Genomic DNA, 119,641 nt, shown 5'->3' with positions numbered 1-119,641 from the left:
GATGTTGTTTTAAATATTGTGTTAGAACTCTAGTTTACTCGTTTTTTCTAATCAGCATTAAAGTAGTGATGCGGTTTAAAGCAACTCAGAGAGTCCTGCAGAGTGGAAGTTTTGGGTCAGTCACTCCTCTGGTATTGAACTGAATTGTCATGAACTGGAGTTCAGTGACACCTGGGGGAGAAGGAGGTAAACCCAAATATACATAAGGAAGAGGGCCAACAATAACATGTAGCACTGTCCTGTTATTATGACTCTCACATAGAAAGGGGATATCTATTATTGCAGCTCTCTGCAGTAAACATCACATAATATTTGACAACATCCACAAAGCTCCTTTGCTTAAGTCATGTCACTGTAGTCGTCAGTCTTCTCTCAGCTTACCCCAGTTTCACTGCAGGACTCGCTGTCACTGAGTTTAGACCCTCTTAAAGCTCCCTCATCTGCTGTCGCCGCCACTGCAGGGGCTGCTGGAAGACAGAACGGTAACAAGCCACAGTGTGAGGAATTACTGAAAAGGTATAAGTTAAAGTGTTTTACACATAAATAACAGACTTATTGTGCAGTCATGATCATTGTGGTTTCTGTAAGTTTGAGATGTCTTCTTCCACCACTGAATGAAATTGAATGATTATCTGTTTGCTTTCTTTCTCGTCCTTAAGTTAACTGCAATACATTAACCAAAAGTCGGTTTTTCATCTGCAGTAAAATGTAAAATGTGTGCAAAAAAAATATTTGAAAACATGTTTGCAGCTCACAGAGAGAAATAGAAGGAATATTAACACTAAATAACGAAAATGTATTAGCACACATCAACATTAAATGTTATTATAGCTAATAAATAATTGTCTATTCTGAGTACAAACAAAGTTCATTGTGAAGAAAAGGCAGTTTAATAAAGATTTTTTTATGCTGCATCAAAGTGCCTCAGACTTTTAGTTGAGCATTTTCTTCATATTGAACTTTGTTTGTTATCAGGACAGTCATTTATTTATTAGCTATTTGACCTCTATCCCCTTTCCTTGAACCTGATTTCCTTGCACCTGATTCCTCTACATTTTTAGACTTGTTTGAACCTTTTTTCTGAGATATGTTATTATCTTTAAAAAGATAGTGAGACACAAATGACATCTTCACAAAAATAAAAAGACACACAGGCCCACACAAAAACCTTATTTTTACTGTTTTATGTTGGGTTTTTTCTGCTGAAGAAAAATTACTGACAGAAATGAAAAATATCGGACAATGACAGATGAGTGATCATCTTACACGCATTCCTTTGCAGCATAAATCTTCTTCAGATTTCATCATTCCATCTCCATTTAAAGCCATAACTCATCAAAATGAAACCCAGAATATTTTTGGTCGTCATTTGAGTCTTTATTTCCTTTGACTTTGGAGTCTGTATGATGTCATGTTATGTTGTATAGTCATCCTGGATTTTGCTAATGAACACGCCCTGGCCTGTTTGCTGTGTGGCTACATTTACATGGAAACAAAAGAAAGAATTTAATCCAAGGAAAATGTGAAAACATGATGTACAGTTCAAGATTTCATTGATAGAGCAGAGCTAGTGTGTTAGCTGTAAGCAGGTAAAGAGTTAAAGGCTCTAACTGGTACATACTTCACATTTCAGCAGCTTCAGTAATCAGAATGAATTCCTACCAAGGACAGAGGAACTGGATGGACAAGTCTGGGTTGTCTGCAGGACGGCTGAGGTTTAGGTGGGACAGATAAACGTTGAATCAGACAGAAACATTGTGACTGTAGCCAAGAGGGAAGGAAAAAGCCTGACTGGTTTTCTGAACAGGATGAGTAATTACTAGACAAAGACAAAGACAAAAAATCCTTATGTAATTACTCAAATAGATTACTCTGAAATGCACCTCACTAATAAAACTCTAGATTTAAATGCGTGATTGTTTCATACATTTCATGTTCTAATTGGATTATTATGTGCAAGGTATATTTAAACCAATTATTGAAGACGACTTCACGTCTTTTATTTTACTTAAAGTAGAAACAAAGTCAAAGTCATTAACATGTTTTTAAATTAGTGCGCCCCCCCCAAGGTTCAAATCGGGCCTGTGGCTCCTTTCCTGCATGTCATTCCCCACTCTCTCTCTGTCCCCAATATCTGACTCTATCCACTGTCCTATCTCTAAAATAAAGGCATAAAAAAGCCCAAAAATAAACCTTTAAAAAACACACGTTTCCTTTAGAAATGTCGTAGTGGGAGTATTAAGTAGAAGGAAAGTAAACTACTCAATACTCTACCATGATACTTTGTTACTGACCATCAGTGTAAAGCAGTGTGTCATCTGTAAATAAAAACACTGGTGTGCGAGGAGGTGAGGTTCACATATAGATATGGAGTAGATGTTATGGCTCAGTCCACTCTGAGCTTTAGAGGATTCTTGATCCTCTTTAGACACGGCTCACTACATCCACCTTTCCATTTATCCTCTTTACACAGGTCACATGCTCCTTCATCCTTAGGTAAATAATACCATTGAGGAAGGTAATACCTTAACCATGGCAGAGATTTGAAAAAAAGATTAAAAGGGCATGATAACGAAAACTTCATGTCTCAAACAAATTATAAATAACAGAACAAATACTCAGTGGGATAGAAAGCATGGCACTTAATGATCCAATTCTTCAATCTATACAAAAGTATGATCATTCACTCCTCCAATGTTTGTCTCCATAATGTGTTTCTCTGGCCAGATGTTGTTAAAGTTCCACAGTCCAAGATCAGGTCAAAGGTCAATCTTGCTTTTACTTTTTTACCTCCAGCACTGTGTAACCTGCCTATCACTGTCATGCCAGCTCAAACTGTGTCCCACTGTCAAATGCTTTTACAACCTCCCCTCAGGCAGAGGACTGTTATTACAAATACTCCTCCATATTTAGTCTGTTTTATATCTCTATGTCAGAATAGTTCCAGATGGAAGTCCTGTTCACCACATGAAACGAATGACAGTGTTTAAACACTCAGTAACATCTATACATCAAACTACCATGTAGCAAAACTTAGAAAAGCAAAAGTAAACAGGAAACAGTGTTGTACTGAATTATTATCATAAGTACATGACATGCTCGTAATATTGTAGCTCGTCACAGTTAATTAATTTTTTTCAAAATAACTTTAAAAATGATGCATAATATTTTATTATGGAAAGGTTTTTGTTTTGAAACAGTCAAATTAGGTTTGATAAATGGTGTGGGATAGGAAATACTATATTTGCCTCCGAATCTGTGTTACAGTAAGATAATAAAACATTTCTAGAAAGTAATACCCGGGTAAGTTGACCTTGACCACCTGAACATTCTTGTTTTGGAGGGACTATAGACCAAAGTACAGAAAAGATGTAGGCCTATTTAATTATATGATCAGAAAGACTGTTTTATTGGGCTTACATGTTTTATAACCATAATAGCTAATAAACCAAACTATTTCCTGTTTACACAGATCAGTTCAAAGATATCAAGATGCTGTAGGGAAAATGTGTTCCTGGAAGTGTTTATAGTGGATACATAAACTAAAGGTGGCTGACGCGTTCAATGTCAGCAGGTAAAAAGCCTTACTTTGTACTTTGTAGTATAGATGATGATGGCTCGGATATAAGCTGAACAGTCATGCAGGTAAACGCAGGTGAGATTTGCGCTGGAATGTGGCTGCTAAGGAGGGCCCAGCAGGCCTCACCTGCTGGGAGTGTTTTAAAAAAAACAAAAAAAAAAACAGGGAGGCTCAGTGAAAGGGGAGGAGGCGGGGTTTGTCCCATTTTGTCGCTCTGTTGAAAAAACTTCGCACCAAATCAGTGAAGTCAGGCTTTCCTGGAGCGCTGCGCTGCACCTGCCGCTTTACCTTGGATTTACCTGTCGATTAAACAATGCGTTAATGATCCATCATAGTCGTATCCACACTTGAACTGATCAACCAGTCATGAAGAAGGGACCGTTACATTTTTTGGGTCGAAAGAGCCAATCTCTTTTCGACACCAATGTCAAAATGAAAGACATGGGTGAGTACACTGCTTAGGAGGCAAACACACGTTACATCCGAGAATACGTTTTACTGAAGAATAACACGACCTTTGTTTGGCTGCTTGGTATTTTTGAGCCTGAACTTGATTTCTGTTGTTAAATTGCTCCAAATTAGCTCCTCAACAAGATTGGTTTAGCAGGTGCCATCAGAGGAATATGATTCTTCCATGAAAAAGCTGCTCTCTTACAGTAATGTCAGATTAGAGTTCATGTGACTGACTCCATTTAGCTCCATGATCACCTGACAGATAGAGATCTGACACTATAGCGCTGTGAGGAAAGAAGGCAGGCATCAGTACAAACACAAGGAAAGTTTAGATAAGAGAATATCGAAGTTCCTGTTGAACACACACGTTATAAAGTTTACGTTATGTGACTATGACACATCTATAATCTCATATATACAAATGATTACGACTGAGCAAACTCCATCTGATACAGACGTCTCCCACATGTTGTTGAAAGCTGAACATAAAGATAGTTATTGACTAAATATCACGATGAATTTAATTCAGTCTAAAAAGTTAAAAATAATAGAATATTGCTTCAATGTAAAGCAGACTGTAAGACCAGGTAAATCAATCTTTACAGCTAGTATTATGATGAAAACACATCTTAGACTCTATCTACTGTCACATGTTGATGTCAGTTTACAGATAAACTGTGCAGCTCCATATAGGACATTACTTCCATTTGATCGGAGGAGAAGGAAACAAGAGTAATTGTTATGCAAAGCCGCAAACTTGCAAGAGGACATCTGTCTATTTAAATCAAGCAGGTGCACAATAGGGAAACAAACGATTTGGTTAGACTGGTTTAACACCACAGATGATTCCCTCTCTTTCTTATCCAGTCAATCACTTGTATGTGGTTGTATTTCAGCTCCATCATATTTTTGGTCTAATGTGTTTGAACATCACAGGAGGCTCATGAGATAGATTAAGGCAAAAACACTTAGCTTTTCTTGTTTGTAATGTCAGTCATTAGGGGTTTTTCTTCGTTTAGCCCAAATGAAAGGTGTTGTTTTAGACGTCTGAAAGAAATTGCGGACTAAGAGCCTCTCAGTGACATGTGTCTTTCAGCTGTCACTTATTGGACAAACAAGATGACAAGAAAGGAATGGACGACCTCTAAATAACTTACCAACCAGTGACCTCTGATAAGATCTGTTGGTTTAGAAGAATGTTTTTCTAGTCTGTGACGTTTTTTAGAGTTTTCTAAGTCCTCTTTCAACTCAGAGATCTCCCTTGGCCAATGTCAAAGATTGCATTAGATTTGAACTTTACATGAATGTGAAATTAAGACCAGCAGGCCATTTTCTTCCCATCTCCACTGACATGATTGGGTTTAATGAATTTACTACTTTTAGTACATTTGACTTGCTTAAACTTTGAAATGCTTAAAGAAGAAAACATCAACCATTCATGCTAAGGGGACTTGTGATTCTTTGGGAGTGATTGATGAATATACAGTACACTGCATAAGTATATGTAAGATATGTAATATGATGATCCTAAGCTTTCCCCTGAACACAATGGTAAAGTATAAATAAAGATAAGTCGCCCACCTCTTCAGTTGTCAACAACAGAACTACCTGTAATAGCACAAAGGAGATTATTAGAGTGAGTGACAAATACAAAGAAGCCTCTTTGGTGCATACAGTATCTCATTACCTGTACAATGACCTGTGTGTGTAATGTACTAATCTGCACCTGTGAGAATTACAATACCCTGTGGGACACAATGCAGGTTCAAGAGGGGGACATTTGTCCATAAAGTTTAAATTGTGCAGAAACTTGTTCTGACCAGTGTATAAAATATTTTTATTTTTATTTCCTCAGAAAATGTGGATTGGGTCCTGGAGTCCTCAGCAATCCCCGAGTCGGGTACTGCCAGTGTGCGGGCCAGACCCACGGTCAAACACCATTCTGTGAGTAATCCAAGTGAAGCTTAATGATTCATTCTCTGTCACTGGGTAAAAAAAAAAAACAGTCCCCACCTTGTCATTAGGCATTACTTCATCTTGAACTCTGTATCTGCAAAGCTGTGTAGGTGCTAATTAACTGATAAAGAACAGTGTTGGACTGGAAGAGTGTGTTAGAATCTGGGTGAGCTTTAAACAGGCACAGGACATGTACAGTATGAATCTGAATAAAAGGCCCACGTTCCCAATGTGTGTTAATAAGCATTCATTTGCATCAGTTGAGTTGACATACTGTATTTTAGTGTGTTAGTTAGTGTGGTAAAATTCACTTTCCATTATTCTAAAAAAATTAGTATACTCTCCTGAGAATGTGATAACAATGTAAAGCTGCTTTAGCTGATAGTATCACCATCATACTGTTTTTAAAACTGTAAGCATTACAGTGTAGTATGCAGTGATTGCATCCAGAGGTCTTTTCTGTTCTTAAGCATTTTAAAACTTGACATTTTAAAATCCAGAATAGCTCCCAAAAGTTGCAAATGACAATGTACAGTCAGTGATGAATGCATAAAATAGAAACAGCCACACTTGTTAGCAGAGCTATCTATGCTAGTTTCACAACTGTGGTGGAAGTGATAAAACACATTAACTCAAGTATTGTGCTATATGTAACTGGTGTACTTGAGAGGATATTCTCAATATTTACAAGTTCTAATATTGTAAAGTTTACACACAAAAAGACAGTAAGTAATTAGTTTTACAATAAACAAATCAAGATACACTTCAAATGATTACATAGGGATTTTCCAACTTTTTGGCATGTGGCTAGAAAATGTTGAAGAAGCACTTTTTTGATAATAAACTAACATACCCTGATCATTGAAATGATACGTTTGTACTTTTACTCATGTGGGATGCATGTTTACATGTGCAGGTTTGTGAAAACATTGCAGAATTGTTAAACTGCTAATGTTCTGCTTTTCATTGTTCACTGATTTTGCTTGGAAGACTTGCTTTACTCATAGCCTGACGTCCGCAGTCAGTGTGTCTGTCAGGCCTCCTGCTTAATTGTCATGGTGCAGGTATAAATAAAGAGCTCATCTGTGCTCCGGTTCACACACCTCAGTGTTTGGGAGTGTTCTGTGAATGCGTCTGTGGCATGTGTTGGCTGTGGCACACCCAGCAGCACATGGGCAGGACCGCTCAGACTGCTGCGACAGATGAAAGTGAGTCATGACGCAGGACTCAAACACATGAATCAAACTGGATCTGTCGCCATTTTTGCTGACACACCCTCGTTCTGCGGTGCAGTGAACGTACCTTTCCAAACAGCTACATAAGTGTCTTGTGTTTAGAAGCAAAATCAGTAGTGTCACTCAAGGCGTGATTTCAGGCAGATGTTCAAAGTATGTTAATCTCTAAAGCTTTTCCTTCTAGCCTGAAATTGAGATATGTGTGAGTGCGTAGGGCTGTTGGTTGAATGTTCATTAACAGTCTAATTACTCAAACCAAGCGAACCTGGTGTGTGCTTTATTGTATTTTTACGTAACTCAAAGGACCCTACAGTATGATGTTAAGAGCAGTCATAATGTGTGAATTATTTTTTTGAGCCCTTTGGAGAGTACAAACCCTGTAGCCTCTCTATGTATTGTGTCAACACAGTCAAAGTTTATTTTTGGTGGACCATGGCGAGAACAGAAAATCTCCGTTGTCCATCTTTTTCTTTCTTACTCTCACACACATGTAAAAAGACTGTATCTTTCTGTTCTCAGCCAGGCCCACTTTAACACTAGAAACAATGTGATGAATAATAGGTGTATCGTCTGATTCACAACGAGTGGTCATGGGCCAAGAATGTCATGTACAAAAATTGTGAACAAACCTCCAGACTTCCTATAAATACCTCACTCTTGCTATCCAGCCTGTTTTCTTTCTGTTCTGTCAGAACACATTTTTTTAACTGAAGTGTATTTTAAAAGCTCTTCACTGAAATGCATTATGCAAATAAGCTTTTTTGAACGCCTTTAAAGTAGGTTAACCATAGTACCAATACTATTGTGTTACTGATGCACATAACATAAAAAGTATTTACATGTTTGCCCCTTTCAAGTAATGCAGAGAGCTGCAAAGTCCTGAACTGGTTTGTTAAGTGAACATTTGTTGGTAAAAAAACAAACTTTTTGGCACCTAAAATGATCTCATGTTTTCCATTGTTTTGTCTCAGATGTTGATATTAAAACAGTCCAATGTCCCCCCCCCCCCCCCCACACACACACACACAGTCCTCATATGACAGTTTACAAGGGTTTGCTGTTCCGACACCCAAAGTCCCGCTCCTTCCCCCTGTCAATGGTCCAAAGATCAACGGCTCAGGTAAGTGTCCACCTACCTCAAATATATTCTTAAGCATGGTAAATCCCATTATTTACAAAAGAGAAAGGTCATTTGTTGTGCCTATGGTCAGACTCAGTTAATGGACTAAAGCAATCTATCTCCACAAAGGGTTGACATTTCAGGGCAGGTAAATGTTTGTCCAGGCAATTACTCAATAACCCTCCAGAATCTTTCCTAACAGCACTACACATTTGTAGGACTATTTGCAGAATGGGAGCATTAGCAATTAAAAAAAAAATTGGACACATCTAACTTCTTAAAGGATGCATCCATTTTAGCATAATAATTTGTGATTTATGGCATATAAAGGTTTTCACTTTATTTTTTTTAAAGATATCTGGATTTATTACCAGTCGCTAAAACAAGGGAAAGTTTTTTAAGTACAGAGAAGCCTTATAATATCCAGAAACTAAACTGTTGAATTCTATGTAGACTGTCTTAACAGCTAACACTGTAGTGTCTCACAGTTCAATATTTTGTCCTCATTTAAGAGTGTACACCTGCACTGAACTTTTCTGTTGTAATTTCTAATTTTTCACAATTTTCTAATTGTCTGTTATTTGTTTCCACAGTCGGTGGAGGTCAGTTGTCCAATGGATCTGTTTGGTCTGTGCCTGACCTTTCGGAGGATGATATATTTGTTCCTCCTCGTCCATCTATGGCACCTCCACCTCCTCCAGGGACTTTAATTCCTCCATCAGGGACTTTTATCCCTCCACCAGACTTCATGGGTGACCTAAGCACTCTGCACCTTGCAACCCCTGAGCCTCCTTCCATGCCAGCTCCAGATCCCCCTTCACTGGTGCCATCCATGCAGGGGCAAGATTTAACTTTTTTAAAACCACCACCTATGGCTCCGCCAAAGCCCCCATCTACTTGCTCTAGTGGCTCTGCATCATCCGTACCCATTTCTAATCCACCATCTTCCCAAGTACCTGTCCATCCAAGTTTTTCCCCACCACAGCCCCCCGCTGAAAGGCAACGCAAGGCTCATAAGACACCTCCTCCAAAACCCATCAGACTGTCTTCCATCTCCAACAATGATTCTCCACCACAAACTCCTGCCCCACCTCCCCCCGTACAGACACCAACACTGTCCACGTTTAATCCCCAACACACAGCCAAACTTTACAATGTTCCGACTACTTCAATTGTCAAAGGCTATGAGGAACCTGACACAAGACCCAAGCAAAAGTTACTCCTGCAAGATTCTTCACCTGTCAAAACTGATTCAGTGCTTGCTGAGGTGAATGGGAAAACCCCTAAAGTGGCAACACCCTCTAAACCAGTTGCTAAAGATGCACAGGAACTGGATCACCTACAACTTTCTCAGTCCTCTAGGTCACCCCTGCCTGAGCCAAACAAGGAAGCTAAACCAGCTAAGGTTTCTCCACCGCCAATAGACAAACCTGCCCGGAATTTTAATCAGACTTCGCCATCACTTCAAAAAGTGAGCAGCACGTCAATGAATCCAGAGTCCAGCAAGGACAAACTTGACGCATCTCCAAGTCAAAGTCGCAAATATAGTCCAATAATAGACCGTAAACTACGCAACCTTAAAGGTAGTGAAACAAATGGGGCAAAAGTGGGACCTGCAGCTTCCCCACTGGCTCTTTTAATGGCAGCTAAAAAAAGAGAGAAACACAAAACAACTCTTTCTCTCTCCAGAGAAAATAGTGCCAAGAAGGATGAGCAGCCTAGTGCAGACATTCAAACACGTGCCACAAGCCCAAATTCTCTCATCATCACTCCAAGGAGCAGCTCATCCTCTTCTCTAGCATCTCAAGAAAGATTTCAGGAAAGTCCAAATCCAAACAGTCATTTGGATCATACGCAAACAACTCGGACATCAGAAGAATCAAGCAGCTCAGTGCTGGCCAAGAATAAGATGTCATCTAGCAGTCTAGGTATCAGTCAAAAGCCAAGTTTGGCCAACCATGTGGTGCAGAAACAAAACACAGAGCAAAGCCATTCAAAGTCTAATTCTCCCAAGCATGAGGATTATAAAGAGGAGTTGAGTTTTCTCCCTCCGCCACCAGAGTTTGATGATTTAGATGATAATGTGGGTCCACCTCCTTCCGTTCCTCCACCTGACCCTCCCAGGAAAATGGCACCAACTTTAAAATCTCTTCCTGTAGCTCAAGCTCCAGCTCCTCCTCCTCCCCCTAAACCCCCACAAGCTCCAAAACTCCCACCTCCTGACAATGATTTCAAACCAAGGCTTCCAGTCCAGACTAAACCAAAGGTGGCCCCTAACCATATCCCCTCCAATCTTTCCCCCAGTCAGGTAACACTCCTGAGTATCTTACAAAAGAAGATGGCAGAAATGGACCACAAAATGGCCCCCCTGAACGAGACAGAGTCCAGTTCTGATGACTGGGGCAGCCCCTTGTCTGATGAGGATAATAAGGTCCCTGTTGTACTCAAATCCCCACCACAGAGCAAGAATAACTCTGTGGTGAAGACAACAGCAGCCCTGGACATGCGCGAGCTGGAGGGTAAAGTGGCCAAAAAATATCAGGATGCCGCCTCAGTGAAAAGTCCAACCAGGTAAGACCACCAGTACTAAAATATGAATCCTTCATTCCTTCAATGGTAAGACTAGAGTCCAATAAGCATGAATATGTTCTTCTTTTCAGCAATGGAGTGCAGTCAAATCATCAATATGGGAAGACCTTCACTGTCCGGCCTGGAACCAAAAATCCTATCTCTCTCTTTGGTCAAGGGCAATCTTAGTGGAAATCAAATAATATGCAAATAAGATGGACGATCATCAGTGTAGTAAACAGTGCATTTAATTGGATTATGTATTTTTGCAAAATAATTAATTTGAACAATTGGACAGAAGCACTTTGAACATACGAGTTACACCAATGTTGTTGGGTAAACGTTACAAATGATGTAGTCTAGACCAGATTTATTTCTCAACTTCAGGAGATCTAACTCACCACTGTCAGTCAACGGTAATTTGTTTCTTCATATTTTATTTTTTGAATGGACCATATTTAAATTACATTATTTGCTGCTACTGTTTATTCAGTGTATAGGTACAGTAGATGTTGCACGTTCCTTTTAAACCAAAACTATAAATCAGTCTGAATGTCACCTGGTTCATATTTAGATTAATAATGAATAATCTATTGGTTCAAAAACTTGTTTGCTTAAATCAATCTCAACTGTTTACTGCATGTTGTATCTATCCAAAGTGATTATTTTTAGAATGTCAAGTCAGTCAACAGATTAGTCTCCAATAATAATATATGAAAGTTCTGATGTACAATGTAATTATTGTGGTTTGTGGGGTAATGACATGTCCTGTATGTAAACTGTTACATGTGCATTATATGTGGATCCACTTGAAAAACAAGCAAACCTGTCATTCAAACCAGAGTGATGATATGTCTAGAACTCAGTGGGATTGTTTCTTGTATTTATTGGTCAAATGTTTTGCCCTTTGTATAAACGTTATTCAGACAGTAAAAATCTAAGTCATTGTAGCTACACTTGCTTTTCTGTACATATTAGTTTGTCAAAGAGTTTTAAAAGAAACTTAGATTTTGCTAAATTGTTTTATATACATGTAAGCTTTGTAAAATCAGGATATTTAAAATATTGGCAACAATGTCATTAAGCAAGCAATTTATGGAAGCCAAATGTTGCCAAACAACTCTCTAAATGGAAAATAAAACCAAGCATTCATTGCATGTTTTAGTAATTGTTCTTGAGTGTTTTTGTGCAGTCTTAAGTGTTTGTGGTGTTATTACTAAGTCTTAGATACAAAATTAAGTACATTTAAAATGATACTTTAATGTGAATATGATAGGGTTTTTTATTTTATTATATTCAAAGTGAATGGAAGCAACTTAATTCATTTTTAAGCAGCAATGTTTTAAATACTTTAACAACACTTCTTTGACATGGTCTTGGTATATTAATGGGGCATTTTAGAACTCAGTATTGAAAGCCTTTTTTGAAATGCCTCTGGTCTCCTCCTTCACTGCTGATGAAGGCCAAAGTCAGGTATCGATTGTACGGGGCTTTGTAGCTCCAATCAGTGCATTTGTTTAGTGTAAGTAGCTAGCATACAGTATGCTAAATGAACAGCATTGTTCTATACAACCATTTTTTTAAATTTAAAACCAAGAAGAAAATAACCCTTTCTAAGGCCAAAATTCAGTCATCTTGATGTAAACCCCCGTGACTTTATGGAGCCAAAACAATCATCCCAACTATATTAATAGATAAAACATCTTTCAGCAAACACAATGTCCAGTTTTGAGACTATTGGTTAAAATAAATTTTAATCATTTCTTTATTTTAAAAAGAGAAAAAGAAGATCGATCAAAAAAAACTTCAATCACTCGTTTAGCTGAAGGGCTAGTTTTACCAACCTTTGCCTAATGTTGCAAGGCATCCTTGAAATCCTGCATCAAGCATTGTTGTGGTAATGTCTATTATACTGTCATGGTGTTGGTGTCTTGTGAAAATGATTATAGCACTTTTAGTCCATTTACCACGTCAGGCGACAGATTAGCAATGACACCATAGTTTCCACGAACTGTGAGAATCACCATGTAACCTTGTTAACTTCGGAGCCGACCGCCGACACACAAGCACCATAAACACACTACCATGTTTTGCACCAGGAGTGGATTAATGGGGGTCTGCGACAGTCTCATTGTTGTATCAGTATATAAATATATATATATATATATATTAAACATACACAATATATGGCGGTGCTTTTTAGTATGTGGCCTTAAAGTTAGCCATCATGACAATATCTGTTATCCTTCATATCCCCAGTTCTATTAACAGCAGTTTCTTCCCACAATCTTGTTGTTGATTTGTATAAGATTCAAAAGAAAACATACCAATATCAAAAATGTTCTTGCTATCACAACATTAGGTTCCCTTTAATGTAAGATTATGAAATACAAATGGGTTGCGTCAAGTTTAATTACACACAAACGTGCTATACAGAGGAAGAATTAAAGAAGTGGATGGAGACGGTTTAGAGTAGTATGAACCAAAGCCAGCACATTTCAAATATTGTGTACATGTTTTGGGTATTAAATGGCAATAAAACATTTAAATCTATATTTCTTGAATAACGTACTCAACTTTTTAGATACACATGGAAACCCCCCTTAAAAATTAGGGGGAGAAAGTAGTTACTTGAAACCGCTGTCTTCCTACATGTATAAGCATCTGTGGAGTCTACGAGGAGTTGGGAGCCCCAGCAGCTGGATCCACAGTGTGGTGAAGCACAAGGTGATCCCAGCCTACAGTTGTGAGAGCGTTGGAGCCACCATGAAGCCAGCACACACTTTTGACAAAATCCTGGTGTCGCCGATCTCGAAGTCTAAAAAAGGAGAGAACATGGACAAATGATAAGTGGTATTTTTAACACTGACTAGGTTTTCTCTGAAGTGTGGGGTGCAAAGACTCACATTTCTCGCAGATCAGAGTTCAGTACAGCCAGGGAACAATCGTCACTTATGGAGGCGAGCAATGAGGCACTGAGATTGAAGAAGAAAAAAAAAAGAGTTAACATTTTCTAGAAAGAGAAATGTAAAAGCCAGTAATACTTTAGCAAGGATTTATGTTTACTTGTGTGTAGAGAAGGCAAGCCCATTGACTCTACGGTTGTGTACTTTCTGCACCCTGGCTGGCTCTGTTCCCAGGAAATCCTTCACTGTCACTCTGCCGAGCTCATCACCTGAAGCACAACAAGCATGATCAAACACGAAACCACTGCCAGTTAATGTCAATCAATGATCTGCTCACTGGGTCTTACCAAAAGCAATGGTGCTTCTGTGGTGGGGGTGCCAGGCTGCAGTAGTGGGGGAGCAGCTGGGGGTCTCTACATCTGAAACAAAAACATTTAAGAACACAGAATTAGAGGTGCACTGAGTGACAGGAATCAACTGATCGATGACCAGCTTCTAAAACATCTGATTCTGTTCCACATCAGATCAACACACACAAGCTGCATGTTAACTGCCATGTCCACCACAACTACACACTGGCCGTTTCCAAATATCCACAGTTCAGTATGCAGTACTTTTCAGTAGGCAGTTTCAGTATACTGAACCCTCGTGGTCATTCAGTGGTCATTTTTTGTGTCCACCTCAGTATACTGAACATTTCAGTATGGATATTAACTTCCTGGTTTCATGCAGTATGGATCGGATGCATCCTTTCAGGAAATGAATTGTATTTTACCACCCACAATGCTGTGCGAAATTAAACGGAAATCGTCACTTCACGTGCGCCTCCAAAGCAAAACAAACGAGCGTGGATTAATTGAATCTTAATTTAAAGTCCCGACTGAAACCACTACTTTTAATTAACAACAGAAAATATAACAAATGTCTGCATTATTATAAAACCTTTCTCCCCTCTATTTAAATAATGATTTCATTATTTAAATGTGTCTTTATTGGTTTATTTTATATTCTGTATATTACTGTCTTTCATTTCTACTTTCCTTTATGTACTGTATGTTATTTAGTTATTTAATCTGTCTTTTACTTGATTTACATTGTGAAATCATTACATTTACAATTTACATTTATAAAGCTAAACAACAAAAAACAAAAGAAAACGGGTGGGTGCGGGTTCGGGTAACGTAAATGACGCCACTTCCATACTGAATGAATCAGACGAAGTAGGAACAAATATCTGAGGAGGCAGTGTGTTAATTTAAGTGATATTTCTGTAATATTCTTTGGTTATGGTGGGACACTTCAATGATGAAAATCTCAGTGTGAGTGTGTGATTTAAAAAGTTTGACGTTTGAGACATATCACTTTATAGCCAATACTAGGATTGATGCATATTGATAATTACAATCGTGCTTCGGGCTAGTGCGAGTGTGCCGCTTAGAGATAGTCATGCAATTTTATAGAGCCTCATTAACATTCATTCAGTGTTTTATTATCAACCTAAATTTGAATTTTCATTAAAGAAAATTTAAATTCTCAGAGAACGGCATAATCAAAAAGGATTGTGTGGTACTATTAAATTACCCAGGCATCGACAGTCTCAAGATCAGACGCGTTGAATCAGCCAAACAAGCAACCACATCATAGCTGTTAGTACATATAACTGTCAGTGACATTACATTCCTAACTGAAAGTGATTGAGCGTGGGAACATCAGGTATAATCAATGATATCCTAACCTGCTCAGTGTGACAGTCAACAGGCTAAACAACCTGCTCACATTCGCTCCACTCCTGCCAAGTCTTATACATTTGCATTTAATTAGGAGTTATAGTTATATATATATATATATATATAAATCAAACTGGACTTAAATCCAGAATTAAATCCAGTTCGGTTAACAACCTGGCAAAACCTGTTGCTCACCTATTTTTGTGGCTGGTTTGTTTGGCTTCCTCCTGTCCCACATAAGCACACGGCCATCCTGAGAGGGAGAAAAATCAGGTTAAGTTTGAATGATGCCGATGTAGACTGACAGCTCTTGGCCTGCTGCTCTCTAATTAAACAGTCCGTCATCATTTAGATACCTTTGCTTCTATTGCTATCATAGATGTATTTGTGAGTGGTTGACGGCATGTGGGCATGAAAGAAAAGTAAACAAGTAAATCCTTAAAATGCAATGTTATGCTGCAAGGTGTTCCTCAATTTGATTCCATCTTCATCAGTGTTGTATGTGTTCCCAAAAATGCATGCAAACTGTTGATTAGTGTCTTACTTGACCACAGGAGATGAAGAGAGACTCCTCTGTAGGACTGCAGGTAACACAACTGACTGGCTGTGTGTGAGCTGAAGTGAGACAAAAGTACAGAGATGAATCCAGTTTTGTCTTTGCCATATTTATGAAGGATATTTTTTTTATTACCGACACTGACTTCAACCACATTCTCCCAGTGGGACCATTTATTGTCCAACACAGTTTTTAAATCACAAGAAAGCACTTTGTTTACTACACTTTGGTTATCTTTAAATCTGGTTGTATTTTAAAAATACTACAAAAGTCTGTACTTCTAATGCTTATTAAAGGTGTAAAATCTCCATTGAATAGCAAAAATATAACAAGCAGATATCGCACACTGCATTTCAATTTAATTTCGTTATAATTTTTATTCATCAATGCAATTTTAAAAATCATAAATGCGGATAAAAAAACATTTTTGTTTCTTGGCCCAAGCCTGAAGTAAATCAAGCCAACTTTAATTAAAACCTGTGAGAGGCTTCTTAAGAAGTTGTGCAAATAAACAGGGGACATATGAACAAAGAAATTGATGTTATGATTTGTTCTCTTACCATTGTAGGTAGTGACAACTGTCTCCTGGCTGAGATCCCACACTTTAATTCTTCAGCATCGAAAGGCAAAAAGATGCAAAGTGATGAAAATTGGTTCAAACACATAAATATGTTCTACATTAACACTTTAGCCAACTGTGTGTATTCATGTGAAATAGGCTCTAACCGGCAGTCCATGCTCCCAGTGATAGCACTGCTTGCTCCTGTAACTGGGCTGACTGTGGTGACGATGTGGTCATGCTCCTGTTTAGTGAAGCGATTCACCAGCAGGCGCTCATCCTCTGCCAGTTCCCAGAGCTCCAATGCACCTTTACAGTGACCAGTAAAACAAATTTCAGTTTCACATTTAACTTAAAAAAAAATAACAGGGCTCAAAATGCTGCTTATCTGCACATTACCTGAGTCTGACGCCACTACAACACCCTTTTCTGACACCCATTTGACATCTGTGACTCCAGCCTCAGTCTGCACACCAGCTTTACACTGCTCCTCATTGGGGGCCTGTGCAGGGTCGCTGTAGATCCACACAGACCCCTGCCAGCTTCTTCCAGCGAGGCTGGAGGCACCTAGCAGCAAGGTGCCATCTGGAAAACAGTCATTAAGAAATAACTCTTAAATACTTAGAATCATACTGCTACCTAAACAACGAAACTGATGAAGGGAACATTTTCAATTCGGCAAATATAAAATCCATGGAAAAGACCATATTCAATATCAAATACCAATTTGTGTGACATATCGCCCCTGCAGCTGAATCTAGAAGATGAATATGTGAAGAAATCTTATTAAACGTTGATTGGGATCTGCATTTTTTGTTGAGTGATGATTTCTATGTTGAATAAAATCCACGCACATCAGTACAAATGTAAACAATAAAATAGCACTGTAGCTGCACCACGTGTTTACCTTTCTAACCTTCAGCTAGCTTGTTACGTACCTGCTCTGTATTGAGCCGAGCACAGGTGTTTCTCCATGCACGCTGGAGCATTGGGGGGTACACTCCACCGGTTTTCCTTGATCATGTTGGTATCTACAGCACTTTTCATTCAGATAACGCACTCGACTTTTTCAGAGGTTGCAGCCACGACTCTGCAAACGACTTTAACGCGGTTTCTTAGTTAGCTAGCTAACGTTAAACTTCCTATACGCTTACAGAGACACCACCGTTATCACTTTTGGTTCATGGGCGCAACATAAAACCACAATGATTTCCGTGTTCCTTTAGAAACGATTGTATGAAATATAACAGGAGTTGTCGTATCCAAATGAATGAACGAGTGTAAAGCAACACATGGGCCCGAAAAAACACTCACTTCCGGGTTTCTTCTTCGTCGAGTCAAAAAGAGTGTAGGTACATGGTGGTACACTGCCATCTCCCAATGCTTGTTAGGTTTTTTGGGTGGCTTAATGTGATTTTATTTATTTTTGTTAGATTCTACCGTTCGGAAATCCTATGCTATATTCGTCAGACTCAAAATATTACGAGTTCGGTTTTATGAAGCTAAAAAAAGAAATTCAAACAAGGTAAAATAAACCTTATTATCATACAAATAAACCAGTACACTGTAAAAACAAAAAGTCATGATAACATAAAATTCTAAGTAAATTTTACTTCATTTCTATTTCCATGAAAAATTTGTGTTAATTCAATATTATACGTTTATGTCACCTCAACAAATTGAAAGTTTTCCAACTTTGAAAAGTGGTTCATATTAAAGGGGACATATAATGTCATATTATGTAGGGTCTTTCCCTCTTTCGCTCTGTCAAAAGCCGTAAAAAGAGCAGAAAAAAAAGCAAATATTGATGATTTTATTGATGATTTTGTGTGTACATTTTGGCCAAGAAGTTGTCCAGAGGGTATAAAAAAAGACTAATGCAATCAAATCAACTTTGTTGCTAGTCTTTCACATATCCAAGACTCTCATCACCATTCAACTAATAACCTAGCATTTAAAGCGTTACAATCCTGAAAATAATTGAATGTTTGTCATAAGCCGGGGATCCAGCTGAAGATTTCTGCCTTTTAATAAGGCAGTTTTTTCTTACCACTGTAACTTTTGCTGCTTTGCTAAAGTGCTCATGATGGATAGGCCGGATCTTTGTAATATAGCAATAAGTAAGGTCTTTTACCTGCTTTTTGTAACATAGCAATAAGTAAGGTCTTTTTTACCTGCTTTTTGTAACATAACAATAAGTAAGGTCTTTTACCTGCTTTTTGTAACATAACAATAAGTAAGGTCTTTTACCTGCTTTTTGTAAAGTGTCTCGAGATAACACTTGTTATGAGTTGACGCTATACAGATAAAAATTGATTGATTGATTGATTGATGTTTGGTAGTTTTGAGCAATTCAGAAGTTGTTTAACTTCACAGCATAAAAATATAAATACATTTGAGGAGGGCACAAGAGTTAATGTTCCAGCAGTGGTGTTGTCTTACCTTGATATACTGTAGAAGAAGCACGACACGAAGCAGGATACTGCTCTCCACTGTGGCGGCGATCAGCTCTGAAGCCAACTCTTTGTCCAGCATGAAGAACTCCACACTCCGTACACTTCCCTGTCAAAGTCAGTTCAATTAGAAAAATTAGAAAAACATCAGTAATAAACGTATAAGACGAACGAGGCAGCAAATATATATTCCGTCTTAAAATAAAACTTGTAAAGTAAAAGTGGTACTTGATATGTATAGAGGATGTATATAGATATATCTGAAGCTAAATGCCCAAAGCAGAAAACATGTGATGCAGAGAAATACCACAGGGAGTTTTAAAAAGTTAAATACTATAATAACTTACAACCCGCACATACAGTAGCAACTGTAAAACACATCGTAGCCTATGTTATGTTTGTATCAAGTCTTTTTAGCAGAACATTTGTGTTGTGTTGAAAAATACGTTAGCCTCTCTCAATTTCACTGACTGGAGCTACCAACATATTTCTCTAATCCAAAAATATGTATTTTACTCGTGGCTGCACAAAGTTTGGCTTGATTATAATTTAATCATTGGCCACAAATGTGTTCTGTACAATACCAAATGTGTTTTTTTAAATTTACATTAGTACTGTACATGGTTAAATGTTTTAACGGTCATGTTGATTGAAGCCACTCACCTATACTGCATTTACATTTTGATGAACAATAGGTATCAAGGTCATCATAGACTGTTAGATAATTTTACTACAAAAGCCGAGGTGATAATCATGTGTTTCTTGGATCAATATTTCATGCAATAAAACCACAAGCTGTGATGAAGGGCCCTGCACCCCTGTGCATGTCGGGTCTCCTCAGCATATGCCTCGACACACGAGTGGCACATGCCGCGGCATATGCAGGTCTCGCCCACTCGTGCCTCAGCTTATGTCGCATATGAGTGGCATTTGCCGTGACATATGCCGCAACACACAAGTGGCACATGCTGCGGCATATGAGTGGCGTTTAGGGGGCGCTATGGAGCCATTCGGCGACGCCTATGCACCGAACCACTTTCATACGTAAATTACACGCAAGGCTGAATTTTGGGTGATGTTTGGTTTGTTTTCGTGCACGTTAAAGCCCCCAAATAAGCGATTGATTGTGGCGAGGGAGAATAATAACTCCTTCAGTTTCAATAGGGTCCTTACTCTGAGGTCGGTGCTCGGGCCCTAAATATGGCTTTTTTCTCAAATAGAGTTTTCTGGATAAGTTTTGTCACTTGGCAGCAGTAAATGTCAACTACACCTGCACATCTCAACTCTGCATAACATCTCAGGAAATAAGGCCTGTTTCAATGAATCCTATTGGCAAAAGGTGAAGCCTTAATTGGAAACTGTATGTCCACAGTAGCACAAAGAAGTATGAGTTATCAATAAGCCACGTAGGAAAGATTCCCATGATATTTTTAAGAGATGGTAAAATTCACTACCCCTCTATCTTGTCGATGTTTTAGATTTAGGGGGGTAGGGAGCAGAAGTGACTTGTTAGCTAAAACAAGGAGGTTTAGAGGCAAGTTTGATGTGTAAAGTCCACTTCAATCAACAGGAAGTCTAGTAGACTCGGTGCACTCTCAGTAACGTTGTAAGTTTCACGTTTTTTTTTCTGTGCCATGTATAGGGATTCTCAACACAAATGTGATCACCGTTTTAAGACATACGTATCTACGAAATTACACATTAAATTAGAAGTGAGAGAATTGTCGTAAAGATGATGTAAAACGCATTTATAAAAATGGCAACAAAATGTAAGCTTTTATTCTGAAGGTACACAACCGGAAGTTGCATTTAAACTACCGCTAACTCGACACTTCTGCCCCTCTGTCTAAAATCGATAAGTGATTGGTTTTCTTGATGGTTAAGATTTCGTGGGTATGGTAACTTGCTCATAGAAGGTAAGCACACAGCTATGTCAAGTGGAATGAAATATAAACCCAAATATATTTTCAAAAAGTGTCGTCGTTTTAAAATGGTAGCTTTGTAGCGTCAGACGTTGTTACAGTGATGCCTTTGTCTCGGCTGTAAAACTAGGTGATGTTGAAGGCCAGCCTGTAGCTAACGTTATCTGTTCTGTGGTCTGTACCTGTCCACGCTGAGTGACACCTCCGTGGACAAGCTGCTGCCCTTTAAGCTAGCTAACGCATGCTGTGTGCGCAGCCAGTTGACATGAGAGGGACTGCTTCACAGTTGTGGTCAAACCTCCAGACATGCCTGCATCATTAATGTCGGCTGATTAATGGTCTGCTAGTGTGGTTTCATCTTTATGTTAAAGTAAACGGGAATCCTCATGAATACAGAGGGTGGGCGACAAAGCATTCTTTTATTGCATTATTCTGTTGACATATGAGGGGGAGACTTTTTATCGGCATTTAACCCAACTTCAAGTAAAACCTCACACAATAAAGTTAATCCAGCGTGACTTTGAGATAGAGAATGATTCATTTCTTCCCTTGGCCCTAGTACCAATTGACATAATATGACCACTTAGAAATAAATTAAACCATTTATATGAGTGTAAATTGAAAACTGATTTTGTCCACCATTTCTTCAGTTTTGTCTTCATATTATTCATTCTTTGGCCCTATGTAATTAATAAGTTAAACAACAATTAGCTATTTGTTGCTCTTTTTGCACTTGAATTGCACATTGGCACACCTCCACTTTGCACTTTAATGACTTTAATTTCCATTCTGGTACGGGCTCTTGACTGATTTTATTGCGCTGTTTTTATATTTTGCTGTGTTGTCTGATTTTTTTAATTCGTTTTGGTCCATGTTTTATGGTGATGTTGTCCTTGTGGTTCTTGTCTTCTGTGTGCTCCTGTTGCAACGCAAATTTCCCCTTGTGGGACAATAAAAAATCTGAATCTGAATCAATATCTAACGGGAAGGTTGTAGAACTCAGGCTAATAATAAGTAAAATACCAATAGATGTAATTGCTGGAGTGAACCCTTCTGATCCATACATCCTTTACATTTTTCAAAAACAATACAATTAGTTTTATTGTACAAGAAAGAATGTTTTGTGAAAAAACCTTTAAGGAATGAGGTTCAGATTGGAACTGCAAATAATTGTGGCATATAGAGGAACCAAGCGGCAACCTGTGGTGTTAAAAAATGAAGCCAATGTGGAAGTGCAAAATCCTGCAGTTCTTCCAGGGTCCACATGAGGCTGTCTCCAGGAGCCCCAGAAGTCACATAGCAGTTTTTACTGTACAAATTAACAAGTTTACAGCCTGGTACAAAAAACAAAATAGGTCTAATTAGTTATCGTCCTCAAAGGCAAACATTGTACTGGGGGTGCATTTTTTAAAAAGGGCTCCGTTTTGATTTTTATGAACGATACATATTATCCATAGTTATGGGTTGCTGACCGCGATGTAAAGGTTAGAGGCTTAAAACCTGTCTCAGCTCCGGCTCTCAGTCTGTTATTTGATTGACTGACAGTTAGGCTGAGACAGCATTTCCAGTATGGCGGCTGCTGCCTTTGAGCCTTTGAAGCCCGCTGCAGTAACAGATGGGTGATGTCACTCAGGCTTCATCCATTAATATTTACAGTGTATAAGAGAAACCCTATCAGCTGGTTCTTCAGACCCCAGCCTGCGCCCCTAACCTAACTTATTATTTTACTCTTTAGTTCATACAGTATGAATACTAAGTTTTTTATTCCTGTAATATCCAATTAAGAACTTTTTTTATTATAATAATTAAAATTTATACTTTTTTTATGTGGTGATACTTAACTCTGTCTTGTCATCAGGGTTATCATGGCATTGAAAAGAAGAAGAGCAACATCCCCCTCTAGCAGTGTGAGTGGAGGAGATTTTGACGATAGCCAGACTTCAACGTTAGTCTCTTCAATTGGGAGAAAGAGGAGAAGGACCTCAAACATTCCAACTGTGGATCCTGTAATTTTACAAATTTCAGTTATTGTTTTGCTTTTAAAATACTGTCAGAAATATGTAACCCCTGAAGATTAAACAGTGGGCATTATAAAGCAAGTGGATGCTTTTCAATGATTCATCTTTGTCTTGCAGATTGCTGTATGTCATGAACTATACAACACTATCAGAGATTACAAGGATGACCAGGGCAGGATGCTGTGTGAGCTCTTCATCAGAGCCCCAAAACGAAGGTGAGGAAAGGGAAGAGTGGTCATTGTCCTTTAACTTGACATTGCTCAGTGCTCTCATACTCATTGTTATCGTCACTTTTTACAAACAACAGGAATCAACCAGACTATTACCATGTGGTGTCTCAGCCTATTGACATGATGAAGATCCAGCAGAAATTAAAGATGGAGGAGTATGATGATGTTGACCAACTCACCAGTGACTTTCAACTGTTATTCAACAATGCAAAAACATATTACAAGGTAAAACAACCGATAAATGTTTATATACGGTATGTCTGTGGGCAGAAAATGAAATGAAATCTCGACACTGATCAGGCTTTATCTGTACATAGATATATGGATATAGATGGATAGATAGCTATATGGATATAGATGGATAGACTTTATTGTCTGTCTCAAAGTGTCAGAAATTCTCCTCTGACAAGACTCAAACAATAATAAACTTACACTGTATGCCTGTCTTTGTCTAGTCTGACAGTCCTGAGTACAGGGCAGCCTGTAAACTGTGGGACCTTTACCTGCGGACCAAAAATGAATTTGTTCAGCGAGGGGATTATGAAGAGGATGATGAAGATGGCTACGACACACAAGACAACCCCGGTGGTTCCACTGAAGATGAGGTGATTTTCCTTTCCTCTGTATCCTCTCACACATCTTTAGGATATAATGTGACTCAGATGCTGAATCAGAGGCTGTGTCTCAGTTCTTTTAAGTTGTACCCATGCATTTCACACATGCGTCTTAGTCCCTCCCACCAGAGATGCATGTGGAGACGCAAGGAAATTAAGGGAAGGAGAGAGGGGAAGAGGAAATCTTTTTCAAGAGTCACAAGAAATCCTGTCCCCTAAAGGGCCATGTGAAGTGACGTACGTTTCTGATGACAGCTGTCAGTCAGTTTTAACAGCTGTTTATGTCTGCACAAATGTGTCCTGTATTCATTCTATTAAGGATACCTGATAACACACAACCTTTTAATTCTCTTCATATACAATTGAATAAGGGAAATAACTGTCCATCAAAAGAAAACATTATTATTATTAGTGTAATGAAGGCGTTGTCTGTGATCCTTTCCATTTTTTAAAAGGAATTAGCAGATTTTTAAACTAATGTCAAACACTTTTTTTTAAATCCCAGCTCATCACATACCAACCCTTAATCAACTTTTATTTAAAATCTGTTTCAAGGTCTTCTGTTCTCCTTTATTGAACTCTGGTGAGGTTGTGAAGTTTCATTGAAGTGCGATCGGCTGCAGCGATTGAGTGATGTCCAATAAGGGGGCGTGTCTATCTGTAAAAGACCTCAATGAACCCTTCTTGTGTATCCTTGCTCATCACTCCTCAGATGTCCCTCCTCTCTCCTCTCTCCTCTTTCCTCTCTCCTCTCTTCTCTCTTCTCTCTCCTCTGAACAGCAGTAAGAACTTTGGAACAATCCTTAACATGAGCGGGTCTGTAACTTTTGGTGCGACCGATACTTAAGCAGATGCTTGGGTAATTTGTAGCAATTTCCAAGTATCCGAGACAAATTTCTCAGACGGGGGGGGGGGGCGAATAAAGAAACCTTGACCTTGACAAAATGAAGCTAAATAGAAAGCTATTCAATTGTACACATGGCACTGACAGATTTTAATTTGGAATATTAACTAGTATACCCTAAAACATCTTTGAATATGAACAACATTAATAGTCAACACAATTATTCCTATCAGTGTGTATACAGTATTTTAATACAGTATAACCTCAGCTAAACATTGTGATCACTTATGTGTGACAGAGTGCTCCCTCCTGCTTGAAAGAGTTCCTCGAGCAGCTCCTCGATGCTGTGGTGTCGTACATCGAGCCCACTGGCCGCCTGGTCAGCGAACTCTTCCAGAAGCTTCCCTCCAAAATGGTAAAAGCCCCAACATTTAGACTTTTAGGACAGTTCTGTACAATTAGTGACCTGACTTTGATAGGTAGTTTGCCTTTCTTCTTTTAGCAATACCCTGATTATTATGCCATCATTAAGGAACCAATAGATCTGAAAATCATCGCTCAAAAGATTCAGGTAAGCTATTGCACCTCATACATTAGATTTTATTTGTATATGTTGTATATAAGTTGTCTTAGGTGGCTATGTATTTTTGCCTGGTCATTTTCTTTTAGTTGGGCCACTACAGGAGTGTCAGTGCCATGGCCAAAGATGTCGATTTGCTGGTTAAGAACGCTAAAACTTACAATGAGCCTGGATCACAGGTGTTTAAGGTGAATTTGTAACAGATATTTTGATTAATGTTGAATTAGTTAAGCAGACAAACATGTGTAACACATGCTCATATGTTCCAGGATGCAAACACCATCAAAAAGATTTTCTCACAAAAGAAGTCGGAGATGGAACACGGAGAACCAATCAAGTCCAGCATGCGTATCAGGTAAAACAGGAGACACCAAAGGGATAAGATAAGCACTGTTATTTATTGATTATAACTTGTGTTGCTCTATCAGGAACAGAAGGTCTGCTCAGGGAGACCGCCTCTCAGCTATCACCATGGCTCTTCAGTATGAAAGTGATGAGGAGGGCATCCTCTCTGGTTTGTCTTTACCTCCAGATCTACACTTCATCAGGCGCTCTGTGCATTGATGACGATGCTGATGTTTCTGTCACCATCTTTTTTATCTCCTCTTGTTTTGCTCAGGTTCTGTGCACTACGACGAAGGGGAATCTGAGGCGGAGAGTTTGACCTCGAACATGGACATGACTAATCCCATCTTTCAGCTGTATGAGGCCGTGCGAGGAGCAAGGAACAGCCAGGGCCAGCTGATCTCTGAGCCTTTCCTGCAGCTGCCCTCCAGGAAGGACTACCCTGACTACTTTCACCAGATCAGTCACCCCATCTGCCTCCACCAGATCAAGTATAACAGATCTACTGATCTTACTCTGTGTGTGTCAGTGTCTACAAAATCACCACTCATACTTAACGACTTTGACATCATTTTTTATCCTCCTGGTGGTTTTAACGTCTTCAACGCAGATATAGTTTGTTTTTAATCTCGTAACCAATGTTTAACATTTGGGATTTTTCATAGTTCGCTTGCATCTTTAGTCCTCCATTTGATCAATAACAAAAACAACATGGATAGAAACCCATTCTGCTTCTTCTTCTTTTCCTTTCTTATCTATTTTTTTTATGTTTCATCAATGATTTCTTTTACTTTTTTTCACCAACATTCTTTCTGTTTTATTTTCTACCCCTGCTGCATCACCGCACTCACCTGTACAGTACAGTATTTCTGTGCCCTCCTTCCCCAAATGTGAGAGCCCATAATTCCCCACAGGAACAAGATGAAGAACAATGAGTATGAGAGCGTTGAGCACGTTGACTCTGATCTGACACGGATGTTTGAGAACGCCAAACGCTTCAATGTTCCTCATTCCTCCATCTACAAGCGGGCGCTCAAACTCCAACAGATCCAGCAGGTCAGTCCCACTTAAAGCCTGTCTCAGTTTAATGTGTTTTAAGAAGCATTCAAAGTCAATCTTATCTGTAATCTATCTAGATGAAGAGGAAGGAGCTTTTACAGAGAGATGATGATGATGATGGAGACAGCATGCTGTCCTCTGCCACTTCTGACACCAGTAGTACAAAGAGAAAAAGGTTTGCACATTTTACCCACTCAACAACACATATGTATTGTTTCCTTTCCTACATAGACGTAGAGTAACAGTTGACTTGATTTTGTTTTTACAGTCACAAGAAGAACACAAAGAAAAACCGGATGAAGGCTCTCTTACTTTCTGTGAGTGAGGCTCGAGAAGCCGGCACAGGTCGCAGACTGTGTGACCTTTTCATGGTGAAGCCCTCGAAGAAGGACTATCCCGACTACTACAAGGTCATCCTGGAACCCATGGACCTCAGGACCATAGAGCACAACATTCGCTCGGACAAATACATGACTGAAGATGCTATGGTGGAGGATATGAGGCTGATGTTTCGCAATGCTCGACACTACAATGAAGAAGGCTCACGGGTAGATCTGTTTGGTATTTGTATCTATCTTCCATTAATGTTTTTTCATTATACAAATGACTTATTAGGGTTTCTGAGATGTTTCAAAGTCTGAAAAGCAAATGTTGTTCCTATATAGACAAAGACATTTGAGTCTGGTTAACTTGACTGTAGAAGAAACTTTTGATCCAGGAATCACAAGCTGTTTGTGAAAACATCTTTCTTGTGTTGAAGGTCTACAACGATGCTGATGTCCTAGAGAAGATTATGAAAGACAGACGCAGGGATCTTGGGCCTGCAACAGACGATGATGATATAATGTCACCCAAGTTGAAAATAAGTGAGTCAGCCCTTTTTTCTTTTTCTTCACTCGGACAAATCCAATCCAAACAAATCCTGGTTCTTTGTCTGTCATTTTTAAAAGATTCTTCCTATTGACGTGGTTAATTTGGTTGCAGGAAAGAACAGCATCACTCTGAAGAAGTCCAAATACTTAACACCTCTACAGCAGAAGCTTAATGAACTTTATGAAGCTGTTAAGAACTACACAGATAAACGGGGACGTCGTCTCAGCACCATCTTCCTCCGACTGCCGTCTCGCGCCGAGCTCCCTGATTACTACATTGCCATTAAAAAACCTGTGGACATGGAGAAGATCAAGAGCCACATGATGGCTAACAAGTACCAGGATGTGGACGCCCTGGTGGAGGACTTGGTGCTCATGTTCAACAACGCCTGTACCTACAACGAGCCCGAGTCCTTGATTTACCGCGATGCTCTCATGTTGCACAGGGTGCTGCTGGAGACCAGGCGGGACCTGGAAGGAGGAGATGACACCCATGTGCCTGATGTGCCCCGCCTCATCCAGGAACTCATCCGAAGTCTATTTGTCTCCGTGCTAGGTCACCAAGACGATGAGGGCCGTTGCTACAGTGATTCACTGGCAGAGATTCCCGCCTTAGATCCGGCAAATCCTGAAAAGCCACGACTCAATTTTGAGATAATCAGGTCTAATGTAGATCGAGGGCGTTATAAGAGGCTGGATGTGTTTCAGGACCACATGTTTGAAGTCCTGGAAAAGGCCAGACGATTGAACAGGTGAGGTGCTGTCGACCACCCTGTACCCAAATCAGATCATCTGTCCATTGATCCATTTATGCCATGATGTTATAGAATTATTTTATTAAAAGAAAATCAAAGTTGCTCTACACCGTATCTTTACGACAGGACTGATTCAGAGATTTTTGAAGACGCCGTAGAGCTGCAGCAGTTCTTTATCCGGATCAGAGATGAGCTGTGTAAGAACGGAGAGATCCTGATGTCTCCAGCTCTCAGCTACACATCCAAACATCTGCACAACGACGTGGAAAAGGAGAAGAAGGAGAAGCTTCCCAAGGAGTTTGAAGAAGACAAAATCAAGAGGGAAGAGGAAAAAAGAGGTAATTGTTTTACAGATTATAGCAACATAAGATTGTTTGTTTTTTCACTGAGTAAATTGTGCAATCCCAGAAGCGGAGAAGAGAGAGGACACTGTTGGAGGATCGTGGCAGTCCAATCTGCAACGCACATACAGTCAGGACTGCAGCTTCAAAGACAGCATGTACCATGTGGGAGACTACGTGTATGTGGAACCTGCAGAGCCAAACCTCCAGCCTCACATCATCTATATTGAACGCCTCTGGCAGGATGACACAGGTCAGTTTCTTTATGGAAATGTTTTTTCTCAGAAAGGCATTTTGGAGTTTCTACTAGAAAGTGTTCCACATCAGTAAGATATAAGGTGCATCCCAAGTCCCTTAAATATCATTCAGTGTTTTTTCTTTGTAGCTTGTTACTGTTTTAACAATCGGTTATGCTCTTAGTCAAAGTTAACTGAGTTGAGCATCTGTTTAGCTCAGTCTGTATCTCAGGCTCCCCATATACAGTGGCTACAGTCGTCCACATAGGCAGGTTCGACTACTGGCACCAGAGTGTTGATGCATGTGTGCCCTACTCTCTCCTCCCCACATTTCCTGTCCCTCTTCAGCTGTCCTAACCATGAAGGCAAAAAAGGCCCCAAAAAGTCTGAATGGGAATCATCAAATAACAGACTTGATACATACCAATAGTTAACAGTGAGGACAAGTATAATGTATTCATTTTGAACCTCTTAAAACAACAGGTGAGAAGTGGCTGTACGGCTGCTGGTTCTACAGGCCAAATGAAACATTTCACCTCGCCACGAGAAAGTTCTTGCAGAAGGAGGTTTTTAAGAGCGACTATTACAACAAAGCTCCTGTCAGCAAGATTCTGGGGAAATGCGTGGTCATGTTTGTAAAGGTAAGTGCTTTCTTATTTCATTGATGTTTGATAAGTGCTGACTGTCTTCATTTTATATTGAGCACTGACTACATATGGATGGTGTGTTGGTTTTAAGGAGTACTTCAAACTTCACCCAGAAGGCTTCAGATCTGAGGATGTTTTTGTCTGCGAGTCTCGCTACTCTGCCAAGTCCAAGTCCTTCAAGAAGATCAAGATGTGGACCATGCCCTTGAGCTCAGTCCGTTTTGTTCCCAGAGAGGTCCCGCTACCTGTCGTCCGTGTGGCGTCGATGTTTGCCCCCAAACAAGAGGAGAAACCCTCAGAGATGGCAGATGAAAGCAAAATGACAGACGTTATTGTAGACAAGGTGAACACATATTGTTTTTTGTTTCCTTAAATATTTTCAAGAGTTCTGATAAAATAACAAAGACTATTTTCAGGAAAACAATCTGTGTCTGCAGGAGAGGGAGGACGTTCCAATGGATATGACCAATGGGGAGCCCGGGTGTCAATACTATGAACAGCTCTGCTACAACAACCAGTGGCTTAAAGTGGGAGACTGCGTTTACATTGGTTCACATGGGCTAGTGCGCCACCGAGTGGGAAGGTAGAGTAAATACAATTACATGTCTCCGACTTACTCTTAACTCAATTCTAATGGCTGAAAGAATGTCGTTTTTTAACAAAAGTGGATATTTTAAAAGGATTTCTAAAAGAAAGAAGAAGAAGATCATGAGACACAAATAATTTCTGTTCATGGAAACAGGAGCGCTTTACTGTGTTAGGGTTGGAAACTATTGGGAGCTTCACACAGAAGCATTGTTATTTAATGCAGCCTTTTTCAACAAAATTCAACAGGGTTGAGAAAATGTGGATGCGAGATGGAGCAGGATACTTCTTTGGTCCAATCTTCATTCATCCAGAGGAAACTGAGCATGAGCCCACCAAGATGTTCTACAAGAAGGAAGTGTTTCTGAGCAACCTGGAGGAGACCTGTCCTATGACCTGCATCATAGGTGCCCTCCATACTGGTTGAACTGAAAGTTTCCTGCTTAACAAAATGCTGCACTGTATATAACATACCATGTGTGCAGTAAAAAGACGTCATCATGACACATGTCCACTGAGTCTGTTTTCTTGCTTCACAGGGAAGTGTGTGGTGTCGTCATACAAAGACTATCTGTCCTGCCGGCCAACTGAAGTGCCTGAGGAGAACATTCTGCTCTGTGAGAGTCGCTACATTGAGAGTGAGAAGCAGATGAAGAAATTTAAAGGTCTTAAGCGCTTTTCTCTCTCAGGGAAAGTGGTGGAGGATGAAATCTACTATTTCCGGTGAAAAACCTTTTCAGATCATTATTTTTTTGTGTTTTTTCTTTTGCGATTGCTCATGCCTGTTTCTATCTTAGACGAGAGAGTAACTTAATATGGCAGCCAATTCTTCCAAAATAAGGGTTTAGTTAGAAAAGGTTCATAAATACCAAAGTATGTATTTTCTGAATATTTTACAGGAAGCTGATTGTGCCCCAGAAGGAGCCGTCCCCTCTTCTAGACAAGAAAATTGAGAAACTGGAGGCTAAATTTGCTGATATGACGGACGAGGAGCTAGAGGATCTTGGGGATGATGATGGGGAGCTTGGGGACCACTCTCTTCCTCGGATGCAGTCGTCCATGTCCAGTGACATGGACACCATGCCCTACACTCCTCCACAGGTAGGCTGGATGTATGAATACAATTTCCTTATTCATTATGTGGCCCATTAAGTGTCTGTGAATGATTCGGTGTTTGGTTACAGTCCACACCGAAATCCATAAAGGGACTTTCAAAGAAGGAGGGCTCAAAGCGTAAAATCAACATGAGTGGCTACATCTTGTTCAGCAGTGAGATGCGAGCAGTCATCAAAGCCCAGCACCCAGACTTCTCCTTTGGGGAGCTGAGCCGCCTAGTTGGCACAGAGTGGAGAAACCTGGAGGGCTCCAAGAAAGCTGAATATGAAGGTGAGCAGAACTTTTCTTGTGTAATTCTTGTCTTGCTTCAGATGTATGTGTTCCAAGAACTCTTACTCGTATAATGTCAACGACCTCCACTTCTTTATTGTTCTGCAGAGCGAGCAGCTAAAGTGGCCGAACAGCAGGAGCGCGAGAGGGCTCATCATCAGACGTCCCCTAGAGCAGGTACCCCAGTAGGGGCTCTGATGGGGGTGGTACCTCCCCCAACACCCATGGGGATGCTAAATCCCAGCATGACGCCTGTGTCAGGTAACCCCTCATAGATACAGATGGATCCCCAGTGTACACTACAAGGCTGGAATAAGAAGCTCAGCTGCTAGATGTGTTAACATTTTTAGTTCCCTTATCAGACCCATATCAGCATGTTTGTGATTGTGATGCCTCTAACATAATTTATGAAACCCACACCTTGACTGTTTTCAGCTAGCTGCTCAAACATGAAGTGTCTTGCTGTGCACCCTTTGAGAATAATGACCTTTAAATGAAGTAGTGCTTAGAGGTAGTGCATGAGTATCAAACCTCTGCTTTTATCAATCTGTGTGGCTTTTATTTTCATTCATATCCATCATAATGATCCGTTGATTGAGTGAAATCATATATATCAGGCCTATTCAGTGCAAGGACCTGGACAAGCTAGGTGTTATTTAAATGTTTTACATTTCAACTTTTCAAGGTTTTCAAGTTTGTGTTTTAATAAACACAAAATGTAGCACTCACATCTTTTTCTAAACAGTTTGACTCCTAAATATCCACTGCTCAAACCGATTGTTTAAATATTAAAATATTAATTTTTACATTTTTTGATACTTTTTAAATAAATGATTCAAGGGCTGACCTGAGGTCATTAAAAGTCTGTTTTCTGCCCACAGTTCACAAATTGAATAGGTCTGATATGAATGAGCACGTTTCTGCATGCTTGGCAGTGAAGTAGTGGATGCATGACTGATGCATGTTGCTGTCTTGTGTTACCACCTCTCCTTCCTAACAAGGTATGATGGGAGGATATAGGTCAGCTCTGATGCCCTCCTGGGGCCACATAAACAGCATGTTTAGTATGGCTGGCATACCCACACACCACATGGGGGTTTCTCTCCTCCCCCAACATCTCCTGCCTGTTTTGCCTGGGTTTCCTGGAATGCAGTACTTTGGTAAGAGTGCTTTCATAGCCACCCCAACCTGCCACGCCGTGCTTCTTGTCTACCAGTCTGACTTGCTGGAGGGGCTACCTGTACCAATAGGCGGAGGGCTTTAAGCTGATGACTAATCAGTTGGGCGAATAAAGCCTCAACTGGAACTTTGCTATTTGTTCTGCACATTACCAGTAAGTTCATTGGTAATGTGTCATTAAGAGAAATGTATTTTTTATAATTAGCAAAACAAAGAAACCTGATAGCTAAAGCAATATATGCTTTATTGAGACTCAAAAGGATTGAAATGTGGTTGAAACTACACTTCAAATTTTAATTCTGAATTTATGTAGTCTTTCAAAGAACCAAATGTCAAGTGGCCTGCTGCTCTTCTGACTGTCTTTTTGATGGTCATATCACTACAGGGGTCTCGGGCTTGGCAGGTGGAGCAGGAAACATACATGGATCACAGGTAAGCATTAAGGCTCTGTAAGGGTACACTCACACTCGGCACAGTTACCCAGTACCAGACCCGTACCTGCTGAAGCCCATCTCTTCCAACTGTGCCAGGGCCAACCATGTGTATGGAGCACTCACACTAGCCAAACAAACTGGACTTTGGGGGGTCAAACGTGTGCCTTAAGAAAGTAATTATGCAAACCATTTAAAGATCAGAAAGAAGATATGTTTTGCTAACAATGAAAGACAAATTTACTGAATGTGTTTCGAGATGAAAATGAGACTCCAGAATAACATCAAGAAATAGATTAGGTTGACTAAAAGGTAAGGTTATTGAGGTTCCGCCCTTTCTCAACTTTATCATCAATTTCACAACGTCTGCTTCAATTCCAAGATTATGAATTATTCTGGAAAGTCCAACTGACAAATTTAGCACATTTTATATTCAGAATCCCTAAAGAAAAATCTACTTTATATACTTGTGATACTTGTGACATTTGAAGACATACTGTAAATTAATTAAATCAAGTTAATGATGAAGTTGAAATGCTGTGGGAGTACTGAAGTGAAAATAAGCAATAATACTGTTTTTACAATGTATCCATTAGATGGGTTTGCTGGGCCCAGGGCAGCAAGCTCCACCACCCTACCCAGGACAAGGCCACATGGGACAACCTGCGCCTCAGCAGCCCTCCACCCCAGTGTTTGTGTCCCCACCAGCCAAGACTCAGCGGCTGCTCCACTCTGAGGCATACCTCAGATACATTGAGGGCCTAACAGCAGAGTCCTCTACCATTAGCAAGTGGGACCACACACTCTCAGGTTAAATTTGTTTGTTGATTTTCAGAGATTAAAAAAAGCTAATCAAAATAGCTAACATAGCTTTGGAGATATGTTCTCCTAAGTCTTGTTTGTCTAACTTTTAGTAACAACACTTAATATAATATGAGCAGTTGTCCATACAGTAGATTTGTGGCTTTCTTTGTGATCCGTCACTGATAGTCCTCTTATGGTATAATACATATTTTTACACACAAGGAAAAACTTAAAAACAAAAATATACAGTATATATCAACATCCGTCCTAACAAATGAATCACAATGGTGAAAATGCCCATACTTTTACTTTTAATGTTATATTTGTTTACTTTCAGTTAAAAAACAAGATGTGCGTCTGACAAAAGAGCAAGAGAGCAGACTACCATCCCACTGGCTTAAGAGTAAAGGGGCCCACAAGACAATGGCAGATGCACTTTGGAGACTCCGTGACCTGATGCTGCGAGACACCTTAAACATCCGTCAGACGCACAACCTGTAGCATGCTCATACTTTGAGCCTCTGTTCCCTCTGTACCTGTAAAACAGGAAAAGGATTAAGCTCACTAAAAGTGTTTTCTTTGTGTTGTCGTTTAAAGAAATGTGTTTGTTGTCATTACAGCTGTTTTCTGTGTTGAAGCTGTTTTTTGTTTAACACTTAAGATAAACTGTTCTAAGTGCATTATTGTTAAAGACTGACATTCTGTGATGATTGCCTTCATGCTTTCACAATTAAAATGTGAAGAGGTGAATTTCTCAGTTTATTAACTTTGAAAAATATGAGTTGAGACCCCTTGAGGTTGAATAAAAGCTGTTACTTTTAATGTTTTATCACATCTCCAAGCTCTAATTTATGCATCTTCTTAAAGCCATAAGTTCAGACTAGAAAGACATTTCAGCAATTTTATTGTGGAATCAATTATTACCCTTAAATGATAATATTTAAAAATTATTCAGAGCAAGAAGGTGTCTAGTGTTGCTGCTCTTGATGAAACCGTCCAAGCAGGGGGTGTGTCCTACAGCTTTTTCATCTAACATCTGCGCATGCGCACTATACTAACCGCGCAGTTCCTTTCGCTCCAGACGTTTGAAAGCTGTAGCGACGAGCACGTCTGAGAGGCTCTCAGTGTCTGTCCATCCCATTCTCACTCAAATTTACTGTAAAGGTAAGACGTAGAACTGCTGCATTATTTACAAGTTCAGTCATGTTGGGTCCAGACGTGTTAATTGAATCAAAACGCAGTATCTGCGAGTAAAATCGCGTTTTTCAGAAATTGGCTAACTTTATGGTTAGCACAAAACATATTAGCAAGCTTATGCTAACACTAGCAGGATGTGAGACCGGTGGCTGGATCAGTCTATTCGCTGGAGTGGGGATACTGCTTTCCATGCCGCTTTAAATAGTATTGTATGTTAAGTTCTTTATCAAATGATAGACTTATGTGAAACTCAATATAAGAAGTATCCCAACAACCACGTGTTTACTGTGTTAACTTGTAGAGGACTAGACAACCTTTCTACAGCTAACATACACATTGGACTGATCTGCAGTCAGTGGGGCTAAATGAGCTAATGCCAAACCAAGGCGATGTAGCCTTCCTAGCTAGGCTAGCTGCTAGGAAGCTAATATCAGAGGCAGAATGCATGTGACTGAAACTAGCACTGCAGCTCTGAGCTAGGTTTTGACTTGTCAATAGAGCAGTGAAACAATATGTGTTAATTACAACGTCGATGACTTGAACAGTTAACTAAGCAAACACCAGGTAACGTCTAACTACTGTGATCTTTTACTGTGAGTATAGGCTGAAATCCATTTCCAGAATTATTTTGCATTTAGATAATATAATCATCCATGTGTAGTAAGTTTAGGCAATATCATCTGGATCAAATGGATGTAAAGTATATTCTTTATGCGCTCTGTCCTTTAGCAACTTCCAGCATGGAACTAAATGATGCTAACCTACAAAGCCTCACCGAATTCCTGAGGAAAACACTGGACCCAGACCCCAATGTCAGACGTCCAGGTAATGCAACTACCTTTAGCTTCAGTTAAGATACAAATATATTGTTTACATAAACGACCTACTTCTGCTACCTCTGCCCTTGATAGTGGTATCTCTGATTTATATCGCCCATTTGATCTGTTTTCTTTCTCAGCTGAAAAGTTTCTTGAATCTGTGGAGGGAAACCAAAACTACCCCTTACTACTTCTAACTCTGCTGGAGAAGTCTCTAGACAACGTGATTCGTGTCTGTGCTGCTGTTACATTCAAGAATTACATCAAAAGAAACTGGCGCATCGTAAGTCTTTCTGAGTTTACATGTGTGTCCTGTACAGAAAATCTATACTTCTTTACCTGAACTGATTTGCGTGTGATGTTCACTCAAAGGTTGAAGATGAGCCAAACAAAGTTTCGGATGCAGACCGAACAGCGATTAAAGCAAACATTGTAAATTTGATGCTGAGCAGTCCAGAACAGATTCAGAAACAGGTACATCCTCAAAAGTCACAATGCCTTGAATTCCCTGATTTTTAAATATGAAGAAGGATGCTCAACCAGGCCCCTTTCTGTCATTTTACTTTCAACAGTTGAGCGACGCCATCAGTATAATAGGACGGGAAGACTTCCCTCAAAAATGGCCGGACCTGCTCACTGAAATGGTGACCCGCTTTAGAAGTGGCGATTTCCACATCATCAATGGTGTGCTTCGCACAGCACATTCTCTCTTCAAGAGGTAGAACTCACATTTGAATGGTTTAAATGTGTTTATGTTAAGATTCAAGCAGAAATGATTATCTTGCAAGTTTACCTTTACCTTTTTTTTAAGGTACCGCCATGAGTTCAAGTCAAATGAGCTTTGGTCAGAAATCAAACTAGTACTGGACACATTTGCCCTGCCTCTGACAGAGCTATTCAAGGTTTGTAATGGCTTGCAGTTCAGTTACCAGCACACTTAAATGTACATCAGTTGCTTTATCATCTTACCAACGTATAAATGCTTATACTCTTTTTATTGCAGGCGACTATTGAGCTGTGTCAGACTCACGCTACAGACGTTAATGCCTTGAAAGTCCTCTTCTCTTCACTCACACTCATCTCCAAGCTGTTCTACAGTCTTAACTTCCAGGTAGTTAAATCTACTCTTTAGGCTTTGCTGGTTTGGACAGACACTAGTAGAGATCTGTAGTATCCCCACCCTTGGAGGCAGCACTGCCAACCTCTGTGCTGTAACTCGATGTTGACAAGACTCATTTGAACAGGAGCTGTTAGCATTATAACCTTCTCTAGTGCCATCCACTGCGACTGACTCATCAGCTGACTGCGTGGTCAGCCGTTAGATTGCAGAGGTTTACTGTGTTGTGGATCTCATTAGTGAATATGAGTAGGATGCACATTTCACTCGAGCTGTCAGGAAAATCAGTTTTTTCATCACAGCATCTGAAGCTCTGAAAGTTAACGCAAAATCTCGTTCTTCTAACACAACTCTTGTGTCACAAACAGCCCTACATACTGGTTGGTTAAATAAATACAGTATGTAATAGCTGTTGTGTAAGGTATTGAGTGCATACCCTTGAACAAACATCTCTCTGCCCTAAAAAGAACATTTTAATCTTTTACACAGGATCTTCCAGAGTTCTTTGAAGACAACATGGAAACCTGGATGACAAATTTCCATGGCCTACTGACCTTGGATAATAAACTGTTACAGACAAATGTGAGTTTGAATTTCTCTCCTGTGATACATTTTAAGCCCTGCTGTGCTATATCGGTTTCTTTAACACTTGTATGTTTTATCGCTACTACATAGGATGAGGAGGAGGCGGGTCTACTCGAGCTGCTGAAGTCTCAGATCTGTGACAACGCCGCTCTTTATGCTCAGAAGTACGATGAAGAATTTCAACCGTATTTGCCGCGCTTCGTCACAGCTATCTGGAACCTCTTAGTTTCTACCGGGCAGGAAGTTAAATATGACTTGGTGAGTTAACGGATCTGAATGGGTTTCTGTCTTCTGAAATTCACTCTACCTGTACCAATAATACACCTCATCTCTGTTTTAGCTGGTAAGCAATGCCATCCAGTTCTTGGCATCGGTCTGTGAAAGACCACACTACAAGCATCTGTTTGAGGATCAGAATACACTCACTAGTATTTGTGAGAAGGTCATTGTGCCCAACATGGAGTTCAGAAGTGAGTATACACTTTCTGCAGCTCATAGAAGTGTTGTCTGTAGCTGCTTGAACACAGACATGTACTTGCACACTGTGTTAAATGAACCATACTGCTTGTAATGGTTGATTAGGTGCTGATGAGGAGGCCTTTGAAGATAACTCTGAAGAATACATCAGAAGAGACCTCGAAGGATCTGGTAAAGATTATTGATTATCACTAATGTAAATTGTTTACATCAATGAGTGTCTGTCCAGGCAGGAATGGATGTTGAACTTCATATGCATTGTAATTGTTTCTGAGTTTAAATCCTAAATATCAAATCTCAATAGATCTTCTGACAAAAGTAAGCCCAATGATGGTCATATTTGTTAAACTGGTCATTGTCGTTCCTCAGACATTGACACTCGTCGTAGGGCGGCCTGTGACTTGGTGAGAGGCCTCTGTAAGTTTTTCGAGGGTCCCGTCACAGCCATCTTCTCTGGCTATGTGAGCTCCATGCTGTCAGACTATGCCCAGAACCCCGGAGAGAACTGGAAACATAAAGACGCCGCCATCTATTTGGTCACATCACTGGCATCTAAAGCACAGACACAGAAGGTATGATTGACTTTGATTAACATTAAAGACATTTTTCATATAAACAAAATGATGTACCGTAATTTCCGGACTATTAAGCGCACCTGAATATAAGCCGCACCCACTGAATTTTTAAAAAATAATTATTTTGAACATAAATAAGCCGCACCGGTGCCTACCGGTACATTGAAACAAATTAACTTTACACAGGCTTTAACAAAACACGGCTTGTAACAAAAATAAATAGGCTTTAACGAAACACGGCTTGTAACAAAAATAAATAGGCTTTAACAAAACACGGCTTGTAACAAAAATAAATAGGCTTTAACAAAACATGGCTTGTAACAAAAATAAATAGGCTTTAACAAAACACGGCTTGTAACAAAAATAAAAAATTAGCGGTAAACAGTAGCCTACCAAGAAAGTCATTGGTCACTATCTTCCTCCTCCTGCGCACTGAAACCACTGAAGTCATCTCCTTCGGTGTCGGAGTTGAATAGCCTCAGAATTGCTTCATCCGATGTTGGATCGTTTCATTGTCGCTCTCGTCACTTTCATCCGGAGGCAAATTCCCCGCTGAGCTCATGCTGCCCTCTTCAGCACGCAGCAGTCCAGCCTTTCGAAACCCGTTGATGATAGTGGATTTTTTGACAATGCTCCATGCTGTCAGGACCCACTGGCAGACTTGACCATAAGTTGCTCTTCGCATGCAGCCCGTTTTAGTGAAGGATTTCTCCCCACTTGTCATCCAAACCTCCCACTGAACACGGAGTGCCACCTTAAATGCACGATTTACACTGATGTCGAGTGGCTGCAAATACTTTGTTGTGCCCCCAGGAATCACAGCTGGAATTGAGTTTGTCCTCTTAATGGCTTCTTTCACAGAATCTGTTATGTGGGCCCTCATACTGTCCAAAACGAGCAATGCCTTGTTCCTGTGAAAGAATCCTCCCGGTCGCTTGCCGTAACACTCCGTATGCCATTCATGCATTAGGCTTTCCGTCATCCATCCTTTCTTGTTGACTTTCACAACAATTTCTCTCGGGAATTTTTCTTTTGGCATCGTCGTGCGTTTAAAAATCACCATCGGTGGAAGCTTTTCTCCCGATGCCGTGCAGCTCAGAACGCAGGTGAAGTGCGTTTTTTCATGCCCAGTTGTTTTCAGCGTGACGGATGATTCGCCTTTCCTGTGGACAGTCCGAGTGAGAGGCAGGTCAAACGTCAGAGGAACCTCATCCATATTTATGATGTCGTGCGGGCCGATGGAATGCTCAGCTATCTTTGCATCAGTGAATTTGCGGAAGTTTGAAACTTTTTCCTCGTAGTCAGGAGGGAGCTGCTGACAAAGACTCGTCTGTACCCTGATGGACAGGCCTTACGTCTCATAAATCTGAGACACCACGATGGTCCACCTCTAAAATCCTCAAACTTCATTGCGGTGGCGATTGTTTTGGCTTTCAGTCGGATCTGCACAGTTGAAACACCTCGGCCGCCTGCTCTCTGTGTGTTGACCCAGTCTTTGAGCTCATTTTCTAGTTCGGGCCATCTGCTTTTCTTCCCTCTGAAAGCTTTTGTTGTCTTTTTTCACTGAGTCAGTTCCTCACGCTGCTGTTTCCAACATCTTATCATCGACTCATTAAGGCCAAGCTCCCGTGCAGCAGCTCTGTTTCCTTTTCCAACAGCCAGATCGATCGCCTTCAACTTGAAAGCTGCATCATATGCATTTCTTTGTGTCTTTGCCATGATGAGGGTGACAAAATGACTACCGTAATCAGAATGATGGGAAGTTTGAGCACGCTCGATTTAATCTAAACAGTAAACTAAACAGTTACATTGTTTCAGCTTAACCCGTTCGGAAATTTCATTGGTCTAATGAAAGCTTCATACCGCCAAAAAACTGAGCACCGTCACATAATGTGTTTTTTGCTCAGTTTTTTGGCGGCATGAAGCTTGTGAAAGCGGGAAAAATCCATAAATTAGCCGCATCATTGTTTAAGCCGCGAGGTTCAAAGCATGGGGAAAAAGTAGCGGCTTATAGTCCGGAAATTACGGTACTCAGTCTTTCTATTGTCTGTGTCTCACCAGCATGGGATCACACAAGCTAACGAGTTGGTCAATCTGAATGAATTCTTTGTGAACCACATTCTCACCGACTTAAAATCACCCAATGGTAAGAACACTGTCACAGTTCTCAATGTACTTCAGATATAACAAATGATGTGTTATAGCAGCTGGCTTACAAATAGACTGAAAATGACACTCAGCATGTTATTGTGATTGTAGTAAATGAGTTTCCAGTGCTGAAGGCCGATGCCATCAAGTATGTCATGATCTTCAGAAGCCAGGTAAGGACTCAAAAATGTTTCCACAATTAGTTAACTTTAAAATGTTTAAACTGAACACATCACAGCTTCCTCTTCTGTTTTTTCCCTTCAGCTTCCAAAGGATCAGCTCCTGCAGGCAGTTCCTCTGCTGATCACTCATCTGCAGGCAGTGAGCACGGTGGAGCACACTTATGCTGCCCATGCTTTGGAGAGGCTATTCACAATGAGAGGCCCCAATAACACCACACTGTCAGTATGAATGGTTTAACCACAGTGACGTTGCTATATGGCAGCCTTTCCCAAACTTAAGACTGCTGCGCCCCTCTTTGAAATACAAAATTACTCCAGGGCCCATTATAAAAAAAAAAAAAAAAAAAAATGTTTATGACTACATCTATAACTTTCAGTAAGGGTAAATTATTGGACATGACAACATGATATTATGGCAAGATAGACACAAAGGTTTACTAAACATTATGTCCACGAATAGTCATGACACGCCTTACTAATCACTTAAAGCGTTGACTCATGGTAAATCAACATTATGATATGTCTTTTATTTTTAAAATTGGTGGAGGGCTTTTCACCCACCTGCAGTACCCACACGGCCCACCAGGGCCCACACTTTGGGAAGCACTGCTATATGGTATTGCTAATTAGCTTCATTATTTTCCTCCAATACATGAAATGTGAGCAGTAATTGTACATCACCTAATAGGAATGTTTGGAACAGCAGGGACAATTTGCTTTTGATTCTTAAAGAAGAAGAATGTGCTACTTTTTGATCCAGTAGATGTCGCCGGCCGTCCCTTCCAAGTAAACACGTAAACGCGGCCCAGACAACACCACAGACAGTGGGACTCGCGTGTCACACTCACTGTAGACAGTCATGACTCAGGGATATTTACAGAGGATATACTGGATTTCTGCTGTAACATGTCACACATTCTTCCTTTAAAACTTAGATTAGTCACATCTTTCCACAGAACTGATTTTTTGGGGGGGATTTAATAACAGTTGTGACTGCTTTCACATTTAGATGATTTGGGAATTACTGGTAAAGTAGACGATGTGTACATTTTTAATACTGTAAAAAGTGTTTAAGATGGACAAGTTGTGTATTTTAACAAATTAGGTGAAAGTGTAAATTGTCTACATACAATCTTTACTAGTATGCTTTTAATTTATAACCCCTCTCAGATGTTGAGAAGAAAGCCTTTTTATTTATCATTCTGTAAAGGCATCAGATGTATTCAGTGTTTTACTGTAGGTCATTAATAACAGCTCTATTCATCAAAGTGTTTACATTAACTGAGATAAATCAACAAGGAAAGTCAGTTAGGACATGTGTATAGAGGCTAAGCCATTATTTGACCTATTGTCCTCCTTTTCTTGAACTTTTCAGTATCAGTCCTGCAGAGATGGCTCCCTTTACTGAACAGCTGCTAAACAACCTGTTTAATGCGCTGGCTGTACCTGGCTCTGAAGAAAACGAATACATCATGAAAGGTAAACCTGTCCTCCATTATGTAAAAACTCCTCTAATGCTCCACAGTCACTCTGCACTTATTTTAAGTAGCCTCATCATGTCCTTGCATTGTTTTTCTTAATGTTTAATTTACTTTTAAAGCCATCATGCGCAGCTTCTCCCTGCTGCAGGACGCCATTGTTCCCTACATTCCCACTCTGATTGGTCAGCTCACTCAAAAGCTCCTCTTAGTCAGCAAGGTAACACACAGACTTTACTCTTTAATGGATACAAGATGAATTCACCAAGATGCTGACTTGTTGAGGGGGGCACAACTGTCAACTGATCCAATATCTGTCAACTCCTTTTTAGAATCCCAGCAAGCCTCATTTTAACCACTACTTGTTTGAGTCGCTGTGCCTTTCTGTCCGGATCACCTGCAAGGCCAACCCCACCACTGTCAGCAGCTTCGAGGAAGCGCTCTTCCCCGTCTTCACCGAGATCCTTCAGAACGATGTTCAGGGTGTGTAAACAAAAGAAAGACTGAAAGTCGTTTTTGTTTGTGTAAAAAGACTCAACTCTTCCTGCTTCTGTCCTCTGTTGTAGAGTTCCTTCCATACGTGTTCCAGGTGATGTCTCTCCTCCTGGAAATCCACTCCAACTCTATTCCCTCGACCTACATGGGCTTATTCCCTCACCTGCTGCAGCCGGTGCTGTGGGAGCGGACAGGAAACATCCCCCCTCTAGTGCGCCTGCTTCAGGCCTACCTGGAGAAGGGAGCGGCCACTATTGCCAGCTCTGCTGCAGATAAAATAGTGAGTGGTGAAAGTGTTCTATACAGCAGAGAAAATGTGTAGTTGTATCTATCCTTTACTTTATTGTATTGATCTATTTAATTCTCACTTTCTGTGGATTGTAAATGATTCATTCTGTGACCTGTAAGTTGACATTTGTTCCACTCTCCCTCTCAGCCTGGTTTGCTTGGAGTTTTCCAAAAACTAATTGCTTCTAAGGCCAACGACCACCAAGGTTTTTACCTTCTCAACAGCATCATTGAGCACATGCCCACGTAAGTCCATTCCTGTTACTGTGGGTTGTCAAATTGATTGATAGAAGTCTTGATTTTTTTTTTTGTCTCCTTTGACATGTTTGATTTTTCTTTCGCCAGAGACTCGATCACTCATTACAGGAAACAGATCTTCGTTTTGCTCTTCCAGAGGCTACAAAGCTCCAAAACCACAAAGTTCATCAAAAGTTAGTTCAATTGTCCCTTTACAAGTATTGTTGTTCTGTTTGCATCTATTATTCTGTCCAACGCTATCACAAGCCTTTTAGTATAGTGTACATGTTCCCCTTGTTCCTTCTGAGTTGTAAGTGGTGTTCTGTCTTTCTCACAGGTTTCTTGGTGTTTATCAACTTGTATTGTGTTAAATATGGAGCTATTGCACTTCAGGAGATTTTTGACAGCATCCAGCCAAAGTAAGTGTACTTTCTGAAGAACATTTATATGTCTAACTGCTGTTACTTTCAGGGTTCATACAGCAGTGTTGTGTGTCAGCAGCAGGAACACGGCAAGTCGATTTGACCTTAACCACACAAAAGAATGATTGGCTGGCAGTCCCTTTCATGGCCCACTTAAAAGATTTAAACCTGTTCTACTCACTGCAAAGAAGTCTAACATTCCAGAAATAGAGAGGAGTACCTCAGCCAGAGCTTTATCACACACTGGGCTCCTTAAAGCTTTAAAGGTGGCAATTTGTGGAGGATGAAAGCTGCAGTTATAATGGATTTCAGAGGTGACCCAGTTTAACAGTGAAAAAGAAGGTGTTTCTAAACGTTATACAAGTTTTTTCATTAAGTTTAATAAGGTGATCTATAGCAATGTTTCATGGAGAAGATGGTAAATGGAGAAAGATGTACTGATTGTTAGTCACATAGGTTAAGGGCAAATTTCACTGTAAAACAAACCATGTACCCAGCGGCATCCTCGGGTATTGAAAAATGTTGCCAATGCAAAAAAAAAGACTGCGGGTCCTCGAGTGTCCATAAGGTTGGCTCCAAATGCCCAGGAAGTCCGATTAACATGTTAGAATGCTCATTGTTACAGTCTGGTCTCATGACTTTTTTGGTACACACTGTAGGGTGGCTACGTTATTTCTTTACAACTCATCCATTTTGATTATATTAAGGCTGAAAGTTAAGGCGTACATACATTTTATTTAATTAAGGGCTTGTCTGATTTGACTGAAAGGTGGGCGTATTGTAACTGTTAACCTGGAGGCCTGAGGCCCACCTTAACGCTAACATTTCTTGATTGGTGGAATGGTAGAGAGATATTGTTCCTCCTCAGAAACCAATGGGTGATGTAACTGAGACTACGGCCTTGTTTTATACAGTCTGTTGTATATGCCTTGGCAAAGGGAGTATTGGCTCCTTTGAACTTGGAGATCAGTGCAGATCGTTTGCTCCTGCCTGCTGTATTCCTCGCTCCTATAGTTCCTCATTTGACTGCTCATCAGTGTATTTAATGCAAGTGTATTTACTACTACAATGAAAATGTCCAATAGTAATTCTCCTTTCCTTTTTGTCTTGCAGAATGTTTGGTATGGTGTTGGAGAAAATAATAATTCCAGAGGTTCAGAAGGTTTCTGGACCAGTAGAAAAGAAGATCTGTGCTGTCGGTATTACAAAAATCCTGACTGAATGTCCTTCCATGATGGACACGGAGTACACCAAACTCTGGTGAGTTTAGTCTAGTACTTGTCGTCTGTCATTCTGTCATAACATTTTCATCATACAGGGTTCCTTAAAGTATGTTGAACGGAGCTCATTGGAAACTTCGAAAATGTGCGGAGGGCAGGGCTGCAACTTGACTTTTGTATAGCAGGTGCTCATCGCACGCTTGAAGGGGTTGCGTGAGCAGTTTAGGGAGTATTTTGGAGAGGAGACCTTGGCAAATCTGTGGGTGAAAAATCAATTCTCTTTCCCTGTGACACCCTGTGATGGATTGATGCAGCAAATATTATGTTCATTCAGGGGAGGCTCACTTTCCCACACCTTGAACAGTCCCTCCAGGATTTTGCTGACTTTTTGGGGGATTGTTGCGGCCTAAAATGCCTGATTTCGCAGCTTTTAAAAAACATTGCAATGCTTTTTGATGTTTTTTTGCAATTAAATTGTGGCAGCAAGAGAAAATTGCAACACTAATTGCGATTTATTTTTTATTTTTATTTTTTTTAATTTAAAAAAAAAATTGAGACTTTTTATTATTAAACTGCAGTAGATCGATGACTTTCATTTGTGTCCCACCACAACGCTGCACGGGGTGCAAAAAAGTTGACCCCTGCTTCCATGCAGAACAACTGCGAATTGCCTTGCACGGTCCTTAGCTGTAGTTTTTGTAGGTAAATGTGTGACGTTTGTGTTAGACATGTCGGCGTCTAAGATAATCCTTTATTTATCCCACAATGGGGAAATTTACAGTATATGTATCTTATCTGCATACGTATACAAGGAAGTGAGTTAAACTTTGGTGACGTATGGCTCGCCGTTGTCGTGGGGGACTGCTATGATTGGTGATACTCCCAGGGGAAACTATTTTGATTGGTCAAAGTTGCAGAAAAGGTTGTGTTGATTGGAAAAAATTGCAAGTTCACCCAGAATTCACGGGGATTGGTTGAATTTTCGTTAATTGTTGCGATCGCGACATCACAACTTCCTGGAGGGACTGCTTGAAAACCCCTGCTTAATCTGACCTGGCTTCTACAGCCCGTCTGTCCTCTTTGTAGGCTACACAACTGTGCAAACTTCTGCTGTCTTTCCTTTGACAGCATTGTAAACAATAGTGTAAATGAGTGTGCCATACAGAATGTTATGGTGGAACGCCCTCGGTATGCTAGTCTGTAATAATGAAGGACGGCCTTCAGATTGTGTAAGTCATTACACATTGATCTCTTGTCTAGTATATCTTTTAGAATGCAATTTCATGGTTCCAGTCCCTGCAAAATGTCTTGCATAGGAGCCAAGGGTGTTGATTTAATTTGTTGTTGTGCGTTAAACTTAAGACCATTAATTTCAGTCTGAATGTGTCTTTTCAGGACCCCTCTGCTTCAGGCTCTCATTGGTCTGTTTGAGTTGCCAGAAGACGACAGCATCCCAGACGATGAGCACTTCATCGACATTGAAGACACACCTGGCTATCAGACAGCATTCTCACAACTGGCCTTTGCAGGGAAGAAGGAGCACGACCCGATTGGAGACGCTGTCGGCAATCCAAAGATCCTTCTGGCTCAGTCTCTCCACAAGCTTTCTACGGCCTGTCCAGGACGGGTAGGTTTAGATGTTTTTAACAAGCTATGCTAAAACTAGTGAATTGAGTGCATGTTTTTTTTTACTATCAACTAAAATTCAGAGTGTTGGGAATAACACATTACTAAGTAACGCAACTACTATTTGAGGTAACTATCAACAAATTTGTTACTTTCCGGATTCAATAACGCGTGAACACAATGACTGACATTTAAAAGCACACGCTACTCGTTACAGCTGACAACAAGCGGGCGAGGTGACGCTAAGGTTAGCATCCTGGGAGAAAAGAACATCTCACAGTAAACAAACAGAAAGGTGATCATTCAGCTGTGAGCTTTCTGTCCAGGAAACACCAACATTATTTTCCCCTGGTCGACTTAAACGAGAAGAATATAGTTTATGCGTAGGAATGAAAACTTCAATAAACCACTGAGCTAAACAACAAAATGCATCTAGAGAGCCCTGTGCTGCAGATACCGTTAAAGGCTGTATGAGATTTTTTGATCCAACAGATGTCGCCCTTGAGCACCAGCATGAAACCAAAACAACTCACGCTGCATTGTTGTGTTAGCATGCTAATGCTAGCGATCTTTATTCTGCTCGTATCTTCACTGCATGTAAATTTACCTGAAATGAGCGTGATCTAGAAACACAGTTAATCAGTGAGTACAGTATGTTATTCTTCTTTTCTCTAGTCCCTCAATTAAACAACTTTTATACGTGAGGGGAGGAGTCAGCCGGCCGGACGTCCTGGCGATGTAAACAAACTGAAGATAGGACTCTGAAAGCATCACAGACAGTGGGACAGTCATGACTCACAGAGTTATTTTAGGATAGGATATACTACTACTATTCTATTACATTTAAGTGTGAAAAATCACATATTAAGACTTTAACTCAGTCCAAGGAGGAGACTCTCCATCCAAACAGCCGGCTTGATTTAAAACACCACCTTCTCCACTATCTGTAAGCCTTACTAATAGACTAATAGACATATCAACTGTTGAGTCTGTGGCCTTCAGAGATCTAATTGGTAGAATACCTACATATTGAAAATGACTAAAGCGTTATTTGAAATGTGAGAGTTGACGCAGCACAATTCTGCCACGGTAAAACTAAATAATGTGAACATTAATAAGAGGATTGAAAGGGGGAAAAGTAACAAGTGGGTAGTTTGTCACTTTTTGATAGTAGTAACTATTAACTGTGACCAGTTACTATTTTTTTAGTAAAGTGCCCAACACTGCTGCCTGGTGGATAAGAACTGTATTCTGCTACAGATGATGGGACAACAAAGAAAGCAAATCAATGATTCCTGTTTCATGTTTTTTTAAACGCAGGTTCCATCAATGCTGACCACCAGTCTGAATGCAGAAGCCCTCCAGTACCTGCAGGGGTATTTACAAGCAGCCACTGTGCAGCTGGTTTGAAACTGATTCAACAATGGTCACATTTAAAAAGAAAATAGAAAAAGAGACCTCCATATGTCGCAGAAGAAGCCACAGTGACCTCAGGTCACTTGACAGACCCGCTTCAGCTGAACTTAACAGATGGATTTACCGGAGGAGTTGTGATTTGGCCTGAGTTGACGGTGTGATGTCTAATGAAAGTTTTTTTTTTTTAAGGGTTTTTAGAGACATGAAACAAGGCTGACTTAACATTTGCTGTATTGCATTAGAGCCTTTTGTTTGCCGTGTGGCGAGACAAAGAAAGGATTTGGATATCAACGTATCATACAATCATTTCATTCAATAACCGCAGCAGAGCTACATCTGAGCAGTATTGTGGAAGATCTGAATCACATGGGAGGGATTTCTTTAGCGCTTATTTTGTATGTTTGAATTCCTTTTTATGATAATTAAGTCTGTGGTTCAGACATAATGCTTAATCCTTTTTTTCTGTTGCATGTTTCCTGTAGGTTTGTTCATGTCTGGTCTTTGTTTCTGCACTGTTTGTCCATGTGAATAAAAAGAGGCACTTGTATAGATCTGTTATCTTTGCAGTCTCTTTCCTGTGTGGTATTAACATGAAGATATCTGGCTTTGTGCATCTGACTTTAGTCCTCTAGTTTATAGGTTAATCAATAAGAGGAAATTCTGTTGAATAAGATGTGATCATTTTAAAACCCAAAATGACAGTATGCATGCAATACAACATTCGAGGGAACACATCAACCATTAACAGTCCCTCTTCAGAGTGTAGGCTTTCCCTTCAGATGACAAAATCATGTAAAAATACAGTGTTAGCCTTTGGTGTCTGTAGTTCCAGAAATGAATAAGATTAAAAGTTCTCAGGAGGATTTCATGAGGCCATTGGAGGTCTTCAGTTCAACATTCTTGATGAAGGGTAGCATGCATTTGTCACCTCCCATGAAGCGATATGTTGCCACATTTGCATCCCAAGGAAGTAATCTAGAGAAGAGAGGTTAAAATGGGAGTTGCTTAATTTCTCATGAATAATATAGTCTTAGCAGTACCTCTGTAGTGGGTGTAAGAGTGTATACTGTAAATGTTTGTAAAGAACAAAAGGATCAATACTCACGCTCGTGTGAGGAAGGGGATGTACATAAGGCGAGGAATGCAGATCATCTGCTGTTCACCTAAAATGGCTTTCATAGACTGCTGTACAGTGTAGAGAGGCTCCAGAGGTGGAATCAAACTCTGAATCTCCTTCCTGTTTGATGTAATCAAAAAAGATATATAAAATATCTATCCCCATCTCCCCTTTAATGTCACAACCAGAAATAAAGTGTGGCATCTCACCTGATTTCGCAGCCTGCAAACATCCCTGTGTCTACAATATAAGGGCAGACCAAAGTGGTTTTGATACCATCCAGGTTCTCTGCTAGCAGCTCATGTGTCAGTGACTCGTGGAAACCAACAGCTCCATATTTACTAGCACAGTAATCCTGTAATTAGAGAGGAAGCAACATCAACAGAGTGATCTGGATTCTCTTTTCTAGGATGTCTTTGTACTGAGGAACTCTTCAAACATTGATCTTACCTCCACACATGCAGTGCTGAAGAGCCCGAGAGCGCTGGCAACAGTTACTATGTGGCCGCAGTTTTTTGCTTTCATTTGAGGCAGGAAGGCCTTTGTCATCTGTTGGATGGGATTAGATCAGTAAAACAATTTGAGTGCCTTTTACAGAAATAGGGAAGAAATGTTAAGTATCAGTATGCTTTCAAAAACATTCGATGGAATTGAAATCCAATAAGAAGACAGCCAGTGATGTAATGTCTCTAGTTGAAACCTTAGACTGTAGAGTGTAGATAATAAGGGTTGAAACAGACACTTGCAGAATAGTTTGCCTTAAATCTAAACTCATTGTAAATGACTTTTGCTTACATATGCATCTATTAACATTAACAGCAGGTTCCTTCTTCAGTCAGATTGCTTGTGGTGTCATGGTCAAGGCTGGATAACCAATAGGATCCCTGACCCCTCAGCGACATCCCAGTTAGTTTGTTATGATTTGACTTGTTTTCGTTTGGTTCATCTGTTTTTTATGCAGTGTCTTGTAAAGGGGGATTTGTCTGAAGCTTGTAGGTTCAAAGGCCTACTCAAACCCCTCTGTCCCAGCACTTTAGTTATGAAATGTATTTATGGAATACTAAACTCTAATATAAGGTGAGTTTGATCTTGTCTATAGTCTTCGGCCTGATCTGTGGGACAACAAAAACATTCAGGTTTCTACTCCAGTAGTCACTGAAGCGTCACATGTTTTTATAAATACGATCACTTTTTGACAAGTAGATGATTATAGACTGCGTTACTTTGATCATTTCTAAGGGAAAGCAGATGCAGTCGAGGACCACCGACCACTAGCCCCGGCAACGAGGATGTAAAACGGTAACATGTGGGATGACATTGTGATACCAATAAGGCAGTGAAGAACAGTAATAAGAGGACCACCTGGACCATCTGCAATATTTCAGTAAGTTAGCCTGCTAAGTTAAAGCTACTTCTGTCATGTGCTGTTTGCCTCCCTTGGGTTGACTAGCATTAGCACAGATGGCGGGAAGCTGCCCAATGGAAGGAGTTTTGTATTATGTCAGGTGACTGAATTACCATATCCTTTCTGCCCACAGATGAAGTAGCTATTGCAAAATCACGAAATGTCTTTGTGGTGACTTGGTGTGGTTGTTGCATAGGCCTACTTCTTTTTTTTGTTTATTTAGCTCTCCTGATACAAATCTCTAGCTCCACTAATGCATAGGCCTAGTGCTTTTTAGAGGAAAGTCAAAGCAGTTTTACCCTCATGCCCTTGTTAAGAATGACCTGGGGAAGTTGCCAACTAACTGGCCCCAGTTTGGCCCCGCTCAGTAAGAGTGAAGTCTAGAACCACCACTGCAGGTTTTATTTTTGAAAATGAACACCACTATAGGCTATGGTGTTGATATCAGTCATAAAGATGATAAGCTTCCCCTTATGTATTATATGAGCATTATGGAACTAAGACTTTTAAGAGGCTCAAGGGCAGAGTCACGTGCTGTTTTAACCGGTGGGCTTGCGTGAGCTCCTGTTATTTAGTGGATTAGTGTGCTCGTGAACACATTGAACAGGCACAGGGACAGACTGCAGGCTGAGTGTGATGCACCAGCTCACATCTGATCCCTTCACACATCAGTGCACAAATACTAAGCTGACAGAGGGGGGGAATTATGTAATTCATGTCAGGCTGCTGAGTTTGACTCTGTAAGAAGCAGATATAGAGCTTTTTTACAGATTCAGTTGGTTGTGCGTAAAACCGCGTGCGTCTACGTCTCACCCAAAACAGCGCGTGGCAGTTCACGAGCAGAGTCCTCTCGAGGAGCTCGTCCGGACAGTCCAGCAGCCTCCGGCCAGCCACCACGCCCGCGTTGTTCACCAGTATGGACACCTCTCCCACCTCGGCCCTCACCAGGTCCGCCGCCTGGTAGATGTTCTGACGCTTGGACAGGTCCACCGTGTACGCGTGCACCTTTACTCCCAGCTCGCGCGCCAGCTCGGCGGTCCGCTCGTTGGCAGCCGTGTTACAGTCCCACAGCACCAGATGGGCCCCCTCTTTGGCGAACTCCAGGGCGAACAGGCGACCCAGGGCGCCCCCGGCCCCTGTTATCAGACACAGCTCCCCGTCTATGCACTTCAGTCGCGGCCGCAGAAAAGTCTGGATAATAGCTGAAATTATGGAGTACGTGAGGTCTATAAGCATGAGCAGCAGGTCCACTATAACAATCATGATGCTGCAGGAGAAACTGATGAACCACACAAGTAGACCTCCAAGCTCTGGACCAGTTGTTTCTGTGAGTGGCGTGCGATTGGATGGCCATTTTATATAACTTGTGTGTACCGGATTAGGAGGCAGAGTGATGCTGGCCACCAATAGAAGGGCTTTTTTTTGTTGATGACCTAGGAGCAGACTGTGACGTGTGCACATTCATTACTCGAGTCAAACTGGGATTAACATAACATGCAGGCCCAGAGCCTATAGCAGGGTATATAACATGTGTTTTATAACATAAGGATGAGAGACATCAGACAGAAGAGACCCCAACATATGGTTGTGTGGTTACCTAAACAGGTGAGCAAGTTAAGTTAAGATACTTAAGTGCAAACATTTTCTTCCACTAAACCATCAGTTATTTCCTCATGTGTATGCATAAACATTATCATTTTGCGGCCTTTTACCAATTTCGAGTCAGTTTCCCAATTTTAAGAAGATGTTACTGGAAAACACTTTTTAAGTGTTATGAGAATTTGTTATGAAATGGTGCCATAGAAATACAATTAAGATTGATTGTGAGTAAAGGGACTTTGGTTGGCAGTGAACACACAACACACACACACACACACACACACACACACACACACACACACACACACACACACACACACACAAACTTCCATATCTGCTGGGAGAAAAACAAACTAGTGAAATTATAGCTGCAAAATTCATCACAGCCTGTCAGAACCTGAGGACAACCAGTGGAACCTGAACACACACACACACACACACACACACACACACACACACACACATACACACACACACACACACACTCACACGCACACGCACACACACAGACACACACATTTAATTGAATTGATTTTGATTGAACTCTGAGCCAGACTATAGGCAGTCTTTAAGACCTACCTTAGTGAAGAAGAATCAAATTAACATTAAATCATGTTTAACAGTTTTTATTGTATCAATATAAGGCGGACGTAACTGAAAATATCTCTTACTGCAGTAACATTTGTGCTTTTATTGAGCCTAACATCTGGAGGTGCAGTAATATTTAGTTTACAGTTATAGTCTGTAAAGCGCATGCTCCTTTCTTACACTTTTCTTCTTCTTCATAAAAACATTTTCATACTACTAAAGATCAAAATCATTGTTCTTTTACTCTGAGCTTATGTAAGAAATTCTCCCAAGCCACAGTTAACAGTGAATTCCTTTTACACAAGTGTATCTTTAAGTCGACATTCCTTTCATCCGTTAAAGACAGTGATTCCTGATCCATGATTTGAGGGGGATTAAAATGTTAAGGTGATAAACCTTGAGCATGTGTGCACAAATCCCTAATATACATTCTTCTTTCATTTTCTTCTTTTAACATGTTCTCTCTTTCTTCTGTAGCTTACATCTGACATCTCACTTAAATATTAGAATATGCAACTGCACCTGTGAGCCCTGCTTCAGTGGTTTTGCTTTGTTGCTGCTGCACCTGCAGATGTTGTTCCAGGTGAGAGTTAAGACTGTTTTTGTCTCGTGAAAAGCTTGTAGTGGTGACTGGCATTGACTGTGATGTAATCCTCTTCAGAATTTCACTCATGACGAAGGTGTGACGTAATGAAACATAACAAACTGGAATGTGCTTCATGTTTTGGATGAACCTTTTGCTATTATTAACTGCTACTGAGGATTACAAACATGCCGAGGACCAGAAATAAAAACCATCTAATGAGATTATTAAAGTATGACACAGTGTTATGAATATGGATAATGGTCAGTGGTCAGTATGTGATGTAACCAGCTGTTATAGTGTACGTATCCCTTAGATAGAACCCAAATCCTTAATCAATGAATGAGTTGCTCACCTGATAACTTTAAACTAAAAACAGTTAAGCTGCTTCTTTCTATTTCAAATAATTCATGTAGAGTATTTCATGTTTTTCAGATGGTTCATCAAGCTAAAAAAAACTACACAAGATGATGCCACCATGGGAAATAATAATATTTAATAATATTTTATAGACCTGACAATAAGATCCTGGTCTCCTTGAGTTAGCATTACTGTAGCTTTACATTTTAAATGTCTTTCTTAGACATCATCTGTCAACTTTTAGGCAGTGTATAGACCGATCATCTTATTTGATTCTTCTTTTTCTTAATAAAAACATTTAAATCTACATTAGCGCTCTGTATTTTATGTTTAACATGCGCATGCCACTAGGGGGTGCTGTTGTATCAGACATCCAGTTTCCCATCCACAACAACACTGTCATTGCACAATCTCCCTTCAGGCTCTCTTCATTGCCACAACATGAATGAAAAACACACACAACCGGTAATAAAGTGAGGCTTGAAGCACCGACTCTGGATTATTGACTTTTATTAAGCATCAGTCAGTAAAAGGTGGAAATATCTCCAGAATCTCTGATCACAGACTTTGTCCTAAAGCTTCTTACTGTAGATAGTATTTACAAGTCCTGTGTCACAAAGTTTAGTAGCGCTACATGCGTTCAACAACAAGGAACCACAAAGATCATATTCAACAAAGTCAACTGGTACAAAGTATGAAACTTTACAAAACAGACATTTCCCCAGACACGGTGTGGGCAGTGTGCAGACCAGTAAGAGCTGAGTGGAGGTGATGATTCCCTGAAGAAAGGGGAAAGATTCAGAAAATTCTACAATGTGTCTGCATTGGCTTTAACCTCTGTCGTGGCTTATTGTGCTTAAAGAAAATGACATTGAATCTTGTGCTTTTGGAAATTGATATAAAACCAAAATGTACCTTTGTATGTAGACAGTTTATTTACATGGTCAATAAAGTGCAGTTTAAATAATAATATAATAATGATGATAATTAAAGAAAAGAAAGATTATTAACATTCTTCAATCAGAAAAAGAGTAATGACCATTTTAGTATGGCTTGTATAAAGGAAGTGAGTCCACCATGATGAGAGGCTTAATTCCATATTTGTCAGTATTTACTGCATGTCTGACTGTTGTGTGATGAATGTTAATGAATCTGCACTTTTCACTGTGAAACTAATCCTCCTTTTTACATTTCCTTAGCTTTTCATTTTTTTTTCCATAATGGTGAAAGTCATGTCATCGTTTGTCAGTTTGACATTTGTTATCCCATCACCACGCAGCGTTCAGATCACGACTGCAACAAATCCCACACACCAATGACTTATGATTCTTTTGGTTACAAAGTTAGTTGCTGAGGACTCCACGTGACCACGTCTGCCCAAAGACTTTGCTGTAACTGAGCCTTTTTCCTGCTGGCCTAGTCTCTCCCTTTGCATGCCCAGGATGATATTTATAGAACCACAGAAATGAAGGAAAAAAAATCCTCAAACAGATGCCTAAACCCAAAGTGACATTTTTTGCACTGTCATTCTGCAAAAAGGGACCATAATGGAAAACACACACATTTAAGTTCTGTGTTCATAATCAGTCTGTATATCTCATGGACAAGCTATGATAGCATGTTTAATGCCTGAGGAGATGCTTCGCTCTTACTTTTGTTTTTACGTAGCCTATAATGTTTGACGTGACTATCTTGTCTTTGTTTAAGAGGTCTTTGGGTTCAGGAGGAAAGTGCTGCTTACGTCTGTCAGGTGTGATAAGCTCTCACCTGTCACACGGGTTGTTCCTATTCCAATCACATTTCACACTCTCCCTCCACAGGAGCAGGGAGCTGAAGTGACCACACACACACACACAAGTCAATGCAGCAGCACCTTTAGGTTTAGATGTAAGTTGCTGAAGTCATGTTCAGTCTTGCTGGGATGTGTGCAGCTCTCAATGACAATGGAAGAGGGATATAAAGGGATTATGTGACCAATCAAAAGGCCCACAATATAATAATGTCTCCTTAAGCAGACTGAAGCCACAGGTGAGGAGGTCAAATATGAGATACAAAAATGTTAATTACTGAATAAAAGCAAAATTTAAACACTTCTGCATGTCTATTTGCTATATCTTATTTGAGTCTTGAAGGCCTGTCACCATACATTAGGCTACATAATGCATAAAATTCACTCTGTACCTGTTTTTGTTGCTGTGGATTTGGGCCTTTTTCATGCAAATTTCTTGAGCGCATTTAAGTACAAGTGTTGAGGAAAGACAGGATGCGCAGAGGTGTTGGTATATACAATCACTATCAGTCTGGCAGCTTGATGATCAACTTCATGTGTAGAGGGTTGAACCGTCATCAGACGGGACACAACAACAGATTGAGTGTGTGTGGCAGGCGTCTGTTAAAAGCAAAGGCACAGAAATATCTAACTCATTTTAGGTCTAATGGTAAAAAACTGAGTACAGAGTAAATACTTAAATAAATACAAATACAAAGTAGATGCTTTGTAGCATGCTTGCGGGATATGTGATTAATTTAAGAATTTTCAAAAAAAACATGCTTGCTTGATTAGTGAGAGCACCAGATAAACAACACCCAGATTGGTCATATGTTTGAATTTGGGTGCTTAAAGAAATACAGGATGCAGAATAGTGTGACCTACAGATATTAACGGTGCCTCCTTTAGTGTATGAGAGGCGAGCTGTACATTGCTGTGAGGTGGCTTGTATTTTGTAGGAGATGTCATGTGAATTGGTCTGTGCATAATGTTTTGGATGTCTGGAAGCAAAAACCACTTGCCAAGTTCCACAGTCTGTAAATAATCAAATTAGCTTTTCAAAATGAATGTTAAATAAAGTGCTGCTGTGTTGTCTCTTCCTTTTCCCAGTTTCCTCTCTTTTCAGCCATGTAATCAGCTTTCTCCTTCAGAGGCCAATCCTGGCATCTGTGCAATCCCCCAGCTTACATGTTTGTACCAAATGAGCAAGTATGGCTCCCTGAAATACGTCAGATTCTGCTGTTAAGAAAAGGAATGCTTTTGTTTTTTTTAAACATTTTCAGATAAAACAGTAAAATATACTGTACCATCTTCAGAAAGAACAAGTCTTTGGTTCTTCACATTGCACAAAGGATAGAGGGACAGACATTTACAAGTAGTCGGTAGCAAACACATTTTTCTACTACAGTTTATCATCTAATGAATTAAACTCCATCAAAATAATGCAGTACTCCATATTGAAATGCAAAATATGACATTAGCACAATATATTCTTCTAAAGGTCCATTCTTTTAGAAAATATCTTAAAAATATAAAGTATTTGGATTCTTTACCTTGTACAACACGTGTTGTTTTGTATAATATTCTACTGTTGTAGAAACTTTGATTCTTCAACGCTGTCTGTCCAGCTATGATGACACACTGTGATTTAATACAAAGTTCAGATCATCAGCTACGATAGGAATGATGACTCCTCTAGAACACCTTTGAGAAAGTTTTGAACTACCATAAGACTTTTGTGATTTTCTCAGGTCAAGACTGATAACACCAAGCTACAGGACACATACTGACATGAACCAATAAGAATAAAGATTTCTCTGCTTCTGTGTTCAGAATAAACTATTTGTCTCATGTTAAGGTGCTCTCTCTTGTCAGCAGTCGGGCACAACAGGAACAAGAAAGACATTGGTTGGATGCAGCCTCACAGTGTCTCTGTGTTGTCTATGTGTTTTCTGTGCAGTAAAAAAAAGATAGACACTTAACAGACTGAAACACTTGATTCTCAAGTTTACACTAAGACAAGAGACAAAGAATGCAACATCACATTAGATGAACTCAAATAAAGATAAATAATGGAAACATTTGTAATGTATGTGCTGTCCTTGAACTTCTCTTTTTTTCCTCATGTAAAAACACAAACACAAGTGATCTAAGGCCAGTTCTAAGGAAAAAAGTTAAAGGGAGCGCCTTGTACATTTTCCAAACACACCGTTGCCTTGTAAATGAGTATAGACTTTAAAAACATGAAAAAAAAGGAATATTGTTCCTTTAAATTTCCTTAAATGCAATACAATGGTTTGCTACTGTATGGACAGATTTTGCTGTAGTGGCATTCAAATAGTATCCAGGGATGTCAGAAAAATAGGGCTTGCTTGTAAAAATTATATTATATACTATAATATCTACATATATATATATATATATATATATATATATAGTATATATACTATATATCTACAACTAGGCTATTATTATTATTGGGTGGTAATCTGGGCTTAAACAAATGTATTAATAGCATCCTTTGCCATTTTAAAACATCTTTGATCAGAGTCCTCTGGCAAATTCATTTATTCATGAGTCCCTGGTGGGAGAGCAAAAAAAAAAGTCCTCCACAATGTCCACAACAATTGTACCTCATGGGAGAACCTTATGTTTTGTAAATGTCTTCAGTGCTTTTCATATTTTTTGGGAAGATCAGTTTTGCGTCCATTGTCCTTTATGTTTCCCTTCCTGTTTTCTACTACCGTTAATGTTTCTCTTGAGGTCCTTCACTTGCACCTTTAAGCTTTATAGTGACTCTTCTCTCCCTGAAGTGCCAGTAGTTCCTGAGCCACATGGTTCTCTTGCACTGCTGCTGGCAGTGTGCTGTTCCCAAGCTTCCTCTGCAGGCCCCCTGTGTGGTTGGACCCTTGCTGGAAGCCTGCGTGATGGCTAAACTTGGGGCTAGCGTTTTCCAAGAGTCTTTGAGATGGATTGGTGCCAGAGCCGTCATGGAGGTGCTCCTCCTCATCAGTGTCAGCATCGATGAATGTATTGATAGATGAATCATGGAATGTGAATATGCTTGATGGTAAATATTCTGGGCTCTTGCTTGGTGTCCTGCTGCTGGCAGTTGTGTAGATGGACGCCTCTGGGCTTTGGACTGACGAGCTGTCTGAGAGCACCCCTGTTCCTGAATCCTCTCTTGCTCTGAAGTTGACTTTGAGTGGGCGGCTTTTGACAGGGTTTCTGAAGTGCAGACCCCTGGGGCTGTCAGGGTAGGGACTGGATTTGTTGCTGTGTCCTGTCAGGGGTATACTGTTACCCTGGGATCCTTCGTGTTCGTTCTCCAAGGTGGGTTCCAGGCTCGGGTTGGTGCTGACCTTCCCGGGTATGTTGCTGACGGGGCTCTGGGAGTAGCGTGAGCTCTCAGGAAAGTCGGTGGCACAGCTGATGAAGCTGTCAATGCTAGACATGCTCCTCATGTCTGAAACTACCTCTGCTGGATTGAGGTGGGCTTCGGCAGGGATGCTTCCCATCTCAATTTCCGTTCTCCGCCTCGTTGCTTTGGACTGTGACCCTTTGTCCTTGTTGTTGGGGTCGGGTTGAGACTGGGTCTTGGCCATCTTGTTGTACGCCTCCTCCAGTTTCTGTGCACTGAGATGCTGTGGGCTGCTTGAGGGCTTGGCTTGCTCTTGGTAGCTTGGTTCGATGGTTTTGATGGGACTGCTGGGGCTCATCTGTAACTTGAGTTTGGATGTCCCTTTGGGCTGAGCAGGAGACACATGGTTACCATGCACTTTATCGTTCTTTTCAATTGTATTTTCCACCATTACATCCAGGAGCTCTATACTGTTGCCAAATGCATCTTTAATGTTCATAGAGACAATGCTACCATTCCGTTTAGCTCTCTCCAGAGCTTCCCTTCTTTTAATGGCTTTCTCCTGCCTTTTTTGTTCTTTGTAGAACTCAGAGAAGTTATTCACGATGATGGGGATAGGCAGGGCTATCACCAGAACTCCAGCTATGCAGCACAATCCTCCAACTATCTTTCCTAGAAGAGTTTTTGGGTAGATATCTCCATAACCTACTGTTGTCATTGTAATGGTTGCCCACCAGAATGAAGCTGGGATACTTTTGAACTTGGTGTCCTCTTCGTCCTTTTCTGCAAAGAACACAAGACTGGAAAATATCATTATGCCCATGGCCAAGAAAAGGATCAGCAGGCCTAGCTCATTGTAACTCCTCCTAAGAGTGAATCCCAGAGACTGAAGACCTGTGGAGTGACGGGCCAGCTTTAATATACGCAAGATCCGCATGATCCTGAAGATCTGGACTACTCGTCGGACGTTCTGAAACTGCAGCACACTCTTGTTTGATTCTGTCAGAAAGATGGTGACATAGTAGGGGAGAATAGCCAGCAGATCGATTATATTCAGAGGACCCTTAAAAAACTTCCACTTGTTAGGGGAGGATAGGAAGCGCAGCAGGTACTCCATGGTAAACCAAGCGATGCATACAGCTTCCACATGAGCCAGTTGTGGGTTGTCTGTTGTTTGGCCAAACTCATCTGTGTCCTGCAGCTCTGGAAGGGTGTTCAGAGACAAGGCGATGGTGGACAACACGATGAAGAGGATGGAGATGATTGCCAGGATCTGGAAGACACAGAAGAAAACCACTATAAGAATATTGAAAAACATGTAGATCTGAGAAATTCACCACAGCTATGTATTCCCATCATGTACCATGTTTTAGGGATTGCAGTGTTGATTTGTCCAAAATGGAAATGAGTTCAGGCTGTTTGGAAGTTACTTTTTTGATGGATTACGTGGAATGTTTTAAAAAGTTCAAAGATGACAATGACTCACTGGGACCTTTCATCAAGTGGGACCATGAGGTTCACATTTGAGGTTTTCAGTGAAAAATCTACAACTAGTAGTTGGACTCCAGTGAAATGTAGAACATAAATTCACGTTCCCCTTACAGTTTGCCATAATAACCTTGATGATCGTATGACTTTTCATCTATCCCCATCTGTAGGCCAACATTTTAATTTGTCCTACCGATTGAACTATAAGATTAAAAGACTTCCCCGAATATGCAAAAGTCTGAAGCCATCTGTTTTATTTTTGAGCAAGGGTCCTTGTCATTACCTTGAACCTGTTGTTTGCATCATATTTTAAGACTTTCGTCTTGTAAAACAATCTGAGTTATACTCAAATAATAAATGAAAATCTAATAGAAGACAGTAGTATTTCTACAGCAGGCATATAAGGTCATCATTTTTAAGAGTAAAATTCATACATTAATTGGTAGCCAAAGTTATCAGTCCCCTGCCCCTGAAACACATCCTGAAAGTTAAAACAGTCCAACAAATTGAAATAGGGCAATAATGATGTCAGAGGAAGAAGGTCAAACCCCTTAGAAACTCAACAACATGTCAAACTGCTGTGGCTCCACTCAACGAGCAATGGCAGTTTCTGACCGTATTAGTTCACGGCCCTTTTAACTTTGTGAATGCTTCCTCCAAAGTATTCATCAAATGCCATGTCAGCATTTCAAAGTTACAGTGTCAGAGCTATAATGTGATCTCTTGGGTGGAAGCTTTTTTTCTCCCTTGAAGTCTGGATATGCAGAAAGAGACAGTGAAGCAGAGAGAGGAGAGTTTTAGATGTATTGATACATTTTTAAAACCCCTGTCACTCTTCTTTTTTTTAATCATCCTCCCTTTCCATTTCGTCTTTGCTTCAATCCTTAATGCCCAGGACTACAAGAATTCTAAATGTAGTTTTAGTTTTCCAAAGCACACGATGCATGGTCGACAGACTACTGAGGCCTCTGAGGCATTGAGCTACCTTCTAATGATGATAATCGGCTGAGTACAATAAGGTTTGGTCATAGTGCAAGGGATTAACAAGGCTGTACAGTTGTAGGTGTGGGTGTGCCACACCTACTATTCCTGTCCCATAGTCGGTGAAAATCCACCACAAGGTCACTATGGAGGCTGTGTCCCAGGCCAGTGGTGAACAGGATTATACTCTGGTACCAGCCAGTATCCATAATCTTGAATTAATCCTGACAGGTGAAAATTTTATCTTCAAGAATCGAATAGCTCAGCTATGAGAACACATGAAATGGTTCATTTATTTTATAATGCAGCAGAGTCAATAAGGCACCAATGCACTGTTAAAAAGGGTTGTGGTAAGTGTTATGTTACCTCATTAGCTCTTATTGGCAAGCACTGAGATCATGGGGAAAGCCAATCCCACTTCCTGTTTTACATAAATGCAACGGGAATCTAATCAAGAGTGCTGCTTCTTCAACACATTTCTGATACACACTCATCTACAATCAAATTCCAAACCACATGAATAATACACATCCATACACAAATCCATGCATTCACTCCCAACTTACTAATAAGCCTCAAGCCTCCCTTCCCCACTAGTCAGGAGGCAGGAGACTGAATATGTAATATAATATCATACAGAAGAGACAGCTATCCTATCCTGGAAAAGGTGTATGCAAAGTGGGTGCTCACTGGGCCATGACCAACTGCAAAGCCACGAAGCTAGCCTAGTTTTCAAACTGCTTTCACCGCACAAGGTTATTTCATGCCTGATCAAAGGAAAGATGGACAGGGAAGGAGGGCTTCAATAAACCCACAGCAGGAGGTCTCTCAGAGAAGTGGTGTCATAACAGGAGTTTCACAATTATGTGTTGGGTGGCAAGATTGAGTTTGTATTAAACCGTGAACATACTTTGGAGGAATAAGTTGATATTGATTTTCAAACAATAATTTGCCACAGTTGCATAAAATGTAGTCGGTTTTTGTGCAGCCTGACGAATTGTGTCAGTCAATTAAAAAAGTGCAATATCAAACTGAGCAATACATCATGTAAACGTCGCTAATAATCAGTGAATCACAGAGGTTTAGTGTTTTGTGAAAGGGAAGTAAGACAGCAGGGGGGCAGCTGCTAGAGAGTCAGGAAACAACTAGAGTAAGGAGCAGGGATGGCTGGTATAAAAAGGCAAGCAGGTCTATGCCCTCCCTTACAATAAAAATTAGAAAACCTATCTTCAAGTAACTTACTATGTTTTTTTTTAAAATCAAGTGGAACATAAAATACAAATGGAACCTAATTGTTACAATAAAAACACACACTATCTTTAAACGTGCTTATTTCTATACAGCCCATGACAGCATCCTCTTTCATTCACCCATAGAGTACATCAGTGACAGGGGTCATGACATGCCCCCTTGATTTGCTGATTATTTGGACTAAATTAAGTCAGCCTACATGCCAGTGACTTTTGATCAATGACACACCTGTAGCCTTACAGATAGAGATGCTAAGAAACTGTACAAATCTACTTAAGACACAATCTATTTAACTCAATTCCAAAGTGTTGAGTTATTGTTATTGTAGCCGCCACTGGTAGGAGTATATTAAATTACATAACACAAAACTGGCAATTACAGAGAACAGACAATGGACAGACTATGGACAAAGTCATGGCATTGTAGTCAACAGAAGAAATCTAGTCATCTCGTTTTTGGGCTTTCCCTTTCGTCCAGCTGTGTGAAATGCTGATTCATTTCAGGTCCCTCCTCATCGTTAATGGATTTGTCCTTTTCACCATATGAGCTGAATCAATGGAGGGATTATGTCACGCTGTGACTCACTCACTTTATTTTCTGTGAGTACAAGGTGGCATCTCTAATCCTCTTATTGTACTACTCCTGTGATTTGCCAATAAATATTTTCTGGCCGTGTGTGCTGACAGCTGAACTCCCACCTACAGAGTCTGCTGCAGTTCTCTCTGTGGGATACTCTGTCAGTATTTTTGTTCTTAATAGAGTTCAATGGGAAAGATGGATGGTATTGCTCTGCCAGAAAACAAAGTGGAAAATCCTTTTTCTCACCAAAGAAACATGGTAGACGCCATTTTCAGATATAAACACTTCCTCCCCTGGATTACAATAATTGGTGGAAAGTTCCACTTAGGGACTAGTGACAGTGCAGGAGCATTACTCTACCTGCTGCCCTCTTCTAATAATAATAAACCCCTAAATATGCTTTCTATCCATTTCGATTTCCTGTTTTAAGTATTTTGTTAGGCTTAGTAATCCTTGGGAACTATGTTTAGCTATAGCTATGTGGAAATTCAGAGTATTTAGAGGGTTTATATGTCAGTTTTTAAACTCAAAATGGAGACTACTTCTGTCAGACAGGAGAGAGGGCAGGGGGTCTGCTGAGGTAAGAACTTTGATAGGAACTCCAGCAGAGTTTTTAAATTTTAATTTAAACATCCTAAGTGTGTTACTTATAAAGTCTGGGCTAGTCCGAGTAGTTCAACTGAATCACACTATCATTAACAGAGTGGAGAACAACATACTGACAAACAGAAAACATAATGCAACACACTTTCTCTAAATGGAAGTTTACTTTCAATGGAATTTATATGATTTTACTTATTTTTTTAACCCTGAAATGTTTTCCTCTGTTCAGAACAAGCAGTTGGAATATGTACGTTTTCTTAAATGAATAAATACATACATAAATAAATAAAGTAGCTCTTTATTAATGGTATATGGGTGGTAGCCAAAAAGACAAACCCATTCTTTTGTCTGCCTGAAATACACAAAACCAAATAAAAAATATTGATTGAATTGTTAGTAATGTAGTTAGTAATGAAGAACAGGTAACACTTTACAATAAGGTAAAGGTTACTTTAAAGGTTACTTAGGTACTTAGTGGTTACCTAGTGGTTACGTAGTGGTTACTTAGTGGTTACTTAGTGGTTACTTAGTGGTCACTTAGTGGTTACTTAGCGGTTACCTAGTGGTTACTTAGTGGTTACCTAGTGGTTACTTAGTGGTTACTTAGTGGTCACTCAGTGGTTACTTAGTGGTTACCTAGTGGTCACTTAGTGGTTACTTAGTGGTTACTTATTGGTTACTTAGTGGTTACTTATTGGTTACTTAGTGGTTACTTAGTGGTTACTTATTGGTTACTTAGTGGTTACTTAGTGGTTACTTATTGGTTACTTAGGTACTTAGTTGTCACTTAGTGGTTACTTATTGGTTACTTAGGTACTTAGTGGTTACTTAGTGGTTACTTTGTGGTTACTTAGTGGTTACTTGGTGGTTACTTAGTGGTTACTTAGTGGTTACTTGGTGGTTACTTAGTGGTTACTTAGTGGTTACTTAGTGGTTACTCAGTGGTTACTCAGTGGTTACTTATTGGTTACTTATTGGTTACTTAGTGGTTACTTAGTGGTTACTTAGTGGTTACTTAGTGGTTACTTAGTGGTTACTTGGTGGTTACTTAGTGGTTACCTAGTGGTTACTTATTGGTTACTTGGTGGTTACTTTGTGGTTACTTAGTGGTTACTTAGTGGTTACTTAGTGTTTACCTAGTGATTACTTAGTGGTTACTTAGTGGTTACTTGGTGGTTACTTAGTGGTTACTTAGTGGTTACTTGGTGGTTACTTAGTGGTTACTTAGTGGTTACTTGGTGGTTACTTAGTGGTTACCTAGTGGTTACTTATTGGTTACTTGGTGGTTACTTTGTGGTTACTTAGTGGTTACTTAGTGGTTACCTAGTGATTACTTAGTGGTTACTTAGTGGTTACTTGGTGGTTACCTAGTGGTTACTTAGTGGTTACTTAGTGTTTACCTAGTGATTACTTAGTGGTTACTTAGTGGTTACTTGGTGGTTACCTAGTGGTTACTTAGTGGTTACTTGGTGGTTACTTAGTGGTTACCTAGTGGTTACTTATTGGTTACTTGGTGGTTACTTTGTGGTTACTTAGTGGTTACTTAGTGGTTACTTAGTGGTTACTTAGTGGTTACCTAGTGATTACTTAGTGGTTACTTAGTGGTTACTTGGTGGTTACCTAGTGGTTACTTTGTGGTTACTTAGTGTTTACCTAGTGATTACTTAGTGGTTACTTAGTGGTTACTTGGTGGTTACCTAGTGGTTACTTAGTGGTTACCTAGTGGTTACTTAGTGGTTACTTAGTGTTTACCTAGTGGTTACTTAGTGGTTCCTAGTGGTTACTTTGTGGTTACTTAGTGGTTACCTAGTGGTTACTTAGTGTTTACCTAGTGATTACTTAGTGGTTACTTAGTGGTTACTTAGTGGTTAATTAGTGGTTCCTAGTGGTTACTTAGTGGTTCCTAGTGATTACTTAGTGGTTACTTAGTGGTTACTTGGCGGTTACTTGGTGTTTACCTAGCAATTACTTAATGGTTACTTAGTGGTTATTTAGTGGTTACTTAATGGTTACTTGGTGGTTAAGGAGAATGAATAACCAGACACAACCTCTACTGATTTAACTACAAGATGGCAAAAGCAACTGAACTGATTTAAGAGATTTTGATAATGGCAGGGCTAAAGATTATTTATTGCAGGGTTGGTGGGGGAGAGCAGAAAGAAAAAGACTCCAAGGAGGCATACGATTGACAGAGATCATCCAGAGGTCAGCTGTCATTCACTCATGCTCCTATCACACTTTCCTCATATTTTTTTGTCAAACATTTAATTCTCAATTCAATTCATTTCAGCATTTTGGGAGTGCCTATATTTGTTGTTAGAGTGTTTTTAATTGATATTTTATGCCATTAGTTAACAAGCTAGGGAATTAAAAAGCTTAATTTTCTGTAAAAAAAAATAACAAGCATTTTAAATAGGAAGTCATTCTAACAAAACACATTTTAATTGTTATTATTATATTGCATTATAACACAATTCCAAGGCGCTAAACAATTTCAAATTATATAACCACCCCGTCCAACTTTCCCATCTGTTTCCATACCAGATATAGAACCACTTAAGGTGTCTCCTGGACAAGACCCCCTGTGTGCTGCACAGATGTTCTCACTGACTCATTTGCCTCATTTCACCTTGACAAGACACCCTTTTCAGTTCCACCTTTAAGCCATAGCAGGGGACCTGTTCCTATCCTGTGCCGTGTGTGTTTGGGTGGAGACAGAGACAGATTACTGAGCTTGCGGCTACACACTGGATGTGTCCTTTCAGAAGTGTGAAGGTGGTACTAAAATGATGAGGAACACAGAAGCAGGGTTTGTTGTGTGAACTGATGCATGCATGTTTTTGTTGTCATTTTCAAGAGATAAAAAATAAAACCATAAAAAATGTATTTGTCACATAAATGTTGGAGCATTTGTATGAGCAAAGGAAAGGAACCCTTTTTTAAGTGAAGGTCAGATAAAGGTTGAGATATTGAGAGAGAGGAACAAAGGTGTTTGAAAAATGAAAAATTAAGCCAAAATAAGACAGTGACAGAGTGAAAAAGTGAGAGGAGCGATTGCTCCCCTGTGGCTGAAGTATGATGTATGTGCCTGTGCTGTTGCTCTGATTGTTTGACCGCCCTGATAAAACATCTGGGCTCTTGTCACAGGCCTTTCACCTGGGATTCACAAACATCTGAAGAATAAAGATATATAAGAATAGAAACAGATTCTATACCCCTGCTGTGCTGGACTGCTGCTCCTGATGTGTAGTTTTATAAGGCATATAAATCAGTTAAAGCATGAAATTAAATTATAATCCAAGAAAATGATGTAATAAAATAACTAGAAGATCCTCTATTTACTGGTAGAGCATAAATCCATATGACCTTTATGTTATTTATGATTTTATAAGATCCTTTTTGTTTGCAAAACAGTGCAGCACATTACTGTCAGCAATATACATTGTATAAGTGCTGTCAAGGAAAGAAGGTTGAAAAAAAATGGTTGGTTAACACCTTTTGTATTGTTTTTAAAGAGCACTTTATTCTGATATTGGCTTAAAGTCTTTCTATGTGATTTTTCACACTTAAATATAATATAAATCAAGAATATCCTCTGAAAATAACTCTGTGAGTCATGACTGTCTACAATGGGTGTAACACCCGAGTCCCACTGTCTGTGATGTTTTCAGAGTTTTCAGAGTCCTATCTTCAGTTTGTTTACATCGCCCGGACGGCCGGCTGACTCCTCCCCTCGTGTATAAAAGTTGTTTAATTGAGGGACTAGAGAAAAGAAGAATAACATACTGTACTCACTGATTAACTGTGTTTCTAGATCACGATCATTTCAGGTAAATTTACATGCAGTGTGAAGACACGAGCATAATAAAGATCGCTAGCATTAGCATGCTAATACAACAATGCAGCGCATATAAAGCCTTTAAATGGCAATATATAATAAATGTGTGTTTTGTGTGAAACCTTTTGTAAGAAATCTTTATAAATACTTAAATGGACTTCAGTTTCATAAAGAATAAGTGAACGTGTCAGGTACATTTCACTGCTGTGTGTTACTGCACAACATCAAAACAGCTCCAGATGAGCTGATTTGTGCTGAACTTTTGATGACCCATGTCCCTCTGCACTCTGCTGAGTCTGAGAGACAGCAGGTCTTCTCTGTCCGTGTTCCCCGGGGACAAGAAAAAAACACAACCTGCAGGACTGAGCAGTACTAATGTAGTAAGTATGGAGATGTACCATACAGTGGGTGTTTCTGTGTGGGCCTGAATTATAGCCATAGAAAGACTCATGGCTCACAGCATGATCACATCTCCACTCAGTGAAGACACATACTCAGCTGAAAATGACAAGAACTCAAAATCTGGCTTTGATCTTTCTTCTTTTTTTGTATTTTTTACAGGTTGGAGCTCCAGCTGGCTCTTGTTGCTATGGTCTTTGTTCACGCTGAAACTGGCACTAGCGTAAGCAGACAAGAAAAGAAAAGAACAAAACACATCACGCTGAATCACCACCAATTCTGTGAAAATGGACCATTTGGCAGCATTGTGCAAAACAAAACCACTGTTTCTTTTTTGTCTTTTTAAAACGATCTGGTGGTTGTGTTCATTGGATGACGGGGACCAGGCGGTTTGGGATGCATAATCAACCTGTCAATCAGTCTAGCAGAGTCAGGTTTGATTAGAGAAAGTAATTATGATCAGGAGACAGACAGGCCCCCTAAAGAAAATCAGTGACCATTAGACACTATAGCTTTAGAGAAGATAACGAGCAGGATGCAAACAGGAGGTCACGAGAGCAGACAAAGAAGTTCAACCTTTCAGAGAAAATGATTTCTGGGAAAGAATGACTGAACATAACACTTCTAATGAACATCTGTTTTCTGCCATCAAGCTTTGACATTTACCTCGCTTATATCTTCATGGTTACAAATCCCAATCACATGGTTGGATCTCAAATCCGAAGCCTGATCTGAGCGGAAACTGAGGTCTGATAAATATGCCTGCTGCCTGCTGATATCTAAGTAATGTCCCCTAATTTCCCCATCTCAGGTGTCTAGCCCGCGTGGTTCCGCGGCCCTGCTCGATGTTTACCTTAAAGAGCAGATGTCACCGGGCTCCTGTGACACGATTGGGTGTCAGCACTAAGTAGAGAGAGTTACAGTGACCACCACCTGAAACAGGAGAGGCCTGGTGGCTCCTCATAATCCTGTATGATGCCATATCAGTTGTACACTTAAGTTTCAGGACAAGACATCTGCAATAATGACATTCAACACCAGGTCGGAGGCTCATGTGTAATCACATTAAAAGCCACTGGACATCGTTTTAGAGGAATAGTTAACATACTGTGGTGATACAGTTGTTTGTTTCTTTACCAAAAGTCAGAGAAGATAAATGAGATTATGTCTATCCTAAAAAAACATGAAGTTGTGGTGAGGAGATTATTAGTTTACCATAGCTTTAGTGTAAAACTGAAGCAGGTGTAAAAAGGCTAGATATGTCAGAAGACAATGAGAGTCTCTGTTTTTGACTCATTTAGTTTTGCATTGTGTTTAGCTCATTTTGGCAAATATGCTTATTTATTTTATCTTCTTAGATGAGGACATTGCTAAACTAAACAAACCAGGCTGTGTCTAAGGGTAACAAAAGTCTATGTTTTTTCCATTTGTTTTTTTTAATTTAGGTTTGTTTACCTTTATTCATAGCTTCATAAATTCAACATTTTGAAAAAAAAAAACTCAGTTGACAGCACGCTAAACTATGCTACAGCTGAGATGCAATAAGCACAGTTTAGCATTAAGAAGAAAGAGGTAGAAACTAGCCTGGCTCTGTCCAGATAACAATACCTGTTTCTTTTGATTCAGAAAATAAAAATCATGAAATTACTCTCAAAATACAGAAAATAAAATGATTTGATGCAAAGGTGATTAATCTGAAAAAAAAAACATCTAACTTATTTTCTTCCTCCATTTCCTCCTTTGATAACTGGTTTTGACATTCTCCTAATGCCCAGACTGTAAATCCTGGCTGTATTGCCCTTGACCCTTCTGTTTTCATACTCCCAGCATCAATGATTTACTTTTTCTCTAAATGTTGATTTTGGTCTGGAACCAGTGGTTTTATCAACATTTTACCATACTAGTATTTGAGAGAAAACCTAATCTGTTATCAGTGTCTTAGTGTACAATGCGAGTGTAGTGAGTGGTCTTCTGAGTGTGACCCTAACCCAGCTGTCTGTGGCTTCTTTTCAACTATGACACACACATACTTGCGCAGGTGGTCATGAAACCAATTAATTTAGTCTTCTTAGATGAGAATATTGAAAGATTGCTAAGCTAAGCTATAGCTAGGATTCAGTTCTCATAGTTTAACAATGAAACAGGAAGCAGAAGAAACTAGTTAGCCTGGCACCATCAAAGTTCAATAAGTGTTTTATGTGACAGATTTTAAGTAAGCATGACCTGGATTGTTCTTTTAACATACTGATAAACATGCTAATCATTTTTTTGCAGCGCATTAGATGAGAAGATAGATATCAGGCTTGAATAACTTATATCAGGTTGCTGTTAGCATAATTAAGCTAAAGACTGGAAAAAGGAAAACATCTATCCTTGAATGTAACTACCAAATTAACATGTTTAATGTTTGTTAAAACTTTTTTAAAAAAAATAGGATAATGTTAAAATTCCTGACTTTTTTGTAGGCGCTTGTATTTGAAATGTATTACACTGCTTTTTGGAAAATATCATGCTAGCTGTTTCAATGTTCATGCTAGGGTAACTAGAGGCTAACCAACATAGCAGAGGTATAAATCTTCTTTAACTCTCAGTGACCAAATGTCAAACTATTTCTTCAACTGTGTCCCGCATTCTTTGATCAATTGTCATGTTGGAGCTGAACTTACATTGAATATTTTTCTCGCGCTAATCTGACAACTTCATAGAGAGGCAAATTTCACCTGTCTATATGTACCTGTGAAATTGCAAATTCATAGATACATATGTCATCTCAACTGATCCCAGTGAGCCACTTCTTACTGTAACCATGACAACAAATTCACCAGGTTGATTAGGTGCTACACCACATGCCTGACACAATCTCCTTCTGTGCCATTTCCTTTTTGCTCAATAATACGTCTGGTCTTGCTTTTTCCATATGTCGCTCATATCCTTCCTTCTCTGTCTGAATAAGAGGACACTCCTGTTTAAGTGATGGAGGACAGAGCACAAGGTGAGTTTTACCGTAATCCATTGAACACCGTCAACTTAAACTAAAACTCTGTGATGGAAAACAGAAAGCACAGAGACAGAAATGGCCAGCAGTCTTGTTTTTAAAGCATGTGTGCCTCAGCATTAACCGTGAGAAATTAAGCATCCAGCTGACACAGCATTAAATATCCAAACAGCACAGCAGATCTCACCCTCGGCTTGTTGCTTTTTCGCGGTTTTTAGTAAAGGGAACTGTCATTGTTGAATTCTCTAGAAAGACTTCACACATGAATAATGAAAGCCAAGAATATTCCTCTTACACACTTACTATAACATGGATGTAAAATGTGACATAAAACCATTCATTTTTCATTCTGTGTAAGTAGAACACCTGCTGAGCACCAGAGTCTACTTTTAAATCATTCAGTGGGGTGGAAGTAGTGCTGACCACTGACGACCACAGCTCTGGTGTGTGTATGTGTGTGTGTGTGTTTCCGTACAGTACGTCCCCTTCATCAATGACAGACCACTAAATGTCCCCCCTGCTCTGCTCTTTTCTTTCTAGTGCCCTGCGCTCCAGAGACCATAGCACTCTGAGGCACCCGCTCTTTCTCTGATGTACAGCGAGGTCAGAAATACATAATGTAGAGAGAGAAGTGTAGGATGTATGCAGCTGAGATGTGCAGGCACTGAATGCCCTTTAGGCAACAGGCAGGAAGGAAACTTAAGGAGTGACCTAATTAGCAAAATAAAAATGCTGTTGCTTATTACCAATAAGTTGTAGAACTGTTGCACTTGAGAATGGGCTGATACACTAAATATCAGCACCCTGTGATTATCTTCCAGTGGCTTCATGCATAGGACCAAATGACAACCATGCTGATATTCAAAACAACATCACTCCCTCACATGCGATTTTACTTCAAATGTCAACGTCTAAAAAAAGAGCAAGAAAAACACAATTATTTTTATGTTCTCCAACTCTACCAAGTAAGAAAGAGAAAAAGAAATAGAGTCTGACATTTACAACAACAACAACAACAGTAAAGAGGGAGCTAACCTTTAAAAGACAAACATTCATACTTAGCTTAAAGGCCTGCATACAAAAATAAAAACGTTCATTACAGCTGGCTTTGAGATCGAGCCACTCAATGCAGAGTAAAACACAACAGGACCATATGTTCACTTTACATTGTCTTTTTGTGTTTGCAGTGAAACGTGAGCATGGAAGATTTTCCGTGTACATCAGTAATGCTATACTAAGAGTGGACAGAGAGTGCAATAAGCCAGAAAAGCCTTCCCGACTGTCAGTCACAGCATATGGCCAATGCAAACAATGACAGGCGACTGCATGCGATCCGTGTGACTGCCTGAAGCAGAATCTGCACATTGATGATCATATCAAGGTTATCTCCATCAATGCAGTATAAAGAGGAAAGGCTTTCTCTCTTTGCCTCTTTCACACTTTCTTCTTTCTCACACATATACATTAGCACTTACACACACACACACACACACACACACATGAATGTGAAGACAGCGGCACAGTGTGTTCGTAGATCTTTTCACACAGGAAGACTGCAGTACTGATAGTTTCCATGGTGATGTAAGGCTTGTTAGCATTTGCAAAACAGATGCAATTAGACATTCAACTGACAGGACACAAAACACAGTGGCCAGTGAGCACAGTGAGGCACACAGTCAAAGAGATGAGTGTTGATGACAACCTGGTCTTCATTAGTAGTGATCACAGATCGTCACTGGTGATTTTTGGTAAAACTGAGTCGAAAGTTCAGTAAGCCTAGTGATTCTTAGACATACATGAGAGTTGTCAAGAACGCCAACCATTATCAGGGTCCAGGTTATCAAATATTAGGATTTTATACTTGTCCTTTTCTAATCTGGTTGTAATTTTCATGTTTTGGGTTTAAATCAGACTGGGTAAAATACAGTTAGAATAGCCACATTGAGCTTTTAAAAACATGTATAAGACCTACTCCCCATTTAATAATTATGCAAAAAGTGTGATTTATAAACGAAGTAATAATCTATAACACTTAACTACTGTCACAGAAATGTGTTTACATCTCTAAAAGAAAGGTGTTTTCTTGGAAAAAGCAATACCAATCCACCAATTAAAAAAAGGATGCTACAATTCCCTGCGTGCTACTAGACAAGGTCAAGAACGCAAGTACATTGGTACAGCCCTAGATAGCCGTTCACAGTGTCAAAGCGCCTCACCATGTCTCTGTTATGTAAGAAGTAAAGGATAAAAAAATCACATTAAGCTCAGCTCCATAATTACAACACGCAAAACCAACACAAGAATCTCTATGGAAAAGAAAACTGAGTAAACAGTGACACAGCTCCACATTGTTGGCATAGCCTCAGACTGTGTACATTCCTAACAGAACAAACTATTGGCAGAATGTGTTACAGAGATGCCGCACACAGTAATGATATGAGCACATGGCTCTGTTTAAGTGAGGAGACTAAAATCATACATGTGATGTACATTTAAAAAAGGGTGATGTATTAGACATGGGTTTGTAGTTGTGAGAGTGTTTATTATCTGCTCCCTGTGTCCAGCCTCAATCCTGTCATCCTGTCATAAAACAGAGAAATGTGTACAGATCATTAACTGCTGGCAAAGAGCCTACACCGACTGTAGCAGACTCTGTTGTGTCCTGCGTCTCAGTTGTGTAAAGTTGCAGTGGCAGTGACAATGATTTGCAACTGGAACAAAACAAAACAAACCTAAATAATAGAGGGAGCTGAGACACTAGGCAGAGAGAAAGTCACAAGTGTCTGGTCAGAACTGAGCAGGTGCAATCCAACGATGCCAGACAAAAAAACATGATCCAAAAGTGACTCGTGTTTCACAATTCTGGGCTCTCAGTTTTCCCAGACATGAAGCTCAAGTGAAGAGCTGGACTAACTGGAAAGCTAAACACTTGTCAGACTGGTGTGTGATGGTCCACACACTGCCTTTATCCATCCAGCCTGTTGTAAACTGGCCGACAGTCAAGCACGCTGCCCCAGCCAATCACTGCCATACATGGTGATGCTGACATCAGATTAAAACACACTGAACCATTCTCCCTGTGCTGGTTCTGACCCTCACTATATGCTCTCTTCAAGCCCCTTTTTACCCCTTTACCACACATTTAAGATCCCTAGATAAGGCATTGTGGCCTCACCTCCAGGCCCCCTCTCACATGCGGTCTCCTTTTTGGATCAAGCCATACTTTAGGTTTATTAAACAACACTTTACTGCCTGTCTGATGGGCAGTCACAGTGCTCTCTGTCTAAAAGAAATCAATCAGGAAGCCGTTTTAATTTGCAGCTGTTATTCCTCCCATCCACTAATCTGCCTCTTCCTCTGCTAGTGCAGCTGGTGACATGCCCATCATGCAGCTACTCTGATGGTTAATACATTAAAGAGAGGCTGCTCTGCGTCTCAGTGATTACTGGGGGAAAAAACATCCTGTCACCAGAAGTCAGTCTGAAGTCAACCTTTCATGTGATTGAAGGGTGCAAGTGAGACGACAGGGCACTAGGGATCAACACATTTCACATTTTGGATGTGTTTGAGGCATGGAGCCCTTTAATCTTACATCAAATCATCTCTACATTCTCTGAACCAAACTTATTCTTTTTGTCAGGGATGTGGTTTGAGTAGCAAAATAAATGAATCTTTATGCTGTTATCTAATCTTGTGCATTTCTCATAAGAATTAGAGACAAAAAGACAACAATAAACCAGGTCTTTATCCCTGTCAGTATCCTCTTTGTTCACAGGTTTCCAAACAAGAATTGTGATCATATCTGTAATCACTTTTTGGCATTACACTCTGAGAGTGGGAGATCACACTGAGATTAGAGAGCAAATCCTTGGAGATTTGTTAACACTGTTGTTGGCATTATTCACAGAGCCAAGTTTTTCCTGGGAAAGCCTGCGGGATTGTAGACTAATACTGATCGTGATCTGGACAGAGGGTTGATGAAGAGGCACTAATGAGCAGCCTTCTCTCATCTTGTAAAGCTCTGTCTGCTGCACTGTGCTGACCACAACACGAGGAGGTATTACGTAAGAGCGTAATCAAATTAAACAAATGACTCCGACCTGCTGTCTCCATCAACACTCAACACTTTGATGGAAAAGAAAGCGGTGGATCTGTCATTGTCAGAGACCTGAAAAAAGTGCCTTTTTTCAACAAAAAAGTGCATTAGGTAGCCTATAGGTTGGTAGCTGATTAGAAGAAGCAACAGAACTGCAAAAATTGTATTTACATTTTCTAGTTGCTTTTAGCCCTCTCCAAACCTGAACAAAACCTGAGGAAAAAGAAGGAAAAGCGTTAATCTATTGGTGTTATGGTTCTTGCCTACTCCCGTTGATGACTAAGTTATACCTACAAAGGGCCAGCTCCTGAAGTCCACAAGTCAAGCGTATAGTTTCTTCAACTCTGTATATCATTTGGCAAAGTGACCCTATAAGTCTTCATTGGAAACATTAAAGGTTATTGTTGACCTTCTAATCACACTTTACTTCAAATATTACCACTATATTAGCTACAATTGGTCTTGTATTAAAACTGATTTTTGCCTTGGACTGAGCATCAGGTTAGCCTTCCAGCTATTTATAGCCTATTTAAGAGACCTTTCAAAAACATACTCTTTTTGGGGCGCTGGTGGTGCAGTGGTTAGTGTGTGCGCCCCATGTATGGAGGCTGTAGTCCTTCAAGCGGGCTGCCCGATTACGAATCCGGCCTGTGGCTCCTTTCCCGCATGTCATTCCCATCTCTCTCTCTCCCTGATTTCTGACTCTATCCACTGTCCTATCTCTACATTAAAGGCACAAAAAGCCCAAAAATAAAATCTTAAAAAAAAAAAAGATAACTTATTGTCTAACTGATAGCTTGCTTCAGTAGATAAAAATCTTACAGTCACAGTTATCAAGTTAGATAACCCCAATAAGACTTATCTCTTTAAGTCTGAGGGGATGATAACATATTATGTGAGAACTTCACTTTCTCATCTTACATTTTTCCTTGTCAAACCTGTGACTACCTGTACCCTTTGTCTGGATCATGTTTGCTTTCATTTCAATCAACATCTCATAAATTCTTAGCCTCAATTTGTAATTTCAGCCATTAGCTATGCTTCCTGTTTTAGAATTTAAACTTAAAACATTCATTCTGCTGATTTAAATTGCCTTTGTGCTGTGTGATGAGCAATACATTTTATCAACTGTTAAGAAAGCTAAAGCTAGCAGTTAATACATTAATTCCTTTATCCATCACCCAGACAATGTAACAGACCTTTGTCTCAGAAACATGTTACCTGGTACTATTACACAGTGAGACTTCCCAAACTGTCCCTGATTAGTCTGTGTTTTTGTCATGGGAGAAATGCACATGGAACCACAAATGTGTAAATGTAACAACAGGAGAGTCAAGTTTCCCGCAGATCACTAACCCTTTCAATTTACATCATGCTGCTCAGTTAACACAGTACCCATCGACTCTCAGCTTCTGCTCTCATGGGAGATGGAACTGTCTGAGCTGGTTTGGGTGATCAATGTCACTCTCAGGATGTGGGGACCAGACGATGTATTTCCAATAATTATGAGCTCAAACAGCAGCTGAGTATTATGTGACTGTGCTTCTTTCCAGTAGTGTTCATTACCATATAAAATAACATTGCTAACTCTAAAGTGGAAAAATGGCAGCCAGTATGTTTTACAATAATCTCTGAGATGAAACATTGAGTCTAACTTTTTCCTTCTACATTTAAATAGTAAAACCATAAAAATGACGTTATATTGTACATGGCGATCCAGTTTTTAACCTTCAACTTGTGTCACCTTTCCAGCTTGGCCCATTTACACACATCATAACTTTCCATCTCCGTTGCCTCTATCTCACACCAGACAGAGATTGGGCAGCGTGAGGCGGCGGAGAAAGGAGCATGAGCAATTGGAGCAGCGAGTAGGCTCTGGCAGCCGACTGGGGAGGATGGTTCCTCATGGGACTGCTGCCTGGAGATTAGTGGGATTGTAATTGAAACTCACACAATCAACCCACTCTGCACTGCCAGACTATCAGCTCAACTGGTTTTAGTGTAGTGCATTGCAGTATTTAATGTAGGTACATGCGTAGGTCCTTTTAATTAAGAAACACCTGCATATGTCAGTCATTGGAGTTGGTGAGTGGTCAAAGGGTCTCAGGTGAGCTACTTGAGGAGGTGGACTGCTTTCAGCTACCCCTAAGGGACTTCCTCCAATTGTCATGCTGGCAAACAGAGTAACCATTAAGGTGATCTCCTGAGTCATGGCTCATGTATATTATACTCACCTACACAAAGCCCTGCTAATAAATGTAATTACAACAAATGAGCATTGGTCCTTCCTCAGGCAGCACACCACAGCAGTCTCACATAATTACCATCAATAGTAGCACACTGATACCACAAAGATGTGGCCTTTGATTCTCTCTCACATCGCCATACGCTCACACTGAAGACTATGTAATACTGACTTCTGCTTGTTCGACACAAATGTTTCAACAGCACACCACTGTCTGCATATTTTATCCAATAAACTTTGCAACCAGACAGATGAAACACACAGCTGATTGGCAGCCTAACTCAGACTTCCTCCAACAAAACCTCCACAACAAAACCTCACAGAAAGGTCCTTTTATTCAGTTTTAAATAGAAGTTTTGACCTAGAAAATGCCTTTCTTTTCCACACCATCTCTCTCTCACACTCTCTTTTGTAATCACTCAGAGGAGCGTGATAAAAACACACACCTACATACAGTATGGGGTACTGTAAATACAGTATAGACAAACACTCATATAGCTCAGTCCATCATGCAGACATCTAATATACTCTTGGTGTTTCTATTTTTAGCATGAAGTGAATTTAGCATTTTGAAAATATTTTTTTAGGTCTGTTATTGATGTTACCTGCAGTGAAAATGTAGATACTGAGTGCACAGCTTTACAGCCTCTGTCTGTGTATAACCTCCTCTTGCTGTCTCCACTTGTGTGGGTTTATAGTGGAAAATCCATTTTTGGGTTTCTGAGATCCTTCAGGGGTCTGTTTGTTCTGTGCCATCAAGTGCAAATGAAACACCCATTAGGTAACAATTACAGCAGCCATTTGGTAATAAGTACAAATCATCAGCAGTATTCTGGGATAAAGTGTCCATAGGAAATTATTGACCAATAATTGTAAAAAGAAATGGGTGGACATCTGGGAAAATTTAGTTATTATTTTTATCCATATAATTAGAGGAGAAGATCTATACCAAACAAAACCTTACCACACAATGTTTAGAAATCTAGGCTTATCTGACCTTAGAGTAAAAACAATGTTGCACCTAGTCAAGAAATAGACCACTATATATATATATATATATATATATATATATATATGTACAGTGGAGGAAATAATTATTTGATCTCCTGCTGATTTTGCAAGTTTGACCAATTACAAAGAAGTGAGAGGTCTATAATTTGTATGGTACCTTTATTTTAACAAACAGAGACAGAATATCCCAAAAAAAAGTCCAGAAAAAAAACATTACATAAAGTTATAAATTCATTTTCATTTGATAAAAGGAAATAAGTATTTGATCCCCTACAAACCAAACACAAATTCTGGCTCCCAGAGACTGATTATTTGCCCGGGAGGTACTCAGATTAGTCCTGTCACTTTAAGAAAGTACTCCCAATCACTGCTCGTTATGAGTATAAAAGACACATGTCAACAGAATCAATCTCTTCCTTTCCAACCACTCCAACACCATGGGCAAGACCAAAGAACTTTCAAAGGACATCAGGGACAAGATTTTAGACCTGCACAAGGCTGGAATGGGCTACGAGACCATCAGCAAGAAGCTTGGTGAGAAGGAGACACTGTTGATGCAATTATAAGAAAATGGAAGAAATTAAAAATAACCATCAATTGCCCTCTGTCTGGAGCTCCATGCAAGATCTCGCCTCGTGGGGTAAGGATGATCATGGGAATGGTGAGGGATCAGCCCAGAACTACACGGGAGGAGCTTTGTAATGATCTCAAGGCAGGTAGGACCATAGTCAGCAAGAAAACCATTGGAAACACACTGCACCATAATGGATTTAAATCCTGCAGTGCCCGCAAGGTCCCCATGCTCAGGAAGGCACATGTACAGGCCCGTCTGAAGTTTGCCAATGAACACCTAAATGATTCAGAGAAGGCTTGGGAGAAGGTGATGTGGTCGGATGAGACCAAATTGAACTCTTTGGCATAAACTGGAGTTGTTGTGTTTGGAGGGAGAGAAATGCTGAATACCAACCCAAGAACACCATCCCCACTGTCAAGTATGGGCGGCTGTGGCTAGAGTCGCCACCTCTCAACCGGAAGGTTGAGGGTTTGATCCCCAGCTGGCCAAATGTCCGATGTGTCCTTGGGCAAGACAATTAACCCTGAATTGCTCCCTCTGCTTCAGTGGTGGTGTATGAATGGGATTAGTTACTTCTGATGGATGATACATAGCGATCACTACCATCAGTGTGTGAATGGGTGGGTGTGACATGTGGTGTAAAAGTGCTTTGAGTAGTTGGAAGACTAGAAAAGTGCTATATAAGCTCAAGTCCATTTACCATTACCATTTAGTCCATTTATGGAGGGGCACATTATGCTTTGGGGCTGTTTCTCTGCTAAGGGTACAGGACGACTTCACGCATTGAGGGGCCGATGGATGGGGCCATGTAATGTAAGATCTTGGACAAGAACCTCCTTTCCTCAGCCAGAGCACTGAGGATGGGTCGTGGATGGGTCTTCCAGCATGACAACAACCCGAAACATACGGCCAAGGCAACAAAGGAGTGGCTCAAGAAGAAGCACATTAAGGTCATGGAGTGGCCTAGCGAGTCTCCAGACTTTAATCCTATAAAAAAATTTGTGGAGGGAGCTGAAAGTTCGAGTTGCAAAGCGACAGCCTCGAAACCTTCAGGATTTGGAGAGGATCTGTAAAGAGGAGTGGCCCACAATCCCTCCTGAGATGTGTGCAGACCTGGTCACCAACTACAACAATCGTCTGACTTCTGTGCTTGCCAACAAGGGTCACTCCACCAAGTACTAAGTCATGTTCTGCATGGGGATCAAATACTTATTTCCTTTGATCAAATGCAAATGAATTTATAACTTTATGTAATGTTTTTTTCTGGACTCTTTGATATTCTGTCTCTGTGTGTTAAAATAAAGGTACCATAATAATTATAGACCTCTCACTTCTTTGAAATCGGGCAAACTTACAAAATCAGCAGGGGATCAAATAATTATTTCCTCCACTGTATATATATCTATAGATATATAGATATATATTTGTAAAACAGCAAATGTAGAACAAACAAAAAAGTATAAAATAGTGAGCTTCAGGTAGATTTGATTATATTGACATTACAAGCCAAGCGTTTTTCCTGTTTTAATTCTTAATGCTAAGCTTAGCTACCTAGCTATTTGCTTTGAGTGAAAAGTTAGCATACAGACAGGAGAGTGGAATCCATCTTCCCCTCTTACTCTTAACAGGAAAGTATAAAAATACAATCATTTAATCTTTTATGCCCTTATTATAGAGGAGAACAGTGAGTGGGGAATGACATGCAGCAAAGTGTGAACGGTTGGAGTCGAACCCCGGCTGCCTGCTGCATGGGGCACACAATATAAATGCTCGGCCATCCAACACACCAAAACAGGGATAAATTCAAAGACATTTTTTGGTCCTCTTTACAAATAAATTACATGACAGCAGTTTGACCTACTTAAAGGGGCACATTGAATAACCACAATGTTCTGACCAGTCCTTGACATGGCTGACACTCTGCTTTCACACCAATCACACTGTGTTTTATTCACTCCATCACCCTCTCTGTCTCCATGTATGTGAGCAAACACCTTCGCTGTACTCTTTGATGATCTAGAAAATAACAATTATACTGATGAATGTGACTGTGTGCTGTTATGAAACGAGTTGGATTTTGCAAGAAGAATAAGAAGAAAAAGTTGCCAGCCCGTCAAAAACAATAATCTAAATTATGACTTCAGTGTCTCTATTTAAAGATACATATCTATGTGTGATTTAAGGGGAATAATGAGCAGGAAAGTAACAGTCGACAAAAAGTGTTTGAACAAGAGCCAGAGGGAAGTTAGACGTAGTGTGTGTTAATGCACAGGTGTGTGTGTCTGTGTATGTGTAAAACAGTATTTATTTATAGAAACCCCTTGGGGCTGAGAGAAGGTAGAAAATCTGTTGGGGCTGCACTAGATGTCATACTTAGGTGGCTTCATCACTCATACTAGACTGTTTATTATTAGAATAAGCAACCTGAGTATTATTAATAACCAAACCTCTTTGTCCTTCTAAATCTCTTTGTGTGTCAAAAAACATTGAAAGCATACCGGGGATGGAAGTTGTTAAAATGACTGTTATGTCACTGTAAATTCATACTGAAGTTACAGTTTGATTTACCAAATTCTTAAATAGTAAAAAAAAGAAACTAACTCTAGCTTCGGGTTTTTCTTACTTCCTGTCATTATTGATTGCTTCGGTCTGAATGAGATATTCTGTTCCATAGAAGTGAAAGAGAGTAGGCGGACACATTGATCCAGAAATCAAACTAAACTCCCCGTGACAGTTTCTCTCTCAGAAGACAGAGACATACTCTACTCTGGTAACACACACTGTTCTCTGTAATGCACCCTCTGCTGTCTTTGGGGTCCTACCAGGTAAGCAGAGAGGTGAAGATAGCTCATTAAAGGGAAGGAAAGGTTTTATCTCCCTGTGAGGACTTAATCCATCTCAATTGTTACAGGTAGGGACACAAGAAAACCCCCTCAGCTCACTCCCACTCACCACAACCTGATCCTGTGAGTTAATAATCTCTTTATACTGCACTGGGACTTTATCAGAAAACAAAGCATCACAACCCTTGGGGTCATGGTGAACTAGACATCCTTACAATTATTTTTTTTGGAAATCAGCTGTCTTATGTTCTGCTTACCTCTGAATGCAGGCTATAGTATAAAAAGTGCAGATGACAGGATTCTAGATTGTGTTTGCTTTTGGTCTAATCTCTGTTTGCTAAAAAGCTGAAGCTATTGAGAGACCTGTCTGCAGAACAATGGGTGTCTCTCTCACCCATCTGCCTCCATCAATGCTGACATTTTCCTTCAGTAACACAACATGTTTGGCCTCTGTTTTACCCTTTTCATGTCTCATTAGTCTATTTAGAAAATGCATCTCTATCAGGCAGATAAATTAAAAAGTGCTCTTTGGTTACCTCACCGTGTCACTGACATCTATTAAAACGATGCAAGGAGACACACGCACCACAACAGTAACCTGACGCTTTCTTTAATTCAGCCTGTCTACCACGGCAGACACAATGCCACACAGTGAGAGACTGCAGGAGATCTTGTGTTAATTGAATCCTGTTGTTAACTATTCGTCCATGCACCTTGAAGGTGTTGGGTTCTGTATCAGGTTCAAGTAATTACTGTTCCTCAGTCTGGCAGCCGCTCAGAGCATTTATTTGTTGGCGTTTCAAACTCTACATGATGTCTCTACATGATGTCTTTTGGTATTTGGAGAAAAACATTTACTAGTTATCTATCTTTGTAAAAACATTCAGATACCAATATCTTTTAAGACAGAGTAAACGTTCTTTTTTTTTTATAACAACTTTGCAAACAAAGAACCCAACAATACCCAAAAAGAAGTAGAAGGACCAGGCTGAATTAGAGATGTTCCCTTTATAATACTAAGTTCCATATGTAGACTTGATTATCAGCTCATTGTACCACCGGACATATACTGGGATAAAAAACAGTGGGACAACACTGATTACTGTCATTTTGCTAGCTTACACTATGCTAACACCACACTTGTTGCTAAGTTACTGTCGTATAATAATTGACCTGAAACCAGCTGATTCATTTGGCTAATTGGTTAAGGTATCAGATCTATGCATTGACTGTCATACGTGCTGTTACCCGATAACACGATTTAGGCAGTATCACAGGCCGATACTTTAGAACATCTCTAATTAGAATATGTGCCCTGAAACTTATCTACCCTTGTGTATCATGTGACTAATCCCATCTCAAAAAGGGATCCCATAGGATTTAGGATTGCTCATAAGTTACCCTCTGCTCATGGTTAAACTAGTCCAGTGAAATAACAAACTGTGTATTGTGTTGTTCTTTCTTTCAATGAGAATCAGCAATGCTCAGTCATTCAGAAATTGCTTGTTTGGAGAAATTGCATACAAGGGCAGGGCAGTACTGTCCCGTAAAAATGGCTGTTTTTGAGGTCTACATGACTATGCCTGCATGTCAATCATTAATAGCAATGCAAACCTCTTTCCAAGGATTCTTCCACCATCTCAACTGACGGGAGGATATCGTGGTGGAGGAGCAAAGATTTAACGGAGATGTAAGCAAAATCAGTTGAGCTCTGGTACCGAAGCCAAACAAAAGCACAAAGCCCAAAACTTCGTCAGCTTAAGTGTCATCACAATGAGCCTCTTCACTTTAAGCTTGACGGTTATGTGACCCCTGTGAGGTGTAGGACATGACGGATGAAGCTGGTGAAAGATGCATGAGCCATCTTTTTGTTCTGCTGTCACCAACTGACAAACAGGGAACGTGTTGCACTTGAGCTAAGAAGCCAAAAGAGAGCGACATCAGAATCTATGAAAACTCAAAAGATGGATTGCAGGCTCAACAGAAAATACATCTACTGTCAAGAAATGTATTGGACTGATTTCAGATTTCATTGCATTATTCAGTCATGTCAGTTATTTCTGTACAAGTGGCAACAATCTGACCTTTTCAGTCTCAGCCTGCAGAGCGATGAAAACCTTGAAACTGTAGCTCTAGGTGTAGTTTAGACACGCAATAGCTTTGGGTTCTACTATCTGACTCTCTGGAAGCTTCTGCTTGAGTCTGCGGATGACCACTCGTTCCTACACCACTCTACATCCTCTTGAGTGATGTTCTGGAGCTGACAGGTGCGACTGAATAATGAATGAAGGTACGCAGAAGAATAGTCAAGTCTCCCTCCGTTAAACATTGACCCCTCACCTTTTTAAATGTCAGCAGCAGAGCGGACTTTTACAACCACAAACCCAGCCGAACATGTGTGTGTGCGCAGCTGTGTTTGTGTGTGTGAGAGACAGAGAGAGAGAGAGAAATAGAGAAAAGGAATAAAAGGACAGTCAGATAAGGCATTGTACCAAAAATAAAGCATGGATTTAGTAGGCCTGTCAAACAGAGATACTATGCAGTGGGAGTCTCTCTGCATGTGTAGCGTACAGTGTTGCCTCAGCTGGCTTGCGTGATAAGCTAATGTAGCGTGCTAGATCACCTCTCTCCATGGAAACAGCAGGGCGATGAAGGGGCTACAGTTCAGAGCCTTTTTCTCTAACTATAAGCTCCATGTTGCAGCCAATAACAGAGAAGATATCCATGTCCTTATATAAAGGACTGATAGATTAAAACCTTTCTATTTGTTATTTGTTCCTGCTCAAAAGGTCTGGGGAAACAATCAAATGATGACATCTTTATTGCACTGAAAACTTCAGCGTAGATCATGAATCATGATGGCAAATGCAAATAAGCTTTAAGCTTACTCTGGTTCAGTACATTAAACTGTTTCACAGAATATAAATCCACAATAATAATCTGTCTGATTAGATTAGGATGTTTACAAGTGAAACTTTAAACTGTGAATCCGTTTCTTTTGACATCTTTGGGCCAAGGACAGAATGGACACGATGACGCTACACATTTATTTGGACTAACTTAATCAACTTTAATCTGATACAGGGGAACATTTTCATCAGTAATTTACACTCGTGTTTCGTCCACCTGATGATTACAAGTCTACTTTTAGCTCTATTTTGGGTCTCCACCGACTGTCAGATATTTGAATCTTTAGCAGCTAAATGCTCCACGTGTTTAACATGTTTAATGCTGAGCAGGTAACGGGCAGTGCGGTTTCATGAGAACTGTTCACTGAAGGCCGGATCATTCTGGAACTGGAAATCAACATCGATAAAATACCTTTAACCTGAACCATAATAGTGAAGATTTAGGAAACCGAAACCATGAGCTGAAGGTTCTAAAAAGTTCCAAAGAGCGGAGGACAAATATGGAGTTGGGGGATGACTTTTTGTAGATTCATCATGACTAGTGTCAGCTTTCACATGCACTTAGTAATTTGAGCCATTGTAATTATAAACATAGGGAGCTGTTATTTTAAGAGTGTGTCACTTTGTGTATTAGAATGTCAATAATTGAAGAGTGTTTCTAATTTAACATAGTCTGGAGAATAAAATGCTATTTTCATGTGAAAACCAGATCATACCTCATGGAAATTGTACATTTAGTGAATACCCTTCATCCTAGTTCCCTTTCCTGCCTTGCCTGTCAGTCAGGCTGAGATAGAGGCTGTTGAAACATACACAATGTTGCTATGTTTTTTTCCCCCAGAATGTTATCTCTTTAGCCAAGGTTTTTTACCTGCCTACCAACAAAGTTCAAAATCCATGAACCAATGTGCAGCCACACATGGAAAATTGCATGCAAAAGCAGGCTGTGCATTTGATTATTTGTGTAGCACTAAGAGTAGACAGTTGGTCCGTGCTGGTCACACAGCACCTCTAGCCATGAAGGGAATTATGGAATAGGGGGAGAAACATTTTCTCTGAAACCACTTTCATACATTTTTTTTTAAAGGAAATGAAAGATAACTGCCTTGGTAAAACTTCAGTTTGAGATTTTTGGAAAGACCCTTAAAGGTGCGGCCATGAGAATGTACAAGAAACTAAAGTTGAGGCTCTGATAACAACATAAGTCTTTGAAGTCTCACAGAAATCTATCCAGCTTAGCAAATATGCTACAGACTGACCACACTTCATCCAATATACACACAATGTAATCCTCATTTCTGCAGTTCACAGATGGGCAGATAATCTACATCCATCAGCAGCCTCACTGATGGGATGTGACTGGTGAAAATAAAGTGTGGAGAAGAGCTTTGTTACAGTCTGTTTGGTTGCAAATACAAAAGAAAAATCTTTATGTGTGGCCTGAAAAAATAATGACTGTGTGTGTGTGTGTGTGTGTGTGTGTGTGTGTGTGTGTGTGTGTGTGTGTGTGTGTGTGTGTGTGTGTGTGTGTGTGTGTGCTTTTTGTTGTTTGACTGCTATATGTTGTGTCTGATGTACATTGGGTGCATGTATATTGATTTGCTCTTTTCAGAATTTGAGTGCATTCAAATGTGTTCTTCCTATATTAAATGAGTTGGTATAATAATAAGTGCTGTACTGATTACTTAGTTGGTATTTGAGTAATGAGAGGAGAGAGAAAACTGAATCAGGGGGGTTTGAGGGGATAAGAGAGCATGGAGGAGACTTTGTCAAAGTGCCAAACAGTCCACGTGAATCAGCGATATACTGCGCTGCAATCAGTCTGGTAGCTGGGAAACTATGTTCCATTGATTTGTGGCTATTCAAAGCTCACCTAAGCACAACGGCAGAGTTGCTGTCACCCAGCAACACCACGTGAAAACAACTAATAAAATACACTCTGTTGGATATCCCAGTGTCTGGATATTACCACACAAACACAAACAAATAGAGTAAGAGAAAAAACAGGGGAGGGAAGGAGAGACAGAAACACAAAGCGAGAGAGGAGGCTCTCTCACAACAACAGAGACCATGAAATCATAGTGACTGTTGCTCTGCATGTCCTCTGGTCCCTCTGTGCTCCCCGGTGACACAATGATGGAGGTTAGCATAAGTGACTGCGCTCCCTCATGCACAGCTATCAACAGGCAGTGGTTCGTGGGAAGTCACACGTCCTAATGGCTGGTCAGGGTGTGTCCTTGGACAACCCAGCTCGCCTTACATCTTAATGTCTTTTCAATCCATTTCCTCACTTTCCTTACAAAAAGTCGTCTGGGGTAAAAAATGTGCAGCAGGTAAAGGAACACAAAGGATATCTCCATCCTCACACCACACAGAGTAATCTCCCAGACTTCACAAACAACAAAGAGCTTCCAGTGAAGTCAGTTGGGCATGTCTGATGTGTGGGAAGAAGTGCAGTTAAAGGCCTCCAGTCATGGCTCTCTCTCGCTCACTGAGAGTTGATGTTTCCATGCAATTAGTTCAAAGTGCCTCCACCAGGGCAAAACAACTGAGTGTCAGTTTTTATAGCTCAGTATCCAGTTCTTATGGACCAAAGCTTGAGTGGGAAGAGAGCGCGCTACAAGGCTTTAAGGAGACAGGAACTCAAATTCCCAGAGTGCAGAGTTGTCAAAAAGTGGAAGCCAACGCTATTTTTTTTGACTCTGTAAAACTTTTCAATCAGAACCTGCTCCTGTTCAGTTTGTTAAGTTTCCATTATTGTCAGTCAACTTTGAATGAAGTCGATGATTGATCATAAAGTCTTTGTAAATTAAATATAAAAACATTGTAAATGGATTTATAATATGAATTATACAGTGCAGCAATTTGTGGTTTCAATATCTCACAATTTCCTCTATCCACTCCCATGCCTGGAATGGATTAACAATCCAATTATGTTTCCTCTGTGTGTGTGTGTGTGTGTGTGTGTGTGTGTGTGTGTGTGTGTGTTTTGTGTGTGTGTTTTGTGTTTCTAATTGCAGCAACGCCTGGGTATGTTGAATCTCTTTGTTGTTGCTTTTAACACAACACATATTTGTTTTCTCATGTTACTTACATCAGTGCTCGTACAGTTTGAATGAGTTGGTACATCAAGTTACATTTCAACTTTGTACCTTGATGTTATGTTTATTATATTGAAGTATAATATACTGGGATATACAAGGATTTCACAAATAATTCAATCAATCAAAGTTGAATTTTAATATTTTATAGAAAGTCAACATGAACTTATGGCCCAACAAATGGCATGATTCAGATTTTGCTGGCTTCTGATTGGTGCATGGAAGTAGATGAAATCATTGTTTTTTATGAGGCTCTGCTCTTTTCAAAACCAGTGAAATAAACAAAGGGTTTGAGGGTTAACAGCAATGACCTGTTCTACTGCCAGTCCCAGGGGTGTTTGTTTTGATCCCTCTGAGACTGAAAAGCATTGTGAAATGAGTAGCAGAGGCATGCTGGGACATGTTGCATAGGCTGGTTTCATTCACCACCCACTCACCCCTCTCCTCCCACTGGTACACGTTTTGAATGACGACATTTACAGTCAGCACATATGGTTTGGTATCAACAACAACTTATGTTTTATTGATGAAACGATTACCAGGATTTTTTCCCTCTGTTTCCAGGGGTCCATATTATTATGCTAAATAATTCAGTGGGTATACTCATGAAAGAAATGCAGACTCAAGTGGATCTAAAACTATTCAGTAACATCTCAACACACCAAAGAAGAAGAAAGACAGACAGACTGCACACAGAGCCTCCTGCACTGCTGATTTGATGTGAAAAATGGCTTTTCTGAATGGTGGTGCTGGTGTCTTTTATTTTTGGGGAGGTTAGTACTCCAATAATATTACTCCAACTACACTGCTACTATAAGATGTCATCTGGAGTTATGGATATTCTGCATCACACCTTATCTCTCTGGCTTTAAGTAGAGCGTTATTAATGTGCAATTAAAATTATTAATTAATCGGCACTGAAAAATAAATGAGGCGGAATATGTGTTTTGGAACAAGCCATTTCACCGATTCAACTCTTCAATTAAGCCTCAGAAACAAGACTGCATTTAATGGCAGCCATTTAACCTCAATTTGACATTTTTACTATACCCTCTGTCTAATATGGAAAACTAACCCAAGTGGAAATGGCGCCCCATTAGTCAAACAACGCTGGCTTTCCTACCCTTTCTTCCATTCAAAAGTTTCCTCTAATTGTGCTGCACAACATGCACTTGTGTGTGTAGCTGAGGATAAGCGCTTGCATGCAAGTATAACCAAGGGAGCTGGACAAAAGTTGTGTTCCTGATTCTCTGTTTGACTGACTAAAGTAATTCAAGCTGAATGACAGAGCCACAGCGGAGGAGAGCCAGTGCTAAAATGTACTATGATTATTTTAAAGAACCCAAAGGCTCCTCACTGGGTGAAAATTTAGCTTGTCTTCAAAACTGATTTGTTATTATTTAACAAAATAGTCAGTGCATGCAACAGTGACCTGTTTTTCATTCATTCTTCTGTTGTGGACTGTAAATTGAGCCTGTTTTGAATTTGAAAAGTAAACAAAGAAAACAAGTGAATTTTGATCATGCTCCTGAACTTTACTTTTAATTAATAATCCAGCAAACTCAGTGAACCTCATAGCTGAGCAAAAAAGTATTGTATGTTTACTCATTTTCTCGGAGTAAAATCTGGGTTTAGTACAAAAAAAAACAGAAAATGGCCAAACACAGATCACAATAGACGTTTCCGGACCGCAGAAACTTTTTCATAGTTCTAGAAACTGTTGGAACCCTCCTCCTTTTTTATTCATTCCGCACCACGAGAACTGTGAAATATTTTAGTTCCTAGAACCCTATTTAGAGGAACCTTTTTTAGCTCCTGCTTCAGTGTAGGTACCATGGCGGTGCGAATGCAGACAGAAAAATTCCCCTACGGTGTTTAGTTCTCAGGGATCTCTCTAGTCACTAGAGAGTTGGGGACTTTCTGAAGAGGAACTATCCACTAGAGTCTAGTAGATAGTTCCTCTTCAGAAAGTCCCCAGAACAGTTTGGTCTGAAAACACCTCATGTAAGCAACGAGGAATTATCAGTAATATTGTCATTTGAGTCTGTAATCAAGCATTTTAAATTATCTAACATTATCATAGAAAAATTAACTTTCAAAGCCTGTACAATGAATTAAATATATATAATTATAATACCTAAAGCTAGGGGTAACGAGAAATGTATAAAGGACTTAAGAGCATGCTATCTACTCCCAGAAAATAGTATGTCGTCTGCATGAAATATTTTGTCTGTTAAGACTAATGATTTATTAATACAGACTGACAGTTAAAGAGGACCTAGAACAAATCCTTGAGGAACCCCATCAATCAATGTCAATTTCAAGGGCGGCTGCTTAAGTATAAGCAACAATAGCCCGATTTATTGTAGCCATCAAACAGTTGTTATCAAGATAAAAAAGCCACACAATGTTACTGGTTGAATAATAAATAAGACTACTAACAATAGAAGCCTTCGATATAATCGAGTGTATCAGGACTTAAATGTAATTGCATAGTTTTTGTGAGAATCAAAATCACAAGGGTCTTACTGTATTTAATTGCTGATCTTGCATTTATACATACCTAGTAGATTTAAGAGAGGACCTCTTTGTCAGTGATTGCACAAAGATACTTTTCTTTGTTTCCAAGGGAGGTGAAGCTCCCTCTAGCTCTATAGGCCTTTTGCATATAGATAAAATGTGTTAAAATGACGGACTGGACCAGTTACACACAGTTTTCCTTCATAGTTTATGTTACGCACTCATTTGACTGATAGCAGAAGATCAGTCAGCATGAATACCAGAGGACCTGCTAATGACGGTTATTAATGGTTTCAAGCTAGAGGGGTCCTGTGTTTTAAATTCAGCATATCTTCAAGCAACGTGATTTAATAGTGAAGAAATATAATTAAGGGCTTGAGTAATTCAAGGTCAGAGATTGAGCAGGTTCTCTCGGTAAATGAGCAGACTAAATTATGCAAGAAGATCTGTTCAAAGAGGTGTTTGAAATTGTCAGACTAATGATACCACCATGGTATCTTTGTGGCTAGAATACCAGGCAGGCTGTGGGGTCTTATGACTCTTTGAATTTGAAAAGCATATGACAACAGCTTACTCACTCAAACTTTAGCAAATATTTTGTCTACTTTTTCATTCTCCCTATTTTTGTTTTACGAGTGCCTAAGAATGCCAACATATCTGATTTTTAAGTTTGTTGATTAAATACAGTACATACAGTAAATACAGTGAGTAAATATATTATGTTTTAATTGAATATTGACCCAGACACATATTTTGCAGAGTGATTTAAAATGCTGCTAACATGGCTACATCCATTGATCCAGCAAAGTGTGGTTCTCTTGTTCCTGGAGTGTAAGCTATAGGAGCCCGCTAATGAGCTGGATGATTGAATACTGGACTGGAAATGAGGCAGGGGTGGCTAATGAAGGCAACACTTTATGTCTGTCATAGTCTAAAAATATATATTTTGTCTAGCAGAGTCTCTTGCTGTCCCAAAAATGGTTTAACTCTAACAATATATATCAATCCTTTCATCCACTGCTGAAAAATCACAAACATTCAATTATTATCCCGAGAGACCCTCTCCTAGACAATCCTAGGAAATAACAATTATCTGACTAAACCAGTAAAGGGAGACAAAGGATGCTTGACAAGTTTTCTTCTAAAAAAACAGCCCAAACAAAATGTGGTTTTAATTGACTTTGCAGAAAAACAGCACCCAGGTCCTTTCTTCTCAGGGATGGAAACACCTTGTTAGGATTATTGATTTAAGCAGGGTAATAAAATGACTCGTCCTAAAGTCCTGCTATTCAATACACACTGACGAATGAGCAAAAGTTTGACGTGATCCACTGAGAACAACTACAACAACAACATATTTTCAGACTGTCAGACTGTCTGTCTTCCTCTCTCTTGTACTCAAGCAACAGAAAGTGACAGATTAAAAGCACTAGAACGGGTTCAAAGAAAGTCATACATCAGATCAAGCTAGTCTCAAAGAGAGATTTCTGCTTGCCACTGGATGTTAAACTAAATTTAAACCTTATTCATTAAGCTGCCTGTTACCCTTTAATACCACTTTAACTTGGACTGACCTGATTTTTGTGTAGAAATGTGAAAAGTTGAGCTCTACCTTAGCAGCAAATGAAGAGCTTGGCTTCTCCAGGAGATCCCACAGCTTCATCCTCTTCTCAGAACAACATGTGGTTGTAAACTCCTCTCCATCCCTCTCCCTCATGTTCTCGGCCTCTCTTTTCAGCTCCTCGTTCATCTGCTCCTTCTTCTGGTGATACCTGGCCTGGCAGCACGACTCCAGGTAGATTTCGTCGATGCCCCAGAAGTCGAGCTCCTGGCTGAACGACAGGGCGCACATTTCCTCCATCATGTGCAGCTTCCCCGTGCGGTAGAAGTTGAGAATAGAGGTGAAGGCGCCAGGATGTCTGTCGAAGAAGTACTCATTGCTATCCAGGCTGTAGTCGTCGCAGATCTCCATGATGGAGTCGTGGGTGTTGCAGTCTCTCAGCTTGCCCAGTCTGGTGCGGGGCAGCCGGTCCAGAGTCCTCCAAAGGACCTCATGGAGGAGGCCGCCGACGTTGAGTCTCACCCGGCGGGTGTTTGTCTTGCTGTGGATGATGTCCATGGTGTCTGGTGACTGCAAGGAGCCAGGTGTAGATCCTGATTTGTTCATCTTTCAGATCCCTTGGACTCTTAAAAAGACTGGAAGATACAGTCTGGTGGATTAAGAAGACATGGTCCTGGAGAAGACTGCATCAGGGTCCCTCCTTGTTTCTTACCCGAGCTGTAAACAAAGAAAACAAAAAGATTTTTTAAGCGCTGTGGAGCAGTCTCTCTGTGTCCTACAGCATGAATGTCAGGTGGTTTATCCACTCATCAGACAACAGATAGATATTGTAATCAGCTTTAAGAGGCACAGCCGCTTTTCTTGCTGACAAGGGTGGAAGTGGGGGGTGGGGGGTGTAGGTGCTGGAGATCCCGGTCAATGATAAACTGGGCTCAACTTTGTGAGCGCTGTTTGGTGCTGAATCTGTCGCTGTCCATGGACTGTGGTGCTGAAACGTGCAAGCCCGGGTCACACAGGGATCGTTGTTACCGACTCAAAGGCAGCGGAGTTTTAGATTGCAAATGTCAATATGTTGCTGGACTGTTCCCAACAGCGTAATATCAAACCAGGCTAAATCTAACTCTAAATATAACCTTTGGTAAAGAGCCCAAAACACATCATGTGTTTTTTAAAATCCTTTATGATCTTTTTACTAAAATGTTTGTTTGCTAACGTCGACTTTCAAAAGAAGAAAGTTACACAACAAAATGAAAAAACAATACATAAAAATGACTTAAGCCAAGAAAATGAAAAAAATAAAATGCTTAAATGGCTACATTTGTGGTAATGTACACATATGTGTGTCATGCAACAGGAATGCATTTTTATACCCGGATTAAGTAGCACTCAGACAACGGACTGTAGTAATGATGGCACGCTGCTATGCCAAGTAGAGACAGGACAAAAAGATCAAAGTGTAACAAACCAAGTGGGCTAAAAATAGATCCAAAACATCAAAAAGGGGATTAATGTGATACATACGTGTCTCCTGCATATCCCGGTATGTCTCATGAACGTCCAGCAGCAACATTTCAGGAGTAATCTCAGGATTCAAACTTGCGTTCCCCGTCCAGATCTCCGGCTCTCTGCTTGGAGCTGAGGGAGGCATCATGAGCCACGTAGCGGCATGTTGGAAAACACACTTGTTTCACGCAGACATCACCATGTCCCAGCTGTCCTGAGAGCTCCTGATACAGGTAAATATCAACAAGTAGACACAGGAGAGTATCCTCTCCTCTTCCCCCCCTGCTCTCGGTGTGAGAGTGAAACGTGCTGTTGGCTGCTGGCCGGCTTCTGTGTGACTGTGATGGGATCCTGCAGGGGCTGACTTCACTCAGTTCCTCCAGCGGCTGCAGCCTGTGAGAGTTTAACCCTGTCAGAGCCACAGCTTGGTGTATCTCCACTGTGTTTTGTGTATGAAACAAACATACAGGTACTGTAGGACCATGAATATGACTGAACATCTGTAATCATAGTGGTTTAAGTGAGGTCACTAACATGCCAAGTACCAACTTTTTACATCACAGAAACTGTGCAAAGACTCCAAGAAGTGTGTGTGTGATCTAATTTTTCATAGAATGTTTGCCAGTAAATGTTTTCCAAACTGAAGCAGAAAATAAAGTATCCAGTCCAGACAACCAAGCTAATTGGTATTTCTCTGTTTTTAAAAAAACTTTTTAAACATACTTCAAAAGAAGCAAACAAGATGTTGTCCCTTAACAAACCCGAGTTGTACCTTACAATATGTGGTCTATAGTTCTGTTATAGTCGCTTTCCAAACAGACATCTAAATCTAAACTTTCCACTCAGTGTTGCTCTGCAAACATCGGGCATGTGTGAGTGTGACAGATGTGTGGCCACCTCTGTTTACAGAACAAGCAGTCCCCTTCTAATGCTGGAGCTTTGTATTAGACGAACGGAAAGAGGAACCAAACTTTTTACAGCTCCTGAAATAATATTGAGAACATTAAGACCACTTTTAATGTCTCATTATTATCATTATTTTCTGATACACACATAAGGTGGGCTGCAGCAGACACTAATGTGGCTGTAATCAATTTGAACAAATTCATTTACACAATAACTTAAAGACATGTGACAACAGATCATAAACAACATATTTATTGATAAATAACACAATATGTATATACTGTAGAATATAAATATAGAATACAAAAGTACAAAGGGCATATTGACACTATAGACAATGTACATGTGTTGAAATGTGAATACAAATGTTTTCTGCTTCTTTTTCAGTCCAAGTTGTTTTTTCTGGGTTTATATCTGAAAAGCAGGTCCTGCTCTGGTTGTAGCATCCCAAATCCATAACGACTCGCATTTACCTCCGGCATTGGAGCGAGTGGGTCACACAGCTCCAAATCATAGTTAGTCAGCACCATGTACACAAACCTGTAAAGCAAACACAGAGATGAAATATAAAATTAGGAGTATTCAAGTAGAAACTAAAGGTACACTACTGAGGTATGAACATGGTTCTAAAGAGTTTTGGTGCACTAATTCAAGGACACTCACTGTCTGATGGTATTGATGGCAAACTGCTTTCCCACACAGCCATTGGCCCCTGCGCCCCATGGCATGGTGTAATATTTCAGCTGCCTCCCTGCCTTATAAAAATCCCTCTTTACTGATCCATCGGCGTTCAGGAAGCGATCATACTTGTATTTCTGGAAAGGAACATTAGATTAAATAAATGAGAAAGAAAACTTAGCTTGATCATTCAGTATAAGTCTGTTTGTTTGTTTCATGTATGGTGGACAGAGCCTAACTATGTGTTTCCCACGCTTATTAGCTGTGTTTCTTTCCCTGTTCTCAGCTAATCCCTCACTGGTCTACAGCTCTGGGTTTGATCTCTCACTGGGTACCACAGTGTCAGCTTTGTGTGGGCGTTCATTTCACCTTTTTATAAAACAGACGAATTACATCCTAGTCTGCATTTAACTAACTAAAGACAATTCCTACTATTCCTATAGTGCAGAGAGGATGGGAAAAAAGAGCTGTTGCTTTAACAGGACAGGAAAACAAACCTGTGGTTCGTGGTGAATCTCAGGGTCCATTTGAGGGCTGCTGAAGGGAAACAAACACACCCGGTCTCCTTTTCTCAACACATACTCCTGGCCATCAGCCATGTGGAGAGTTTTCTCCTGCACTACCTCTCTGGTGATGAAGGGGGCAGCGGTGAGCCTGAGTGTCTCTTCCAAGGCACTGTCTGTAAAGGGACAGAAAGAACAAGTGTTAAGAACAAGAACAACTAACCAGAATGTTCCTGTTCGTGTTTGTCTGATTGTCTATCTCTAATAATATGCATTTATTAACGTAATGGTTAATGGACTTTGTTCATTTCTTAAGCTGTGGTAATTTCTCTTTAAGTATATTTTGCTCCAAGTTGGGGTTTTGTGCATTATGATGTATATATTTCTTCATATCTTTTATCATACAACTAATTCAAATAATCCAGACTTTAGTTTCCAACTCATCTGCCTAACAATAGGAACAACCTTGTTTGTACAATGAGTGTCTCTCTGTTTACATTAGCCTGATTTGAGTCCTCACCAAACACAGGGGTGTCCACATGTTTGTCTGAAGTCTCCATCTCCATCCTCACCGCTGTTAGAGATTCAGGATTAGTCAACAAGAAGCCCAACAGCCAAAAAGCAGCAGGACCAACATTACCCTGGAAACAAACAGTGGCTCACATTAAGACAAAGATACGATCTCTCACCCTGGTGTGTTGCATGGAGACAGCACAGACGGTTATCTAGCAGAAGTCAATAACACATATAGAGGTCATGTATAGTTTTTGTTAAAAAAACAAAAAACAGATTGCTGTCCAGATGAAAAAGAACGGCTTCCTTTCATGTGTCTGAGATGAGAGGAGTCATGTTCTGGACAGTGTCACTACTGGCAAAGCACACCGCTGTACTAGTTTACTTAAAAAGGAAAGCCTTCAGAAGCCTGAGGTCCCCCTGCCATCTGCCTGCATCCAAGGACAGGAGAAAAACAACAGAGCTGTCTGCCAAGAATAAACATTCAAAAAGTGAACGGTAAATAGATAACCACAAAAATCTGCCCCTTGTGTTACTGTAAATACATTACGTAGACAAATGAAGGTTTACTTTACAACACATAAACAGTGGAGATGAAGAACATGTGTATTCATACAAAAGAAGTTAACACTATCTACACTTTTTATCAGAGACTTAATTGTACAAAAAACATGGATATATTTCTGAATGTTTGAACATAATAGAACTATGTTGTCTTTCATTAAAAAAAACTGTTTTTCATTGCTGCATTAGCTGTGAAACAAATCATTTGTTGTGCAAGTACATCTAGCAAACACACTTTAATTTCTGTCGCTGAAGTCAGGAAGAAAAGTGTGACTCATGGACAGCTGAAACGGTATGACTCAAAACTGGAAAACAAATGTAAATAAACCATGGTGACAAGTGCGATGATAGGATGAGTAAACAGCCTGCGGAGTGATGAAGTAAACATCTGATGAACTCATTTGATGCAATAAAGCTCTCAAACAGGGCTGTAGGCAAAACTGTATACGTCCAAATCAAATCCAGTTAGATATGTGTCAGAAGTCAAGACCAGGTCAATCACATTACATCAATGACCTACTTGGATGTTTTTCAATTGTCCGTACAATAATATTGAAATCTCTTTTTTACATGGTAATAGATGTGCACACTCATCCAGAACCAGAAGTACAACAACACAATCTAGTTGGTTTTAGATTGTTATGGAAGTTATGTTGTATAACAAGTTTGAAATGTTTGCTCCTAATGAATTACCAAAAGACCTGAAACTTAACGAGCTGTTCTTATTGGATGTGTTTAAGGTGAATAGAATGACTTGGAAGCACGCACATCTGGCTGTAGATATTCTGCCTGATCTGTTTATGATTCTGGTTTTGATTTAGACGCGTTTGCTGGATTCATTTGTTATCACACATCTATCTGCTCACTGTTTGAAAACCCTTTGTTGACTGTACTACTGTATATGTTAAGTCTTCAACAGAGATTTTAATCTCAGCAAGCATTTCCTGCTTGGGTGAAGGTTGAATAATTAAAAAATATCTCTTACAAATATCTTTGAAGGAAAACACCTTCCACCGTATATCAGAGAGAAAGGTCAAAATAAGTTTCCCTCTCTTGACAAAGGAATAATGTATAATGTCAGGACAATGTCAGCATTTAGAATGTTGAAGCCCTTCCTATGTCCCTAAAACTGACATGCTCTCTCTCCAAATCAGAGTATCCATAGTGGAAGGAGAGGTGGACAGCGCCCTCATGTGCCAGATAAGAGTACTGCTGCTACTGCCCCTCTATAGCTCTATCTCAGACTCCTTTAATTCAAGACTTCATGAAGACGTCAGGGAGAGAAACAACTCACAGAGGCATCAAGTTCATCTGTCTGAGAAGACAAATGTGCCTAATCTCTAGAGGTGGTCACCATCTGAAACCATAGACATCTGACTCACCTGTGTGGCCCAGAGCTGCATCAGTACTGCCCTCCTCTGCATCTCCTCGTCAGCCCCCGCCTCCTGCAGCATTCCTCTGTAGGCCTGAAGCCAGGGGCTCGAGCCTGAGCCTTCAGTCCGACCTGCTGGAGCCAGAAGCTCCCACAGTTGCTGCCGCACACTCTTAGCTGTCCTCTTCTCCTCTGTCACACAGACAAACATCACAACATGGAAGTGAGTGAGTGAGCAGAAACAGCAGAGAGTCTTAGGTATGACGGATGTAATGACCATAATATTGTAATCGGCCCACTTGTCAGTTTGTTGTTTCTAAACATTGAAATATCACACGATGAAGCACGAGGCCTGAGGGGGGAAAAGTTGCGTCAACTAAGTGAGCTAGATGTACAAGTTAGATCACAGTCTGTGAAAGTCTACAAAAACACTAAAAGACTTCGAGACACTATGAAAGAACAATGAGTAAGTGAAACTCGCCATGGCAACCAGAAAACAAATCTGAGGGGGATGATGTCACGGCATGTAATACAGGACTCAGTGAAAAGTGTAAAAAGAGAGGACACACATTACACATTGACATGATTCATCTGTTGTATCATCAAACATCTAGATTAGTATAAAAACATCCTCCTTTTTCCTTAATTCTAAAAACAACACTCGATTGTATCACCATGATCTGGACAGAGACTTTTAAATTATATTTTTATGTTTTACAATATTTAATAAAATATTACAAACAAAATGTTCCATGTTGACCAAAAAACAGGATAATCCTACTCGACAGTTTTACACATTTTGCATCTTCTTAAGGTCGGATCCAGATCCAAACTAGACCTGGACTACGAGATCTTAATGGATTTTAGGATCCCTTTTGTACTTGACACACCCACTTCCTAAGATCCATTCTGACAGCCAAAATGGGATCAGATTATTCTTGAACAAATGTGTCCTGATGATCTGTATTTACATCTAAAGAGTGTATAACTGAGTCTTCTGTTTAATGTCAGAGAACTACATGCTCTTTAAACCAGACCATTCAAAGGAGTTTCAAAACAGAAGTTATTGTCTTTACCTGGCGTCAGCATGCCTCTTGCCAGTTTGGTTAACAGACCATCAAACTTCTTATACTCGTCATAGACATGTGAGGGATCAGTGCTATTGTTGTTCTGCTCTCCTCCGAACAGCGTCAGGTACCCCGCCCTGCAAACAACACAGAGAAACACAGTGTCAGAATGTTTTTCTCTGGTTGATGAACGATGACTGGCATTTTTGTATCGATGCTCGGATAAGCAGCCCATGCAGAGTTCTCCCTTCACACACCAGTGACCTTCTTTGAAGTGGCATTTTTCCACCAGCCTCACTCTGCAGAGCATCTATCAATATCCACTCTCTTTTGCTTTCTAATATTTCATAGAGTATAAAACAGCTGCATTAAGATTCAAATCCACTCTGCCAAAATGTTTAACGTGGAAAAGTCACCTCAAACATTTGAGTCAGTCATCCTCAATTTGTCTCCTGTGTTTACAAACAGAAAACCTCAGAATCGACTGCGGTGTAAACTGTTTAGGTGAACACTATTCACACCCACGCCTGCTACTTTTGACATAGTTCAAAGTGTGGGAAGAGGGGGAGGGGGGGGGGCTCTCTTACTTGAAAAGTAAGCTGTAAGAGAAGTCGAACAGTCCCTCCTCTTTCCAGTCTTTCTGGTTCTGAGGCATCTTGGCATTCAGCATGGCCTGCAGGTTTCTGCTAATGGTGCTGTTGAGGGCGGACAAATTCATTCCATGAAAGTGCCTGCAGACACAGAGGGAGAACGGTTAACTGCTCCATTAGAGGAAGAATCAAAGATTTAAATCCTGTCACTCTGGTTGATGATATTGTGAAAACAGTTACACACCTTTTTTTAAGTTACCTGTTGACTTTGCACTTTCTGTTTTTCTCTGAGGTGAACACTTTGGCTTTGTTTTGAACAAACTTGGGTTACTTGTTTAATAAAAGGAGAGTAAAAATGTGCACTGATTTGACTAAGATGCAACATGAAGAAAGTAGTTTACCCAAATGATTCAAATGAAAGATAGCGTTCATGTTGTGAGTTTTCCTTCCATTGTTTTTTTTCACCATCTTACAGAATCTCAGTAGAAAACAAGATGCTCCTGTTGTCTTTAGTTCAACAAGGTCATAACAAATCAAAACTGTGTGGCTGACAGCTGAGCAATAACAAAACAAGAAGTCCCAAAAATAGATTTCCATAAATGGGAGCGGCGTTCTACAAAAATAAACTGTGCACGAGTCAACTGAAATGAAAATGAAAATATGCAGAAGAAGCTTTTAGTTTGAAGTTAAGAGTGATAGAGACATACTCTCTCATCATTGCTTTTTCTTTAGCAGGCTGCTGGTGCGGCAGCTGCAGGTTGAAGATCCTCTCCATGAGCACCTGAGCATAGCGGCTAAAGTCCAGAGAGTCCGAGTCGTTGATGACCGTGTCAAATGAGTGAGGATCCAGAAGCACCGTCACGTAGCGTCCAGCAACACGCACCTGAAGATAAAAGTAGAAGTGTATGAGACAAACGGAGATTTAACACAGAGGATCATTCAAAATGCAACAACAAAATAACCTTCTGTATAATATCTTCTATCACACTTATTAGTGAATGGTACATTTAACTGATGTACATCATTAATAATTTTATGTTTTCTTGAGCTGCTGTAATTAAAAAATTTCCCCCATGGGGGATCTATAAAGTTTATCTTTATCTTTACTTCTCTAATATTTTAGTGTTTTGAGGTTTTAAGTAAATTAGCTCAATTTTCTATTAATATCAATGAATACAAAACTCAAGATCACACTTTTTGAAAACTATTCTTTGGTGTAGATCCAATGAATAAAACCTCTTTTTTAAATTCTGAATAAAGGACAACCACAGTTTCTCAATAAATGTTGCATTACGGTGTTTTTAACATGCTGTTACAGTCAGACTGACTTAGATCTCATTAAGTGAAGCAGAAGTGCTGCAAGTTCATTCTTAAGAAATTATTTCTGAGGTACACAATCAGAAAACCTTACAAGTTTGATTTAAATGTCCATCTCTTTAAAACAGGAAAGCTCTTCATGCCTTTCTAACAGCATCACCACCGACTTCCAACTTCAGGCCTTCAGGTTTGGGAAAAGCAATTAACCAAAAAAATCCCCCCTAAAGGTTTATAAAGCTGATGTTTTCATACTTTCTTCTTCAGTTGATGTTTTTTGCCCCATTTTCACAGATTTGTAAATGTGAAAATTTCTATTTTGTAGGACCCTTTAAATTGGCATAAAAGCTTAATTTTGGGGCTTCTAAAGAGAAGAGACTGTACAAATGTCAGAATAATTCACATGTAAGTGTGGACTCAGGAAATATTCATGTCTTAATCGTACATACTCATTAGGTGAATTCTACTCACTGTGAAAATGTCGCCGTGTTTCTGCTTCATTCGAGTCAAGAACTTTGCAGCATCTTTCCCAAATTCTAGAGCATGGCCTAACCATGGGATCACTCCTTTGTCCAGAGGTGGATCACTCTTGGACCTGAAAAAAAGATTAAGAACATTTTGTGATTTGATGTACAGCATCCTAATGGTATTTATTTAAAGATTTACACAATAATAAAAAGAGACATGAACTCAGTGTTTTTTTGTTGTTTAGTTTGACATAGTCTGTGTTAGAAAAGACTAACCCATTTTCACAGGTTCTAATTACAGAGGTAAAGGTCAGTGTAATAAGGGATCAGTTGAAAAATGACAACACAGATACATCACATGGTCATCATAATACAGGAGTCTCAGAAGAAAACAAAAACAGTGAAATGTTAGATAATCTAAAATGCCACTAAATGTAGTACTATAGTAGTTTTACGACATTCCTGAAGTGGGAAGAACCCACTTTCCGTGTCAAAAACAGTGTCTGCCATGCTTTCATTGTTTAGGCAAATGCCAAAGTGTTTGAAATACACGACATCACAAGTGGATGAGAAAGGGCTTACCTGGATCTGTGTGTGAGAATGAAGTAGAGCAGCACCGCTTGGAAAAGCAGAAAAATGGTCCAGATCATCTTGTGTGTTTACTTGGTCGCTTCGCAGTCTCTTGAGTCCCCTCGGCTCTCATGTTGGCTTTTATAAACGCTCACCCCACGGTTACGTCACCGCTCAGTCATAACATCTTCTCAGCGCTCATTCACAAAAACTTCCGTTGAGCGTTAACGTCATCACGCCTAACCTGCAACCCAGTGACTTTTATCCAGACTCGGAAACAGGTTGATTTTGATTTTGATGTTACTATATGATCTAGGTTACTTCTGCCACATAAAACAAGCAGGTAAAGACCTCGGTAATACAAAACATTTGGCCACTTTACAGCCGAGAAAGATGGATTTGTACCCGGTTTTTTTTGTAACTCACTCCCGACACACACTGAACACTGCACCGACCCTCCTACTCTCAAATCACTGATCAAAACTCACCTCTTCAAACAAGATTTTAACTATTGCTGGAGTGAAAGGTAAAGGGAAGTATAATCTGACATCCAAATGTGTCTCAATCTAGCGTCACTCATTAGTCACTCACATGCAGACACTTCCTTTTTGACTTCATATCAGCTGATATTTGCTTTAAGCGTCTCCACCTATTGTGTGCAGGTCAGCACGTCAACCATGGGAGGAATTAAGGCGGGTAGATGGACACAAAGGAAAGGAGAGAAAGGCTAACACTCAGATTGTGTCCTGAAGGTAAAAATATTACTTAATAGAAAATATCCTAAAAGATGCTACAACTTGTTATTCTACTCAGGTTATTAAGTGTGCTACTGACAAACAGAGGTGTCAAAAGTATTGACGGATGGATCGCGTACAAACCAATAGGGTGTTGGAATGGTATGTGTTTATACTTCTCATCCAACCACAATCAAATTCACTCTATCCGGATGGCGCGATTTATCTGGATAGGTTTTTTTTTTTGTGTTTTTTTGAACGATGACAAGCCGGAATGAAAACAAGCTGAAATGAAATAGGAGTAATGAGACTATTTTTAAATGTAAGGAGTAGAAAGTACAGATAATTGTGTGAAAATGTAAGGAGTAGAAGTAAAAAGTCGACTGAAAAATAATTACTCTAGTAAAGTATAGATACCCAAAAATTCTACTTAAGTAAGGTAACAAAGTATTTGTACTTAGTTACTTGACACCTCTGCTGACAAAGAACTCACACTGAAAGCATACTGGGCAACAGGAACGTTATGTATCAAATGAATTGAATTTGAATATTTATTGACATGAACAAAAAGCAATGTGCGCTTCATGTAAAGTGGAAACATTGGGTGTGAGGTGTACATTGAAACATCTTTCTGGAAGGTTGTTAACAACAATGAGAGAAATGAAGTGTCTCACTCAGACACAGTGTGAGGGGCTTCTAAATGACCTCTGACTTTAAAAAAAGCTTGCCCTCTCAAGTTAGCCATTTCTCACGTTTAAACCAAACAAGAAATACAGAAATCAAACTCAGTTTGGCACGTTTGACCGGCACATCTGAATTATTAAATTAAATCAGTGAAAATATAAATACAGCAAATCAAACATTTCCTGAAAAATCAATTCAGAACTTAAATGCAGGATGTAAATTAAAATAGCTCCTTGACATCCTTCCCGTCCCCCTGCGTGTTAACCGGTCCTCGTGATTCATAGACGTCCTCCGGAGTTTGACCAAACACGGCCCCGGTCCTCTTAAGAAGGTAGACTCCAGCATGTAAACCTCCGACGTTGACCCAAACAGTGTGCAGCTTCCTCCACAGCCCTCCCATCCTCGAGATAGCCTGAGGACAACATCAATTTTGTAAGGGCAAACATGATCTCTGCTTAGACAAATACAGCTGTTTAAAGTCTTCTTCCATGAGCGGGTTTATGTTACATCACTTCAACTATGGAGGGTTATTTAGAGATTATTCAGGATGAGTTCATTCTGCACGTAAGCTTTGAAGCAGTATGACCTCATCTTACCACACTAAGATGTTTAGTTTTGGTAAAAAAAGAGCGCACGTAACCAACAGAGTGTATTTTTTCCATTTCACAACAAAACACAATTTTAATCTGTAATCAGTAATCTGTTTGTCCATAATGGGAATGCCCTGATATTAACAAAGAAATATGTCATTGTCTGAAACTTTGCTGACTCATGACTCTGTTTAAAGGTCCAAATTTACAAAGCAGGAACTGTTGAAAGGTTTCCTTGGTGATAAATCAATCGCAGAATGTCATACGTGTGAAACAAGTCAGTCATCAGTGTATATCAGGGCACAAAGAACAGCATGCTGTAGTTGAAGTCAAGGTTACACTAAACGAGACCAAGACATACCCAAGACCAGAGCGCTCCGAGACTGAGACATTTAGGGGTCGAGATCGAGACCAAGACCAAGGCAGGGCGAGACCGAGAAAAAACCAAGACCATAAATGTTGCTGGAAAATCCTCATCTTGGGGGATAAAAATCTAATTATGAATGAATTTTAGAATTTAAGGCATTTCAATCAATCAATTAAATTTTTATTTGTATAGCGTCAACTCATAACAAGTGTTATCTCGAGACACTTTACAAAAAGCAGGTAAAAGACCTTACTTATTGTTATGTTACAAAAAGCAGGTAAAAGACCTTACTTATTGTTATGTTACAAAGATCCGGCCTATCCATCATGAGCACTTTAGCAAAGCAGCAAAAGAAAAGAAAAAACTGCCTTATTAAAAGGCAGAAATCTTCGGCCGGATCCCCCGCTCATGACGAAGCAGTCTTCACAGGTCTAGACTGCACCGGCATTTCCCTTCTTATGACAGTAATGAAGAGGAAACATAGCCTGTCAGTGATGGTCTTGATTTAAAATCCAGATTCCTTCCAGTCTGAGACTGAGACAAGACAAAATTATTTCGATTCCGAGATGATACCTTCAAAAAGACAAATACCAAGACCGATTTGGAGTACTACAACACTAGAGCTATTTCCTCTGACTTTATCAACAACTGTGCCTGAACAACCTTCAATGAACAAAATATTCCCCAAAAGAAGCACTTGTTTAAAACCACTCATTGGTTTAAAAAAATACTATGCTGGTACCATTGAAGTATCACCGAGTCAGTACTCAGTTTGTACTTGGCCTGCACTGTAAGAGAAATCTGCAATGTGCAAAACATTGTTTCATATTTCTTTGACTACATGTCAATAAAAATATGATTCCTCAGCTTTCATCATGCAAGCTAACCTCACAGTTGCCACCAAATTCAAATACCATTACACAACATTATGTCTTGTTTCAGAAGATCCAGACTCTTAACATTTATAACATGAACATTTCTCAAATGTGTTTTTATTTATAAGACACCGAGTGAAGAGAATATCCCTGAACACTTTAAGACTTTATTCTTCATTTGTAGGTCCATCCTCCCAAATGTTTAGAGGCAGCAAAGTTCTGTCAAAAATCTGCTTCTCAGTGAAATGTCCCAAAAAATGCCCCAAAAAAACATTTAACTGCTATTTTTAAGTCCTCATTATTCATGTATCTACGTTTTTTCTGAGTCACTTGTTAGTTTTTATTGGTTTTATTTATTTATTTTGGTGTCACTACAGGTGTTAAAATAGATGTTGCACAAATAAAATATCTTCCTTACATCAGGCAGTTTCCCCCCGATGTGTTAGCTGCACATGTTCATATCCAGATGACGATAATATTGACATGTATTGTGTATTCTTCATGTACTACTGAGTTTAATCGTAACACGCCTCTCCCCAACTCGCTGGTGTGAAAAAGGCACTGCCATCACTTGTAAAAGGGTGGAGATGGAAACCAAAACAGTTGTCGTCAGGTGGAAATTGGAACAGTGTATACTTTGTATTGTCCTTAGAGAAACACACTGTTACTCCACGCCTATGGTGGTGCATCAGAGGACTCTTAGGTTGAAGCACAGTCAGCAGTTAATTAGATAATACATCATGATGCTTAAACATGCATCTGCCTACTCACACCCCAGAGTTCATTAAGAATTTCTTGTAAAACAGCAGAATATCGTTATAAAAAGGTTGCATTGATTATACATTATTTATCATCGATGGTTTGTGGGGACATCCATCCAAAGGCCGACAGAGGACTCATCATAAACCTCAAAACTAAACTCCTCTTTCTTTCTGTGTTATTGTGAGCATTGCACACTAATGACTTTCATATGTAGGTGATTAGTTTATGTTGGCACCTGAATGCTGCTCAATGAGAAACCAGGCCAGCAGAAAAGGTAGGTGTGGCGTTCCTAACAGGTTGTGCGTTGTATGCAAAGGCTGCCAACATGTTTAAAAACCAGATTCACGTTTGGATTAAGTGAACAACACATTACATTGTTATGAGGAACACGGAGACAGGACTTGTTCTCATGTTACAGTATCTAATGTCACTGGGAAACTTATTTTTAAATGTTAGCGGAAATTCTTGAAATGTGCATGAGCATTAGGTTACCTTGGAAAAACATTTCTTGTCCTGCGTCAACAACACAGCCTTCCCTGTGCCTGGTCTGCACACACGGGCCATCTCTCTGAGACAGGACGGGTACAGGTCCCAGTTCTTCTTCCTAGAGCCCATTCTTCAAGGAAACAAAGGAGAGACTTTAACCTATGATTGCAGTTAGAGATGTATTTCACATGTTGAAGCCCTCAATTATCCCCGTACCTCTTCCCAAAGGGCATGTCAGTGATGATTATGTCAACAGAGCTGGTCCTCATGGGTAAGTTGCACAGATCCCAACGCACCGTGTCAATGGGCAACCCAGACGGACTGAATGAGAGCATCAGACAAAAGACTTCAAGTTCAATTCAAACCATGAACTACACACACGTTCCCTCTCACTCCTCAGGCTCTTACCTTCCTTTCTCTACTCTGCGTTTCTGAATGTGACAAATGTTATTGACTGTGCGGTTCACTGCCATGTCGTAGTTGTCACCGGCAATGTAGAATGAACTGTTGAATTCAATGGCCCCCTGAAGAAGAAAAAAAAAAAACAATACAGAATTAAACGTCTGTCTGGGGGTTTCCTTCTGTCATGTTGAAACCACCAACACTCAGCTTATGACATTGACGATGTCCATCAGGCCACATGTTGAGTGAGGAAATGTGTTTATTTTCAGATAGTGAGAGGAAGTTGCCAGATTTGAACAAATGTTTGAGCCAAGCTAAGCAAGCTTTATTGACGATAAAAGAGATGAGAGATAAATTAGCTTACATTGTCTTTATCTTACAAAGAAGTCACAAAATAAGATCCTGCTAAATGGCTGCAGTGAAACAGTACAGCACGTTTCTTTGGTAAAGTCATCGTATGTCTGTGCAGAATGTGTCGTTTTACAGTGAAGCATATGACATGGTTTACAGTAGATTATGAACCAATCAAGAGGTATCCAGGAGGATTTTATCAATGCACCACATGTGTGCGTTTTCAATTGTTGTAGGAAAGGTAAAGAAGTTATGTCTCACCTCCAGTGGTATAGCTCCAGTCCCGCACATCGGGTCAAGGATTACATCTGACGGCTGAGGCTTACACAGCCTGTCAACAGACACAAGAGAGTGAATTTAAAACAATGCAGCTTCAGGTTTTATATCAAATACATGAAAAGACTGCTCTATCATTATAGCCCTGATCATTTTAAGAATTACAGACAGCACATCAACTGACTTCTACTGCCAGGCTAGCTACATCAAATCTACAATGCTTGAATTATTCATCTTTATTATATTTTCATTTTATACAGTTCATTTATATATAACTGCTTACATGTATTATATAATTCTTAACAATATGAATTTATTCCAAAAAGAGTAAGAAAATGGTCTCTGACAACATCTCCCCCCCAGTACATAGTTGTGATTGGTCTCACACAGCTTTGTTTTGGTTTGACTGAGACACTGTGTGTTTGTCCGATAAGAAACAAGAGAGCTCGTGATCAGAAGTGTATTTTGGATCAAATACTGAATGGATCACTGAACAAACTACCACTTTCTTTTGGAAACTCTAAGTGGAGTGTGACCTGATTGTAACAACGTTTGCATTCTTAGCTTGGGATGGATAATAGTGAATTTACGTACAGTGACAACAGAGTAATCCAGGCTAATTGCCTCCATTAAACAGATCACAAACCTTTGTCTTCCTTTGATTAAGCCTCAATTTACAGCAGGCTTTGAAATTAGTTAATGGCCTCTGCACACTACTGTCCCAATTTCAACTGTAGTGCTATTTCTTCTTGTAATGCAGGAAGTAAATGCATGAGAAATCTCAAAATGAAATATTAACAAACTCAGATCAAGCAATAACATTTCACTTAATCATTAAGCTTCAGTTATCAAAATACCTTCAATATCCAACATGTTTTTCTACAGAATCCTCATATCACACTGGACTAGTGTAGATCAACTGCTGACATCACTCACAGCATCAATGACATGATCAATCATTTAGGAAAAACAGTCTTTTTGTTTTTACAATGGACATGTCAAAAGCTGCTTTTCATTGGTCGTGTAGTGTAAACGTACCCGCCTCCCTTAATGGAAAATGTTACTTAGGGGAATGTTGTTTTCCATTATGATACTTTTAAAATAAACACTGACCCGTCACTTCAGCGTTTATCTACACTCAGATCAGTTTTTCTTGGCAACTGTGATGACACTTGGCAACACATGCCTGGATATGCCAGAAGTCAGTCATACAGGCACCACCTCAAAGTCATCATCTATCAGATGGAAAGACTTTTGTACAGCTCTGTCAGGGTGCTTTGGAAATATTTATTTGGAAAGGATGGTATACATATATATGTTTATGTACTTTTATTCTCTTATTTGGTCACAATCCTGCTCCACGGACAGACTCAAGAACTCTTTTGTCCCCCTGGCCATACGTCTGTACAACACCTCACGGTTATGGCAGGGGGAAAGCACACAGTAACTCTTGGACTAAATCTTCCTTTTTCCATTTGCCATCTGCACAGCTGTCCCAAGAGTCAGCCTCTAGTTGGACACGTTAATGATAACCTCAATTATTTAAATCGCACCTTTAATGTTTGCACTGCCTGTTATTTAATGTCTGTTTTTTTAAACATTGCTGTACATATATAAACAACACAACTTCAGAAGGTCAACCCTTTTTTATTTTTATTTTTTATATTCAGGTGTAATTACAGATTTTTTTCCTCAACTGTTTATAGGTTCTTGTTTAAATCTCACATATATTTTTATCCCTGCACGGGTTATGTATATTTCTTGTATAAGTCTATTTTTAATTGCACAGTTTAAGTTTAATTCATCTAGGGGTATTCTTTAAATCTTTTTTGGGGTTAATATATATGTATGGGAGGAGGGGCGTCGGTTTTGTGGTTAATTTGTAACAAATGTTTCATGTCATGAACGTCTTTGTAACCTGCTACTGGATGCTTTGAATTTCCCTCGGGATCAATAAAGTATCTATCTATCTATCTATCTATCTGTCTAATTTTACACAAGTCTACAGAAAGACAGTAATAAGTTATTTATTGGCAACTGGTGGAGCATAGCTCAGCTTGTTGTGAAAAAAACTTTGGTGTGTCCATCGTCCTTATCTATCTGACCTTCTTTTTTCATGTGTCATTTCTTTTTCTGTGCATGGGAGTCGCAGTGATATTCAGAATTCAAACCTGCTGTTGTGGGAGTCTGTTGTTGCAGCAATGCAGTGTTTTTGTCACATAGTTCCCCCATTCCTTTGTATAATAAGTAGCTGTCTAAGGCGACCTCACCTGTCATTACATGTAATGTAATGTCAGGTTCAAAAGTTGAATGATTTTTATGAAACAGAGAATTACCTGAGCATGCCGTAGCACAAGGTAGAGCGAAGTGTAGTGGGTCCAAAGTGACTGATGTTCCTCCTGTGGAGACTCTCTTCTGTGAGCGCGATGCCGATCACCATCTCTTCATTATGTATGTTAAGTAACACCTAGAGCATTAAAACAGAGTGCAGGATGAGAAGTAAATAATCAATGCAACCATGCACACAGGGACCTGAAGCAATCAGAAGAAAGCTTGTTGACAACTATTTTGAAATCATTGTTTAGGTTATAGAAAAAAAGGTTCAGAAAACAGTATTAAATATATCCTCTTAAATAGTTATCTGTCTCATGTGATTGTAAATTTTGATCTCTGGATTTTGGATTGTTGCTTGAACAAAACAATTTGAGGACATCACCTTGGAGTGTGAAGACTTGTGATTCTATTCAATACTTTTAGGAAAATGTTACTCAACTGAGTTGTTACCTTCCTTTTGTTTCTCCGTAACTAATGATAAAGTTATGCCTTGCAAAGTTTTCTGAACAGGCAGAGTTGTTTTTGGCCTGTGCAATGATATTCACTTTGCGTCAGCCCAATCTCAACAAGAACGCCTACCTCTATGTCAAACTTTGTCATGTCTGCTTTCCACTGGAAGAATTCTTGCACAGCCCCACCAAAGTCTCTGGCTGCCTCGTTTGAGGAGAAGCTGTGCTTGTCTCCGGCCCTGTTGCACGTCACACGGAACTTGATGACTTTGTCCTGAGGTGCAGCCTCCTCTGCCTCCTGTGTGCAGCTCTCCACATCAGGTGTCCTCACTACCTTCGTCTGGCTCTCAGTAGCAGACGTTTCTTGAGGTGCAGCCTCCTCTGCCTCCTGTGTGCAGCTCTCCACATCCGGTGTGCTCTCTACCTTCGTCTGGCTCTCAGTAGCAGACATTTCTTGAGGTAGCTCTTGGTGCTCAGAGTCAGGCACTAGTACATTGGTAGCCACGCTATTCGGTTTTACTTTGGTGCCATTTCCTCCTTTTCGGTATCCTTTCTTTTTTTTAAGGGTGCGATTTAATTTCCAAACCTCCATGGCATTAGTCCAGGGGAGTTTGGAGGCAAGCTGCTGTAACTCCATCAAAGTCTCCTCCTGCACAAAACAAGCAAACAAGCATTTATTACCCTTATGCAATTAAGATCAGCTCTAGAGGAATAAAGCTGGATATAAGTTACCTTTGATCCTTTGAACTGGTAATGATCATATTCCTCAACCACAACAAAAAGGTTGTCCACAGACCTCAGAAGATGGACCTACACAGGAGAGTTTAATGAACAGAGAGACAGACAAAAGTCAATCACCACTGGGGTCATTTGAAACAGCTATTACCAATCATGTAATTCTGAAATCTTGAGGAAACAAAGCTTGCACTGGCTCAAACATACCTGGAAAAGCTTGTCAGTGGTTATGGGAAAGTATATACGGCCACGATCTTTGCTGATTCGTGTATCAACACCAATTTTCTCCTTGACCTCTTCAGCAGCAGTGTGTTCAAACCCTGTGGGCACGGTTGCTCCAATAGTGACGGTGATGACGTCCCCGGTGGTGACATCATTCTCACAGGAGGAAGAGCTGGATGGTTCCTCTGTGTTAGGGTCCTGCTCTGCAGCACCTTCTTCTTGTGAGGACATGATGAATATGTGTGTGCTAGACACACAGATCTAACTGTTTTAGTCAAGCTATAGTGCTAACATGTAACACCTAAACACAGAAGGAAAGAGAAAAGGGGGGGGGGGGGGGCAGCCAATGAAGCTTGGTTGCAATACACAGGTAGAACAAGCAAAGAGTGGCGCATCTAAACGACCTGCTGGGTGCTATAATCATTACCAAGTTAGCATGCATTGCTGTTCATTTAAAGACAACGTATAAACAAGTAACATTATTCCAGATATGGGAATGTTACCAGTTGTTTATCCTGCTAACGTTAGCTTGAAGAAGCTAAAAAGTGGACACGAATAAAATTCAAGGTGGCGTAAGTTTTCATACGGATTCTACATTAGCCTGTTGGCAGATAATAATATGTGTTTTTGTGATTAGCCCACCTGTAAATACTTTAAACAGTCATAAAACGCTGATTTTCAAATGAATTAAAGTTGCTAACTGTAGTGAGACCAACCTGTCAAACACGAGGTGACGATATGCTGTTTCCGCACTGCAGCGACAAAAACAACACGACTTCCGGTTACTCCTTCAGAATAAAAAAATAGTTTCTTGGATCGGAATAAATCAAAAGCTTTTGCAAATAACATTTAAATATGCGTCTTAAACCATCAATATTTGGATATTTTAGAATTAACGACCAAACACACCCATGTAGAAACAGGACACATTATAACTTTGCTTAGTGAGTACAGTGTTGCCATTCCTATTTACAGATTTAATTAGGCTACTTTATATCCTCACATCTGTTTTAAAGTCGGTTTTACTTTTAAAGACCAAGTCCTTATGGGAAATCTAGTAGGAGTTATGGGAAACAACTTGTTGTTTTCACTCCTATTAAATCGCTACAACTTCCGGTTATAGCGCTCCATTAACTAATCAGCAGAGGGCGCAGCAGTGTAATTTTTCGAGCCTCGAAAGAGAGCCCTAAACTAAATAACCATTCACCTTGCATGTGAACAGAAAGAGGCAGAATAAATGATTTTTAAGACGTCTTACAACCAAGAAAAATAAAGACATTACGAAGGAAGATACATTTTAAACATTTTGTTCTCCTTTTAAGGGTTTTTGATTCCACAGTTGTTCATTGTTCATTTTACTGATGTTGGGAGGATTTTGTCCTACCATATTTATCATTTGTTAAAAATTAGGTTTATATGAAGAATGGTGATAAAACGGTCTTCCTCTGTGTCATACAGTGTTTCCTACTATGGTTGATAAACCTTTGGGTGTTTAAGTAACAGCTTAGACTATGTGTGAGGTCATTCTTAAAGCAAATACCTTATTCCATTGTGAGTGTGGAAAAGTAAAACCTAGAAATCTTTACTGCAAAAATAAACAAAAATTGTATTTCTCCTTACCAAATAACACCCATATCATAGCTTGTTTCTAGTGCTTACTAAATACAATATGTTTATTAGTTGTGTTTTTGTTGTATCCAATAGATTAGCAAGTGGGAAGCTGAAGAGACGTGTAGGCGTGTGTTGATGTCATGGAACAAAAAGTCCTGCATAACAGATGGCAGCTTTTCACAGACAACATTAAAACAATCCGTGAAACTTTGCTCAAGACATGAAAGCAACTTTTTGCAAAATCCATGCATGTATTACCTCTGCCTCAGGTTTTCTGCTTTAATACAAGATCAACAGATACAACCATGGCCTTTTTGTCTTCTTTTTTTGTAAGTAATTCACGTGTCACCAATGTAGGTAGGCCTGCTGAGATGCTTCTATCCTTACATGTAACTTAACCTCAGCTGTAATAACATGCAATGTTTATAAGATAAGCTTGCAAGAACGAGGAGAATATCCTCAAAGTAGTCAAGTATGATTAAAACCTGTGGGATCTTTTCTCAGTGTTGAATAGACAATGATTTGGTTTAAAATCCCTCTCTTGGTGTGGTAATACCTGTTTGAATCAAAGTGACTTCTTAAGGAAGACCTCCTCAGCATATCAAAGAGATATCGCTGTCTCAGCTCGAGTGCCTGATGATTGATTGATAACAATGTAATTCAGCATCAGGGATTATCAGGGGCTGGGCACAGAATTCTAGACCCTGTATATGTGGACCTTCTCGTCGGGTCCCTTTCTGCAACCACAGCTATTATTTTTAATATCTATAGGGCCCGCTCCCCATGAGGTCCCTGATTCCCCTTTGCTCGCTAGTCCTTCACCACTGGGAGTATTTCAAGGACAATGGCAGATGTTGTCAGAGGCTTGTATTTGACTGACATGCATCGTCATAAGTTTGAGCAAAAGCCATATACAGTGGGTACGGAAAGTATTCAGACCCCTTTACATTTTTCACTCTTTGTTTCACTGCAGCCATTTGCTAAAATCAAAAAAGTTCATTTTATTTCTCATTAATGTACACTCAGCACCCCATCTTGACAGAAAAAAAACAGAAATGTAGACATTTTTGCAAATTTATTAAAAAAGAAAAACTGAAATATCACATGGTCATAAGTATTCAGACCCTTTGCTGTGACACTCATATTTAACTCACATGCTGTCCATTTCTTCTGATCCTCCTTGAGATGGTTCTGCTCCTTCATTGGAGTCCAGCTGTGTTTAATTAAACTGATTGGACTTGATTAGGAAAGGCACACACCTGTCTATATAAGACCTTACAGCTCACAGTGCATGTCAGAGCAAATGAGAATCATGAGGTCGAAGGAACGGCCCAAGGAGCTCAGAGACAGAATTGTGGCAAGGCACAGATCTGGCCAAGGTTACAAAAGAATTTCTGCAGCACTCAAGGTTCCTAAGAGCACAGTGGCCTCCATAATCCTTAAATGGAAGAAGTTTGGGACGACCAGAACTCTTCCTAGACCTGGCCGTCCAGCCAAACTGAGCAATCGTGGGAGCAATTGGTGAGAGAGGTAAAGAAAAACTCAAAGATCACTGTGGCTGAGCTCCAGAGATGCAGTAGGGAGATGGGAGAAAGTTCCACAAAGTCAACTATCACTGCAGCCCTCCACCAGTCGGGGCTTTATGGCAGAGTGGCCCGACGGAGGCCTCTCCTCAGTGCAAATCATATGAAAGCCCGCATAGAGTTTGCCAAAAAACACATGAAGGACTCCCAGACTATGAGAAAGAAGATTCTCTGGTCTGATGAGACCAAGATTGAACTTTTTGGCTTTAATTCTAAGCGGTATGTGTGGAGAAAACCAGGCACTGCTCATCACCTGCCCAATACAATCCCAACAGTGAAACATGGTGGTGGCAGCATCATGCTATGGGGGTGTTTTTCAGCTGCAGGGACAGGACGACTGGTTGCAATTGAAGGAAAGATGAATGCGGCCAAGTACAGAGATATCGTGGAAGAAAACCTCTTCCAGAGTGCTCAGGACCTCAGACTGGGCCGAAGGTTCACCTTCCAACAAGACAATGACCCTAAGCACACAGCTAAAATAACAAAGGAGTGGCTTCGGAACAACTCTGTGACCATTCTTGACTGGCCCAGCCAGAGCCCTGACCTAAACCCAATTGAGCATCTCTGGAGAGACCTGAAAATGGCTGTCCACCAACATTCATCATCCAACCTGACAGAACTGGAGAGGATCTGCAAGGAAGAATGGCAGAGGATCCCCAAATCCAGGTGTGAAAAACTTGTTGCATCATTCCCAAGAAGACTCATGGCTGTACTAGCTCAAAAGGGTGCTTCTACTCAATACTGAGCAAAGGGTCTGAATACTTATGACCATGTGATATTTCAGTTTTTCTTTTTTAATAAATTTGCAAAAATGTCTACATTTCTGTTTTTTTTCTGTCAAGATGGGGTGCTGAGTGTACATTAATGAGAAATAAAATGAACTTTTTTGATTTTAGCAAATGGCTACAATGAAACAAAGAGTGAAAAATGTAAAGGGGTCTGAATACTTTCCGTACCCACTGTATATAGAGACTAATTGAAATGATCAGTTTTTATATTTACACATGTATTCATATTGCAATCACAGTCAATTTTACGATGTATCATAAACCTAATTACTTAATATAGTAGCTATATATTTTTTGCATTTCTTCAAAACTGTTTTTGGAATGTAGCTTCTGTCATTTACATATCAAGTCAGAAAATGTAATAAATTGTACTTTGAAAGTCAGACTCGTGTCTCATTGTGTTCCTACTTTAATTATTTCATAGCTTTGTATTTCTGTAACTGTACAGAATACATATGGCTTAAGTATTGATTACAGGGCCTTGAACAAATGAGAAAGAACAGTGTTGCAAATCTGCTGCAACCTGTCATCAAAAGTAATGAATAAATAATTAGAAGTATTGCAGAATAACTGCAAGGATATGAGAAGGAATACTGGAATGGATAGTTCACTTGCACACACCTATTTTAGCAATTTCACAGAGCACACTCGCCTCATACGCTCGTACTTTTACATACATACACAAATGCAAATGTAACTTAAGAATTATTATTTTTTGCCTTATTAGCTTTTCATCTATAGCAGTACCATACATGCACTCCCAATAACTATGTGCTTAATCAATTACTGCTAATTATACGTTGTGGATCAGTGCTACATGCCTGGCAGTACTGTAGAATCAGAACAGGAAAACTTGTCACATCACATGCTCCTATTTGAAGATTACTCAGTGTACGGCAGGGCAAAAATGTGTTTAAATCAAAGAGGTGCAATTACAGTATTAGCAATAAGATAACACACATCAATGCAAATATTACTCTTTGTGAAGAATAAATATTAGGAATAAGCACCCTTAAGGACTTATGTGTGGTACTTTTCCTTAGTCTTAAGCATCTTGAAACTTCAGTTGAACATTGAATTGACTCACTTTCAACTACAGTATAAGATAATCATGTGTGGTCAAGGGGGTAGGGCCATATCTATACATTAATAACAAGGTCAAGAAATTGAATTTGGTCAGTTAATAGTAATTTGAATTATCACCTCCAAACAGCTGTCTTTGTTCCACTTGTTTAGTGCAAAAACATACAAACAAAAAAATAGTCTCCATTAATTTACAGATTTACTAAGAGATTTATAGCTACTAAAGAACACGTGTAAAGTTTTCTATAACAGCATTCAGTTGTAGGCTGCATTTCTTGCCCTGTTTGCAATGAAGACTAGAGCAGTTCCCACTCTTGCACCATAGAAAGGAGTTGTAAAAAGATCCAACAATAGATCTTTGTGTAATTTAACAGTGAAGTTGTACTTTCCCAGGCTTCCCCCAATAAGATGCTTGATGAGAGATACAGTAGGGGTGAGGAGAGGAGGGCTGGTGGGAGGGATGCAGGGACTACAGAAAGGTTACCTTTCTTTTGCAAACACAAATAAGAGCAGATCCACCCTGCTGTCACTCTGTCCCTCCAGCAGCAGGCCTTTCTCTGTTACAGTTGGTGTCACAAGTGAAGTGTACGCTCTCTCATGGCTTCACTCCTCAAACATGTAGGTGAAACACAAGGCCTGGCAAGCAATGTAGACACACAGCAGGAACTATAAGATGCAGTGAGACACACAACACAGGAATAAACTCACTCTTTTCTCAGTCTCTCTCAACACTTACAGAACACAGACATTAACACACATTCTGCTTGAGGCTTTTAAAACTCCTTTGGGGCTTTACTCCATGTGTAAAGGTTAGTTAATGCTGTTTCAACTAATAGAAAATACATCCCCAAGCTAGCAAATAATTTAAACCTGATTTCTGAAGTTATTTGTGGGAAAGCTGCAGGTCAGATACCAGTAGGCCTACATCTGTGTGAATGGCTCTTATGGGGTTGAGAGGTTGGTGTAGAAATCTTCAACATCTCTGTATTGTTCAAATCATTTAGGTACCCTGCACATTGTTCCATCTAATATGTGCAATATAGTTTCATATCTTATACAATATTGTCTGTAATGTTAGTAATGCTGGCAGCAGATTAACATGAGGCTCATGCTCATATTAAAGTGCTGTACACTTGATCACCTATTCAAAATCCAGCGGTATAAGTACCTATAGTCAAGTAACAACAGCTAATGTTAGCTTTAACCTATAGCTAACATTGCTATTAGCCAGCTAACATTATTGTTAGACTGCACCATTAAATTTCCCAGGAAATATACTGTTAGCAAGCGAACATTAGCATCCTATGCCTTAGTCTACACATTTCCTCTTTAACTATAGTAGGGGGTGTTTAAATGCTAATGTTAGCTGTTATCTGATGGTAGCCAATGAGTTATCTGTCATGATTTGGTATTATTTAGTTTTGTATTTTCAGTGTTTAGTGTTTCTTCATGTTCTAGTGTGTTTTGTTCATTCTTGAGTTCTGTGTGTCTTTAGTGTTTCATGATTTAGTTTGTAGTTGTCCTCAGTGTTTCTTGTATTCCTGCCTCTGTGTGTTTCCCAGTGTGATTGTCCTCACCTGTGTCTTGTTAGTCTCACCTGTGTCTGATTACCCTATGTCTGTTTAGTCTCTGTGTTTCTTCCCTTCTGTGTCAGTTCATTGTATGTTGTTGTATGTGTTTGTCGGTGTCATTTGTTGCATGTCAGTTTACCCGTGGCGCCTTCTCTTGTTGGATTTTTTAGAAGTAAGTTTTTGTTTGCCTTTTTGTTTAATTAAATATTTTTGTTAATTCTGCGTTTGGGTCCTCCTCTTCGTTTTCTCGATCCGTGACATTATCAAATGTGTTGTGGAACTTAAAATATGACCCATGTCTTTACTTTTCAGATGCAGATAAATTGAGAAGGGCTAAAATGATAGCTAATGTTTGATTCCTTATACATTTATACATTCATGGAAATCTGGAACACAGCAAAACAACATTTGAACAGCACTGGTGCCTCCTCAGAATGATGTAAGAGTAAAATGGCCACCGTGCGAATATGGTGAGTATTAAGGTCAGTCAGATGAAAAATTGTGAATATATCATTCATTGCAGTTTAACAAATATATTTAAAGCCATTATAAAGAAATTAAGATTTACAGGCTGGTACTGTTTTTTACAGTAAAGTATTGGTTAGTAATCTATCACAGTGGTTTTGCATATCGCTCCAAAAAGCCATTAAGGGTGATGTTTTTTGCACATTACAATATAGTCATAACTTTCTCATAGCAGTAACCTATAATTTTAAAAACATACATTTTAATGGGTATATTTTGATTTTATATAAAACCATCCTTTTTATTTGATAGAACTAGAGTCACAATCTGTCAAACTGTGCTCTCTCCTGTCAGCTTGAAATATACAGCGCAGGATGTGTGCAGCAGATGGAACTGAAATGCAGAAAGCATCTCCAGTGTGTCAGTTTGCAGGTTTGAGTCACTCATTGTGCGTCAACAGCCTGTCTCCCCTGAACTGAGGAAAGTGACAGACAACAAACTGAGTCCCACAGACTGTTAGAAACAAAACAAACAATCACAGATGGCAGTTTCTATCAGAAAACACCCTCAGTCCTCGTCCTCACAGTGCTTTGAGAAGCTGCTTGTTTACATGATGTGAATTTCCAGTTTTAGATTTCCACGATATAAGAGTTCAATACATACAGGATGTATACATATGTAACTCATTCAAACACATTATGAAGACAAATCTTGATCGGTAAGTTTTGCTTCACTGTCACACATTAAGCACATGATGATCATTCATTATTTTGTGTTCCAAGTTCTGCTTAGCCATATTCCAAATGCATTTTAATTGAGTAGTCTTGTGTGCTATAAAAACCTTGTCTTTTGTTTATTATAGATTTGTCCCTCAAGGCATTTGTAAAAAAAAGTATTTCAATTCAATATTTTAGCTTTCAAATTCATCTTTACTCAAAGGCATCAGCTCTGTTGACAGACAAACAAAGGCAGAATGAACACCTGATGCAGCAAGGGCATGAGGATATAGCCTACCTGTTTGCAATAAAGTTGATAGGAGAGAAGGAGGATTTTCATGCTTTTACACATTGTGAAATCAGTGATGAGTGAAGTGTGTCACTCTTACATCTCTTTAAATGCTAATATTTTATATTTCTGTAATCATCTGTAAATATTTTAAAAAGCTAAATGATTATTAATAATAATTTATTTTCTTCTTATATTCAAAAA

The 119,641-nt window shown here is 39.8% G+C and overlaps 8 protein-coding genes and 1 long non-coding RNA gene across 12 annotated transcripts; 3 read left to right on the top strand and 6 right to left on the bottom strand.

Moving 5' to 3' along the window:
• The first annotated feature begins 3,802 nt into the window (after positions 1 to 3,802).
• LOC132977396 (uncharacterized) lies at positions 3,803 to 12,080 on the top strand. Its single transcript, XM_061041927.1, has 5 exons — positions 3,803 to 4,025; positions 5,889 to 5,977; positions 8,254 to 8,344; positions 8,938 to 10,915; positions 11,005 to 12,080. The coding sequence occupies exons 1-5, from the start codon at positions 3,947 to 3,949 to the stop codon at positions 11,099 to 11,101; spliced, it is 2,334 nt and encodes a 777-aa protein (XP_060897910.1). The 5' UTR covers positions 3,803 to 3,946; the 3' UTR covers positions 11,102 to 12,080.
• A 1,171-nt stretch (positions 12,081 to 13,251) lies between these two features.
• On the bottom strand, positions 13,252 to 18,002 carry wdr77 (WD repeat domain 77). The gene is made up of 10 exons (XM_061041928.1): positions 17,599 to 18,002; positions 17,060 to 17,245; positions 16,828 to 16,969; positions 16,662 to 16,711; positions 16,090 to 16,160; positions 15,741 to 15,798; positions 14,166 to 14,237; positions 13,979 to 14,087; positions 13,819 to 13,887; positions 13,252 to 13,730 (listed from the first exon to the last, which is right to left on the bottom strand). The coding sequence occupies exons 1-10, from the start codon at positions 17,705 to 17,707 to the stop codon at positions 13,586 to 13,588; spliced, it is 1,011 nt and encodes a 336-aa protein (XP_060897911.1). The 5' UTR covers positions 17,708 to 18,002; the 3' UTR covers positions 13,252 to 13,585.
• Positions 18,003 to 20,923: 2,921 nt separating this feature from the next.
• Positions 20,924 to 34,788, top strand: pbrm1 (polybromo 1). 3 transcript variants are annotated; one of them, XM_061041922.1, is made up of 30 exons: positions 20,924 to 21,029; positions 22,894 to 23,041; positions 23,171 to 23,268; positions 23,361 to 23,508; positions 23,739 to 23,888; positions 25,040 to 25,156; positions 25,244 to 25,312; positions 25,411 to 25,509; positions 25,591 to 25,676; positions 25,750 to 25,835; positions 25,941 to 26,157; positions 26,581 to 26,722; positions 26,803 to 26,900; positions 26,994 to 27,273; positions 27,486 to 27,591; positions 27,710 to 28,349; positions 28,479 to 28,690; positions 28,761 to 28,946; positions 29,413 to 29,570; positions 29,668 to 29,919; positions 30,014 to 30,159; positions 30,411 to 30,568; positions 30,701 to 30,884; positions 31,061 to 31,262; positions 31,346 to 31,547; positions 31,656 to 31,808; positions 32,549 to 32,707; positions 33,112 to 33,158; positions 33,754 to 33,967; positions 34,299 to 34,788. In XM_061041922.1, exons 2-30 carry the CDS (start codon positions 22,901 to 22,903, stop codon positions 34,460 to 34,462), a joined length of 4,914 nt encoding a protein of 1,637 aa, XP_060897905.1. In that variant the 5' UTR covers positions 20,924 to 21,029; positions 22,894 to 22,900; the 3' UTR covers positions 34,463 to 34,788. The 3 variants fall into 3 exon arrangements, with proteins under 3 accessions (XP_060897905.1, XP_060897904.1, XP_060897906.1); XM_061041921.1 differs by having other exon boundaries at positions 29,993 to 30,159; XM_061041923.1 differs by lacking the exon at positions 32,549 to 32,707 and having other exon boundaries at positions 31,656 to 31,724.
• A 199-nt stretch (positions 34,789 to 34,987) lies between these two features.
• On the top strand, positions 34,988 to 48,791 carry cse1l (CSE1 chromosome segregation 1-like (yeast)). The gene is made up of 25 exons (XM_061041924.1): positions 34,988 to 35,125; positions 35,888 to 35,983; positions 36,117 to 36,259; positions 36,349 to 36,450; positions 36,549 to 36,694; positions 36,788 to 36,878; positions 36,980 to 37,087; positions 37,583 to 37,675; positions 37,769 to 37,936; positions 38,019 to 38,148; positions 38,261 to 38,326; positions 38,525 to 38,727; positions 40,792 to 40,876; positions 40,990 to 41,051; positions 41,143 to 41,279; positions 42,436 to 42,539; positions 42,661 to 42,758; positions 42,871 to 43,021; positions 43,105 to 43,313; positions 43,470 to 43,567; positions 43,667 to 43,752; positions 43,896 to 43,977; positions 45,094 to 45,240; positions 46,596 to 46,827; positions 48,147 to 48,791. Exons 2-25 carry the CDS (start codon positions 35,899 to 35,901, stop codon positions 48,234 to 48,236), a joined length of 2,916 nt encoding a protein of 971 aa, XP_060897907.1. The 5' UTR covers positions 34,988 to 35,125; positions 35,888 to 35,898; the 3' UTR covers positions 48,237 to 48,791.
• An 81-nt stretch (positions 48,792 to 48,872) lies between these two features.
• Positions 48,873 to 52,170, bottom strand: LOC132977393 (retinol dehydrogenase 10-like). The gene is made up of 5 exons (XM_061041926.1): positions 51,578 to 52,170; positions 49,810 to 49,908; positions 49,569 to 49,714; positions 49,348 to 49,479; positions 48,873 to 49,217 (listed from the first exon to the last, which is right to left on the bottom strand). The coding sequence occupies exons 1-5, from the start codon at positions 52,025 to 52,027 to the stop codon at positions 49,097 to 49,099; spliced, it is 948 nt and encodes a 315-aa protein (XP_060897909.1). The 5' UTR covers positions 52,028 to 52,170; the 3' UTR covers positions 48,873 to 49,096.
• A 2,217-nt stretch (positions 52,171 to 54,387) lies between these two features.
• On the bottom strand, positions 54,388 to 57,571 carry LOC132977395 (uncharacterized). Its single transcript, XR_009673820.1, has 2 exons — positions 56,076 to 57,571; positions 54,388 to 55,724 (listed from the first exon to the last, which is right to left on the bottom strand). It is a non-coding gene; the product is annotated as an uncharacterized LOC132977395 (long non-coding RNA).
• A 537-nt stretch (positions 57,572 to 58,108) lies between these two features.
• Positions 58,109 to 94,218, bottom strand: LOC132977392 (potassium voltage-gated channel subfamily B member 1-like). Its single transcript, XM_061041925.1, has 3 exons — positions 93,539 to 94,218; positions 92,069 to 92,734; positions 58,109 to 60,296 (listed from the first exon to the last, which is right to left on the bottom strand). The coding sequence occupies exons 2-3, from the start codon at positions 92,621 to 92,623 to the stop codon at positions 58,443 to 58,445; spliced, it is 2,409 nt and encodes an 802-aa protein (XP_060897908.1). The 5' UTR covers positions 92,624 to 92,734; positions 93,539 to 94,218; the 3' UTR covers positions 58,109 to 58,442.
• Positions 94,219 to 94,662: 444 nt separating this feature from the next.
• LOC132977389 (prostacyclin synthase-like) lies at positions 94,663 to 102,233 on the bottom strand. The gene is made up of 10 exons (XM_061041920.1): positions 102,077 to 102,233; positions 101,499 to 101,622; positions 100,421 to 100,596; positions 99,711 to 99,854; positions 99,133 to 99,260; positions 98,067 to 98,248; positions 96,128 to 96,248; positions 95,602 to 95,783; positions 95,090 to 95,241; positions 94,663 to 94,966 (listed from the first exon to the last, which is right to left on the bottom strand). The coding sequence occupies exons 1-10, from the start codon at positions 102,142 to 102,144 to the stop codon at positions 94,810 to 94,812; spliced, it is 1,434 nt and encodes a 477-aa protein (XP_060897903.1). The 5' UTR covers positions 102,145 to 102,233; the 3' UTR covers positions 94,663 to 94,809.
• A 1,102-nt stretch (positions 102,234 to 103,335) lies between these two features.
• On the bottom strand, positions 103,336 to 111,643 carry thumpd3 (THUMP domain containing 3). Of its 2 annotated transcripts, XM_061041919.1 has the most exons (10): positions 111,317 to 111,642; positions 111,107 to 111,184; positions 110,760 to 111,023; positions 110,505 to 110,660; positions 109,928 to 110,058; positions 107,577 to 107,646; positions 106,971 to 107,086; positions 106,779 to 106,883; positions 106,569 to 106,692; positions 103,336 to 103,894 (listed from the first exon to the last, which is right to left on the bottom strand). In XM_061041919.1, exons 1-10 carry the CDS (start codon positions 111,560 to 111,562, stop codon positions 103,703 to 103,705), a joined length of 1,482 nt encoding a protein of 493 aa, XP_060897902.1. In that variant the 5' UTR covers positions 111,563 to 111,642; the 3' UTR covers positions 103,336 to 103,702. The 2 variants fall into 2 exon arrangements, with proteins under 2 accessions (XP_060897902.1, XP_060897901.1); XM_061041918.1 differs by having other exon boundaries at positions 110,505 to 111,023; positions 111,317 to 111,643.
• Positions 111,644 to 119,641: the final 7,998 nt, after the last annotated feature.

The sequence above is a fragment of the Labrus mixtus genome, chromosome 7 (genome assembly GCF_963584025.1).
Source record: "Labrus mixtus chromosome 7, fLabMix1.1, whole genome shotgun sequence".
NCBI classification, from domain to species: Eukaryota; Metazoa; Chordata; class Actinopteri; order Labriformes; family Labridae; genus Labrus; species Labrus mixtus.
This window is presented reverse-complemented; position numbering and strand designations above follow the sequence as displayed.

What these genes read in the sequence shown, in the direction of transcription:
- LOC132977396 (XM_061041927.1), top strand. Translation starts at nt 3,947, where the DNA reads ATGAAGAAGGGACCGTTACATTTTTTGGGTCGAAAGAGCCAATCTCTT. An exon ending in TGTCAAAATGAAAGACATGG is followed by an intron (nt 4,026 to 5,888) that starts GTGAGTACACTG and finishes TTATTTCCTCAG; the next exon opens with AAAATGTGGATTGGGTCCTG. An exon ending in CCACGGTCAAACACCATTCT is followed by an intron (nt 5,978 to 8,253) that starts GTGAGTAATCCA and finishes ACACACACACAG; the next exon opens with TCCTCATATGACAGTTTACA.
- wdr77 (XM_061041928.1), bottom strand. Translation starts at nt 17,707, where the DNA reads ATGAAAAGTGCTGTAGATACCAACATGATCAAGGAAAACCGGTGGAGT. An exon ending in AGTTGTCACTACCTACAATG is followed by an intron (nt 16,161 to 16,661) that starts GTAAGAGAACAA and finishes GTCTCACTTCAG; the next exon opens with CTCACACACAGCCAGTCAGT. An exon ending in CTTGCCTTCTCTACACACAA is followed by an intron (nt 13,888 to 13,978) that starts GTAAACATAAAT and finishes CTTCAATCTCAG; the next exon opens with TGCCTCATTGCTCGCCTCCA.
- pbrm1 (XM_061041921.1), top strand. Translation starts at nt 22,901, where the DNA reads ATGGCATTGAAAAGAAGAAGAGCAACATCCCCCTCTAGCAGTGTGAGT. An exon ending in TCATCGCTCAAAAGATTCAG is followed by an intron (nt 25,313 to 25,410) that starts GTAAGCTATTGC and finishes ATTTTCTTTTAG; the next exon opens with TTGGGCCACTACAGGAGTGT. An exon ending in ACAATGAAGAAGGCTCACGG is followed by an intron (nt 27,274 to 27,485) that starts GTAGATCTGTTT and finishes CTTGTGTTGAAG; the next exon opens with GTCTACAACGATGCTGATGT.
- cse1l (XM_061041924.1), top strand. Translation starts at nt 35,899, where the DNA reads ATGGAACTAAATGATGCTAACCTACAAAGCCTCACCGAATTCCTGAGG. An exon ending in GCACATTCTCTCTTCAAGAG is followed by an intron (nt 36,695 to 36,787) that starts GTAGAACTCACA and finishes CTTTTTTTTAAG; the next exon opens with GTACCGCCATGAGTTCAAGT. An exon ending in CTACGGCCTGTCCAGGACGG is followed by an intron (nt 46,828 to 48,146) that starts GTAGGTTTAGAT and finishes TTTTAAACGCAG; the next exon opens with GTTCCATCAATGCTGACCAC.
- LOC132977393 (XM_061041926.1), bottom strand. Translation starts at nt 52,027, where the DNA reads ATGATTGTTATAGTGGACCTGCTGCTCATGCTTATAGACCTCACGTAC. An exon ending in TTTGCAGGCTGCGAAATCAG is followed by an intron (nt 49,480 to 49,568) that starts GTGAGATGCCAC and finishes TACATCAAACAG; the next exon opens with GAAGGAGATTCAGAGTTTGA. An exon ending in ATCCCCTTCCTCACACGAGC is followed by an intron (nt 49,218 to 49,347) that starts GTGAGTATTGAT and finishes TCTCTTCTCTAG; the next exon opens with ATTACTTCCTTGGGATGCAA.
- LOC132977392 (XM_061041925.1), bottom strand. Translation starts at nt 92,623, where the DNA reads ATGAACAAATCAGGATCTACACCTGGCTCCTTGCAGTCACCAGACACC. An exon ending in GCTCTTCATTTGCTGCTAAG is followed by an intron (nt 60,297 to 92,068) that starts GTAGAGCTCAAC and finishes TGTGTCTTCCAG; the next exon opens with ATCCTGGCAATCATCTCCAT.
- LOC132977389 (XM_061041920.1), bottom strand. Translation starts at nt 102,144, where the DNA reads ATGATCTGGACCATTTTTCTGCTTTTCCAAGCGGTGCTGCTCTACTTC. An exon ending in GAAAAAGCAATGATGAGAGA is followed by an intron (nt 99,855 to 100,420) that starts GTATGTCTCTAT and finishes CTGTGTCTGCAG; the next exon opens with GCACTTTCATGGAATGAATT. An exon ending in GCCATCAATACCATCAGACA is followed by an intron (nt 94,967 to 95,089) that starts GTGAGTGTCCTT and finishes TTTGCTTTACAG; the next exon opens with GTTTGTGTACATGGTGCTGA.
- thumpd3 (XM_061041918.1), bottom strand. Translation starts at nt 111,562, where the DNA reads ATGTCCTCACAAGAAGAAGGTGCTGCAGAGCAGGACCCTAACACAGAG. An exon ending in ACCAGTTCAAAGGATCAAAG is followed by an intron (nt 111,024 to 111,106) that starts GTAACTTATATC and finishes TGTTTTGTGCAG; the next exon opens with GAGGAGACTTTGATGGAGTT. An exon ending in TGACAAAGTTTGACATAGAG is followed by an intron (nt 110,059 to 110,504) that starts GTAGGCGTTCTT and finishes TTAATGCTCTAG; the next exon opens with GTGTTACTTAACATACATAA.